This window comes from Quercus lobata, chromosome 5 (genome assembly GCF_001633185.2).
Source record: "Quercus lobata isolate SW786 chromosome 5, ValleyOak3.0 Primary Assembly, whole genome shotgun sequence".
In the NCBI taxonomy this organism is placed as follows: Eukaryota; Viridiplantae; Streptophyta; class Magnoliopsida; order Fagales; family Fagaceae; genus Quercus; species Quercus lobata.
In genome coordinates, this window is record NC_044908.1 from 31,415,647 (window position 1) to 31,541,441 (window position 125,795).

Consider the following 125,795-nt stretch of genomic DNA (forward strand, 5'->3'; position numbering starts at 1 on the left):
GAATTTCCTTTGAGATTCAATGCTTGGAGAGAGGTTAAGCTTCTAAGTGGTGAAGGAAGTGGGCCCGAGAGGCTATTATAGCTTAAATCCAGGAGCATAAGGTTTGTTAGGCCGCTAATTGAGTTGGGGATTGGACCATTTAGACGATTACGGTTAAAATCAATTTTGATTAAGGAATGGCAGGTTCCAAGACTAGGTGGAATTGAACCAGTTAAAAGATTTTGGCTAAGGTCTAAAATGTTCAGAACCGAGAAGTTTAAACTAGGAATTGAACCGGTTAGTCTGTTTCCACTCAAATCTAATGACCTTAGACCGGTGACTTGGCCTAGGGAGACTGGGATTGAACCATTGAGATTGTTTTTGTGAAGATCAAGAACCCTTAAATGGGTGAGATTGCCTAGTTCACTAGGTATGGGACCCACATGCCCGTTTTCTCTAAGTACTAAAGTTTGTAGCGTGGAACCTAATTTACCTAAAAACGTTGGAATTGGTTGGGGAATGTAACTTAAACAACGGTAAAAAAGTAAGGTCCTAAGGTGTGGAAGTTTAGTGATGGATGGTGAAATATAGGATCGGGTCGGGTCGCAAGGTGGGAATGCGGTGTCGTCGGATAAGGCCCCAAAGGAGAGTGAGACAATGTGGTAGATGTTGTCCTTGTCAGGCATGCACTCGATACCGTGCCATCGGCTACGACACACGTCGGGGATGTCAGTGGCCCAGTTGTTGCCGGTGGCCCTCATGATGTCGTAGACCGCTTCTTGCTCATGGGGGTCGGTTCGGATCCCATTCTTGTTAATGGAGTATCCACTTTGAGGCCCATCAACTAGGCCAGAGGAATCAGACATTATAACTGTAAAAGGCCTAGCAAGTGGCAATAGACACAAGGAAATTAGTACTAGCACTAGTAGTACAACAAAGTTTTGAAGTGAGAAAAAGAGTGCCATTTTGTGAGAGTGGGAAGTAAGGGGAATGAGGCGATATGGGCGTTGAATTTATAGGGGAGGGGCCGAGCTGTGAGGTAAAGTTAATGAGGTGGGTCAGGTTGGTGGTGATAGATAAGTGAGAAAAATCTTTGGTTGGTGCATGGATTGAAGTGAACTAATAATGGGTTCACGGGAATAGGAAGAGTATAAATAAATACACAGAATTTAAGGCATTAATGTGTTTCACGGGAATTTCACTCTCACCAATGTTGGGCGAGAGAAAAGAGTACCAATGCTTAGTCGGCGGGTAGGAGACTATGAATATGGATTCAGACCCAGCTGCTTCATGTGATCACATTCACACGGCCTACTTCTCTGCAGTTGGTATCAATGTAAGGTCTGTCAAATATAAGTTTTAATGTTTTATTTTCGAAACGAACAAAATAGAGAGAGAGAGAGAGAGAGAGTTCTAACATAAAATCAAACCAAAACATCACTTAAAAGTTAGTCTGAGTGTAAGGTTTTTTTTTTTTTTTTGGAAGCGAGTATAAGTTGAATATTATTTATTGTAATATTTGTGTCAATTTCTAAAAAGTGTAGTTAATGTGTTTTTTTAAAATTAAATTGAGTTTTTTTTTTTTTCAAATAGTGGCGTATTTATTATACATTAGGAATTAAGAGCTATAGATACCAAATTTTGTTTGCACCTAGATTTTGATGGAAATTATAGTCTTAAATTAAGCATTAATAGTAGTTTCTTATTTTTAATTTGTTGTTGATTTTGATAATTCCTTTTATAGAATTTACCAAATTTGGGTGAGCTTTTAACTAAAACCCAACCATTTAATCCGATTAATTTTAATCCTATATTAAAAAGTCCGTTTAGTTAGCTCAAACTTTAATTTTAAATCTCTACTACATGCTGAGAGTTTGAATTTTACTACTAACTCAATTTTATGTATATGAAATCATTACTAGATATGCCAACATGGTTGCTTCAAGAAGTAAGACTTTTATTGATTTTAACCTCAAATTGCATTATTTATATCATCATGGTTGATTAACAAAGTTGTTATTTTTCCCCCAAAACAAAAAAAGAATAAATTTTATTTATGTAATTTCCTATTTTCACGATATTTCACTCTATTTTAAGTGTGATTTTCCCCCATTAGTAGTCAAGTGAAAAGGAATTTCAAACTTCTTAATATAGGATCAAAATTAATCCGATCAAATGGTCGGGTTTTAGTTGAAACTCATCCAAATTTGGTAAATCCTATGAAAAAATTATCAAAATCAGCCAAAAAAAAAAAGATTGACCATTCAAACCATGCAAATACTTAATTTAAGATTTAAATTCCATTGAAATTTAGGGGCAGAAAAAATTCATTATCTAAATCTCTTAATCCCTAATGCATACTTAGTACAACATTTTATTTGAAAAAAAAAAAGACTCAATTTAATTAAAAATAATAATTAAATTGAATTCTCACCCCCTAAAATTTATAATTTGCACGTTGAAACCATTTTTACTCCCTTAGTTATTATGATCTCTCTCTCTCTCTCTCTGATATTTGTAGAATAAAATAATGAGAGTTTTTTAGTTTTATTAATATTTAATTTTAAACCACTATTAGATGTCGGGAGTTTGAATTTTACCGCTCACTAAATTTTATTAATCATTACCATATAGGTCGACATGGTTGCTTCAACAAGTAAGAATCTTATGGGTACTAACCTCTAATTTCATTATTTATATAATTTTGGTCAATTAACAAAGTAAAAAAAAAAAAAAAGGCTCAATTGCATTGATATTGGTTTCGTAAAAAAGAGTCAATTTCATAAAAGGTCTTTATATTTTCTCTTTTATGTGTATAGCATGACACCAAAAAAAAAAAAATTGGAATGAACATAATTTTTTTTTAAATGGCATGCATGTGTTACAAGGTTATGTTAATAGTATGTTTATGTATATGAATATGTTTATGTTTAGAAAAATATTTGTTGCAATATTTGAGTCAATTTCTATAAGTTGAACATTATTTGTTTTGCTTGATTTTAAGTTCATTTTTTCTCATAAACAGTCAAATTAAAATGAATTTCAAGTTTTTTAATATAAGATCAAAATAAAAACACATGATATGAATTTAAAGTTTTTAATAAATATCGACAACACATGATATGAGCATTTAAAAATCAAAACTAAACAAACATTTATTCATGCTTCACCAAATTAAAAGAGATAGAAGAAGAAGAAGTAAAGAAAAACTACCTCTTGCATGGATGTACTCTTTTTCTTGAAAGAATATTTTAGGGTTCAAAGAAATTTATGCAATTATCTTTGAAACCTAAAAATCCTTACTTACAAAAAAGAAATTCTTAAGACTAAAACCTCCAGAACCTCTTTAACGTAAGAGAAAAAATACTAGAAAAGGGAGTCAAAAAAAGGGGACATCTGAGAGCATGAAAAAGTGTGCTGAATTTCGAGATCCAGTCTCTATTTATAGAGGTTGGAAGGCTCAAAAAAATAGTTTAGACAATTAGAATACGGACTGGGTCGTGTCCTTATTGCTAAAAAATCAAAAAGGATGTGTTTTAACCTAATCCCAATGCCCTCGGGCCGAGGCCCAAATGTGTGCCATTTGGCACTTGAAAAGTGCCAACACAAAAAGTTACCTATTCAAACCATTTAAATTATTAATTTAAGACTCAAATTTCCAAAAAAAAAAAATCTAAACCTCTAAATCCCTAATGCATACTAAATACGTGACTTTATTTGGAAAAAAAAAATTGATTTCTTAAAATTATTAACTACACTTTTTAGAAATTGATGCAAATATTACAACAAATAATGTTCAATTGATGCTCCACATTATTTAAACTCCTACAAGTAACATTAAACAATAAAAGTATCAATTTGCATTTAATTATTTTTCAAAATTTGAATATATTTAACAAAATTTTGTTTTAAACATAAACATAATAAACATAAACCGCACAAACGATTGTGCTTGATCTTCTTTCTAAAGAGATTCAATTTGGAACTATTATATGTCCAAGGTCCAATATTAAAATAATTTTAGAGGTTTGCCTTGACTTTGTTTGTATTAACAAACTATTTGATCTATCAGTTAAATAACATGCGATATTGTAGAGCAATTATGAGTCCAAATCTAATTTTAAAATTGAATTATATCAATTATTCTATTTTCAAACAGAGTATTATACACATGAGTCACCGATTTTCATTTTTTTATTCATGTACATAAAAAGTATAAACTTATTAATTTTAAACCTTGCATACAATGGCTTAATAAATTTTTCTCTCAATTGAAACGTTTCACATTTAACTTATACTCTTTCCTCCCGCACTTTTATAGTATGCTAATTTTAGTACAAAAATATAGGTTTTTTTTAGTTATATTAAAAATTTTAAATCTCTATGAATATTGAAAGTTTAAATTTTACTACTTGCTGAATTTTATGTAATGAAATCATTACCAAATACGCTAACATAGTTGCCTCAACAAGTAAGAATCTTCTTGGTATTAACCTCTAATTGCATTATTTATATCATCTTGGTTGATTAAGAAAGTAAAAAAAGATTCAATTGCATTGGTATTGGTTTTGAAAAAAAAAAATTAAAAGATCTTTACATTTTCTCTTTTATGTGTATAGCATAGTGCAAAAAAATATGTATATGGAATGAACATTAAAAAAAATTGTGCTTGTTTGACAAATTTATTGTTAACAAGTTTATTTATACGATTATGTTTATGTTTAGAAACATGTTTTTTAGATATATTGTATTTTTACAAATAATTAAATGCAAGTTGATACACTTATTGTTTGATGTTACTTGTAAGAGTTTACATTTTGGGGGTATAAGTTGAACATTACTTCTAGTAATATTTGAGCCAATTTATACAAAGTATAGTTAAAGATTTTTATTATTGACTTATATTATTTTTTTATATTTTTTTAATGTATTTAATATGCATTATGGATTAAAATTTGTAGATATCGAATTTTGTTTGCACCCAGATTTTGAAAAAAAAAAAATTTGTGTCTTAAATTAAACTTTACATGGTTTTAATGGTAGCTCCAAAGATTGCCTTGCATTCTTAAGATAATGGTCATGTAAGTTGTTTCAAACATTAGATTAAATATTAACATATGTATATACATTAACGAACACACATAAATCATTAATAACTAATAAATTATATATATAAAAAAAAACTAAATAAATAAATATATATATGTTAATAACTTAAATTTAACAAATTTAATAACTTTACTTCTTCTTCTTTTCTTTTTTTTTTTTCTTTTTTTTTTTGCATTAACTTATTAGTAGAATTGTTAGTGGTGTTTTGGTGTGAAAGGTCAGTGCATTAGTTGACAGAATTCTATAATTGTGAATAATAAATATATGAAAAACCTTAACTAAATTGGAGAATGAAAGACACCTAATTAGAGAAAGGTAAAGCAAAAATTCGGATGACATTATTGTAGACAATAAAAAATAAATAAATAATAAATAAATCATCAAAAAATTTCTAAAATAATTTGAAAGGAAAATAGATTTAAGTGATGAACAACATAAACAAATTAAAAGATAATCCAGTGAAAACTTCAATAATGACAAAGCCGAAGTACAAAAAATATTCTCCTAAATTGAATCCAATTATCAACCCAGCAATGCTAATAATGATGAAAATGTTCCAACTTCTAGGAATCCACAACATTATTTGAAGCCTAAATTTCTCTAGCTCTTCTTTTCTTTCAATAATAATATTATTATTATTAGAATTAGATTATCTCCTTTTATTTTCATATGTAAGTGTTATTCATGCAGATTTCTTTACGTCACCAATGACTTTATTGATTATATAAATGAAATATATATGGCTTCAAAGGTTGCCCTTCATTCTTAGTATGATGGTCATGTGAGTGGTCTTTTTACTTCCAATTTGAAATAAAGGTCGGAGACAAAGGCAGAGCCTCACACCCCGCCCCCCCCACAAAAAAAAAAAAAAAAAAAAAAAAAAAAAAAAAAAAAAAAAAAAAACACATACATACATTTACACACTCGAACATTAACATAAACAGAAAAATATGAATATACATAAAGGAACAGAATTAAATCATTTTCTAATAAGTTAAAAGAAACGAACAACTAAAAGAATATATATATATATATATATAAAATAACTTAAATTGAACAAATTTTGAAAGGTAATAGTAAATTTATTTTTAATTTTTTATATTTTATTAAAATACTACAACTCATTTACCCTTTCTTTGCACAAACTTATTAGTAGAACTGTCAGTGGGTGCATAGGTGTAAAATGTCAATATTTTAATTGACAAAATCTTATAATTGAAAAGAAAAAAAATATTATATATATAGAAAACCCTAACTAAATTGGAGAAGAAAAGGCATGTAATGAAAAAAATGTAAAACAGAAGGACTAATAAAATTTTTTGAACAACATTATTGTAAACTAAAAAATCGTAAATAAACCCATAAAAATATTTTCCAAAATAATTTGAAAGGAAAATATATTAAAGTATCATTGTAACAATTCATCTAGTGATTTCTCAGCATCATTTAGATGTTAATTCCAATAAATCTCTGCAAACATGGCAAATTAAAGTCATGATCAATTTTCATTTCGTTTATCTCCTTCTAAATTTAAATTTCCTTTGGATCTTATTTTTACAGATGTATGGGCCCTGCTCCTGAAATTTTAGTTAATAGAAATTGTTATTATTTTCTTTTATTGATGACTTTTCTAAATTCATTTGGTTGTAACCTATTTCCTTCCAGTGATATGTATAATTTTTTTCTACAATTTCAACCCAAGTTGAACGTTATTTTGAAATAAAAATAAAATATATTCAATCAGATTGGGGTGATGAATATCGTAAATTGCATAATTTAGGGTGAGTTTGGTTCAGCTTTTTGTAAAAGTGCATAATGAAAAAGTGGAGTTTTCAAAAAGTGCATAATTGAAAAAGTGCATTTTCAAAAAGTTGAGTGTTTGGTAAAAACGGTTAAAAAGTGCTTTTTGAAAAAGCTGAGTGTTTGGCTAGCACTTATAAAAGTGACAATTTAAGGGATAAATTACCAAAAAGGACAATGTATATATAAGAGCATCTCCAACAGGTTAGACAAATTTTTGTGCTGTTTGGACAATCAATAATGACATTTATCTTTTGCCTATCCACTTTTTTAATTTTTATTTTGTAATCAAATTTATTCTTTTTTAATATTTATTTTTCTTTTTCTATTCATTTTCAACAATTATATTTTTCAACAAAAAGTGTTACATTCACAATATTTTTTGCAATACTTTCACAAGAATCATAACAAAATCTTATATGAAAAGTTATTACTAGTTCTAATTTGAACCCATTACTAAAATTATATTTTTACTCATCAATATTAGCTAATTACTTAAAATTTATTGTGAAAATATTGTGGTAATATTTTGAAATGGTGATTTCTAATACTTTTCCTTTTTTTTTTTCCTCCATACTTTACCTTTTCCTTTTTTTTTTTTCTCTTGTATTTTATCCCACCACACACGTGTACACTCTTTTGTCCACACCCTCTCCTTTTTCCTACACCTCCACCTTCCAGAAGGCTCTCTCATTCTTTCATTCTTTCCTTTTTCCTTTTCCTTTGTTTCCAGAAGGCTCTCTCAATTCCAAAGCTCTCCGGCTCTCTCAATTTCTTCTCTCTCTTTTTTTTTTTTTTTTTTTTCCACTTGATTTCCAAAAGATCTCCACTTCCGCTTCTTGACTTATGTGAAGCAAATTGCTCGCGGACCTGAACTGAACACTGTAGGTTGGGTCTTTCTTTGTCTTCATCTTCTTTCTTTCTGTCTTTCTATGTGTTTATGGTTGTTTGGTCGTGGGTTTGTGCTATTTGATTTCTGTATTTTTGGATTGTGGTTTGTGTTTTGGGTAATGATTTTAATCTTCGTCTTCATCTTCTTCTTCCTCTTCTTCTTCTTTCTTTCTGTCTTTCTATGTGTATTTTTGGTATGTGTTTTTGGATTGTGGCCGTGGGTTTGTGCTATTTGATGGGTATTTCCGTAATTTTATTTTTGCAACGGTAACCTACTGAAAACGCGCATTGCGCGTTTTCATTTATGGACCCCTGAGGGTCCATAAAAATTTCCGCGTTTCTCCTTATTTTTGGTCTATGCCCAAAACGCAACTTTTATCAAAAAGTTACGTTTTGGGCTTCACCAAACGCATATTTTGGTTCGGCTTTTTTCAAAAAGCACTTTTTGGGTTTAAAACGTGGAAACAAACGGGCACTTATTTCCAATCAATTTGTATCTTTCATCGTATTTCCTGTCCCCATACACATCGATAAAATGGTTCTGTTGAGCGATCGACATATAGTTAATACAGATGTCAACTTTCTTGCATCTGCCTCTTATCTTATAAATTAGCTCCTTTCTCGTATTACCAATCACAAATCTCCTCTTGAGTTACTCTATCATCAAATACCAGATTACAATTTTCTCAAAACTTTTGGGTATGCTTGTTGGGCTCATCTTCGCCCGTACAGTTCTCATAAGCTTGACTTTCAATCAAAACAATGTGTTTTTCTTGGCTATAGTCTTCATCACAAGGGTTACAAGTGTCTTGATCTCTCCACCAATCGTGTCTATATTTCATGCAATGTTGTGTTTGATGAAAAATCTTTTCCTTTTGCTATTCTCTCAACCTCTCACAACATTCACCACTCTTCAGATCTGTAGGTTCTCTCACTCGTTTGTCTTCCCCCAATACTGTTACAAAATTATCTCAGCCACGTCAACCTGTTATCTCCAATTCCCCATCTTATAATCCTCAAATTGAGCTGCCTAACTCCATGAGTTCCCCATCCCCTACTCCCACAGATTCATGCCAGACTCTTGCTCAGCGCAACAGCCCTCATGGCATCCTATACAGACAAGAGCTAGTGACAATATTTCAACCAAAGAAGCTTTTTCCTGGTCTTGTGAAGTATCCTTTGGATCTATGCCCAAAGCACTGTTGGGTATGTTTTAAAATTTAAGCCCATGACATTTTGTTGTAAAGCCCAAGCCCAAGCCCATGCTCTAGAATTTTCCTTGGCTGGTGTGGGAGTTTTTGGCAACAAACAAAACCCTCAATCTTCTCATATTTCCTTATAAAATAGTCAGCCGCACCTTCCCATGTTTTGCAGAAAATACATTGCGGCTTGTGACATCAATGGGAAATGAAATTCCTTTGTTTTTTCCTTTTCCTTTTCACTCTAATCATTTTTAGCTACTTCATTTTTTTTTTTTTTAAGAGCTCTAAGACTATCAAAATTATGCATATATGATATTAGTTAAAAAAAACAATAAAACATATATTACTTTTGATGCTCTAGCTACTTTGTTTTTTGCTAAAAATTTTCTCTTGGGTATTTGTGACGAGTTCGAAACTCTATTTTTGAGTGCATATTAACAGAGTTGCCGTTGTATCCTGGAGAATGATCGCCTGAACCATTTGCACCGACGGATTCATTCCAATGGAGGCGAAATCGCTTCTTAGGCTTCGTTTGAGAGTTCATAAGGGAATGGAATGGAATGAAATAGAATGTATTTAAGTAAGAGAAAGGAATGGAAAAGAATGGAATGGAATGAAATTAAGTAACCTTGATTGGATGTTTTAAAAAAAAGGAATGGAAATGAATGAAATTGAATGGAATGTAAGTAATTTTGTTTGGGAGCAATATGGAGGGAATGTAATGGAATCATTTTATAAGAATATTACTATTAGACTCCTATTTTAAAATAAATGGTTGAATATATAGGGATATTTTGGGAGTTTTAATAAAAAAATCATTAAATCTAATTTCATTCCTTTCCATTCCTCCCAATTTTTGGGAGAATGAAATTTTGAGATTTTAAGAGAATAAAGAGGAATGAGTGTTTTCTTCTACTCATTCCATTCCCTCCCACTTAAACTCCCAAACAAAAGAATGAGCTTTCCTTCAATTTTTGGGAGAATGAAAATTTGAGATTTTAAGGGAATAAAGAGGAATGAGTGTTTTCTTCTACTCATTCCATTTCCTCCCACTTAAACTCCCAAACAAAAGAATAAGCTTTCCCTTCCCTCCATTAAAACTCTCAAACAAGGGATGAGAAGAATATTCTAAAATTATTCTTTTCATTCATTTCAATTCTATTTCATTCCCTCCTCCCAAACGAGGCCTTAAGGACAACAGATTTAATTCCATACTTCGGCGATAAGTTTTACTTAATCCTTAATTTTATACGCTTTTGTATTTGTCTATTTTGCTTATAAGTTAATTTGAGAATATCTTGTTTATTGATATATTATCGATATTGCTTTGCAACTTTGTTAATCAGTTTGGACAATTTTCCGAACTATACTTCCAACAAGCACTAGTTTCTACTATGGATTCTTCCTTCTCAGAACCTACCTCTTTCTCAAGTGCTTCTAAACAGCCTAAATAGTGCTATGCTATGAATGAGGAACACTGCTTTTATGCTTAATGGAACTTGGTCTCTCGTTTATCCCAAGCCTCACATGAATCTTGGTGCTTTCAAATGAATTTTTCGAATTAAAAGAAGCGTTGATCGTTCTGTTGAGCGTTACAAAGCCTTCCTTGTTGCATCAACAACACAACATTTGACTATGGTGAGACTTTCAGCCCTGTGGTCATTTCAAGCTGGTTACCATTCGCACTAACCTTTCTCTTGTTGTCTCTCGCAACTTGGATATCCATCACCTTGATGTTACGAATGCCTTTTTACATGGCTTCATTGATGAAAATGTCTACTGAACCACCTAGTTTTGTACATCCCCTCTTTCCCTAATCATGTCTACCATTTAAATAAGGAACTTTACGGTTTGAAGCAAGCTCCACAAGAATGGTATCCTCGCTTGAGTTCTCGTCTCCTTGATCTTGGCTTCGCAAATTTTAAGTCCAATACCTCTCTGTTTATTTATCGCACTAGCTCTGAACTAATTTTATTTCTCATTAATGTTGATGAGATTATTGTCACAAGTTTGAGCTCTTCATCCATATCTCGGCTAATCAAAACACTCCAAAGTGATTTTGCTCTCAAAGATCTTGGCCCGTTGCACTTCTTCTTGAGAGTTGAAGCAATCAATATTGACAGTGGCTTGTTCCTCTCTCAACGCCGATATATATCAGACTTAAGAAAACCTACATGCATCACCAAGCCTATCTCTTCACCAATTGCATCCAACAAGACTCTTAAGTCAATTTACTGGGAATTCATTCGCTGACCTAACCCTCTATTGCAGTTCTGTGGGCTCTTTGCAATACCTGTCTTTAACGTGCGCTGATCTGGTATTTGCTGTGACTAGCACCTTGCCCACAAAGCAAGGACATTGCTCGTGATGGGTATACAACAGTTCCAAATAGCATTCTCAGCAGGGGCATCTTTCTTAGGTTTCAAAAAAGAAACATGAAAGACATGGTGAAGTCTTGATTGAGAACGAAGGTCCAGCTTCTAGGCAAATAATAATTGATTAAACTTAAAAAAGTGTAGTTCGGATTTTTTTTTTTTTTTTTCATTTTTTTTAAAAGGAACTTATAATAGTTTTTTATTATTAATATTTAACATAAGTTATGGATGGAAGGACTAACAATAAGGACCAAAATTATATTAATGATACTTATAGGACCAAAATGACAATTGACCAAACTTAAGAGTGTAAATTGTTTTTTTTTTTTTTTAATAAATGTTGTTTTTGAGTAATTTACATTTTGTGGCGGGGATAAAATAAGTCAAACTTGCTTTTTTCCTCACACAATTAATTTATAGAGATAGGATGCCAATCAACCTTTGATACCCTTGTTCAAGTGAACTAAGCTTGAAATGAAAGGATAAATGCTAAGTATAATTATGAGACATAAGAATTGATTAACAATAGCCTCGGATTGCTTATATTATGTTCCTCAAAATTAGTTTGAGATACAGATTACACTTGTTCTAATATTACAATGATGATTCTCTATTTCTTTCTTTCCTCAGATGTTTCATCCCCTCTTCACAGTGGCCTCTCTGCCTTATCTAGTCTCCTAGGTTGTATCTTGGCCTTCCACTTGGAGGATTAGGCTTCATTTTTCTTGATACTGGTGCCATCATGGCCTCACTAGAAGGTTTCTACACTAGGCTATAAGCTGTGATGACATTGTTCAGGAGTCACTTCTTCATTAATGCGGCCAACTAAATGAGTTTAGAGCATTGAATAAGGAGGCGATGAGTGCTTTATCTGCATTCTTGCCTTTCTTGCTTGACGAAAAATCTTTCTTCTCTTCCTCGGTTTATGCCCGATGGTCTTCAGTCCTTCCAAGGACACGTCAATATCCTCGAGGTCCTCGGGCATTGCAATCTCCTTGCGCTTGTGGTGAGTTGTTTATATTTTCTCGAGGACTTGCTGTTAGTACTTTCCGAGATCTATTCTTCTAGGGATGACAATTTTTATTCGACCCATGAGTACCAGACCCGGCTCGACCCTAATGGGTTGGGTTTTACCCGGTCCGATAAAGAGTAGGGTTGGGTTTGGGTTTAAAAAAAAAAACCCGAAGCGGGTCCGGGTTTTAGTAAAAACCCGGCCTGAACCAAGACCCGACCCAATTTTATATATAAATTTCTTTTTTTATTTTTTATTTTTTATTTGAACCCTCCTAAAATAAAATTTTGAACACCCTAGATTTAATTTTTGTTAAACCCAGTTGAAATAAACTTGAATATAATCATCTTGACAATATTTTGGTCTTTTTAAACACACACACACACACACATGAAAATATTTTGGTCTTTTTAAACACACACATACACACAAAACTCATAACAAATCAATTTGATATAATAATAATGAGTTCACTTTATAATAATAATCAATATGTTTATTGTATTTAAAAACAATAAATGATTTCCAAAATTTAATTTTAACAACAATAATTAGAATCTTCATTGTATTAATAAACAATATGCAATGAACTCATGTTTTATCTTATATGAGAAACGATATGTTCACAGCACTCTCATAACAAATCCCAAGTGGCAAACTGTTACTGGCTGTTATATGTTGGCAAAATAGTAATTTCAATAGTGAGTTTAAATTAGAACTAATAACAACTTATTATCAAAAATTTGTTAAGAAAATGTTGTGAAAATATTGTAAACATAACACTTCTCATTTTTCATTCTCTTGCTAGTACATACTAAGGACAAATTTGTAATAAAGAAATTACGTAAACCGCAAGATTTTTTTTTTTTTTTTACCAAAAATGCATCTTCTTATTGACCCTCCTTCTGGGGCCGCCATTGGTACCACAACTAGTTTCAAAACTTTGCCACAACTTCACCATATGACGACTTGTGAGTGGTGGAATCATAGATCCACATGAACCCACCATTTTATTTCCACTACTTACAACTCACCACATTGGCAAATTGTGGCAAATTGTAATAGACTTAGTCCTGTTAAATTACTAGTACATATTATATATATATATGTGTGTGTTTGTGTGTGTGTGTGTGTGTGTGTCCCCTCTTTTAACTCTCATGTTTTGTGTGTTATCAAAAAAAAAAAAAAAACTTGTGTGTGGGATTCGTCCCACATCGCCTAGTTTGCTTCATGTGCGTGAGTATATAAACAGCTCTGCGACTCTAACTGTCGCTAGTAGTTTTGGAGTTGATGTGTTGTTGTATGTTTGTGTGTTATCATATATATATATATATATATATATATCAGCATTTAAATGCATATTTTACTAACTATGAGGAACCATACTAAGAAATAACATGAAACAGCAGCATTTGAGTTTCACACAAGATAGAATGCAGTGTCAATAAGTGCTGGTTTAATGGAGCACTAGCTTTATAAACAATTATATTGGAAAAGAGGAGCCAATAAAATCTCCGACAGAAAATGCATACCAGTCAAATAACAATCACAACAACAATACTAACATCGACAATTAAGAGAAAAAAAAAATCATCAAACTCCATCGGTTTAGTTTTACCTCTACTTCTTAATCTTGTTTTGCTTCGGATCAATCACACAATCACCATCATCAAGCAGAAGAAGGCTCCCAGTAGAAGTTAGAGGCCTAAACAGAACAGGCAAATTCTGAACCTTAAGCCTCTTCCTTCTTTTCTTTTCTAAGTCATACCAAAAAAGATTCTCACTATTTTCCAACAGAACTTTCTTGCCGTCCCTAGAAAACTTGAGAGGCTTCAAAAACTCAAAATTCGAATTCAAAGAAAATTTATTTGCACGTAGATCAGTTTTATAAACCTTTGTCCAAGAACTCTCTACTCCATATTCCTTCATCAACCAAACTTCATGATACATATTCTTGCAATCATTCACAACAAAACATAGGCATCCTCCTAACACTCCCAAACCCGTCTTCTGAATACCATCAGTATCAATTGGTTGAACCGGTGTTTTATAAAAAAGAAATTTCTCGTTGTTTGCAAAATCAAAAGCAATAATTTCCTGACCCGGCACGCTTCGATCTGGAATAGTAAACCAATGCGCAACTCCATTCGTGGAGACTGCTGGTGATGAAGATATCCAGGGCAGCATATTTGGCCCTTGTTCTACAACTTTTTTCCAAGCTTGTAATTTAAGACTATAGATCTTGACTTCAATTCCTATAATCAGAAGAGGACGGTATTCTTCGCAAAATTGCGCAATTCTCACCACCTTATAGTCATCATTATGCGGATCATGTCCGAATGCATATACAGTCGACCAAAGCGAGTCCTCGAAACCAGAAGGCCTCTGTACTGGTTCACTTGGCAATTTCTTGTACTTCCTTATCAATGGATTCCAAAGAGCGATCTCTTTGACACAGTTATGAAGGCAGACCAAGCCATTGCAGTAATCCACGATGGTGGTCTCCCTTTCTGGTCGGCCTTGTAGTGGCGGGTAAATTTCCATGGCCTTAGGCAAGCAATTTTCATTATCACGGCGGAAAAAGACAGATAAGAAATGTAAGGACCGAAAGCTAGCTATTTGGTCGATGATTATGGTGCAATCTCTGTCGCTGTTGATGGAGCGCTTGAGGTGGGTATTGATGAATCCTAGCCCTTTGATTAGTTCGGCCCATGACTTCGAAACGCAGAGAAAACGTACGACACTCTTGATGGGTAATCTGCATAGTATATGAGCGATTAAATCAATCGGAATATGTGACTTCATGGTCCTCTTGGAGGAGACGGCAGTGGTAATGGTGTTCATTGGATTTTATGTGCGGTGAAGACGTGGTAGGGTTAGGGACGGACTACTCTCTGTTGTATATATATATTTGAAAACAACTTTTGACTTGAAAAGAAAAGAGAAAGCGAAGAAAAGAGAAAAGAGATCTGTAAACCGGTGAGACCGAGATACACTCGGAATTGAAGTTTGATTCTGTTTTTTAAATGTCACGTCTACGATCATGGAGAAAATTGCTTCTACAATCATCGAGGTATACTCGGAATTGAATTAAATCTTCTTCTTTTTTTTTAATAAATAAAATTATAAAATCATGAAGAAAATTGCTTCTAAATAATGGGCAAACTTCAAGGAATAAAAAAAATACCTAAAACGTGGGGGAATTTTTTTTTTCAAATGTAAAACCATGCTACATGTAAGGGTTAGAAGTGTATTTATACTAGATTACTCTTTAATTTTTTTTCTACTTAAATCTAACGGAGTAGGGATATTTTTAAACCACTGAAATGTCTATTCCAATATTTTAGTAATAGGGTATTTTTGCAAAAATGTTTGTTCCTCTTAGTATGTTCATTATAATTTGTATGAGGCTAGTACTATTATGTGATTATATGTATGGTAGCTTGCACAGTTTTGTGGGGGGGGGGGGGGGGTTGATTGTTGTTATAGGACCATAAGTAGTAAGTACACCTATTTGCTACAATAAGTTTCCAAACCAAGAAGCTCTATACAATGGGCAAAGAATACTTAGTGTCGTTAGAAGTCTAAAAATAGTTTTTTTCTTAGGGTCTGTTTAAAATCTATTTATTTTGTTGAAACTGAAAATTTTTTGTTGAAAATTCTGTAGATAAAGGTAAATAGTTGAAATAATACAATGAGGCCTTTGAATAGTACAAAAGTGCAGTAGGGCCCATAAATAGTAGCAAAAATAAGCTGAATAGTAAAATAAGCTATTTTTTTAATCTAAGCCAAAAACACACTTAGTTTCTATTGGTGTCCAAGAAACACAATTTTATCTTGATCACATCATTGCAACATTTAATTAGAGCTATAACATTTTAAGATCCAAAAAAAAAAAAAAAATACCGTTACAAATAAAACAAATGGATAAAGTTTTGCTTTTCTAGTTATCTAAATTTGAGATGAAGAATAGAATTCAAATATTGGTAGAACTTTAGAAAGAGACAATTCCAAATCAATTCCTAACAGAGCAATTTGTTTATCAAGCAATGAGTACCCTTTAATACTTACAAGACAGCCAACAACCAGTTTGAGTGCTAGAGAATAAATTTCATGTGAAAAGGGTGTGCACGGGTCAAATTGGACAAATAAAGGCCAATATTTTTATCCAATCTACTGCTAATGGGTTGGGAAAATTCCAATCTACCACTGACCCACCAAAGCCTAAATCCAGCGAATTGGTTATAAATTTTGATGGTTTTAACTCGGCAGATTAGGCGGGTTGGGCGAGTTGGCATTAACAATGTTCTTTTTAAAAAAATTATCACAAACTACAATTCATTGTTGCATGATCTCAAAATATAACTAATGCTCACAAAAAACTAAAGGTGGATTTCATTGAATAATCTCAATTCCAACATAAACATAGGATCAATGAAAAAGAGATATATCATCTCTAATAGACCATGTCTCCACAAAAAAAAAAATAAATAAAAACAGTAGGCTGCAGCCTTACAATCGAGGAAAATTAAATCAATAAACCCAAAGTCTTAACATTTCCAAAGTCAAATCAAGGATTCAAAATAATAACAACCAATATAACAAATAAACTTCAAAATAGTATGCATAGTCTCAAGATTTACTAGAATATATGAGACCCAAATTAAAAAGACAAACAACATACTCAATAAAAATAGAGATACAAACATTAAACACTACAAGACAAAAAAACAATTACTTTTGTGGTTGTCTAGGAGAGATGAAAGCTAATGGAAGGTGAAGAATTGAAGGGATTAAAAAATAATAAAATTTAAAAAAAAAAAAAAAGGCTTCAAAAAGGTTAAGGAAGAAAAAGATAAAACAACATGAAAGAGGGAGGGAGGGAGGGGAAGCGGTTGAAGGTGAATGCTAAATACAAAGTATATGTTGTATACGGTTGAAGTGAGTTTAGGGTTTCAATGTTGAATTTTTATCTTTTGTTTAAGGACTTGATTACTGATTAGTTGTAAAAATTGATCAGGTGAATTGGTTAACTTTAAATACAGAATATGGTTGATCAATTTGAACTAATATATATATAAATTATGTATAATTAAGCAAGCGGGTCGGGTTGTAGCAAGTTGGTAATGTTTCAATCCGTTATCCAACCCAATCTGTGTCTAACCCGTCCAACCCAAATTGCCTATCTTAATGACCCGCACAAGCAGGCGGATTGGCTGTGGATGGGATGGGTTGGCGAGTGAAGCAGATATTCTACACACCCCTATGTGAAAACACCCACATATTTCTTAAAAGAAAGGCAAAAGTGGAAGGGAGATGAAGAAGGTTTAAAATTTTAAGAGAGATAAATTTTAGATTTGTTCATCTTGTTTTTTGAAAAGCGGGGAAAAGTATATATATGATTAAAATTATACATGTAAAAGAATCATAAAGGAGATGAGTAACAAATTGTAAACATAGTTTATCAAACAAAAATCATCAATTGGTAAGAAATTTCTTCTATCTTATCCTATGAACTCTCTCTCTCTCTCTCTCTCTCTCTCTCTCTCTCTCCTCGTAGCCTTGTGAATCCTAGTAATGCCTTTGGAATGAAAGGATTTGATGTCCATGAGTATTCATCAATTTGAAGTAAACAAAATTATATTTGAATCAACATCATAAAGCTTCATTGATTCAATGACACTGAGCTCCACAGTTGCTTCCTTTACATAGGCCTAAATGATGTTGCAAAATGATATTAAAATAATTAGACAAAATTCTATTTGACATGAGAGAGAGAAAGGAAAAAAAATCCTTAAAAAGAGCATATTAAAAAATAAAATAGAAATTTTTACTACTTATTATAAAAAAGGGGAAAAAAAAAAGTTCATTGTATTTGTGCTAGTCCTTCACCACAAACATTGTGCTTCCTTTGCCCCCAAAATTTACAATTGTGTTATCAAAAAAAAAAAAAAAAAAAGGATTCATAAAAGGGGAGAAAAAACAGAACCCATTATCAACCAAAGTTTTATAGAGAAAAAAATAAAAAATAAAAACTCACATGGATTGAAATTGAAGTTGGAGAATGCATGTGAGACTGTGAAAACAAATGGGTTTGGAATAAGCAGAAAAGGGAGAGAGATATCAAAGTGATGGATGTGGGAGTTTTCATTTACAAAAATAATCCAACCAAATTGTGGTGATACGGTTAGCAATTTGAAAACTAAAAGGAGAGTAGTAGTGTCTAAATTTAAGAGATATGGATGAAAAATTATAGTATGAGTTTTATAGTATGAGTTTTTTTTTTTTTCCTCTCTTAAATTTCAAAATAAAGAAGAATTTATCCAAAAAAAAAATTAGGAAGAATTGTTATCACAAGATAAATAAAGAAGAATTGATTTGAAAAAAAAAAGCCTAATAAAAACCAGAAAAAGAATAATAAATAAATAAATAAACAAAGAGGTAAGTATAAAAAAAGTTAAAAAAAAAAATCGACTTATTGGGAAGTTAGACATGGGTTAAAAAAAATAAAATAGATAACCATTTAGGGGAAGAAAAAAAAATTGCGCCAATTAAAAAAAAAAAGTGTAAATGTGTAGTTATGGAGGAAATTCAAATATCTTAATACTTTCTTCTAAAAAAAGCTTTTAAATTTTAATTAGTCTTTGAGCATGCACTTACACACATGCTCAAAGGTTTTTCTATTTTTTTTTTTTAGTAAAAATTAATAATTTACATCCATTATAATTCTGATTACTACATTTTCAAATCACAAAAAATATACCTAGGAATATGATGAGTGCTATGCATTTGCAGGTGATATATATTTTTCATCACACCCTTAGGCATTTTTGTGATTGAAAAAAATGTTGTAATCCTAAATTATAATTAATGCTAATTATTAAATTTTACTCAGAAAAATAAAATAGCCTTTGAGCACGCGCATGAATGCGTGCTTAGAGGCTAGTATAATTTAACAAAGTACATTTTGTTTTATAAAAAAGATGCCTCCAATTCTATCAAACATGAATACCGTATATTATAAGAATTCATTTAATTTTTAATTGAGTTTTAATTCCCCAACAATCATATTCATTTCACTTTGTCAATAAAACTTTTTTACCATGTTTTTCATTCCTTAACACAGGTATATAATTTAACAAAGTACATTTTGTTTTATAAAAAAGATGCCTCGTCATGTTTCCCCAATTCTATCAAACATGAGTACCGTATATTTCAAGAATTCATTTAATTGTTAATTGAGTTTTAATTCCAAAAAAAAAATATATTCATTTTATATTATCAACTCTGTAAAACTTTATAATAAAAAAAAAGGAATAAGAGAAATTATATATCCTTAAAAATTACCTTGCAATTTGAATGGTTGGGTTGTTAGGGTTAAAGTCTAATGAAAAGATATACACCTGATCTGCAAAACAAATGGAGAGAAAAGAGATTAATTTGAATTTTATAGACAGAGAACCAAAATATATTTAAGTGGGGGAGGGAAGATTCGATTTGTAATTAGTGACCAAATAATGTCACTGAAGTACAATGCTCCTGATTATGAGAAATACATTGATACAAAATTTCTAATAACAAAAATATTGCGTTATTATAGGTACTTCCAGATTCATTTGTGAGTCAATCATTTTTTTTTTTTCCTTAAAGCTTAGAAAAATATGGGCAAGCCAAAAACAATTGATACTTTTTTAAAGAAAAAAGAGGTGACTCAATCACATGTTAATACATACACCTTTCCCAATGAATAGTGATACTACAACGACTGATGAGCGTCCCACTAAATCTCCAAGAATCCAACCTCAAGAAATGGATGCCACCTCTTTCATACATAATCCATGGTTACGTTCACAAATATATAAACTTGATGTTAACAAAGTAGAATATATTCGACGTGCTTTTCTTATAGCTAGTTCATATCAACCCAATTTAGAATATCCATTTTCAGATTTGAATAATCCACAAGTCTTGATCTTAATGATCATAAAAAAGAATGAGCAGTTCCAATATCACCATGATTTCTTAAAATAATAAATATCAACAGAAATTGTAAGAGTGATAACAGCCAAGTTATCAATACCATAATTGGATCTATCTAAGAAATAATTTTTTGGCTATGACATTACATTATAAGAAACTATTATGTAACCCATACAAACACATGAATACATTTAAAATTAAACACAATTTTATCATAAAAATATAACTAATTAATCAAATTTTTTTAAAGTAAACAAAATTAGTCGCATATTAAAATTCTTATGTAAATTTAATATTATGATCATTTTTTTCTTATAATTTTTAATAAGATAGAATGAGTGGTAATTTTTATTGTGTGATAATTTTTATTGAGTTTATGTGATTGGGTTTTTTTTTTTTTTTTTTTTTATAATTCATTAATATTAAATTCTTAGTATTTTGCTTTCACTAACTCACTTTGCACAAAAATTAAAAATTTTAAGTGAATAATTGTGATGTGGTTCTCACATAAATTTAGATACACAGCGCAAAATTACATTATAATTTCGAATTTTAATTTAACTTTCTCTAAACTTTACTTATTAATATATATATATAGAGAGAGAGAGAGATTATTTAACTGGTCCAATTTTCAATTCTCTATCTTTTAAGAGCTTAACTTCAGTCAGGAGCTGGCGTAAAAGTCCTGTTTTACGCCACCAATGAATAAAAGCCACGTCATAATTTTAATGGAAAATCAATACACTCTAGCACACACAATCATAACTCAAACACAAAATTCTCTTAGACTCGGAGAACTAAACGCCCAAACCCCAAATCCATCTCCTCCTCTCCTCCCATCACCGGAGCTCCACCTCGCCACATACGCCGCCACACACTCCGTTTCTGGAGCTAGCGCCGCTGCACACTCCGTTTCTGGAGCTAGTGCCGCCGCACCCAACCTCAAGGTTTGTTTTGGATATCAATCTGTGGGTTTTGTTTTGAATCACTAGTTCTGGGTTTGGTTTTGGCTTGAATCACTGGTTTTAGGTTTTGGTTTGAATCATTGATTCTGGGTTTTGGTTTGAATCACTGATTCTGGGTTTATTAGTGGCAGATGGTTACAAAGTTCTGGGTTTGTGTACTGATGCCGATGCCTGTCGATGTCGTTGTTTTGTTCATGGTCCGTAGTCAGTGATTTGTGGATGGTGGTTCTGGGTTCGTGGATTTTACTGATGGTCAGTCGTCGGTGATCGTTTGTTGTTGGGTTTCATTCAAATTTTTTTTTTTTTTTTTTTTTTCACTAAGCAAAGTCGTGTTCTTCATTTTTTTTTTTTTTTTAATCTTCTTTTAATCCGAATCAAAGAAAGCCAGAAGAGGAAGAGAGAGACTTAGGGAAAGGGATGAGTGAATAGAATATCTAACGGCGTTACAAGCTAGGGGATGTTTGTGAAATTTACCCATAAATCAATTACAGATAAGAGTTAAACGCATCACCACCGTTGCTTTAGATTACCTTTTCTCATCGTTTTTGGTGCGGCGGTGCTAGCTTTAGAAATGGAGTGTGCGGCAGCATATGTGGCGGGGTGGAGCTCCGGTGAGGTGAGGATAGGAGGAGATGGATTTGGGGTTTAGGCATTTAGTTCTTCAGGTCTGAGAGAATTTCGTGTTTGAGGATTGGAGGTTTAATTGAGTTATGATTGTGTGTGCTAGAGTGTATTGATTTTCCATTAAAATTATGACGTGGCTTTTATTCATTGGTGGCGTAAAACAGGGCTTTTACGCCAGCTCCTGACTGAAGTTAAGCTCATCTTTTAATAGTCGTATTGTTGTCCCTTCCTTTCTTTTTCATCTTTACATTATTAATGTCAAAACTACCTCATTGAGAGGATCGAGAACACCTTCAACCCCCAATGCCCTGTTTCCATCCATTGATTGAACCTAATGTAACTTAGATGGAACTACCATCGTATTACATTTTGTTGTATCCATAGCTTTATTCAATTATTATCAATATACACACCTCCACCGTCATCTCTTCTACACATCACATCAGTACAATCTATATTATCGATCAAAGTATGATGATCACAATGGCCTACTTGTCTCAACCGAAGCAGTGATCATCATCACGGTACAATCCATCATAATGCTGCAATGTACAGGATAACTTCTCTCTTTCCATAAGCCTTTAAAGGAAAACAAAAAAACACAAAAAACAAAAAGTATCTTTCGTTTAATCGAAGCACACGCAAATCTTTCTGGTGATATGCACTTTGGCTTATCACCAAAGGTTCCATAACTTATCACATGTGTTGTTCCTCTAACTGACTAGCTGATACCGATTAGCGTATCACCAGTTTATCAATACCATCTTTATATTATTTTTTATTTTTTTGCAGTTATTTATTTATTTATTTATTTATTTTTGTCTCGTGTAAAAATTTATACCTTATTAGCTCTTAATTTTAACAAAATAAGTGATGATATAAACATTTTTTTAAGAAAAAAACTATAGCCTACTTGCGATAGTGAAAATTTTAGAATCCATAGCATTGTTTACAAATGCTGTCTTTTGCTTACTCCATTTTCAAATTACTACTTAAACTTGTATTTGGATCGAACTACAAACTGTTAATTGATTTATTAATAGATAACCATTAATGATTAATAATCCTCTTTTTATAGACATTATACTAATTAATTAGAGCCAACATTTTACATAGACACTTGTATTAATTATAAGATGAGAAGATGGGTTCAGAAGTCCGTATTGTACACTCATTTACTTTAGACTTCTATTGATGAGTGTCTTAAGAATATTTTAAGGTATTTTTAATACTTTTGTTATAAATAAAAAATTAAAAAAAGGTATTTTTAAACTTTAGTAATTTTTTTTCATCTAAAAAAAAGTAATTTTTTTTAAAATAAAATAAAATTTATCTAAGAACATTCACATCAACCCCCTCAAATTTTTAGTTAAACTAACTCAAAAAACTTCATTTTTTCTAGTTTAGCTATTCATTTTTTTTTTATATATAGATATACATCAGTTTTAATACTTTATCATTATTTCAATTAAATATTATTTCTTTTTATTTATTTATTCACATTTAAGATCCAAAAAAAAAAAATTCACGACCAACCGCAACCACCCATCGAATCCCTTTATGCATGTCTTGTATCACCCACAAATAATTTTACATAATTTATATTTCAAAAATCCATTAGATTTGTTTGTACCGGTGACATAAGCATGACATGCTTTGAGCATCTACCCTGTAAACAAATTGTCTTAATCTTTAGAGCATTCACATTGAGAATGGTATATGCTATATGTTGGTTGAATTTAGCATAAAAGCCCAAAACAACCTCTGCATCCGAACTTGTAAAAAACTACTATCCCAAAAAAATTTGGGATTATGCTACAGTGCGATTCTAAATGTAGAATTGCATTGTAACTCAATTCTAAAACAAAACAATAGTTTTTTTATTCCATCTGCCTTTTTCTCTCTCTTTATTTTCTGTGTTTTTCAGTCCTCTCTCCTCCTTCAGTCCTCTCTCCCTCACTCTCGCTTTGTCTCTTCGTCTCCCACTCCCTATTTCTCTTGGTGTGCAGTGGTGGCCTATTCGTGGTGGATCTCAGCATGGTAAGGTCACGGTGGTGGTGTTTTTTTCTGCAAAGTCACATCGTGGTGAGATTGTACCTTGGGTTCGAGGAGATTGGGTTTGAGTTCGTGGGGTACGAGAAGATCAAGTGTTTGATTTGGGAGTGGGATTAGTGGCTTGTGTTGCCATTTTGGTTTTGCACATTTAAGATTTGAGGTTGAAGAACAGTAATAAGGGAATTTTGATAATTTGAATGTGAAATTGAGAAAAGTAGAGAAATTCTAAATCTTTTGAAGAATGGAGAATTGGTATTTAGGTTCTGGGTTATGTGTTATGCGTTTTTTGGGTTCTAGGTTCTGGTTTTGTGTTTTCTGGGTTCTGGTTCTTCTAGGTTCTGCGTTTTTTTTTTTTATTTTTTTATTTTTTAAATATGGGTTTTTTGTTCCGATGGGATTTTGGTGGGCAGTGGTGGCGTGGTGGGCATGGTGGAGGCACAGTGGTGGTGACTAGGCAGTGGAGGCGCGATGCTGGAGGTTGAGGGAAGGTATATACATGTGTGGAGGAGAAAATTAGGAAAAACCAAAAAAGGAAAAAAAAAAAATTATTGTGTTGATATAATATTTTAATGAGTAGAATAGGAAAATAAAAGTTAGGATGCTCGGTGTATTGTAAAATGGTATTGTATAAATGATAAAGTAGGTTTTGAGATAGTAAAATAGAATAGTTTGAAGATTTAGGATGCAAATGCTCTAACAACGCAATGCCATATGAAGCATTGCAGAACAAATATTGTCATGGCAGAGAAAGGTTGAGACAAACATAAACTTTTTTCATTTTTGAGTTTGGTGAGGGCACTACACAAAGTTAAAAAAGTGGAACAAAATATTGAGATTGATGTGTGAATTTTTTAATATTTTTAATTATATATTTGCTAAAATATTAAAATAGTCACACTAATGTGAATGCTCTAACCACGTTAAAATGGAAAAAAAAAATGCAAAAGAACTATTGAATAAATATCTTATTACCTTTATGTGAGATTATCAACAACAAAAAAATTATTACCTTTATGTGAACGGTGATGCATCAATTTGTAAAATTTATATAATAAAATTTTTATCATATCTACCATCTCTCAGTTAAGATTATGAATACCAACTAGTGAATTAATGATAATAAACATTTTTTTTCTTTTAATAATCGAGAAAGGTAGGATGTGAAAAGTGTCAATTAACATTTGATATCACTTGTGTTCTTAGTACACCCATTAACAAGACATTTTAATCCAACATCTTTTTTTTTTGTTTTTTTTTTAAATTTAATTTAATTTAATTTTTTTATAAAGGCTAAAATCTAAATACTTGCGATAGACAATTGTCATCAATAATCATAGTGTAATTATTTAGTACTTTTGGAGCACAATATATGCATGTTCTACAGTCTCACGTAAATAATGAGTCTCTCCTAATCATTGAATAGTTATTCGGCATCATAATAGGTATCATATGCAGATTTACTTATTTATTTATTTATTTTAGTGTTATGGTAACATATGTTGATCCGACAAAGAAATTATTACTTTTTTGATAATTTAATAGTTATAATGAGGGAGGTGGAATTTAAATCTTGAATGTCATGAATATATCCAAAAATGCTAATCAATTGAATTCCAAAATTCTTAGCATTTAACAAAGATAGCCCATATTGCAACATATATTAGGCTACAAAAAAAATCATAACCAAATTTTGTCCATCTCCTTTAAATGTGAAAAGGGGAAAAAAAAAATCCTTTTAAGAAAAAGAAATGCTATATTTACAATATTTTTATAACAAATATTAAGTAGTAAGTTGTTATTGACTATTACAAGTGTGCAAAAAAGTAATTTAAGTTATAAATTCAAATTAGAACTAACAGTAACTTACAACTTCTACCACTTATAATTTGTTGTGAAAATATTGTGAATGTATCATTTTTTTTTTTTAAATGGAGTAATAATCATACAAACTTATATATGAGACGCATTCTCCTAATAAATCTTAAATAACAAGTAGTTTTTACTGGTGGATGAAAAAATTAATTTTAATAATAAGTTAAAATTAAAACTTATAATAGCTTATCAATTAAGATTCGTTAGAGTGGTGATTTCATTTTCTCATTTTTATGCATAAGCGGGTCCCTCGCTGTGAGAGAATTTAGGAAGAGAGAGAATATAACATAGAAAACAGAGTTCTTATCATTGCTGCTCATTTTCTTTTGGTTTCAGTTTCACTTCTTCGCTCACTCTCTCTTTCTCTCAGTCTTCATTCGCTGCTACTTTCTCTCTCCAACTCAATTCAACCAAACAAGGTGTGTGTTTATATATACTATATATTATGTATGTAGGTCCGTATGTATGTATGTATGAAGGTATATTTTGTATCAATGTGTGCGTATATGATATATGAGTATGAATATGATGATTGTGAGTGGTTTTGGTTTGGAATTGTGGGAATTGGAACCCTAATTTGTGTGATTTTTGCAGTGATATTAGGAATGATCGGCTATTTTACTTAATTTTTAGGTGGGTGTTTGGATAGGAAGAAAATATGTCTTCGCTGAACAGAGAAGCTGTTTTTCTGATACTTCAGTTTCTGGACGAAGAGAAATTTAAGGAGACTGTTCACAAGTATGGATTCTTTTTCTTGTCTCTTCTGTGTTGTTTCCTTTTCTATGCAAGCTTGTGTTTTCTTGGTTTTCAGTTTTCTCTGGTGCCAAATGATGAGTATAGTGAGATTTTCAAGCATTCAGTAATTTTTTTTTTTTAATTTATTGTTGCGTTTGCTTTGCTTTGATGTTGATTGTGTATTTGGGTATGTGTGTGTGAATGAAGGTTAGAGAAAGAGTCGGGGTTTTACTTCAATATGAGGTATTTTGAGGAATGTGTCACCAATGGTGAATGGGACGAGGTGGAGCAGTACATCTCTGGGTTTACTAAGGTCGATGATAATAAATTTTCAATGAAGATTTTCTTCGAGATTCGAAAGCAAAAATACCTTGAAGCACTTGATAGGTAACTTTCTTGATTTTTTTAAGGTAATGTAAAAATTGCTGATACTTTTTTGCACAAAATGAATTGTGTATCGCTAAGTTTTCAGGGAATAATGACTTTGTCTAAGTGGTTATTCTTATCCTTTTTGGGTTTTTGTTTTTGTTTTGCAGGCATGACCATGCTAAAGCGGTGGAGATTCTTATGAAGGACTTGAAAGAGTTCTCTAAATTTAATGAAGGGATTTTCAAGGAAATGACACTGCTTCTAAACTTGGGAAACTTTAGGTATGTTGAATGTTTCTTGATGATAATCAATGAAGAGCACATCTTTAGGTGTGTGTTGATTCTTTTACATTTTTTTTTTTTATTGGAGTTTTTGGATTGTAATGTGCCTTCCTGTACCTTTTATAACAAAGATTAATAAAAATACATAGGGATGCACTTCTTTAGGTAGCATAGATTACTAGTACCAATTATCTAAAGAGTGTATGTATCTATAAATGTTTTCTGTTTTTATTAGTTTCTTCTTGTGGCATAACATTTGAATTTTATCTAAAATATTGGTATGTATAAGAGTATTAGATTCCAACTAGTAAATCCAATGTTTGATCTCGAAGGAAAAAATGTTATTGAAAACGATACTTTGAAACCAAAAAAAGAAGGAGAAAAGAGTGTTAGATTATGTATTTTTGGTTGTTGATTGTTCAGTTTCAGCTTTTTTCTGGTAATAGTTTAAGGGTTGTGTTAACGGCGGTGCCCGTTAACAACAACCTTTTGCAAGTTCTTGTTAACATTTACCATAGTTTAATATGGAAGTTTTATTGAAAGACACATGCATTGAGGTGGTAGGGAGGATGTAATGTCCTTGGATTTAATGGAGTTTATAGCTTACCAAGATTAAGGTCTTTTTGAGTTACAAATCAAGACCAAGAAGTTAAAAGTAGATGATGTTGGTATTTTCATGAATTTTCTACTATGTGAAGGTCAAATATAGAAGGGAAAGACAACAATGTGTTAAAACACAAGTGAGGATGCTAAAGACAGTATGGATATTTTTGAGATGTGAAATTTGATTTAGTGTTATGCTTTGTCCCTGTTAAAGAAATAGGAATATATATTATGGTTTTACCTTGTATTGTATAGGTGGTGAGCAGTCTCTGCCAGCTGTCCCTTTCAAGGGTATTCTTGTCCTATTCTATTCACCTTTTCTATATATGGAATGAATAGTATGAAGACTGTGGCAGAATTCCTGCACATCCTTTCTATGCTTATATGAAACATTTATACATACGTCATTCATTAACATGGTATTAGAGCCCTAAGTCTTGTGCCTTTGATTCATTTGGGGATTCCTTTTTTTTTCCCTTTTTTCTTTTCATTATCTATCTATGTTTGGGGCCCTTTCCATGTTGCCACCAATCGGTTTCAGTATTTTGTTACTTTTGTATATGACTACTCTTGAATGACTTGGTTGTTCTTAATGAAAAACTCTTATGAGTTGCTCTTATAAAAAAAAAAAAAAATCGTTCTATTTTAATGTCTATCTTTCAATTTTTTTCAAAGAAATAAAAATTAATTTGGTCACAAAATCTGTATCTTGCGATTCGACAGTGCCAACGAATATGACTTGAAGACATCCTTTACCTTGTATCTTTTTACAAAGGCATTGTCAACCTAACTACTTGTCATCACATGCCACAATGAAATGGTGTTTCTTAGTGAAAGAATCGCCATTTATACATGTCACAAAATCTGTTCCTCCTCTTGGCAAACATATTTGTCAATTGTAAATGGGTCTATACCATTAAGTTTCACCTTAATGGCTTTGTTGATCACCTTAAAGCTTTTTTAGTTGCCTAAAGGCTATACATAGCCACATGGTATTGATTATGATGAGACATTTTCTCCCGTGGCCAAGATCTCTTCCATCTCTGTTCTGATATCCCTTGTTGCCAACCATGATTGATTGCTGTATTAGATAGATATCAAGAATGCTTTTCTTCTCGGCGTTCTTCTTGAGGAAGTCCATATGGAGCAACCACTGGGGTTTATTTCTTAGGGGGAGTATTATAGCAGTGTTTGTTAATTAAAAAAAGGCATTATGTGGTTTCAAGCAGTCACTAAGATCTTGGTTTGGAAAGTTCTTTGAGGGAGTCTCAAGCTTCGGCCTCCATCGCTGTCAAATGGGTCATTAAGTTTTCTACTTACATATTGATGTCAGTTACATGTTGCATATTGTCTATGTGAATACTATAGTAATTACGGGAAATGATTCTGATGGTGTTACTTGATTGAAACAATTCCTGGAGCGACATTTTCACGCTAAAGACCTTGGTGAGCTCCTCTACTTATTAGGTATTGAGGGGTAAAATCCAAGCATGGCACCAGTAAATCTTGAAGGATATATGTGCTTGATATCATTGAGGAGACTAGATTGTTGGGTTCAGGCCCTGTGGATACTCCTATGGACCCAAATCAGAAAATCTTAATGTGATAGGGAAATGTTTTCGATCCTAGCTGACACTGTTGCTGGTTGGGGAACTACCTCACCATCACAAGGCCAGATATTTTATTTGCTGTTACCGTGATAACTGATAAGTTAGTTCTTAGAAGCCTTGTGGGGGATCCTGTATTAGGATGCTACTATTCAGATATTCTGTAACTGAAGAAAGCCTTAGGTCAGGGCATATTATTTATGAATAATACTCATCTTAAGGTAGAACGTTACGCCAATACAAATTAGGCAGGATTACCTTCAGACAGAAAATCTACCATGGGATATCCCACCTTGAGAGGGAATCTTTTGACATGGAAAACTAAGAAACAAAATGTATTTGCTCGATCGAGTGCATAAGCATAATATAGAACAATGGCACATGCTACTAGTGAACTAACATGGCTAAAACCCTTCTTTTAGGATTTAGGCTTCACAGTACCCACCTAGTCCAGTATCCTGTGATAACCTAGCTGCTATGCACATTGCTTTCAATTGTGTATTCCATAAGAGGACCAAGCACATCAAAGTAGATGTCACTTTGTTGGAGATAAGATTTTAGTGGAGACATAACTACACCATTCTTGCCCTATTTTATTCACCCTTTCTATACAAGGAATGAATAGTGTGAGGCCTGTGGCAGAATGCCAGCACCTCCTTTCTGTGCTTATATGAATCATTTATACATCATCAGTCCTTAAATACAACTTTGCCTAGCGTCCATTGGGGATTCTACCAAGCTTAGACACATTTGGTGGGGTGGGATAAGGTGTGTGCGCCTATGGCGAATGGTGGTTTGGGAGTAAGGAAATTAATTACTTTTAATAAAGCCTTACTAGGAAAATGGTGATGGCGGTTTGGGGTTGAGGAGACACGGCTTTGGAGAGGGGTTGTAGCTTTGAAGTTTGGGGAAGAGTGGGGGAGATGGTCTTCCAAGCTGGGTAGGGGTGTACATGGGTGTGGTTTGTGGAGAAGTATCCTGAAAGGTTGGGAGGTTTTTAGCAAAAATATTCGGTTTAAGGTAAGGGTGGGGGATAAAGTGAAGTTTTGGACAGATCGGTGGTATGGGGGTTTATAACTCCAACTGACCTTTTCGGTTGTGTATGGGATTGCTACTAATAGAGAGGCATCTATGTCCTCGTCTCTCGAACAGTTGGGGCTAGAGGAATGGAGAAGTTGGAATGTTCATTTAATTCAAGAACCAAATGATTGGATGATGGGTGTTGTGGATGAATTCCTTCGTACTTGGGGATTTAATTTACCTCCAACTGAGAATGGAGACCATATGAGATGGAAGTTGACAAAGAATGGGGATTTTGACATTCACTCATTTTATAATAAGCTATGAGGTCCCTTGCCCATTATCTTTTCTTGAAAGGTATTTGAAAGGTTAAGCCTCCTTGGTGTGTTTCTTTCTTTATTTGGACCGCAACTTGGGATAAGATTCTTACAGGCGACAATTTGTAGGGCATAGGCCTTCATATTGTTGACTGGTGCATTATTTGTCGTTGTAATGGGAAGACGGTAGATCATTTGCTACTCTATTGTGAAGAAGCTTATCGGTTGTGGAGCTTGGTTTTTAGATCTTTTGGGATTTCATGGGTCTTGCCAAGATCAATTGCAGATACTCTTTTCAGTTGGTGGAATTGGTTTGGAAAGCACTCTTTTGGTATTTGGAATTTAGTTCCATTATGCCTAATGTGTTGAGGGAGCGAAATTGACGGACTTTTGAGGACATGGAAAAATCCGATGACCAGTTGCTTGTTTCTTTTAGTGGTTCTCTTTTTGAAAGATCTAGGGCTTGGGGACTCACCTCTAGTGATTCTCTCCCTTTGTTCCTTAGTTCTCTCCTTTGTAATTAACTTTTCTTGTCTGTTTGTTTCTTTTTCTGTAATCTTTGGTTTGCCTTATGCTTTTTTTGCATGAGGTAGCTTTTTGAATACACATCTTTCTTACTTATATTAATAAAAAAATAAAAATAAATAAAAAAAAAGATTGTGCAAAATGAATGTTTACAGGATGTTGAGTCCTTTCTGGACTCCAAAACAAAATGGATTGTTCTAGGCTTGTTACTGTAGCCTTTGAGCAAATTGTACATGGGGAAAGTTAGATGAGGGTACCAAATGTTGACCTGCTTGGAAGCAGGTTACCAACAGGGAGATAGGAAAAATGAGTCACGTTTGTGAATTGTGATTTGAAATTAATTTGTCAAAGTGTGCGACAAGGAAAGGACAGTATATGATACTGTTACATCTTTATCTATCTATTTAACTTATCTATCTATCAAGCTTGATGAATTTCATTAAAAAACAGAGAATCTAATTTTAGACGTATACTTCTTGTTCCTCCATTCATGTACAAATCTATATTATCTCCCTACCCCTTTTTGTTATCCTATCATCATTATTTCAATTTTTTCCAAAGAGAGCATTCAATAATTTAGTATTCAAATAAAAAGCTATTACTTTCCAAAATTACACCCAGCACCTTTTAAAAGATGTTATTCAATACTTTTCTGCTTAAAATAAGGCTTTGTTTGTTTCAGCGTAAATATTTTCCAAATATTTTTTTTTTTGTATATGCTGGATTCAAAGAAAGTGGGACTTTTAGCTTAATTCTGACGTATGAAGCTTCATGCAAACATATGTCTTCTTCAGGGAGAAGGAGCAGCTATCCAAGTATGGGGATACTAAGTCAGCAAGAGCTATAGTGCTTGCTGTGCTAAAAAAGTTGATTGAGGCAAATCCACTTTTCCGTGATAAGCTTCAATTTCCCACCTTAAAAAACTTGAGGCTGAGGACATTAATCAATCAGAGGTAATTAAAAGAGTCTCCTAAATAACTATTTATGCTTTCCTTCAATAGGAATGTCAAGTTGTCGTTGCCTTCTCTGATTGTTTCTATTGTTATTCTTGTTATATTGCAGCTTAAATTGGCAGCACCATCTCTGCAAGCGCCCAAGGCTCAACCCTGACATCAGAACTCTTTTCGCGGACCACACTTGCTTAGAATCACCTTGTGCTTATCTTCCCGTAGCAATTCTAGCAGATTCCATTCCAAAAGTTAGTGCCTTACTGCCTTTCCTCCACTAGGTGTTAATGGTGTAAGTCAAATATAATAAGTTTTCTATTTTGGGGATAAAGGTGTTCTATATTTATCAAAAATATTACCTGGCTGTCCATTTGTTTTAGCCATTTCAGCCAGCACAATCACGTGTTAAATCTTTCATTGGGACCTCAATGTGTTTTTCTCTTGTCCATTTTTTTAATTCTTTATATTCATTAGAATGGAGATAGCCGAAGCCTGCCAGATGCAAGATTAAAATATTCTGATGAAGAGATATCTAAGGCTTGGAAGCTGACTGAACTCAACAAACCATCTCAGCTTCGTTCCTTGCGGCTTCCTGACTGCCACTTGCCTGTAAGGGTAAGTATATTTTTCCTAACCCCCATTGAGGTTAATATGATGTAATTTCTCTCTTTTTCTACCATCATTCTGCATAAATTGAACTTTAGTTTTCTAGGTAGTTGGGCGACTTAATAAAAAAAAAAAAACCTTTTTCTTCCAAGGCAGGGGTGTGCCAAAATATTTCCATATTTACTTCTATATTTCGTTGAAAATATTGATCAGATTAAGTTTTTACTATGATCATTGATGACTATGTACTAAGAGTGTGAGGGATCTTGATCCATTTATTTGGGGGGTGGGGGGAATCAATGCTTACATGATTGCATATTGCAGCAACTTCAAGTCCATTTTGTTAGGATCATTTTGGATTGTTTGTGAATGGTTTTTCTTTTGTATTATTAATTGATGACATATCTTCTTGTCTGGATTGGTATAGTACTGTTAGTGCCACGGTGGATCATATGCAAGCAACTTTAGTGGAGGGTGTATTAATCTATTGCCAGATAATGTCATACAGAGTGTGGATGCCCTCAAACTCATGTTTTGCTAGTCAAGTCATGGACTAAGTTATTTAATACATCCATGATCCATGCTTTGATGAAAATTCCATGGAGATTCTGTGGTTCCAGGGCACTAGTACCATCCATTTTAACCAATTCTATTTTTGTTGCACCTTGTTTGTTGACTGCTACATAAATGCGCACTTCAAGAAATTAATTGTTTCTGACCTCATTCTTATCAAAAAAGTTGTTTCTGACCACATGGTTCACTGACACTGTATATTGTGCCTCAAAGGCCCTCAAAGCCTTGTTAGTGTTCTCATCATCCTACCATTACTCTACAAAGCTTAATATGTTGTTTTGCTTGTTTTTATTTTTTGAAACACTATGCTACTTGGCTAATTTGTCTTAAGTCTTGGCTAATTTGTCTTAAGTCTCTGCTTTAAATCTTGAATGCACCCACAATAGCTTTTTATTATAAGCTTTTCCACTGTTATGCAGATTATAAAAAACAAGATAGATGGGAAGTGTTGGATTAATGGAAGATGTTATGTTTTAAATTGTCATACTTTTGATGTAAGATCAGTGATAGAGATGCTAATATAATTACCTTACCTGTCTTCCTAGAGCAGGTCTTATGACAAATTTGTTTTGTACAAGTGTTGCCCATTTCTCCCTATCGATGATCTTAGCACTCTAGGATCAAGTGTTGTCCATTTGACAGTAGGTCATACACATGGTTATTATATATGTTGGTTATCTTGGCCTTTGGTTTTATAGACACAAAGTTTCTACTTTATTTTCTCTAACAAAAAATTTGGAACAATTTATGTTTTAAACCTTGTACTTTAGGGATGACTTCAAATTAAATCCAATAGTTTCGAAGTATTAAATAATTCTACAAATTAAACACTATAGTTTTGTTATTCTTAAATTGAACCCTATACTTTAGGGTATGATATTTAAACTTTAGGGTTTGATTTGAAATTAGCAAAACTATAAGGTTTATTTTGTAACAAACTTATACTTTAGGGTTTAATTTGAAACCTTGAAACTATTCGATTTAATTTGAAACTATGCTTAACATATATGATTAAAAATTTAATTGGCCCAACAATTTTTTCAGCTCTGGTATCATTTTATATTTCCGGTATGTGTTTTATTTAGGCTCATGGACCTATCATATTCTGAAATTAATTTCCAAAAAATTAAGTCTCTGACATGGTAACCCATCCTGTTCTTATTATTCATATTTTATTTTAAATATAGATAATCACTTATTGATTGTGTACTTTGAATATAAGTCTATATGACGCAGGACAACCAGAACAAAATTAAAACAACGATAAAATAAATGGATATGACCTAGGAGTCAGCACCTAGGCCTTGCTTGGAGTCAGCACAAAGCGGGAAAACCACTAGGAGTCAGCACCTAGGGTAGACCTGGAGTCAGCACCAGACTAAAGAAAGACCAAACGGCCATTGTTTTCATTCATCAAAATATCAACTGTCTCCTCAAGGAGTACAATAGGTTGTTTATAAAGGATTACTAAACCCTAGTTCTAATTGGCTAGGAAACCCTAATTGCCTTATTACAAAAATAACCTTACTTCTAAATTAAAATACTAAAAGCCCAATAAACTACTAGGACTTAAAACATAAAAATACAATTGACTTGCAAACATAAATAATATTAAATAATAATTCTCTTTCATCTCCCGCATCATTCTCCTCTGGTTGGAGAAAACTCGACCTCGAGTTTTAAAGCATTGAAGGATTAGGATGCTGACAAAAAACACTTGCTTCAAGTCAGCACCTAGGGTAGACTTGGAGTCAACACCAGACCAAAGAAAGACCAAACGGCCATTGTTTTCATTCATCAAAATATCAACTATCTCCTCAAGGAGTACAATAGGTTGCTTATAAAGGATTACTAAACCCTAGTTCTAATTGGCTAGGAAACCCTAATTGCCTTATTACAAAAATACCCTTGCTGGCTAGGAAACCCTAACTGCTTTATTACAAAAATAACCTTACTTCTAAATTAAAATACTAAAAGCCCAATAAACTACTAGGACCTAAAACATAAAAATACAATTGACTTGCAAACATAAATAATATTAAATAATAATTCTCTTTCATCTCCCGCATCATTCTCCTCTGGTTGGAGAAAACTCAACCTCGAGTTTTAAAGCATTGAAGGATTAGGATGCTGACAAACAACACTTGCTTCAAGTTTGAAATCACCTTAGGGAGCATAGGGAAAAGAAAAACCTTGAATTCCACCACGTCAAACTCATTTGGAATAACAAAATCAATGTGTGGAATCAGTATAATCTCTTCGTGAACCTTATGAACCATAGGAAGTTCTGTGGTTTTAACCTCTTCGACTTCACCAGGATGTAGATCTTCAAGGACTGTGAAGGGTTGATTAGAAGCACATTCAACAACTTCAACTTTCACATCATGTGCACCCTCTAACATAATACTCTCTTTAGGCGCCATCTTTTCACCTTGCTGTTCTTCAATAGATTCATTTCCTTGCATGCTTGTTAAAGCAACACTTGTCGAGGTATGTACGTCTATGTCAACATTAGGCTTTGGTGTTGCGGGAGGATTCTCCACGACCAAGATATCACCATCAATGTTATCTTTTATGGGGGCATCAATAAGTTCATTGTGATCAATTATCCTTGGTTTCCCAATTGAATCAGGTTGAGTCTTCATTTGCTTCATCTGAGCAATCCTGTCTTGAATCTCTTTCATGGGCTTTACAGTTAATTCCGTTACTTTCCTGGTAGATAATTCCTTGGTAGATTGTTCAAAAGTGCACTGAGGACATGATATGGGATGAGGATGAGGATTCATCGCATTTGCTTCAACTTGAAAAGTACCACACTGAGATTGGGGTAGATACTTAGCTCGATAGTATGGTGACAAATACTCATCACAAAGCTTTTCTTTCATATCTTCCCACACAGTAATGGCAGGTTCATAATCCATATAGCGGAAACGTTCAAGATTCTCCCAAAACCTCTGTGCTTTACCTATTAACTTCGACTTGGCATACCTAACCTTTATGTTATCTGCAAAATTTGCTTGCTCAAAGAATCGCTCCATCCCATTCATCCAGTTGACAAAATCTCGTGGATAAGCTTCATAACCATCAAAATAAGGTGCTTCTAATATTTCCATGATTCTCTAGAATAGTGCGTCAAAAAATAGTTTGGAGTTGGAACAAGAACCTGGGCTGCTGTGATGTTCTCTGGACAGGTAGTGCTGGAACTGGGCTTGGACTGGTCTGTCACGGGCCTGGACTCTGCTTGGCCCTCTTTTCTTTTTTTTTTTTTTTTTTTTTTTTTTTTTGCAAAATAATAAAATACACTGCTGGACTTAAGGAACTACAGACTTAAAGAAAGCAAGCAATAGACTTAAAAAGAACGCAAACTACAGGACAGACTTTTTAAAAAAAAAAAGGAAACCATAGAAACTAAAAGAGACAACATTCTCTAAATTGAAAAGAGGCTTGGTGATGGACGCAGTGCTAGGGATCGACGGCTGTAGCGGCGCGAAGACAGGGAAGACAGCAGCGGCTTGAATTGTAGAGGAGTGGCTGCGCGATGTCTTGGGTCTTGGCATCGGTGGTGGTCGACGTCCTCAGCGGCGGTAGTTGAAGGTGAAGATGGTGTCGGCAGCGGTGGCTAATGGGTCGGCGGCGGCTAAGTGCTGGTCTGTGGGTTTCAGCGGCTGGTGGGTCAATCTCAACAGTGGTGAGTTGAGGTTGCCGATGGGTCTTGACGTGGTTTTTTTTCTCTCTCTGTGGTTGCAAGGGATTTGGAAACTTGATTGTGGGTTCTGGACTAGAGGTTTCTGGTTGGCTTCAAAATCTGGTTTTTTTTTTTTTTTTGGGTGATATTTTCTGGCTCTTTCTTGCGATGATGCTTCAACAGATCGGTGTTTGCTCTGATACCAAAACTGACGCAGGACAACCAGAACAAAATTAAAACAACGATAAAATAAATGGATATGACCTAGGAGTCAGCACCTAGGCCTTGCTTGGAGTCAGCACCAAGCGGGAAAACCACTAGGAGTCAGCACCTAGGGTAGACCTGGAGTCAGTACCAGACCAAAAAAAGACCAAACGGCCATTGTTTTCATTCATCAAAATATCAACTGTCTCCTCAAGGAGTACAATAGGTTGTTTATAAAGGATTACTAAACCCTAGTTCTAATTGGCTAGGAAACCCTAATTGCCTTATTACAAAAATAACCTTACTTCTAAATTAAAATACTAAAAGCCCAATAAACTACTAGGACCTAAAACATAAAAATACAATTGACTTGCAAACATAAATAATATTAAATAATAATTCTCTTTCATCTCCCGCATCACTATAGCTTTTGAATTATAAGCCTGTTGGATCATTTTCAGGCTTAAATTGGCCAAACTGATGTTTAAGTGTACCTAGCAGTTATTAAATCATAAACTTTTAATCTCCTTTTTCAATATTATAGAAATTTTGTTTGTTTGTATTGTTTCAAAATAGGAACTTATTTCAAGTCCAAGGGTCTGTATTTGTCTACTGTCAATCATGTCCTGGTTTAAGTTTACCATCCACTTCCCAGAACTCTTAAGTAATGTTTTTGAGAATATGTTCTAAAATGGAGAGAAAGGAGGTCAAAGAAAGAATCCCTCAAGTTAATTCTATAATGTTTTTTTTATCCTCAATTGTAACAGTTCCTTTTCCATTTCAGATTATTGGATTGACATATACACACATGGGAGGTGCCATTTTGGCATTAGCATTTAATGCTGTACACAAACTTTGGAAATGGCAGACAAGTGATGGGAAGGTATGGATGCCTTTGTTATTAAGGGCAGCATGCCCAACTATATTGTTATTGTTACACTTAGCACTTTACTAATGCTTCGCTTATTGTAGGCAACTTCTAGTGTGCCACCACAATTGTGGCAACCGCCCAATGGAATATTAATGACCAATGATATAAGTGACACACGTCTTGAATGTGCTGTTCCATGTTTTGCTCTTTCGAAGAATGATTCTTATCTTTTGTCAACGTCTGGCGGAAAATTTTCCCTTTTTAATATAACTACATTCAAGGTAATGTCATTTAATATATCTAGTACCTTTCTAGGGGTCCAATTTCCTGGAAGGTTTATAATGGGAACACATTCTGACTTTTTTACTCCACCTTTAAATGAACCCAAGCATTTGTTGTGCAGACAATGACAACATTCATGTCCCCACCACCAGCGGCAACATCTGTTGCTTTCCACCCAAATGACAACAACATTGTTGCCATAGGCTTTGATGATTATTCGATTCATATCTACAATATCAGAATTGATGAGGTAGTAGCTTGAACAAAGACCCATATGATTCAACCAACATGAAATGTGTTTATGAAATTCAAAATAGTGCCACTTAAAATTTTTTATGTGATATTTGGACAGGTCAAAAGCAAGCTCAAAGGTCATCAGAACAGAGTAACTGGCCTAACCTTTTCTAATGTTTTAAATGTTCTTGTATCATCAGGAGCTGATGTTCAGGTATATTCTTTAAAAATTATGAAATGAATAGAATCTCTCTCTCTCTCTATGAGCTTGTGTGCGCATGCTTGTGGGGTGTACTTGCATGAGTATATACCTGTGAGCTTCTATGGTGAACACAAGAGGCTTAATTAATGGAAAATAACATTTAAAGCTGTCATTTTATGATTCATAATTGTGTAAACTGCCTGAGGGCCTAAGAGGCTATGGCCCTGTACCTTTTTTATTTTTGAGTTTTTCATATTTTAGTACAATGTCACCTTCTAATATATTACTATTAATATGTACTGGGCTGATTTTTCAACTCTATGTCTAATTTGACATGACATATTTGCATATAATATTTTATCAAATTTTCCCTTCTTTTTTTTTTCCTACTATGAGTTTGTTCCTTTACTTGTTTTTGTCTACTGTCTCCTTTATTGTACTTGATTTCCAATCTCATCTTCTTATGCGGCTCCCTATGCGTTTTTACAATAAGAAGTTAATTTTATTTTGGTGCTTCATTTATGGTGATCATTCAAAGTTGAATGCATTATTTGTGTTTACAAATTGCACTGAAGTGAATCAACCAAAAGAAATTTTATGTGCACAATAATAAAGATTGGGTATTTTGCAAATATTTTCCCAAGTAATACAACTGACTTTTCCTGTATTATATATTTGGATACTCATAAATTTTAGTCTGGTCATTGTCCATGGATTTATATTAGAAGAAAGAAGCCAAAGGTGAGTCAAGCGCGAAAATTTTTTGGGATGTTGGTGTCAGAACTCTAGTCTGGAATTTTTGTTTAATGGAAGAGGTCAATTGTAGAATAATGTTAATAATTGTAATAATTTAAGCTGAATTTATAATGTGATAATTAAAGCTGAGGTTTCCTGAAACTAAGAACAACTAGTCAAAGTCTACAGAAACATTGAAGCTTTTAATTTTCTGAAGAATATTTCAGGAGCAGGAGCTTTAAATATTATCGATATCTATGCTTATGTTCAGTCTACATGTCTGAATATATAGGAAAAAATTCCTGATTCTGTGAAAGTTCTATCATAGAAAAAAAGCATGTCTGTTTGGAATAACATTTTTTTTTTTTCATGTGCTTTATATTGTGCTTTTTGTTTTTTGGTAGTATGAGATAATGCAAACACTGGCATCTACTGTACAGTTTTCTCAATTATTTTTGAATCTCTTTTATAAATCATTGCAACCAGAGTATATGCTTCATCAAACTGTAGGTTTATAAGATGAGTATGTAGCTTGACGCTTATTAAGATGCATCATGCAATTTTCCTGTACTCAATTTGCCATTAAGGTGTAGTTTGATGCAGTTCATTTGATGCCCTTAATCCCTTATTCATATGAAGCAAGCATAATGATGTGGCTGAGTGTGCCTGGATGATGTGGCCATAAGGTGGCAGAATCAAGACACTCCAATAGGACTAACTGTGTGGCCAAGTTTACTTTTCAAGCAAGGCTATCTTTTAGAACATGTGATCAAATATTTTAACTGTGTGCACAATTGATTAGGATTAGACATGTGCTTAATTGATTTAGACATGTGGGATAAATGTTGTGTTATGTATAGCTTGTAATTATTTTAGCATGTGACTAATTCATCTACATATGCTTATGAGTTAGATAGTTTTGATTATGTTGTCCTAACTAATTCGTTGGTGTATAAATAGCAATGTTTAGCCATTTTAAAGGAAGCTTTTTGGCATTGAATGAAAGATTACGTCTTTGAGTCTCATGTTTGAGGCTAAGAAATTTTCTCCCTCCTGAGCTTGAGATGCTTCTTCCTCAATAGCCACCCAATCAATGAATCAAAGAGTTTCTCACTTTTAATATGAAGCATTCTATTTTCCACTGCATCATAGTTGCAGATGCAAGAAATCAGAAATATTTTTGTGTTGTATGTCTTGATTTTACTTGGATGGGTGACTGACTTGAAGAAGTATGCCATATTAATACATTTTAATTATTTGTTTTTGTGTACTGATTCCAGCTGTGTGTTGATGCTTGTTAAGAAGCATCATGAAATTACAGTGTACTTAATTTTCCATTAAGGTGTGGTTGCAAATGCTAGAAATGAGAAATATTATTGTATCATGTCTTGATTTTTTGTGCATGGGTGACTGAATTGAAAAAATTTGCAATATTAATTATTATTATTTTTTTTTGGTTTTTGGGTACTGATTTCCAGTTGTGTGTGTGGAGCATGGATGGATGGGAGATGCATACTAGAAAATTCTTGTATATTCCCCATGGACGTGAATCATCATCTCCTCTTGCACCAACCGGTGTTCAATTTCACCAAGATCAGATACATGTACTGGCTGTCCATGAAACTCAAATAGCCATATATGAGGCACCAAGGTTGGATTGCCTTATGCAGGTCTGTGAGGCATAATTTTCTTTTTACAAAAAGTTATAATTATTAAGCATTAATGTGTTTTTTATGTCATATTTTTTATGCTTTTATGATAGAATTGTTTGATTGTTAAATGTTAAGTCATGATATATATGAATCAGGGTTCTTTCAATGTAATACATTTTCATTGGGTAAATATTTTCAGTATGAATAATTTTCAAGAAAAACAATTATTTTAGTTGTTTGGTTCAAACCTTGAAAATAATTTTCTAGTATTTGGTTGCTTTGAAAAGCTTTATATTAATACCAACAAAATCACAAAAAATAGTAAGCAATGATAATTTTGGTAATAGAGGTAGAGGGGGAGGGAGGTGATTGGTGGTGATGGCAGTGTGGGAGAGGAGGGGGGAGGTAGTGGTTGAAAAATGGAGGTGAGGAAGGTGACATGGGGGATTGGGGGAGGGAGGTAATGGTGGTAGCACAAAGGAGCTTTTTGGGGGAGGGGGATAAGGTAGCATGCTTTGTCACGAGTTTGTATACATTTTTTGAAAGTATAAACTATTTTCTAATATTCTAATGTAATTGTTTGTTAACCATGAAAACGTTTGCTATTGACTAGCAATTTCGATTGCGACACACTGAACATTGGAAAACACAACGTTTTTTTCTGAAAATATTTTATGCTGAAAAAGAATGGAGCCAATATCTCCTGTGTTGAAAATAGCTCTGTAAATGCTCAAATCTGCATGCTTTTTATGGAGGAAAAACCAGTTATTTTTTTGCATCACCGGTAGTTAGTTATGTTGAAAATACCTTGGTATTAATTTTTTTTTTGTTAATAAATTTTATTGGTGACAGTGGTTTCCTCCAGAATCAAGTGGTTTAGTCACAGATGCTACATATTCATGTGATGGCCAGTTAATCTACGCAAGCATTAAAGATGGTAGTGTGTGTGTCCTTACTGCCACAACCCTCCAACTGAGGTCTAGGATTACTCCTGCTGCATATATACCTCTTAATCCCAGGTGCGCCTTGATGTTGTTCATAACTCTTAAGAACTATATGGTTTATGGGTGCTTGTAATCAAAGTAAATTTATATACTCCACGGTTTGCTTTCTTCTAACTGATGCTATTGTTGGACATGACTAGGGTTTATCCAGTTGTTATTGCGGCTCATCCGTCTGAACCTAATCAATTTGCAATTGGACTCACTGATGGTGGAGTACATGTTATTGAGCCCCCAGAATCAGGGGGAAGCTGGTGTGTCGCACCTCCACTCGAAAGTGGTGTTGGTCCTAGTGTCAACTCTGCGCAGCTGGTTCAGGATGATTCAGGGCTTTAACTAATGAGCATGCCCACATCAATTTTATAGACCCTTTTTTATTCCAAAAGGGAACTGCAAATATTTAGGTTTTTTAGGTGCTCAGATGATAAAGCTTTCATCAACCAGTGGTTTAAGACTAGAAATTCTTCCATAGTTCAATACATACAAAAGAAAATGTACAGTAGTGTTGATATTACGATAGAAGAGGCATAGAGGAGAGCAGTTATTAGGGCAGAGGGAGACATATTTACCTCTTAAAATAATACTGAATAATAATCTTGAATGTTTAGGAACTCAGCAAAAAATTTTCATGATAGTGGAAGGTATTGATTGAACTTATTAACTTATTTAGTTATTCCTTTTTATCAGCTTTAATTGGTCAAGCACCCTCTATACCTATTTGCTTTATATTTGTGCAACCAGCATGTTTTGTACATTTGGAGCTGCAGTGCTTCACTCTTCGAATTGATGAATCAATCATCAATGTCCAATGTCACGAATGTGTAAAATGATCCTAGGCATGACTGGTTCAAACAAATCTTAGTTTAAGAACGAGGGTCATTTTGTGTGGAGATGTCTCTCTGGTCATTTTGGCGAGGGAAAAGGAAAAGAAAATTGATTTCATGCGAAAGGAATACGACTTTTCTTTGGAGTTATAAAAAAAAAAAAAAATGAGAAGCACCAATTATATTCGCCATTTTTCTTCATCGTTCTCTTGGGGAAAAAAAGAAAAAGAAAAACACAAATACGTGTCACAAAATGCAATTAAAATTCTTAATTTGCATTTACAGTACAAAATGCAATTAAAGTCAAATATTTGAGACTTAACATTAATGCAATTAAAGTCAAATATTCAATTTCTCCTTTGAGACTTAACATTATATAATTTTATTTCATATAAATAACTTCTTACATTATGACTTTTAATCATATCAATAGGCAACTAAAAATTCAATTTGCATTTTTCTAAATCATTCTTTAAAATTCTTGATTTTGTATTTAATTGCATTAATGTTAAGTCTCAAATATTTGACTTTAATTGCATTTTGCACTGTAAATGCAAATTAAGAATTTTAACTGCATTTTGTGACATGTATTTGTGTTTTTCTTTTTTTTCCCCAAGAGAATGATGAAGAAAAATGGTGAATATAATTGGAGCTTCTCATTTTTTTTTTTTTAAACTCCAAGGAAAAGTCGTATTCCTTTCGCATGAAATCAATTTTCTTTTCCTTTTCCCTCGCCCAAATGACCAGAGAGACATAAGTATGGAGGATGTGACTGAATTTAAATATTGAATAAAATAATATAAGAAGAAAAAAGAGTAAAAATAAAATATATAACAATAAACATCAAATTATCCAAATCATTCTATATAATATAATAACATTATATTATTATATACTATGTGTATAATGCAGTAGGATAATATTTAATAACCAAAGAGAATAGAAAAGATAATAACTTAAAACACAAAACTAAATTACATCAACCGAAAGTAGAATTGTAATTAACACAAAAATTCATCAACCTAAGTATGGATGCAATAAAAAAAATGAAAAACAAATTGAGAGAGAGAGAGAGAGAGAGAGAGAGAGAGAGAGAGAAGTAACCTTATTTGTCTAAGAAAATTAAGTATAGAATGAAAAAGAAAATGTCAAATTTATAGTAATATGTTGAGAATAAGAAAAGTCAAAATAAAGGGTAGAGAATGAATGATATTAAGGTAGAAAGTAGTGGGGGAGATGAAGAGGTAAAAGGGATTGAGAGTTTTGGAAAATAAATAATAAAAATAATGGTTAAAAGATATTTTAATTTTTAAATAATAGAGTTTTTAAGTCACCTTATTAAATGAGAAAATGTTTAAAAAATATGCTTAAAAAATATATAGGAAAAATTAGAAACAAAAAAGGATAATGACGTAGCTGCTAAGGTAACTCAACCAGAGCGTCGCAACAATAAATACCACGCTTCAACTTTTAGATATATATATATATATATATATATATAGATGTGTACAACTTGGAGAATGAAGATATTTGAAGAATGGGATGCAATGGGATTTTAATCCCAGTTTTGTGGGTAGATAGGAATGCTTATAGGGATATGTATTCCATTCTATTGTTTTACAAATGTGTGGAAAATGATTGAAGAGAATTTCTTTTTTTCTTTCCTTTGATAGAAGAAATTATCTTCTTCTTGATGGGAAAATTAAGGCTTGGTTAGATGATCGCTTAAGTCAACTACTTAACTGTCGCATATGGGGCCAATCTTGCAAGACAATGGCCTTCAATGCTAAGGGAAAAGGTAGTAATGATGTTTTACTATTGATCTAACTGCTTATTTCTATCAAAATTTCAAAATGATTGAGCAATTACTCATGTTTCTTTTATTTTGTGCATCGAAGGCTGTTCATATGTGAGACTAGTAAAGAAGGACAATCATACCTTTTGGAATTGGATGAACATCAAGTGACTATCAAGCGTGTATATCATGGTCGTTGAAAGCTCGATATTACAAATAATTAGAGCTTGATTAGACCCCCAATTTTAAGGGTAATTATTGGGTATTTTCGAAATATCATAAATGCGTACTCCCTCATTTCACATAACTGTGGATCCCACTAATTAAATTTATGGTGAGACCCACAATTCATGTGAGAGAGGGGAGTATGAATTTATATTACTCTCAGAGTATTCAATAATTTTCCCAATTTTTAATTACGACTTAATTAATTTTATGCTTAACACACTTAATGCAAAATATACGTGATTAACAAATTAATCAATTGAATTATTCAACAATTGCATGGATGAACAAATAGGTACAATACTAAAATGGAAAGGGAAGTGGGTAAAAGAATAGCAAACCCAAAATAATATGGCGATGTGTTATCAAAGAGAAAACTAAAGAATTCAACGAAAAACATCTCCGCGGCCCTCTAAGCCAAAATAATCCATTAGTAAATAAGTTGGAGTATAAGGATACCAAAAAGACCCTCCAAGCCTAATTTATCCAAAGTACTTGAGCCCTCTAAGCTCCAACTACCAACGGACTTCTCGAAATCTTGTCTTCACTAATTATCTGGATCTCGCAATATCGCCTGATTGCACAGCTAAGCCTCACCGGCTTATTTTGGCAAATACCCAATGCTTCTTAAGTTCTAAAATACTTTTTACACTCTGAATAGATGTCGGTTATGTTTGGGTATAAATCTCCTTTCAAAGTATAATAATGGGAGAGGGGAGAAGAAAAGACTATAAAGATTTCTTTCTTGAGGATGTATAGCTCTCTCTAACAAGGTGGGTATTGTAGAAACTTCTATAGGGTTTTCTTCTAAATAGTCTCCTTACAATTTTGTGGGTAATGAGGGTATATATAGTATGGGTGAAGAGTATAAAAATCACACTCTCGTGACTTGGCCAAATCGCAAAATGACTCGCAAAATACAACCTGGCAAAAGATTGTTCAGCTTCCAACATGTGCTTCTCACGTGACCTTTTGCGGGTTGTCCACTTATGAGTCAGTCACAAGATCAATTGTCTTGTACAATCTTCACCAACTTAATACTATACTCATTACAATCAAATCCCACAAAATACAAGGAAATAAATTAATGCAATTACAACATTTTTTTGTCATGAAATAAAGCCAACATAATGTTATGTGAAAAACTATAACTTAACAGATACAATAAAGAGCCCGTTCCTAGCTACCGGTGATGCGTTTAAAATAAAATTTTGGGACATGGACAATAGTTACCTATTGATAATTGCTATGGTGGATTATCGGTAATGCCCATGGAAGCCATTTTCTAGATGTGCGCGGCAGTATTTTGAAACTCTTATAATTTAACAATCTTTACCTTGAAGATCTTTTAGGCTACTCCTTGCATTCAATTTAACAAGGATGGGATACTACTTGCTGTATCAACAAGTGAGAATGGAATCAAAATACTTGCAAATGCTGATGGTGTACGGCTTCTGCATTCTATTGAAAATCAATCTGTTGATACCTCTAGTGTGGCTCCTACAACTCTTGCAAAGGTACTACTTTTTTTTTTATAACTTTTATAGGAACTTCAAATGTGTACATGCTTCTTAATTACATTGTTTATTTTTCAGGGACCCATAATTAGCACCTTTAGTGCTTCTTGTTCAACTGCGGGAAGAAGCACTTGATATTAATCAAGGTCCACAAAAACACTGAAGCTTTTGATTTTCTGAAGAATATTCTTATCAAAATTTTAGAAGAACATTTAAAGAGCTAAAATTCTTATTGACATCTACGCACATGTTTTTTCTTGTGCCTGTCAAACATTTTTTTGGTAGTCTGAGATATAGACGTCTATGCGTATGCTTAGTACAGATTTCTCGATCATATTTTAGTCTCTTTTATGTATAATTGCAGCCGCAAGCACAGTTTGTGTTGAATTATTAAAAATAAATAATAAAAAAGAACTCAAACCCTTCACTTAATCGCTCCTTCTCTCAAATTTCCATTGAGAAGAAACATAGCTTGGGATCGAAAGTAGCTGATTGAATGGAAAGGAGAGAGAAGCAAAGAATTGAAAGAGCAGAGACTGCGGAAAGGAGAGAGAGGTAGAGAAATTACACTGACAAGGATGACATTGACATTATTAGCAATCTACCGGACTATCTCCTTTGCCACATCCTCTTTTTTCTCCTAATCCGGGACGCCATCGTCACGAGCATTTTGTCAACCTGGCAGAGGCCTCTTTGGACTCTTGTCCCATACGACTCCTCCGATGACATTGGAGAATGTTCAATGACCTTGCAGGTTTGACAAATCTTACACGCACTTATATATAAGCATTAAAGTTGGATAATAACAATGTCCTCTAGGAAAACTTATGAGGCTAATAATCTCTATGTCACTTGATGAGAGGTGTCATTGGCAAATGATTATACTGCATCTGGAGACTCTGTGATCTAGAGTCCTAATGGTGCCCTTTTTGGTTTGTTACCTTGAGGGGATTTATTTATAACTGAAAACATGATTTAAAGTCACGTTTATTGAACTTTTAAATGAAAGGTAGAGTGGAGATAGAGTTTGAACTCAAAACCACTTCTCTCAAAACCTTAAGCTATGAGAAACGAGTAAAATTAATCATTTAAAAACATTCTAACATTCAACAAATAAAAATGCAATTTATAACCAGATATAACAGATTTGTGAATGATAACATATTGCATTTTTATTTTCATCATTTGAGTTTTCTTTTTCAACAATAGGACATTTAGTAAGGCTATTTTACAATTATAAAACAGGGTAGAAAAGGATTATATTCTTGAGAAACAATTTGCATCTCTAATGATCTTTCCTGATTTCCATTCAGGCGTTGCATATTTGAAACGTATAGTGTAGATATATTCCTATCATGGTAGTAATGATTTGCATAAACACCTGTAGGTTTGTTTATATATGTGTGTATGCGTGCATGTATTTGTATACTTATATAATTTTTAGTTATTATAAAAACTAGTCGCAGACTCGCATGTTGCGTGTGATAATATTATTGTTTTATTTATTATTTATTAACAGTTGATTTTTCATTATCTTTTAAGTTAATAAAAACCATACATATACTTTTTCTTAAACCTTTTTATATATATATATATATATATATTGTTTACTTAATGTGAATGTTTACATATATAAACTCTACATATTCCATATCTTTATATACGTAAAACCATAGACTACTACATAGTGCCTAATTAGTTTTATCATTTTTTATAATGCAATATGTTGAATAAAATAGTATGAGAAGAAAAAAAAAGTAAAAATAAAATATATTACAATAAACACCAAATTAATTATCTCTATTAATTATAATACAATTTTATTTATTTGAATTTAAATGAAATATTATATGTTTAATTTTTTTTAAAAAAATAAGAAGACATAAATAATTTAATTATATTGAGGATGTGGCTGAGTTTAAATATTGAATAAAATAAGATGAAAAAAAATGTAAAAAAAAATATAACAATAAACACCAAATTACCCAAATCATGTTATGTAATAGAATAATATATATTATATTCATATATATTATCTTTAATTTTTTATAATGCAATAGGATAACATTTAACAATCAAAGAGAACCAAAAAACTTAATCACAAAACTAAATTGCATCAACACAAAGTAGAGTTATAATGAACACAAAAATTTATCAACTTAAAGTAGAAATGCAGGGAAAAAAAATACTCTAAAAATTATTGAGAGAGAGAGAGAGAGAGAGAGAGAGAGAGAGAGAACCTTTTTGTGAGGGAAACCTATGCAAAGAATGGAAGAGAAAATGACAAATTTATAGTAAAATAATGTGAATATAAAGAAACAAAATAAAGGAAGATGAAGGGAAATATGAATAGTGATATTAAGGTTGAGGATAGTGAGGAGATGAAAAAATAAGGGAGGGAAAAATGAAGGGAAATATGAAGAGACAAAATAGAGGAAGATGAAGGGAAAGATGAATAGTGATATTAAGCTTGAGGGTAGTAAGGACTGGGGAGATAAAAAGATAAAAGAAGGAGAAATGTTTGAGAAAGTGTAATTATTAAAAAAAGAAAAAAAAAAGTAAACATTAAAAAAAGTATAGGAAAATTGAAAAGAAAAAGGATAATAACGTGGATGCTGATGTGGCTCAATCAGAGCATAGCAACAATAAATGCTATATTTCAACTTTTAGATATATATTGATAAAGATTAAGGCCCGACCAAATTGTAATGGATTTTGTTTTGTGACCATCAATATATATGGTTATTATTTATCTTTTAGGTAAATTACAAGGAATGACACTTCGGCAAAAAATTAAGCAAATGACACACCCATTCCTTAAGGTTTGAAGGAAATCTACACATTAGTCATTTGAAAAATAACAGTAATAAAATATTCTAAATTTTGAAAAGTTTGTGATATGTGCATAGTGCTATAAGAATTGTAGAGGGAAAGTGAACATTACCAACAATAAATAATAATAATAATAAGGTAGAAATACATGGTTGATTAATAATAGTCTTACATTTTCCATTATGGAAGTTCGGATTAGGTTCTTCTACAGTAACTCATTTATGAGTAATTCTTAAGTGTCCTTGAAGCATGAAAATGATGTTTCCTCCTCTCATATTCTTAGTGAGGTTCACTTACTAAATTCATGATAGGGTTTACCATGAATGTGAGAGGGGGAACATAATTTCTCCATACTTCGGGAATACTTAACAATTTTTTCTCATTTCTCAACTACCAAATCTTGCCAAAACAAAAACTTATTACACTTGTGTGTCTCTAGCTTTTTAGGACAGATGACCCAAATTGCTGAGAATGTAGTGGTTTCAACTCAACTATCAATCTAAATTAGGTTAAGGGGGTTTGAATTTAACATGTTGGGTGTAAATGTGTAATTTTTAAAATACATAAAAGTTATCATGTGGTTAAAAAAATAAAAAATATAAAAAATATAAAAAAAATATAAAAAAAAAAAACCACATCATTCACTAAACAAATTTAGGGACCAACATTTTATTTAGGGTGAAATTAAATTTTTAAATACATAAAAGTTATCGTGTGGTAAAAAATGAAAAAAGAAAATAGCACATCCTTCACTAATCAAATTTAGAGACCAATAACATTAAGGAGTTGATTTAGTAGTCCCTAAGAATTGGATACTCTTATCTGTCAAAAAAAAAAAAAAAAAAGAACCAGCATTCAGTTTAGTGTGAAAATAACTGGATGTAGATTCATTAAAAAAAGATAAAAAGAGGTAAACTTTAGCCTATATTTTTTACACCATATTCAATTTGGTGTAAAAAATATGACCAAATGAAAAGTTTAGGAAAAAAAAAAAAAAAAAATCAAAAGTCAAAAGTCAAAAGTCAAAGTCACCGTAGTTGTCCGAGACAGAGAGAACACAAAAATTGGGGTACAGTGTACAGTAGCAGATTAATGTTTAAGTCTGCGACCTTGACCTCCCAGATAGAAAGTTCAAAGGCAGAGCTGATGTGATGACTACCGATTCGATCATCTCTAGTTAATCAAATTCACCAGACAGAGGAGTTTCATTTTCATTTTATGTAAGGCTGCCTCCATTTCCAATTCCATCTGTAGTTAGTTCAGTTTAGTTTAGTCTGCATGATCATGATTGTTTCTATATTCGACAATTTAAGGTTGATTTATTATTATTAAACTTGTGCTTTTCTTTGCTTTGCTTCCTCCTTTATCTGGATGCTTTTCTTTCTGCCTATTTTTTCTTGCCCATCTCGTCTCTACAAGTTTAATTATAGATGTTTGATTTCATTTTCTTTTTTTCTGCCTCTTGATTTAGAGAATATTATTAATTTTTTTAAAAAAAATAATGCTTTCTTTCTAGTTTTAGAGAAGTGGGTTTGAAGTAATTATTAATCATTCCACCATTTCTTTGCAAACTTCTTTCTTTCTTTCTTGTAAATAGAGGAGATTGAATGGAGAGGAGAGAGAAGCAGAGAATTGAAAGAGCAGAGAGAGTGAAAAGGAGAGAGAGGCAGAGAAATTACAGTGACAAAGACGATGACTTTTTTGATTCTCTACCGGACTCTCTCCTCATCCACATCCTCTCCTATCTCCCAATTCGAGACTCCATCATCACAAGTACTTTGTCAAGAAGGTGGAGGTATCTCTGGACTCTCATCCCATTCGACTTCTCCAAGTCCAAGGGCCTGCCAACCGCTGTTGTCGTCAACTTGAATCAGGGTTCTGCTGTCAACTCCATGGATTTTCATCCATCCCAACAAACTTTGCTTCTTGGTAAGCTTCTGCTGCTGCTCATGCTCATACATCTTCAATTTTTGTTCTATGAGGTTGTTTAAGCTAAAATTTCTTCTATTATGTGTTTTATGTTCTATCAAATTCAGCTGGAACAAATATTGGTGATATCACAATTTGGGATGTTGGATGGAGGAAGAGGCTTGTTTCTCAAAGCTTCAATGTTTGGGACGTTGAAGAATGTTCAATTGCCTTGCAGGTTTAACGGATATCTCCACAAAGTTATTTTTTATTTTTTAAGTTGGACAATAACAATACGCTCTAGAAAAACATATGAGGCTAATAATCTCTATGTCACTTGATGATAGGCATTGTTGGCCAGTGATTATACTGCATCTGTAAACCGTGTGATGTGGAGTCCTGATGGTGCGCTTTTTGGTATGTTACTTTGAGGGGATTTATTTTATTTATTTTTTATTTTTAAATTACCTTTTATCCCAAAAGTTTAAGATATTCTTGAGAAACAATTTGCATCTCTGATGATCTTTCTTGCTTTCCATTTCAGGGGTTGCATATTCGAAACATATAGTGCAAATATATTCCTATCATGGTGGTCATGATTTGCGGAACCACCGGGAGGTTTGTTTATATATATATATATATACATATGCATGCTCTTACACACAACTGCATATTTACATACATACATACATACATGTGTGTGTGTGTGTTCTTACTTAGTTTTTAGTGATTATTGAAACATAATACTTACTGGTTCTTTCAGGTCCTGTTGTTAATAATTGTGTATCTGCCATGATTTTTTTTTTTTTTTTTTTCCAGATTGACGCTCATGTCGGTAAGGTTAGTGATCTTAGCTTTTCACATCCAAACGGACAACTCTGCATCATAACTGGTGGAGAGGACAAGACTATTAAGGTTTAACTTTACTTGGCATATTATTTCATTGTAATAATGAGGCTGGACTGCATTGTGAAAGACTGAAAGTTCATTTCTGTGCAGGTGTGGGATGCTGTCACTGGTAATAGGCTGTACACGTTTGAAGGGCATGAAGCACCAGTTTACTCCGTGTGCCCTCATCATAAGGAAAACATTCAGGTATTTAGTTGTTTTATTTGCACTTTTTCTAGTTGACATTTGACATCCCTTTTTTTTTTCTTTTTTTTTTTTTTTTAAATGATAAGTAACTTTTCTTCAGAGACATCCAAGTCTCATGCCTCAACCGGAGTTTTAGGCTCAGGTTATTATTCATTGTTAAAGCTTAGCAGCTTTACCTAAATATTTTGGTGAACTTATTATACCCTAAGGCTATGCTTGCAGAGGGGGCTCATGGATTAATCAGAATAAGGTTTTGCAAAAAGAGTTTGAGGCGAAAGATTTCTTTCTTCCCTTTGTTCATGGCCTTTTGTTTTGTCAAATTAACATTTGAGCTTTCTTCTTTCCATCTGAAGTATTATGGTTAATATATATATATTGCTATTTTCCTGGTACAAAAAATGGGACTATTCTTTTCCACTTTTTTCCCCACAACTCTAAATTGCTTTTGGGAAAAAATGGGAAATGTGAATCTTAATTGTCACACCCTAATAATCCCTAGGGTTGCCACTTGCCCACAGCCCCCCTCCCTCCAACCCTTCTGGCTTCTCCTGCTGTGTGGATCTGGTTTAGATCATTGAAGGTTTTCTTGCTTCCTACAGTTCATATTTTCAGTCGATATCAATGGAAAAATTAAGGCTTGGTTATATGATAATCTGGGTTCAAGAATTGACTATGATGCTCCAGGCCAATCTTGCACGACAATGGCCTACAGTGCTGACGGGACAAGGTAGTAAGGATGTTTTATTACACATTACTTATCCAACTATTTATTTCCTTAAAATTTTCATTGTGGTTGGGCAATTGCTCAACTCCATATCATGTTTCTTTTATTGTGTGCATCATAGGCTATTCTCATGTGGGACTAGTGAAGGAGGAGAATCATACCTTGCCGAATGGAATGAAAGTGAGGGGGCTATCAAGCATGTATATAATGGTCTTTGGAAACGGTCTGTGGGGGTAGTGCAATTTGATACAATGAAGAACCGGTTCCTAGCTACCGGTGATGAGTTTCAGATAAAATTTTGGGACATGGATGATGTTAACATCTTGACTACTACAGATGCAAAGGGTGGATTACCGGTAATGCCTGTGGAATCCCTTTTCTTGATATGCTTGGCAGTATTTTGAAGCCCTTCTTATAATTAAACAATCTTTTCCTTGAATATCTTTTAGGCTTCTCCTTGCATTCGATTTAACAAGGAAGGGATACTGCTCGCTGTATCAACAAGAGAGAAAGGAATCAAAATACTTGCAAATGCTGATGGTCTACAGCTTTTGCGTTCTATTGGAAATTGTGCAGTTGATAACTCCAGAGGATAGAAGACTTAGTTCATGGTGCTTTTATTGAAGTTATGTTTGATTGTGAGGTTGAGGACTCATTTTCAAGTTTATATTAGTTAGCAAATTCTAGATTTTAAGGACTTTATTATGCACTAGGGATTTTTATTATGTTGTGTTAATTATTTTCATGGAATTTGAGACAACGTGTCTGTTAAATTCATTAAATTGAGTACTTAAATTCAGGTTCTCATACCAGGTGGGGCATTTAAGGCAATGTTGAATCAGTTTGGCCACGTTAAAGTGTTCATTTGCAAGTGATTGGCCGGGTGTGAGCAACAACTTAAACACTACAGTGCCTTGATTTCTGGGTGTCAGGATTCTGTGTATTAAATTAGATCTCTGGTAAAAGGAACTTAAACATTTCATGCCTTGTTGACTATTCTATGGGCAACAGAATACAAATTGCAAGTATACTTGCAGTGGATAGGGCATTCACATGGAAATTGATAATGATGGAGGCAAAAAATGGATACAATTTTGATAGAGTTGATGGAGGATGACATGGGTAAGAAATTGAAGAAAAAGGTTATGGATTGGAAAAAAAAAAATTGGTTGAAGCGTCCAGTGGTCCACGTGGTTCATCATCCCTCAACTTTTTAAATGAACTGTTTTTATCAAACAGAGAATATATTATCTATGTTTGACTTAACAATGCATTAAAATGAAATTTAACTGGAATAGGTGATAAAAATAATTAAATAAATAAAATTTGAGGCACATTCTTCTATTTGTTTACAGAAATTCTCATGAATTTGGGTTCTCATAAAGGATTAATGAGAAAAATTGGGGAAAAAAATGGTGAAGTAGAGATCATTGTCTAGAATTTTCAATGACTGAAACTTCTCAGTATCAGGATGAAGATCAATACTATTATGGGAAAAAAAATTAAAAAAATAATGATTGTGCTTGTGAAAGAATCCACATAATTTGCTAGCTAACTAACCATTTGCTACTTGGAAAGGAAAAAGAAATTCTCTAAGCAGCTGATGGCTCCAAACATGGCACAATGTAATGAAAGAATTAAAGATTTTTTGATACTATAGTCAAGAACACAAAAGGTTAGTACTATCACGAAAGCTTCAACGGACAACACCAGCTGTCAGTATTACAGACTCACAAAATAGCTTCTTGGTCAACATTTGCTTTTGCAGCAGAAGCCACAGCCTCTTCCTCCTCCTCCTCCTCCTCCTCCTCATGAGGAGATTCTGCCCTTCAGCACCCAGTTTACCATAATCGCCAGCAGCCTGTCGTGTCTTTCCATCTCTCTCTCCAAAGAGGGTGATAGGTTCACCAAGCTTGCGAAGAAGACGAGTCCGGACAGTCACTTCATAAGTAATAGTAGGCACACCTAGAGCTTTAACACAGCTTCATTATAAAGCTCTCTTTACTTTGTTGATGAAACTGTGTTGCTTGAGGAACAATTAAAATAATGATAGATAACCTAGGAGTAGGCACCTAGTGGCTAGTGTTGTAAAAGTAAATTCAAAAACCAAGAATGATTGTGAAAATATATTGGGCTTGAGAAAGATGGTGTAAGAAAATTTCACTATCAAATTGGAGAATACAAATAGAGTAGTATTAAGAAATTGATACAGAAGGCACTCTCAAATCCATTCATATTACAACAGATATAAAACATTGTCAAATCTGTTCTCAAATTCATTTACATTAACTGTCAAATCTGTTTCCATTAATATCTTTGGCAGTTGAGCTTTTTGCCTAATGGAGAATGAATTGAATAGAACGAAATTAGTACAACCATAACTTACCAGTATAGACGACGGTATTCAGGCTACCATGAGTTTAATCTAATTGAATTAGGGGAACTAAAAAAAAATGTGGATTTGAATAGGGTTGCTTGTTTTAATGATAAAGAAGTGTAACAACATGAGTGAGATCTCCATATTTCAATGTCTAGATTTGTCCAAATAATAGCAAATGAATTTTATTGACTAGAGATTATAGCTATTCCTAACAATGAACTTGACCACAAAGTTGGTACTTTTCTAGCCTTGAATTGAAACATAAAGTAGGTATATATAATACACAAATTAAAAAACAGAAAAAAAAAATAATAAATAAAATTTGTTTTCAATTCAATGTTGTTTAGGAGCTCATAACTATTTTTTGAAGAAATATGAGAGTTTTTATATTCGTTAGGAATTGCGGATGAACATTCATCATCTACACCGAATTTATTGTTAATCAAACTTAGCTTCTTATGTGAATTGAAAAATTACAAAATTTATGAGTCTAAAGAAACTGACTACTATGAAAAAGTAAGGGAGTTGTTGGTTACTTTAAAAAATAGTATGACTTCCTAAGGTAATTCCTATCAAGATAAGAAGAAATGGAAGAGTAGTGAACCTTGCAAAGAAGACATGGGCAACTTTGTTTCAGAACAAGAAGGAAAATGACTATAGCTTTTCTTTACCTACACTAAAAACTTATTGGTGTATATTTATTATAAAAAATTCTCTTTAAAAGTGTTATCTTCAAAAAGAATGCCACTCTAGTTGGGGAGAACATATTTGTTGGTGTCTTAGCTAAATAAAAAATAATCAGACACCATGCGTTAAAATTCTATCATGTCTATATATTTATTAAAAAAATAATATTTGAAAGTGTAATCCTCACTAAAAAGGTTGCTCTAGTTGAGAAGAAGGTATTTAGTATCAAATGATACTATTAAGAAGTATCATTGCAATACAAACAAGAAGAAAAAGTTGATTCCTATAAAAATAAAAAACCAAAAGAAAAGAAGAAATTGATATTAACAAAAAGAAGAAAATCCTAGATTACTATATATTAAATAAGAGTTTCAATTTGATTTAAATGAAGATGAGTTTTATTTTAAGAATCTTATCCCTGTCTAAATGTCTTTCCCAATCCTAAAATTTCTCACAACTCCATAATTAACATTTAAAAAAATTAAAAATTAATGAATTAAAAAAAAAAGAAAAAGAAGAAGAAGATGTTGATATGAATAAAAAGAAGACTACGTTTAGTTTTTTTTTTTTGAGTAAACAATAATACTTACTAGAATAATAATATTTATTAGAACACACACGAAAATAGTAATATTAGTGTTTTAAACTGAGTTTATAATACATTACATAATAAGATTACAACTACAAAAGGGCCTAACCTTTTTAGTTGTAGACTAGAGTTATAAACAGCGGGCACTAAACATACACAATCAATGTGGGATAATTATTTAAAACATTGGTGAAATTAATTATTTAATTATTCTTTTTATTAAAAAAAAAAAAAAACTTGAAATTTGGTGCAACCATGACTTTTAAGTCTCAACTTTTAGTATATGTATATGATTTGCCCCAACACTAGCACTTTGATTCTGATTTCCCCCTTTTTGTTTTTTTAAGAACTGATTTCCTAGATTTTTTATTCTTATATTTTCGCTTAACATATTTCATTTCTATTTTTGATATTTGTAAGGGATACTTACATAAGTTTTTATCGGAATTGACTTCTCATTTGATTAGGGTAACAATATTAAGTGATTAAGCTATTGATTTATCAAAACTAATTAATTATTTTGTAACACAAACAATTAATTTTAATAATTAAAATCACTAGATTATTTTATAAGTTTGATCTTATGCATGCATGTTTATCCTCATTTTTGATAACCAATGAAAAGTAATTTTTTTTAATCTATTAAGATCACTTATTTATGAGGATGATCAAAATTAATTGACTTTTATGTGATATCTTATGTACGTTTTAAGTTCTTCTTCAATTGATGAGAAGTAATTTTGTGGAAACCTCATTTCCTTTTCTTGTGTGTATGTTTATTTCTTAAAATTTAGGTTAAAAATAAAAATAAAAAAAAATAAAAAAAAAAAACAAAAAAGAAAACCTTGTATATGCTTAAGGTGAAACTTCTAAATTTTGAAATGAAAAAATCTCCTATCAAGGCCCAATTTAATGTGATATTTGCCATAATGAGAAATGATTTTTCCTCCTTTGAACACGTGAAATGATAATTTACTCCTATTTGCAGTTTTGATTTGGAATTTGGAGTTTCTAAAAGCTGGGAAATTGAGCTTCTACACTCTACATTGCTAGGTCTTTATAGGTTAACTCAAAGATTTGCTTCGAGAGTAACATTCAAATTTTAAAACTTTAGGGTATAAAATTAAAAAATCTCCAAGTTGTGGGATGTAGTTTGGGCTTCTAAGTTTTTTTTTTTTTAACTATATAGGTTTTATTAAATTTTTTCCCTAAAAAAAAAAAAACGTTTATTTTGGCATTTTAAAAAATGATACTATTTATTTATTTAAAAAATTTCAATCCGGCCCTATTGATATTGTACAAAAATTTCAAAAAAAAAAAGGCAAGTTTTCTATATAACTAGTATTATGCCCATGCAATGCACGACTTAATAAAAGATTTATATATAAATTTTAAAAAATATATATATTTTTTGATAATATAATTAAATTTAATAACAAATAAAATAATAAAAATATTTTAAAGATTATGACAAGTTTTAAATTTCTGAAAGCTTTTAGTAGTAAACGGGTCGGGCTTTACATAGTTTTGGTCATAAACTTATACCATGAATAATTTTATTGAGAAACACTAATTAATGATTGAAGAAAAATGCTATACCCGATCGGACTAAGACATAACTTTTACTTATTAAAATAACAATTAAGGTTCCCATAAAAAAAAAAAAAAAAGGTGAAGTAGAGTGAGGAACAACAAATAATAATTATAACATACTGGCATAATAACATTTATTTTTATTTAATTATAATGAAACGCTTGCATCTCAAAGTGTCAAATTAATATCAATACTAAACATGCTAAGATGTTTATGTTAATTAATGTAAATAAGCATAAAATTAATATCAATATCTAACACCCTACTATTGCATGAATTATGATTAAAATTGTCCTAATATTCATAAAATTAATATCAATATCTAACACCCTACTATTGCATGAATTATGATTAAAATTGTCCTAATATTTTTACTTTAACCCCAAGTAATCATCTAAAATTTACAAATTAAAACTATCCAAATTTATAAAATAAAATAAAAAATTGAAAGAAAAATTCACAATAACACACACATAAATATATAGACACAAAGAAACTCTAAATTCAATAATTACAAACAATATTAATTTCTAAACATTAAAAAAAAAAAAAAATCTGGAATTAGAGTTAAAGTAAATATACTCGCATGAAAATTGAATTAACTTTGATAGCAAGGGAGAGGCAACGAAGTCTTGGAGATTTCACATCACCTTAAATATCAATTGTTTTTACATCATCCTTTTTGTATTTAATCAATTTTCTGTCTCCATTCTTTGTGGAGTGATGTTCATTATCATGGTTTTGGATGCTCAAATCTTGGTCTTGTGGCTACTTATGGGATCTACACATATTGGAAAACAGATCTTTCAAAAAGTGAATAAGATTTTTGTTAAAATTAATCTGTTAGTTTTCATGAAAGATATACAATCAGTTCTAAAGACCATAATAAGCATATAAATTATATCAAAGTTAACAAAAATACGTAAACAACAGGCAACCTGCACAAAAAACATGTGGGGTCCAATAATTTGTGGCCCTGACCCATTTTTACATTAGGGCCCAAGGCCTGAGCCGAGGAAGGGTATAGCCGAGGATGGGTAATAAAAGTCCAAACAGTCTTGAGATACAGTCGAGGATGATTCTGTCCTCGGCATATTCGAGGTCCCCGTGGAAGGAAGGGCAAAAACGGTATAGGAACAGTTTGGGAAAAAATCTAAAATATCTATGTCAATAGAGAAGAAGATACTGGATAATATAACGACCAAGGACAAAGGGAAAGCTGCCATTACTGTTATTCAATACTCTGCACCTGACAGAGCCATATTGTTCAGCTTTTACAACCACCCCCAACCACTCTGAGTATGGGCTGATGGGACAAGTATCAGTCTTGGAAAAGTCGATCCTACACGTGGACGAAGGATAAGGAACGCAGGCTAATATAAAAAGAGGGACAAGCAATCCGAGGAAAAAGGCTGGGAAAAATGGCCAAAAACCAGAGCCTCCCAGCCTGCCTCCAGGAGAAGACTCCTAGGGCGAACACGATTTAATTATGTATGAACACCACGGAAAATCCACCGTCTGGTGACCAAGGCTTAGCCTTTCAAATCCACGCTCTATAAATGATATTGTTTGAGCCTTTATACGTGCGAACCCAACATTATTATGGGTCGTTACAAATCGTGTCCTTACAATTGGCGCCGTCTGTGGGGAAGGCTTGTGTGTTGGCATAGGCGGTAGGTCGAGACAGTCCCCTTGTCATTTCCAAACAGCTGGTTGTAGCGTTCTAGCGTAAAGTTCCACTAAGGGCTATGTTTCTTTACTAGGGGCTGCGCTTCGTATCGTCAGCAGCATGGATGGTTCTAGGGGCTTGGCTGAGGAGCTAATTCCCCTTAAACCAAGGTTCCATGCCATAACCGAGGGGTTAATTCCCCCAGCTAATTAGAAATCAAGTTTTGGACAGAACCAAGGTATTGCATGGTCCTCGGACTCAAACCTATGGGGAAACCAACTACTTATAAATATCAAGTTTTGGACAGAACCAAGGTATTGCATGGTCCTCGGACTCAAACCTATGGGGAACCAACTACTTATAAATATCAAGTTTTGGACAGAACCAAGGTATTGCATGGTCCTCGGACTCAAACCTATGGGGAACCAACTACTTATAAATATCAAGTTTTGGACAGAACCAAAATATTGCATGGTCCTCGGACTCAAACCTATGTGGAAACCAACTACTTAGAAATCAAGTTTTGGACAGAGGTATTGCATGGTCCTCGAACTCAAACCTATGGGAAAACCAACTACTTATAAATATCAAGTTTTGGACAGAACCAAGGTATTGCATGGTCCTCGGACTCAAACCTATGGGGAAACCAACTACTTAGAAATCAAGTTTTGGACAAAACCAAGGTATTGCATGGTCCTCGGACTCAAACCTATGGGGAAACCAACTACTTATAAATATCAAGTTTTGGACAGAACCAAGGTATTGCATGGTCCTCAGACTCAAACCTATGGGAAAACCAACTACTTATAAATATCAAGTTTTGGACAGAATCAAGGTATTGCATGGTCCTTGAACTCAAACCTATGGGGAAGTCAGCTACTTAAGAAGAATTCTAAGTCGCTCAGTCCTCGGACCAAATACCAAAAAAGGTCAAGGTTATGAAAGTTATTAGGAGGATGGCGAAACGCCTTATTACTCAACGACCAACAGGGGTTGTACATTTTGGGTTATATATCCTCGGATGATTACTTCCTACATGGCATTGAGCATTCAGCCATCACCCCTCGCTCAAGTTTGGGGTATGCAACCCATTTTCAGGTTGGTCTTATTGTACACGATACCTCTAATTAGTTCACAATAACATCTTTTTTCTTAGTAAGGAATTTCGGCCCTAAGTATTGTTTTCTCAAGTCGGCGTTATTATGCCAGACAGCCCTAATAAGCTTATCATAATATCTTTTCCTTTTCTTCTTAGTAAGGATTTCAGCCCTAAGTATCATTTGTTCAATTCGGTATTATTATGTCAGATAGTTTCAATAAGCACAGAGCAAGATCTTTTTATTAACTGGGATTTCGGCCCTAAGCATCGTTCAAAGTATAGAAATAAAAAAAAAAAAAAAGTCACAAAGTAGTACGTCTATTCACGACATAACCATTTCAAAAAGAAGAGATAGAATATACGAAATAAAGTAATGATGACTTTTATTAATATAAAGAGGTATTATAGCGTACAATGAAGGGCTTAAACAAGCCTATATAGAAAACGAGTTACAAAAACAATAAAAAAAAAAAAGTAACAAACAAACAGCCAGAAATCTTTTTAAGCTCTGCTCCCAAGTCTTTCCAAATTCTGCCCCAGTAGCACCCATATTGAGAGGAGGACCTTCCTTGGTGAGGGAGGAGAAGAAGAGGAAGAAGGAAAAGCACCGTGATGGATTTGGTGATGGGAAAGAAGAAGAAGGGGAGGCAAAAGAAGGCACCAGTGAAGGAAGAGAGGAAGAAGCAGGGATACTTTGTCCCTGCGTAGGTCCTGACTCCTAACACGCTGGTGCCATGTTAGCTATGCTCATCAGAGAGCGGCTGGTACTGATAATGGGTGACCCTAACTCAGTCGCACCAAAAGTTTGACGCAACGAGCCCCTGCTTCGGATTTTGGCTGAAAGGAGGATAAAAGTATCTTGAGTCTCTGTCATCCCTGCCCTGACCGAGCCATTTTGAACTTCACAAGAACATAGCATTTCTGGGAAGGGAATGGTCTCATCATTCCCGCTCCTCTCTCGAACATATCACAATTCAAGGTGTAAGCGAGCGGATAAGGGAAACTCTGGAGGAGGCTAAGGGTTTTCAGACTTTAAAAGGATTGAAAGGTCTTTGTGTAAGGGAGGTAGCCTCTTGCTTTCCTTCTTATATGAAGGGCAAAACGGGAGGCATTTAATCTGTCCAAATTTCCAGGGAAATCTGTAAACGAGAATACGCCCACTCCATTTCCCCATGCCGTCAATAACCGTCGAATTTAAATGGTCTCGAAAAGGGGAAATCATTAAAGGCGCGTTTCGGATAATGAAGCGGCAGGAACGCATCATGAATGAATTCAAAGGAATGTCTCGTAGCCCGGTATGTTTCCTGGATAGATGAAGAGACACCCACATTGATGAAGACCAGAGCTAAACGAGCCGTAATAAAGGCTTAGCATTATCAAAATCCTCCTCTCCAACCAAGAGGTCGGACAGCAGGGTTTTGAGGGGCTATTGTGGGGTCCAATAATTTGTGGCCCTGGCCCATTTTTACATTAGGGCCCAAGGCCCGAGCTGAGGAAGGGTATAGCTGAGGATGGGTAATAAAAGTCCAAATAGTCTTGAGACATAGCCGATGATGATTCTGTCCTCAGCATATCCGAGGTCCCCCTGGAAGGAAGGGCAAAAACGGTATAGGAACAGTTTGGGAAAAAAATCTAAAATATCTATGTCAATAAAGAAGGAGACACTGGATAGTATAACGACCAAGGACAAAGGGAAAACTACCATTACTGCCATTCAATACTCTGCACCTGACAGAGCCATACTGTTCAGCTTTTACAACCACCCCCAACCACTCTGGGTATGGGCTGATGGGACAAATATCAGTCTTGGAAAAGTCGATCCTACACGTGGACGAAGGATAAGGAACGCAGGCTAATATAAAAAGAGGGACAAGCAATCCGGGGAAAGAGGCTGGGAAAAATGGCAAAAAACCAGAGCCTCCCAGCCCGCCTCCAAGAGAAGACTTCTAGGGCGAACACGATTTAATTATGTATGAACACCACGGAAAATCCACCGTCTGGTGACCAAGGCTTAGTATTTGTTTGAGCCTTTATACGTGCGAACCCAACATTATTATGGGTCGTTACAAATCATGTCCTTACAAAACATATTCAATTTGATGAAAAAAAAAATAAAGAAGGGAATTTTATGAAAAAAACAAAAAGAAGGCAAATACATTTATGCAAGTTTCATAGGTAAGGTAAGTATGAAAAGGAAAGAATACATCAAGGACTATACGGTAGGAAAAGGAAAAAATATACCAAACCGTATATACCCCCACTTTTATATTAGATAATTTTAAGTTGTAACGAAGTTGATAACTTGATATGAACAAAAAGAAAAAGGAGTTTACGTAATTAAGAAGTTTATGTTAATTACATATTAGTTTTTTTTTTTTTTAAACTTTTTCCCAAAAAAATAGTTAATGTTATTAGATTGTTATTAGAATTTCTTTTAGTTTACATTTTTTTTTTTGGGAACAATTTTTAGTTTACGTTAAAGTTAATAAATATTAGCTATTTTTTGGTTATTTATTCCAAAAGGAAAAAAAAAAATTCTTGAGAAGAAAAAATAATGCTTTTAAATTTGTTATTTTATTATTAGAAAATAGATGAAATAGGATAAATGTTTATCTAAAAAAAAAAATACTAACATAAGCTAGTAAAATTATTTTTTTATAAAAAAAAAAAAAGAAAAAAGAAAAAAGAAAAAGTAAAAATTTATTAGAACATTTATTATTATTTTATTCAAAGAAGTTGTTAAAGATATATTTTTTTTTTTTATTGAAAAACTTAAGTGAATGAATTTATTAAAAAATTTTAAAAAATCTCTACATTTTAAGGAAATCACTTTACACAATCATGACTTTCAAGTCTAACTTTTATAGTTATTTGAAAGGACCCACTTCCATTCTAAAATCTAAATTCATAGACGACACACCCAAAACAAATCCTAAAAATCCCTCCAATACGACTCGACAATGGCTCGAGGACGGAAGAAAAAGGAGTACCGGAACTGGCTGGGTCTCCCAAATGACTTGACGGTGTCGATTCTCCAGAGGCTGGGCGCAATCTATCTCTTAGATATCAACATCGAGATAATGTGGAAGCACGCCATCGATCGCAGTTGCGAGATATCAACATCGACTACTTTGCCTCCGACCAACCCCTCCTCTACATCACCCAAAGGTATATATATATATATATCTCGATTTCTGTTTAATTTATTATTATTATTATTATTATTTGGTTTTGGTGTAATTTTATTATTGGTAAAGATTAAGAAATTTGGGTTCAATCCCGCCTAAAATACATTAAAAATAAAACCAATTGGCGTGTTGGTTTGATGATAAAGATTTTAGTTTATTGTTTAGTTTAAAATACATGTACTTTACTTGTTTTTATTATGTTTTTTGTATTTTAATATTAATGTTATAATAATAATAATAATAATAATAATAATAAAATGTATGAATCACTTTGTTTGTTTAATCGAGTCAATTGTTGGTTCTGTTTTGATAACTATGCAAAGTAATCCTAAGAAACTACATTATCAATAAAAGAAAGGGAATTGTTAAAAGAGTTGGCATCACATGTCACATGTTCTTATTATTTTGGATCACTTGAACAAAGATCTCAAGTGTTTGGGTTTCAACTCAGAATCACTGTATTAAGCAACACATGTATCTTTCTCTGTTTTATATAGAGCGGTTACAAACTTGGAATAGTTTGGTTGCTTTTGATATTTGGTTAAGTTTTTGCTTATGCTGTCAGCTGATACATGGATTGATAGCTTCAAATTCAGGTAGGAAGTTTGGATGATTTGGCCTAGAGAATGTTCCTAACTAGATATGTTTGTTTTCTTATTCTTTGAACAATTTTTCTGTGTACAATAGAAAATAAGCAGTACACCAACACATTGCAGCCCTCCTATAGAGAATATTTCTTTTTTTGATGACTTACTGCAGTTCACAATCTAAATGGTGGGTTCAAGCTATTTGTCTCCAATATTGGATTTGCAGATGCAAAATTCTTCCACAATTTTGTTTTTACTTGTCTCTTTATGGCTACTGGTTCATTTTTTATTGCATCCTTGGTATATTTGCAGTACAAGTTCCACAATTTTGTATTTACTTGTCTCTTTATGGCTGCTGGTTCAATTTTTTATCACATCCTTGGTATTTTTGCAGTACAAGTCAGCTTAGTCGCCTTTGTCTTGTATGTTGCTATTACATTACGGATAAGAAATTGAGTGAATTGGCAGCAAAACTTCCATTATTGGAGGAGCTAGACATGATGATTTCTTCAACGTCAGAAGAACTTTTGAAAGCTTTGAAAGCTTTTGGGCGCTATTGTCCTCTTTTGAAATCATTAAAATGGAACCAGCTTTGGGATGGCAACCTCGCATTCGCATAGAGGATGATGAGGAGTTTGATGATGACGACGAGGCACTTGCTATTGCAAAGAACATGCCCGAATTGCGCCACTTCCGGCTTAATGGAAATAGGGTGACGAATGATGGTTTGCAGGCCATACTTGACGGTTGTCCTCACCTTGAATCACTTGACTTAAGGAAATGTTTCAATTTCACTCTCTCAGGAAATTTGGGAAAAAGATGTGTTGAACGGATTAAAAACTTGCGGCATCCCAATGATTCCACTCATGACTACGGAATCATGGCAGAAATTTCTGATTATGGACCATTTGATGAAGATAACTTTTATTAATTTTTTGAGAGGAGATCAAGATGACTTGGGAGATTTTTATTTTGACTAGTTCTTTATTATTATTTTTTTTTTTTTAAGAATTTGAAATTTTAATCTATAGTTTCTAATCAACTAACATAACCTATCCATGCGAATGCCATCCAGCATGTCTTATGACTTTTGAAAGCGGGAGGAATAGAGTAAAAGGAAAAAAAAAAATTGTGTATAACCTCCTAGTTGGATTTATTTTAGAAAAGATTTTGGATCCATCATGTGACTGATTTGTATGTCAAGTAAATTCCATGGTGCCTACTATGCTTAGTTATCTATCGATTAATCTTTTGTTCAATTTCATTTAATAAGTAACCTGGTGAGACTTTTTGGCTTTTGGGTTATGTGAATTACAATAACTTCTCATAGTGGTTGCCTTATTCCATATAACCTTAATATATTTACATTTTCTTTAAAAGAAACATATCATACATTTTAATTTTGAAAAAAAAAAGGGAGGTATTGTAATCAACTAATCATCCTTTAGGAAAGGCCGAAAGGAATTGGTGTTTTTGTTTTCAGAACAATGTGAAAAAAAACTTCATACAAGTGTGTTGAAAAACTTTATTTTTAGGTAACTTATAATGCAAAAGTGTGTATTGGGTATTTGGGTATGAGCATCAATTTTTAAGAAAATGTTGTTTTTAGTGACACAATGTGAGGTCTGAATTTTTCAAAATATTTACCGTGCTGTAAATATTTAGCATGGAATGTTTTTAGAATGTTTATTTTAAATATTTTAAAATTGAAAATTGTATTCTGAAAACTCTATATACTTATTTTTGAAACCGATGAAAACTCTATATGCTAAAATATTTCCATTTGAAAATGTATTTAGCATCACTAAAACGTAAAAAGTCACTTTATCTATTCGTGCCCATCTCTGTTATTATCTCCTGTCTCTGCCTTTTGATTTAGAGAACATTATTAATTCTCATTTCCTTGTTTCAGTAATGCTTTCTTTTCAGTTTTAGACAAGTGGGTCACTCATGCTAGTGCCTATCATGACTCACTGCTCTCATTCCTATCATATTAATCCACTTTTCCATCTTGGGTTGAATTGATTACTAGGCATTCCATAATTTCTTTGCAAACTTCTTGTATAACTACTGAATTATGAATAAAAAAAGAATTCAGAAAAGAAGCATTTTGTCAAGATGGTGAGGGCCTCTTAGGACTCTCATCCCATCTGACTCCACCAAAATCTGTTGTCGTCAACTTGAATCAGGGTTCTGCTGTCAACACTATGGATTTTCATCCATTGCAACAAACTTTGCTTCTTGGTATAAGCTCTCGCTACTGCCTATACTTTTATTTCTTTGAGCTAAGGTTTTGTTCTATTATCTGTTTTATGTTCTATCAAATTTAGCTGGAACAAATGTTGGTGATATCTCAATCTGGGAAGTAGGTAGGAGGGAGAGGCTTGTTTCTTGAAGCTTCAATGTTTGGGATGTTGGAGCCTGTTCAATGGCCTTGCAGGTTTGACAAATATCTACACAGACCGAAACAGACTTGTACATAAAATTTTAAATTGGAGTATTTCTAGGAAAACTTATTTGGCTAATAATCTCTAGGTCACTTGATGATAGGCGTCATTGGCCAATGATTATACTACATCTGTAAACCGTGTGATGTGGAGTTCTAATGGTGCCCTTTCTGGTATGTTACTTTGGGGGGATTTATTTATTTTTTAATTACCATTTGTCCTGAAAGTTTAAACTATTAGGAAAGTGTGAATTTAATCATTTGACCATTGTTCTAATGCTGTCCATCATGGGTGAGTCCAAACTTTCCGTTAATAAGTAGGGCCTAAAGTATGGGATTGATATTCTTGAGAAACAATTTGCATCTCTGATGATCTTTCCTGCATTCCATTTCAGGCGTTGCATATTCAAAACATAATGTGCTGAGATATTACTATCATGGTGGTGATGATTTGCGGAACCACCTGGAGGTTTGTTTATATATATGTAGTGTTAATTCAGACACACGCACATCTTTGTGTCTTTGTGTGCTTGTGTGTGTGCGGACACTCTTATAGTTTTTAGTGATTCTTAAAGTTTAATGCTAAGTGCTAACTGGATTTTTTTAGCCCCTTTTGTTTATAATTGTGTATCTTCCATGATTTTTTTTATTTATTTTTAGTTTTTATAGATTGACACTCAAGCAGTAAGGTTAATGATCTTGCCTTTCCACATTGAAACAGACAACTTTGCATCATAACTTGTGGAGAGGACAAAACTGTTAAGGTTTACTTTTCTTGGCATATTCTTTCTGTCTAATAACGATATTGGACTGCTTTTGTGAAAAAACATTTTTGTGCAGGTGTGGACTATGGAATGCTGTCACTGGTAATAAGCTGTACACTTTTGAAGGGCATAAAGCACCAGTTTACTCTGTGTGCCCTGATAATAAGGAGAAAATCCAGGTATTCAGTTGTTTTATTTGCACTTTTGTAGTTGACAGTTTTTCTTTAACATTTCATGAGAGACATCAAAGGCTTGTTTCTCATGCCTCAGCCAGAGCTTTAGGCTCAAGATATTATTCAGTGCATTTATTTTACACTTTGGCTATGCTTGCAGGGGGCTCATGCATTAATCAGAACAAGCTTTATCAAAAAGTGTTAAGAGGTGATAGATTTCTTCATTGCTTTTGTTTTGTCAAATAAAGCTTTCTTCTTTCCATCTGAACTACCACCCTTTCTTTCATTAATAACCCATATGGTCAATATATATTGCAATTTTTTTGGTGCTAAAAATGGCACCATTCATTTCTACTTTCTTCCTTACCAATCTAAATTGTGTTTTTAAAAAAATGGAAAATGTAAAAGCTTAATTGTCATATCCTAAGGATAGGTTTGCCACTGTGGATTTGGTTTATTATTATAGAGCGTGATAGTGGCTGTGAAACGGGATTCATGGTCTGGGCTATCATTTTTAGTCATGTAATCTGGTAAACTCCATGATTTCTGTGGGAACAGCTCTTGCAATCTTGACTTGTACATCTCCCTTTCCTTCCATCAACAGCACACATGACTTTATGCTGCTGCTCAAAAATCAGAAAATGGGTTTCAAAAACTTTCCTTGTTGCATGGGGAAAGAACCAAACAGTGAAAAAGAAATAAAGAAACTTTTATTACACGGCTTTTTTAGCCATTTTAAAAATATGCCTACAACTTGGTGAATGAGGATATTTCGAGAATGGGATGCAATGGGATTTTAATCCCAGTTTTGTGGGTAGATGGGAATGCTTATAGGGATATCTACTCCATTCTACTGATTCACAAATGCAAGGAAAATGATTGAAGAAAATTGTGTTTTTTCTTTCCTTTGATAGAAGAAATTATCTTCTTTTTTTCATTATTCTTTTTTAAATATAAATAAAATAAGCTAAAATATTGAAGGTTCTCTTGCTTCCAACAGTTCATCTATCCAGCAGATATTGATTAGAAAATTAAGGCTTGGTTAGATGATCGCTTAAATCAACTACTTAACTGTCGCACATGGGGCCAATGTTGCAAGACAATGGCCTTCAGTGCTGGCGGGAAAAGGTAGTAATGATGTTTTACTACTGTTCTAACTGTTTATTTCTATCAAAATTTCACTACGATTGGGCGATCACTCATGTTTCTTTTATTGTGTGCATTAAAGGCTGTTCATATGTGAGACTAATAAAGAAGGACGATCATACCTTTTGGAATTGGATGAACATCAGGTGGCTATCAAGCATGTATATCATGGTCTTTGGAAGAGGTCCGTGGGGGTTGTGCCGTTTGATACAATGAAGATCCAGTTCCTGGCTATCGGTGATGCATTCAAAATAAAATTTTGGGACATGGACAATAGTTACCTCTTGACAACTACTGCTGCAGAGGGTGGATTACCAGTAATGCCCAGGGAAGCCCTTTTCTAGATGTGCTTGGCAGTATTTTGAAGCTCTTATAATTTAACAGTCTTTACCCTGAATATCTTTTAGGCTGCTCCTTGCATTCGATTTAACAAGGAAGGGATTGCTGTATCAACAAGTGAGAATGGAATCAAAATACTTGCAAATGCTGATGGTGTATGGCTTCTACGTTGTATTGAAAATCAAGCTGTTGGTACCTCCAGAGTGGCTCCTGCAACTATTGAAAAGGTACTACTTTCTTTTAACTTTTATAGGAACTTCAAATGTGTACATGCTTCTTAATTACATTGTTTATTTTTAGGGACCGATAATTAGCACCTTTGGTGCTTCTTGTTCAATTGCTGGAACAAGCACTTGATATTAGTTGAAAGTCCACAGAAACCTAAAGCTTTTGATTTTCTGAAGAATATTCTTATCAAAATTTCAGAAGAATATTTCAGGAGCTAAAATTCTTATTGACGTCAACGCATATGTTCAGTTGACATTTCTGAATCTAGAGGAAAAGATGACTATTTTTGAAGTTCTCACTTAGGCCTAAAGCATGTCTGTTGTGTACATGTTTTTTCTTGTGCCTATCATTCATTTTTTTGGTAGTCTGAGATATTGTCGTCTATGCGTATGCTTAGTACAGATTTCTCAATCATATTTTAGTCTCTTTTATTAGTCGAAGTCCACAAACACACTAAAGCTTTTGATTTCCTGAAGAATATTCATCAAAATTTCAGAAGAATATTTTGGGAGCTAAAATTCTTATTGAGGTTTGCATATGGTCAATTGACATTTCTGAATCTAGCGGAAAAGATGACTTCTGTGGAAGTTCTCGCTTAGGTCTAAAGCATGTCTGTTGTGTTTTTTTTTTTTTTTTTTTTTGTGTGCCTATCATACATTTTTTTTTGTAGTCTGAGATACTGACGTCTATGCATATGCTTAGTACAGATTTCTTGATCATATTTTAGTCTCTTTTATGTATAATTGCAGCCGCAGGCGCAGTCTGTGTTGAATTATTAAAAATAAATAATAAAAAAAGAATTCACACCCTTCACTTAATCACTCCTTCCCTCAAATTTTCATTTAGAAGAAACATAGCTTGGAATTAGAAGCAGCCAATTGAATGGAAAGGATAGAGAAGCAGAGAATTGAAAGAGCAGAGAGAGTGGAAAGGAGAGAGAGGTAGAGAAATTACACTGACAAGGACGACATTGACATTGACATTATCAGAAATCTACCAGACTGTCTCCTTTGCCACATCCTCTCCTTTCTCCCAATCCGGGACGCCATTTTCACAAGCATTTTGTTAACCAGTCAGAGGCCTCTGTGGATTGTTCAATTTATAACCAGATATAACAGATATGTGAATAATAACATATTGCATTTTTATTTTCAGCATTTGAGTTTTCTTTTTCAACAATAGGACATTTAGTAAGGCTCTTTTACAATCATAAAACAGGGCAGAAAAGGGTTATATTCTTGTGAAACAATTTGCATCTCTGATGAACTTTCCTGCTTTCCATTTGGGTGTTGCATATTTGAAACATATAGTGCAGATATGTTCCTATCATGGTGGTAATGATTTGTGCAACCACCTGGAGGTTTGTTTATACATGTGTGTGTGTGTGTGTGTATGTGTGTGTACTCATATAGTTTTCAGTCATTATAAAAATATGATGCTAACTGGTTCTTTTAGCTCCTTTTGTTAATAATTGTGCTTCTGCCATGAAATCTTCTTCTGATTGACGCTCATGTCGGTATGGTTAGTGATCTTGCCTTTTTACATCCCAGCAGACAACTATGCATCATAACTTCTGGAGAGGACAAGACCATTAAGGTTTTTTTACTTGGCATATTCTCAGTATAATAATGAGGCTGGACTGCATTGTGAAAGACTGAAAGTTCATTTCTGTGCAGGGGTGGGATGCTGTCACTGGTAATAAGCTGTGCATGTTTGTAGGGCATGAAGTACTTGTTTACTCCGTGTTCCCTCATCATAAGGAAAACATTCAGGTATTCCGTTGTTTTATTTGCACGTTTTCTAGTTGACAGTTTTCTTTAACTTTTCTTGAGAGACATTCAAGGTTTGTAACTCATGCCTCAGCCAGAGTTTTAGGCTATTTTATTGTTAAGCTTAGCAGCTTTACCTAAATATTTTGGTGCACTTATTATACACTAAGGCTATGCTTGCATAGGGGGCTCATGCATTAATCAGGATACGGTTTTGCAAAAAGAGTTTGAGGCGAAAGATTTCTTTCTTCCCTTTGTTCATTGCTTTTGTTTTGTCAAATTAACATTTGAGCTTTCTTCTTTCCATCTGAAGTATTATGGTGTATATATATATATATATATATTGCTATTTTCTTGGAACAAAAAATGGCATTATTCTTTTCCACTTTTTTCCTTGCAACTCTAAATTGCTTTTGGAAAAAAATGGGAAATGTGAATCTTAATTGTCACACCCTAATAATCCGTAGGGTTGCCACTTGCTTACACCCCCTCCCCCCCCCCCAACCCTTCCGGCTTCTCCTGCTGTGCTGATTTGGTTTAGATCATTGAATGTTTTCTTGCTTCCTACAGTTCATATTTTCAGCAGATATCAATGGGAAAATTAAGGCTTGGTTATATGATAATTTGGGTTCAAGAATCGACTGTGATGCTCCAGGCCAATCTTGCATGACAATGGCTTACAGTTCTGACAGGACAAGGTAGTAAGGATGTTTTATTACATTACTTATCCAACTATTTATTTCCTTAAATTTTTCACTGTAATTGGGCAATTGCTCAAGCTTTATATCATATTTCTTTTATTGTGGGCATTATAGGCTATTCTCATGTGGGACTAGTGAAGAAGGGGAATCACACTTTGCTGAATAGAATGAAAGTGAGGGGGCTATCAAGCGTGTATATAATGGTCTTTGGAAGGGGTCTGTGGGGCTTGTGCAATTTGATACAATGAAGAACCCGTTCCTAGCTACCGGTGATCAGTTTCAAATAAAATTTTGGGACATGGACGATGTTAACATCTTTACAACTACTGCTTTAGAGGGTGGATTACCGGTAATGCCCATGGAAGCCCTTTTCTTGATGTGCTTGGAAGTATTTTGAAGCCCTTCTTATAATCAAACAAGCTTTTCCATGAATATCTTTTAGTCTTCTCCTTGCATTTGATTTAACAAGGAAGGGATACTGCTCGCAGTATCAACAAGAGAGAATGGAATCAAAATACTTGCAAATGCTGATGGTCTACTTTTGCGTTCTATTGAAAATTATGCAGTTGATACCTCCAGATGATAGAAGACTTGTAGTTCATGGGGCTTTTATTGAAAGGTATGTTTGTTTGTAAGTTCATGAGGTTGAGGACTCATTTTCAAGCTCTTATTAGTTAGGAAATTCTAGAAGTCAAGGACTTTATTATGCAATAGGGATTTTTATTATGTTGTGTTAATTATTTTCATGTAATTTGAGAGGATGTGTCTGTTAAATTCATTAAGTTGAGTACTTAAATTCAGGTTCTTTAACCAGGTGGGGCATTTTAGGTTTTGTTGCATCAGTTTGTCCTCATTAAGGCTTCATTTGCAAGTGATTGGCCGGGTGTGAGCAACGCAATATTTGAGCAACGACTTAAACACTACAATGCCTTAATTTCTGGGTGTCAGGATTCTGTGTATTAAATTAAGTCTCTGCTAAAGCGAACTTAAATGTTTCATGCCTTGTTGACTATTCTATGGGCAACAGAAAACAAATTGCAAGAATACTTGCAATGGATAGGGCATTCGCATGGAAATTGATAACGATGGAAGACAAAAAAAAAAGGATAAAATTTTGAGAGAGTTGATGGAGGATGACATCGGTAAGAAATTGAAGAAAAAGGTTATGGATTGGAAAAAAAACAAAAATTTGGTTGAAGAGTCCACTGGTCCGCGTGGTTTCATCCCTCAACTTTTTATTATCAAAAGGCAGTATATTTTAGGCAAAGAAACTTGATGTGGGTTGTTACTATTGCTCCGTGACTCCACCATATAGAAAGATCATCAAACAGGGTATATCTTATCTATGTGTGACTTGACAACTTATCAAAATGAAATTTAACAGGAATAGATGATAAAATAAATTTGAGGCACATTCTTTTATTTGTTTACAGAAATTCTCATGATTTTGGGTTCTCATAAAGGATTAATGAAAAAAAGAAGGGAAAAAATGGTGAAGTTGAAATCATTGTCAAGAATTTTCAATGACTGAAACTTCTAAGTATCAGGATGAAGATCAATACTAATAAGGAAAAAGAACAAATAATGATTGTGTTAGTGAAAGAATCCACATAATTTACTAGCTAACTAACCTCTTGCTACTTGGACAGGAAAAAGAAATTCTCTAAAGCAGCTGATGTCTCCAAACATGGCACACAAGTTACATTTGACTAGTGTTTTGTAATGTGAAAAGTTGTGGTTGCAAAGCCGCTTTGCACCAAATTTTCAAAACTTGCTAGGTCCCAAGCTATTGTTGTCACAAAATTTCACTCGACCAGTATGTAGGAGTTTTCTACTAAGCACTCGATTCCCTGAATAGCTTTTGGTCAATGGTCTTGAAACATAACTTGTGTCTGACTCTTTAGAACCCCCGTATCAGAAACAATATCAGCCAACTCGGCTTCTTTGGTTCCCGATAGATTGCAGCCACTTCTATAAGGTATAATGATTGCCTCTCAAATCGCCAAACCCACTTCTATAAGGTATAAAGATTGCCTCTCAAATCGCCAAACCGGCCAAACATCACTGCTTTTGGAGTGCCTTAAAATAATCTTCCATCTTACACGGTGTGCAAAACACTGTGATCTCAATTTAGTTCTCTTCGCAAGGTCCCTTACAAGTTTTCTTGCTCAACTTCCCCAATATAAGTGAGACATAGTTAAAAAGTTCAATGTGGACTAACACTTCATATGCATTCAATGCAGAAATCATTTCAAGCTCTGTGTCCCTTTGATGTAGGAACCATTTTAACATGATTTATGCTCCACAGCTTAGTAATGCCACTTAAAGAGCTGGTAGCCAAGAGCAGTTTTCCATGTCTTGAGAATGAGCAACCAAAGAGTGGCCAGTGATCCCCAATAAAAATCCCTTATTCCTGCTTCAGACCCCAATCCAACTCTGCATCTGCATCCATATCTTCATTTAGATCATTCCTTTTCCTCTGCGCAAGTGTAATACACGAAGCTGCCTGCGGAAGAGAGTACTTTGCAATATCAACTCTAGCATTCTTGAGAGCCAAAGTGCCTTGTGTTTAAAAGGGATAATAAATAGTTTCTTCCTCAACATTTGCTTTTGTAGCAAAAGCCACATCCTCTTCCTCCTCCTCATGAGGAGATTCAACAATAACTGCCCTTCAGCATCCAGTTTCCCATAATCGTCAACAACCTCTCATGCCTTTCCATCTCCTTTTCTCCAAAAAGGATGATTGGTTCACCAAGCTTGTGAAGAAGACGAGTCTGGACAGCCATGTCATAAGTAATAGTAGGCACACCTAGAGCTTTAACACACAGCTTCATTATAAAGCTCTCTGCATGAGGAACAGTTAACATAAAGATAGCTAACCCAGGAGTAGTACTATGTTGGGCTTGAGAAAGATGTTGCATAGAAAATTCCACTATGAAATTGGAGAATACAAATAGAGTAGTACTAAGAAATTGGTACAGGAGGCATTCTCAAATCCATTTTCATTACATCAGATCTAAAGCAGTATCAAACCTGTTCACATTACTAACACAATAATGTCTCTAGCAATTGAGTTTTTGCCTTATTGAGAATGCATTGAATCGGACGAATGGTACGTACACCTTGAGTTTTTGCCTTATTGAGTTGTACTGACTAAAGATTATAGCTATTCCTAACAATGAACTTGACCACAATTTTGGTATTTTTCTAGCCTTGAATTGAAAAGTAGGTATATATTACACAAATTAAAAACCAAAAAAAAAAAATTTGTTATCAATTCAATTTTGTTTAGGAGCTCATAACTATTTTTTGAGGAAAAATGAGAGTTTTTATATTCATTAGTTATTGGGGATGGACATTCATTATCCACACAGAATTTATTGTCAATTAGACTTAGCTTCTTATGTGAACCTAAAAATTACAAGATTTATGAGTTAAAATAAACTGACAACTATGAAAAAGTAAAGAAGCCCAGCATTACATAAAAAACAAATAGTATGAATATACCTAAGGAAATTTCTTCTTACTAATTAATTGGATAAGGATTTTTTTCCTTAGACATAAATATTGTTTATTAATGCTACTCCTTGTACTTTTGTGAAATTGTTCATATTATTAAAAAAAAAATGAAATTATTGTTAGCAATAAAAAAAAAGGGGTGTAAAAGGGCACGATAGAAAATTCATGGAAAATGAAAAGCTCTTAAATATGGGACCTCTAGGTACAAATGAATATATTATTGAACAGTTCCACATAAGAAAGGGACAAGATCAAAATCATATTAATGTTTTGCGATTATCACTAGTTTTTCACACTTCGAAAAAGGAATAGTCAATTGAAGAACCCTCTTAAAATGAAAAGGATTATCAGCTTGTTGGATAAGACAGAAAGCCTACGATTCAAATTCCATCTAAAAGAAAGAAAAATAAACAAAGACTCCCAATAGGCTTAGAAGCTCGGATTTAGCCTTAGGTCAATGTAATAGTCCTAATTAGGGTTGTTGTACTAGGACTGTTGTACTATGCAATTATCTTGTGATGTGAGATGTAAAAATTAAACGGTAAAAAAAGTAAAAAGTTAAAAGAATAATGAAAAAATAAAAGGTTATTTTTTTTCTTTTACCATCTTAACTTTTATATCTCACACTAATCAAGGGATAATTGCATGTCCAATGACTATTTTAGCCTATTAAACCGGATTCAAATCCTAAGAGCTCTACTAACTGTCCGGCAAGCTCAATCAATCAATTATTCAAAATACCTATTTCAAAGAAACCCTGAGAATAACTTTATAAATTTTGTACAAAGAGTATGCTTTTGGCTCAATTCAACTTTGGATTCTTTCTCATTTTATGAAGTAGGAGAATCAATTAAAGGCATTGCAGTAAGAGAACATATCTACTCATTCGGCCAAAAAAAAAAAAAAAAGAGCACATATCTACTCAAGTACTCATACTTTATTCTACTTTTAATGATGCCTCAAACAGTAGTTATGGCAGCTTTGTTGACTTGATTGCCCAAAGAAACGTATATATCTTTACAAGAAAATAGAGAATTTCATATCTTCACACTTTCTTTTTCGATAGAGCACTTTAGCGCCTTTCTTCTCTTCTTTTGATAGTGTGGGACGGTGGGTGGTGGAAGTGGGAAATAAAGGCATCTTGTGTTTACACTTTACAGTTGTATAATATTTTCTTACGAAATTTCCTCAAAGTTTCCTGAAAGTTACAAGATACAAAAAAGCTAAAAGGAATTAGGAAAAATAAAATAAAAATCGCAGAAGACTTAAATTACTCGTTCTCTCTTTTTGAGTCTTTACAAGGGAACTAGCATTTGATAATATAACTCTAACCAAAAGCCACAGCTGATATCACACACACTGAAGCTTTGTAAGTTTCCAATGGCTTCCATAACCTCTGAAATAGCTTCTTCTTCTTCATTGCCCAAATGGGAGTATGATGTTTTCCTCAGTTTCAGAGGTGAGGACACCCGCAATAACTTCACAGACCATCTATATGCTGCCTTGGATCGAAAAGGAATTTCTACTTTTAAAGATGATGAAAGACTTGAGAAAGGAACAACCATTTCCACGGAGCTCTTGAATGCTATAGAAAAGTCGAAGTTCGCAATCATTGTTCTATCAAGAAACTATGCGACTTCGTCTTGGTGCTTAGATGAACTTGTAAAGATTGTTGAGTGCAAGGAAAAGGCTGGGCTAGGAGTTTTGCCTGTTTTTTATGGTGTGGATCCATCTGATGTACGAAAACAGACGGGCAGTTTTGCAGAGGCCTTTGCAAAACATGAACTTATGAAGAACGAAGAGAAGTTGCAATCGCGGAGAGCTGCTTTGACTCAAGTTGCCAATCTCTCTGGATGGGATACACGGAATGAGTAAGAATTTCTTTTGCACACTTTCAGAATATTATACATCATTGCTTTATTTCACTTGGCCAAATAAATTTTTTCAAGTTATGTTATTTAATATATATACTCAGCCAGATAGAAAAGAAATCTAATCATGGATCGCTGAATTTAATACTTAAGTTGTGTCCATTACTCAAATATTAGCTACTTGATTAGTTAGTAGTGTCTTACTCAAAAAAAAAAAAAAAAAAAAAAAAAGATTAGTTACTAGTGGATTCTCAAAAAAAAAAAAAAAGTTACTTTATATCAACACAGAGCCTAAGCAAGCTTAATTTCCTTTTTGAAATGATTGATTTTATCTTTTAATACAACTGATGAATTGAACAAATAATAGATCAAAACAAGCAGCTTAAGCTGTACACACGGAGCACAATCTTAAGCAGCAGTTAGTAACTTAAATATCATAATTCCTGGAACTCTTATTTTCCTCTTTGTGCGTCTCCCGTTAACATTTTTTGCAAGAGGTGAATCCAAATTATATATCATTCTTCATGGCTTTGAAAACGGCTTCTTCACCTTTAAAATTCGCAGCATGATATCTCTGATTTGTTTCTAGTATATATATAATAAATATTAGCAGCTTAGGCAACTACTAGAAGTGTAGACCAAAGCTGCTGCCTTGTATAACCCATCTGAATTCTGCTTCCCAATCATCAATATGTCAGCATACTGATCAACAATTCAAGTCAATTTTCCAAATATGTCTTGTGAATTGTAGGCATAAAAATGAGAATAGCGTTTCCATTCTTTCCCCACTGAACTTGTTACTTGTGTATTGATCTTTTTTTCCTTTTTTTTTTATTAGATAATAAACTAAGCTATAAATGAATGCTTAAGCATTTGAAAACCAAATATTTTTCCATTAATCTAGAATTAAATGAGACTATCTGATGGCTTCATAAGTAGCTGTGCAATTGAATTTGTCAGTATTGAAAGAGTACAACTGACCAAATATATAGATTTATATATTTGGACCTTTTCCCATTTCCACTAATCACAGCTAGAATCTCGGATTCCCTAGAAGTCCATAGAACATGCCCTCAATGCCTCACCATTCTCTATATGACTCCTCAAGAATGTGTTGTTACTGACCTCAATCTTGAAACTTTATTCCATGCCCAATTACACTCAGAAAGTACAGGAATTGCACAAAGGCTCCTACCTCTGGGCAGGCAAGCTCCTTTCTTTGAAAGCAAGAACCTATATTCATTCTGCAGAAACAATAATTTAAACTACATTTGTTTGGGATCACAGGCATCTTTTCTTTATTTTTCTATTTTCTAAACCAAGCAATGAAAGCCCGAAGAGTTCCAAAAGATGAATTAGAAATATAGTCAAGATAAAATATAACATGACATGCAAGTTGTAATGAAGAATAGTTACAACAAATGAAGAATCACGTAAAATTGAAATGTTGCTTTTTTGAAGTTTAATTGGAAGTTGTTAATTCCAGATTTAAAAGGCAAAAGCTACCTTCCAACTCTTCCTGACTAAGACCACTATACGTGCACTGTAGTTTTAATGGTGAGGTACCACTACACAGATGACTTCCACCCAATGATGATCTTTTTTTCCCCTCTTAAACAATGGCTTACTATTTTATGTTTTCTACAGCAGCCCAAATATGTAGTACAAAATTTATTTTGCCAATTCACAATTTATCATATGTTTTTCATATTATGGAACTTAGAGCTCCATTTTCTATAATGAACGAATCTAAATAGTACACTTGTTGATCATTCTGTCTTGTTATGGCCTATCTTGACTAAAAAAATTATGGTTCTGTATTCCTGGCAGGAAGGAGTCAACAATTATTGAAGAGATTGTCAGAAAATTAATTGATGGCTTGCATTATTCACACTCAGTTCGTGAGGATCTTGTTGGAATACAATCTCGTGTGGAGGAAATGAAGAATTTATATTTAAGCATGGGGTTGAATGATGTTCACTTTATAGGGATTTGGGGAATGGGTGGAATCGGTAAAACAACTATTGCACAAATCCTGTATGATAGAATCTGTTATCGTTTTGCTGGCAGCAGTTTTCTTGAAAATGTTAGAGAAAGAAGTCAAAATGATGGTCTAGTTAGTTTACAAAAACAACTTCTTTCTGATGTCTTGTTTGAAAAAAATATTGATATTTCGAATGTTCAACGGGGAATCAATTTGATAAGGAATAGATTATGTCATAAGAGGGTTCTTGTCATTCTTGATGATGTGGATCAACCTAAACAATTAGAAGCATTAGTAGGCAAGCAAAGTTGGTTTGGTCGAGGGAGTGTGATCATTATAATAACTAGAAATCAACATCTATTGATCACACATGAAGTGGTTGAAGAAAAAATATACAAGCCTGAGATTTTGAATTTTGATGAAGCTCTTAAGCTTTTTAGTCTGAAAGCCTTCAAGCAGGACAATCCTTTAAAAGGTTACGAGGTGCTATCTAAAGAATTTGTATATTATGCTCAAGGCCTTCCTTTAGCACTCAAAGTATTGGGCTCCTTCATGTTTCGCAGAAATCTAGATGCATGGGAATCTGTCCTAGGTCGACTAAAAGAAACTCCTAAAAGGGATATCATGGATGTGCTCCAAATAAGTTTTGATGGCCTAGAGACAACAGAGAAACAAATATTTTTAGATATTGCTTGTTTCTTCAAAGGAATGACTAAAGATCGTGTAGCAAACGTACTACGAACTCCCCATTATAAGCCAATCATTGAGATAGATGTTCTTGTGGAAAAATATCTTATAATTATCTCAAATGGAACATTGTGGATGCATGATTTAATACAAGAATTGGGTAAGGAAATTGTTCGTCGTGAATCTCCTGACGAGCCTGGTGAACGCAGTAGGTTGTGGTTGAAGCAGGATATCCTTCGAGTACTAAAAGATAATGAAGTAAGTTGATTATGCATAATCTTAAACTTTGTTATGAGTGTGTGTGTGTGTGTGAGATTCATTGAAGTTTTTTTTAATAACTTCCAATGCAATTACTCTTTTTTTTTTTTTTGTTGGTTACTAGGGAACTAAAAAAGTTGAAGGCATATTCATCAACACCCCTTCAAAAGAAGAGGACTTGAACATTGAAGAAAAAGTAGAGGACTTGAACATTGAAGAAAAAGTAGAGGACTTGAATGCTGAAACCTTCTCAGAGATGAGAAATCTAAGATTGCTTAAAATTTGTAAAGTGGGCCTTCCTCAAGGACTTAATTCTCTTTCAAGTGATTTACGTCTTATGGATTGGCATGAATGTCCTTTAAAATTCATGCCAAAAAATTTCAGTCCTGACAAGCTTGTTGAACTCATTATGCCTCGTAGCCTTATCAAACAACTATGGGAGGGAAACTGGGTAAAGAACTTTACTCATGTGAAACAAGTAGTTTTTTTTTTTTTTTTTTTTTTTTTGGTGGTAAAAATCATGTTCATAATCGTTGAATTTTCTCTATTTGGTTGTTTTTCAATGCTAACAGAGTTTAGAGTGGCTAAGAATCATCGACCTCAGAGATTCTAGAGAGTTGATCATGATCCTGGATTTTGCTAGAGTCCCAAATCTTGAGAAGCTGATTCTCAAAGGTTGCACAAACTTGTCCACGATTCACGCATCCCTTGGAGATCTCAAACATCTTATTTTGTTGGATTTGAACAATTGCAAATGTCTTAAAAGCCTTCCAGACAAGATCAGCTGGGAATCTCTTGAAATTTTTAATCTTTCAGGTTGTTCAAAGCTGAAGAAGTTTCCAGAAATTGTGGGGAATATGTCACGTTTGCTAGAACTTTATTTGGATGAGACTGCTATAGAAGATCTACCATCATCAATGGAGCAGTTAACTGGGCTTATCAAATTGGATCTAACAAATTGCGAAAAGCTTTCAAGTCTTCCGAGAGTTATTTTTAGTTTGGCATCTCTAAGTACTCTCACTCTATCTGGTTGCTCAAAACTTCACAAAATGCAAGAGAATTTGGGGAATCTTAAAGGCCTAAAGGAACTAGACATGAGTGGTACTGGTATAAGAGATCTACCATCATCAATGGAGCAGTTAACTGGGCTTATCAAATTGGATCTAACAAACTGCAAAAATCTTTCAAGTCTTCCTGAAGCCATTTGTAGTTTGACATCTCTAAAAACTCTCACTCTGTCTTGCTTAAAACTTGACAATATACCAATGAATTTGGGGAATCTAAAAGGCCTATAGGAACTAGATATGAGTGGAACTGCTATGATAGAGCCACCTTCCTCCATCTTTTGCTTAAAAAATCTCAAAATACCATCTTTCCAAGGATGTAAATGGTCATGGAAGAAGCCGCTTAATTTTCTGTTAATGACAAAAACTCCAGATCTCATGGGCTTGGTATTGCCTTCTCTAACAGGTTTGTGTTCATTAACTAGACTGAATATAAGGAACTGCAATCTTCAAGCAGTCCCCAGTGATATTGGCTGTTTGTCCTCTTTAGAAGAATTAGATCTAAGTGGAAATAATTTTGTTTTCATTCCTGAAAGCATTAATCAACTATCTAAGTTGAGAAAATTTTGGGTGGAGAATTGCAAGAGTCTTCAATTGTTGCCGGAGCTTCAATTGATGAGTTCTTTCATTCAAGTTTGGGCAAATGGATGTACCTCATTGGAATCTTTACTACCAGTTAAAATGAAAGAAGAAGATTCAAGTTGTTCTTTGTATCTTCTCAATTGTTTCCAATTTGTTGAAAATCAAGGCCCCTGTGACTTGTTCACTAGAATGCTAAGAGAATATTTTCAGGTCTCTCTCTCAGCCAGCTTTAAAGATCATGTTTTTTTTTTTTTTTGGTGAGTCATGGTTGGTTTTTATGTTTCAGGAATTGTTCTATCGAGAGTCAACTATTAAAGGACGATTTGAAGTTGTAATTCCTGGAAGTGAAGTTCCGAACTGGTTTAGGCATCAAAGTGTGGGGGCTTCAATAAATCTGGAAGTGCTTCCATATTTATTTAAACAATTTAGAGGGATTGCTCTCTGCGCTGTTTTTGGACCCCACCAGCATCGTCGACATTACCATCGTGATTATGTCCTTCTTTCTTGTTACTTTAAAGCCAATGGAAAAGGCTTTAGGTTTATTCCGTTTGTTTGTTTTTCGGAGATTGATAGGGTTGAATCGGATCGTCGTTGGTTCATGTATTTGGTCCCTGATTGCTTCATCAAAATATATGCCTCAACAGAATTTCTTCATCAAATTGCTGATGGATCCAGCTGTCAACTTGAGATTGAATTCAAACCATTCGATCCAAGCGTGATGGAGATAAAGAAATGTGGGGCCCATGTGATATACGAGGAAGAAATGGAAGATTTGATACACAGCTTGGGTCAGAGAGAGCGCGGTAGCAGCATCATTCCTAATAATGAGGTCGTTGATCATTTTGAAGAGGATATCAAAATTAAGCGAAGTCGTGATGATGAGAATGGAGGTAGCTCTACTCACATACCACCCCCTAAGACTAAGAGAGTACGACCCTCTAATGGTGAGTGAGGACTCTCACTCAGAAATCAAATGTTGGCTTTCAGGAATTTGGACCCTCTTTATTTGAATTCTTTATAAGTCACCAACTCTCCCTCTTACAGATTTCTTTTTCTTTTTCTTTTTTTGGTATCGTATATGTTTCTTTTTAATAAAACTATTGCACAAATGCCATTTTCAGAAATTTATTGTGGTACTCATTATTGAACAGTATGGACATTAAGAACTTAATTGGACTTTATGACTATTGCTTAAAAAAAAAAAAAAAAAAAATCTAATCCAATAATTTAATTTTATTACTATTGCTTATTGTGTTTACCTTTATGATTATGATGTGGAGTAAGTTTTTATGTTATTAGCATAGTATTAAGTATTTATGTTGTGGACATATCATTTTTCTAAGTATTAATGCATATACAAAAATGAGTAGTAATTAACTAATTATTTAAATCTTTCTCAAAAAAAGAAAAACTAATTATTTAAATTATTTTGTAGTCATATCTGATATAGTTTACTAATATATATAAAATATATTATTTCACATTTAAAATCCTTTACAACCATAATAGTTGCAATGCTTTTATTGTACATTCAAAATCCTTTACAACCTATTTTCTCACGGTTTATGGGTAACATGTTGCAATGACTTTTAATATATTAAACTGGACTTTAGTCTTGATGGATGTGTTGATGATACAAAATCACTTTCACCATTTTTGAATTAATTTTTTTTGGGTGCTAATAAACGCTGCTATATTAAAACAACTAAAAGGAAATAAGGCAAATCCTCTCAGAGAATCTGCCCATACAATCAAAATACAACAAAAACTTAATATCCGAAGGGGGAACATCAAAAAGCGTAAAATCTAGCTGCTGCAAGAAGATCTGCACACTAGTTAGCTTCCCTTAAGCAATGCTTAATCTTTACTCTTGGAATCATAGTCCCAGTAAATTCCTGCAATTCGAAATGAGAGCAGAATGAGCAATGTTCACAAGAGAAGGATCAGACACCCACTCCACCACAACTTTTGCACCCAGTTCTACTTCTATATTCCTGGCTATAATCTAATTTAGAAGTATGTTTGATTTTAACGGACTTAATAGAGACAATATCTTATAAGACAGAAGATAAACCTTAATAGGTTGATCTTCTCAAAATAGTGTATATACCAAAGTTCTGGTTACAATGATAGTGATTCTGTCATCATCCAGACCTTTTTGTTAAAATCAAGCTCCACTTATTGTTTGCCTACCAATTTGAATGTTTAGTTCCCTATAAAAATTTGCCTAGTTGTTTGTGAGAAGTAGTAAGTGACAATTCTTAATGACCAAGCTTTCAATTAAACCTGGTGACTTGACCAATATTATTGGTGAAATATAGGTTCTAAGATATGTGAAAAGTATCCATGCTTTATAACTAAATTAATGATTAAGGTTCCTAAGTTACGGCTAGTTTAGATTCCGATTTGGTCAATAAACCTGTATTCTTGCATATTTCAGATAATTGAAAACCTCCAATACTTCTAGTCTATGTCAGATCCATATTTATCATGATAGTAAGACTTAAGGATAGGGGTTTCATTATTTTATCAAAGAATTTTTTTTAGGCTTTGCCAAGGCTTTGTACTTGAATACTTCTAATAAATGTTCCAGTTTCATGTTTGTATTGCTAAAATAAAGCATAATCTATGCCACCTCTATTTTTAATATTTTCTAATTCCATGATGTGTCTTATATGACAATGATATTGACATTATCAGCAGTCTACCGGACTTTCTCCTGCCACATTATCACAAGCATTTTGTGAAGAAGGTGGGGGCCTCTAAAGACTCTCATCCCATCTGAGTCCTCCAATGTCTTGCTGTTGTCATTGTCAACTTGAATCAGGGCTCTGCTGTCAAACACCATAAATTTTCATCCATTGCAACAAACCTTGCTTCTTGGTAAGCTCTTGCTGCTTCTGCTGTTGGTACTATACATCTTCAAATTTCTATACTATGAGGTAGTCAAGGGGTAGTTGTTTTAGCTAAAATTCTGTTCTATTATGTGTTTTATGTTCTATCAAATTCAGCTGGAATGAATATTGGTGATATCACAATTTGGGAAGTAGGTAGGAGGGAGAGGCTTGTTTCTCAAAACTTCAATGTTTGGGACATTCGAGTCTGTTCAATGGCCTTGGAAGTTTGACAAATATCTACACAGACTGACATAACTAGTATATAATTTTTTAAGTTGGAGAATATGCGCCAAGAAAATTTATGAGGATAATAATCTCTATTTCACTAGATGATAGGCGTCATTGGCCAATAATTATGATTATATGTAAACCATGTGATGTGGAGTACTGATGGTGCTGTTTTTGGTATGTTACTTTGAGGGGATTTATTTATTGGTTTTTTATTATTAAATTACCATTTGTCCCAAAAGTTTAAAGTATTAGGAAAGTGTGAATTCAGTCATTTGACCATTGTTCGAACACTCTCCCTCATGTGGGTTAAACCATTGTTCTAAAATTTAAAACTTTCCATATCAGGCATTGTATATTCGGAAGACATAGTGCAGATATGTTCCTATGATAGTGGTGATGATTTGCAGTACCATCTATGACGCTAACTGGTTTGTTTAGCCCCTTTTGTTAATAATTGTGTATTTGCCATGGAAATTTTTTTTCTCTCAGATTGATGGTCATCTCGGTAAGGTTAATGATCTTGCCTTTTCACATCAAAACAGAAAACTTGTGGAGAGGACAAGACTGTTATGGTTTACTTTACTTGGCATATTCTTTCGGTATAAAAACAATGTTGGATTGCATTTGTGAAAGTTCATTTCTGTGCAGGTGTGGAATGCTATCGTTGGTAATAAGCTGTACACTTTTGAAGGGCATAAAGCACCAGCTTACCCCATGTGCCCTCATAATAAGGAAAACCTTCATGTATGCAGTTGTTTTATTTGCAATTTTGCTAGTTGACATTTTTTTTTTTTTTACTTTTCAAGAGAGACTTTCAGGGCCTATTTCTCATGCCTCAGCCAGAGTTTTAGGCTTAGGCTATTATTCATAACTAGTCGCGATCCCGCGTGTTGAGTGTGATAATCCTTTGAGGGTGGTCTCATTAAGGTTTTTTTTTTTTTTTTTGAAAATTGGACTAATTTAATTAAGAATAACATATTTTATAATCATATTTTCATTTGATATAGGAAAAATCACAAACGTAATATATAATTTTTGTTGTATCAAAATGAAAACAATACAATTTTTCCCAAAAATTCAAAAGGTAAGTTAGCGAAAATATTCATTTTTTTATAAAACTTATTTATAACATTTTGTGTATCATTAAAAAGTATATAAAATTTAGAAATTATTCTTTTAGGTTTAAAAAGAAAATTCTCAAACCCAATTTCTTCTACCCTACACACCAAAAACACCAAAACTACAATTTAAAATAAAAGATAAAGGGAAAAATAAAACTCACATCATAATCAAACTCCTTCCCAATATGCAAAACATATCAAATGTGATGTAATCAAGCCAAATATCAAAAGCACAATCAAATTTAAAATTTTTAATAAGGTTTTGAAGTTACACAATAGAAATAGGTGGTTGATTCTAAGCAAAAGTGCTGATTGTAGCTTTATATGTAATGATTTTAAAATTTCTTTCGTTAATAATATTAAAATAAATAAATAAAAATGTAAAAATAAATCAATAAACAAAGACTACAATTCCAACGTAGGAAAAAGTAGAGAAAAATTTTTGACAAAAAGAAGAAGTGTTGTGTAAATATTGTCATAATCTAATCCAATATGTGAATAATAAATAGATAAATAAATAATTTTAAATACAAAATTGAATTTTTTTCATAAAAATCTTTAAAAATACACCAATGAGATAGGAGGATGGAGCGTAATATTAGATATTTGTCAACGCTTAAAACAATTACTCTAATATCTAGGAACATCATATAACAAAGAAATAATAATTCACTGCTGATTTGTTAAACAAAATATTTACAAACAGTGAAAGGAAACTACACAAAGACCATCTTCTTCAACTGTACAAACTATTTTTCATTATATTGTCCAGACTATCTCGTTCTTTTCCAAATAAACTAAAAGTTGACAACAACACAAAATAGGACATATTATAATATGATTTTTCTCCAAATCAAGTCAGCCAAAAAAAAAAAAAAAAATTGTGACGTGGCCGATGATGTAGCTCAATAGGAGCGTATAACAATAATTGCTACCTATGTGCAAATTATTAGTTGTAGCCAGGTAGTATGTATCTTGGATTATCTCAAGTTGATTTACATGTCGTGCACATCACATATGACGACATATCAAACCCAACATGAAAATTTTGGAAGCACCAAGCGTTACAAAAGTTACAATATACGAAATAGGAAAAAGGGTAAAAAGCATGATGGCCAAGAAAGAAGAAATTGTAAAGAAAGAAGGAAGACGATTGAGTTTTACTTTGTTTTATTATTTGGACATATCATAGAAAAAAGTGCCCTAAAATATGAAAAAACATATGCTGAAAAATAAAATTTTTCTTTCTTATATTTCTAATTTCTTATTGCAATACGAGGAAAAAAAAAAAAAAACTGTTCAACTTATGGTAACAAATTAAAAAAACAAAAAAAAGACGTAAATTAATACTAATGTCAAACATGGTCCTAATTCGAATACTACCAACAAAATATAATAGATGTATTATACAAATTAGAGGTTTTACCTTTTTTTGGAAACCATTGCCGCCAGTGGGAATGAAGAACCTAGCCAGTGTATAGCTCTCATCAAGCAAGAAATTTACGTAAAGAAAAAAATATGTTAATATAAAAGGAAATCTCATCACCCTTGACGTCGGCATCCTACCTATAGCAAGGCTCTCTTCAATACTTGGGGCATCTTTCTCCAAGTTGGTATTGTCACCTTTGAAGCCACCAAACATTGTTGCTCGATCTCTCGCACTTGAAGGCATCATTTGCAATGGCACCACACCAGATTGGTGTTGTTTGTTTACATATAGCAAAGAAAACATTTTGGTATAATATTAAATTACTAAGGAAATGATTGAAGAAGAAGAAACGATCACACGTTTATAAAAGCTGAAAGTTGATTGTCAAAGTGTAAACTATGTAAATGGCTTGGCGATCGAAAAATCCGTATCTCATCACATTACTTACACCAGTTATATAAAAAGTTCACGGACAGCCTTTTCATTTGATACCTGATATCAAAATAAATTTTAGAACTTAATTACATGAGCTGTAAAAAGATAAGATCCATATATTAAAACGTTAGACCAAAGGACAGAAATGTATGGCCATAAAGTTATAAACCGTCTGAGCATTTTATGCTCGTTGAATTGAGCAATAATGGGACACAAAAGACAAAATCTGTCGAAAGACCATTTTTACATTAATACGGAATTAACAGCTCCATGAAAATGAAAAAATAGTGATAGATGAATAGTGATTATAATCATTTTCTCTTTAAGAAGAAATGGTATGTGTCATAGTAGCTAGAAGTGATTATAGTAGTATTTTCTTTTCTTAAAAAATAAAGAAAAAGAAATTATAGTTAACTTATGGTGGTAGTGCAAAAGACCACCTTGTACCCCATGCTATTTACATTAAAACTAACACTCAATGTTGAAAGGAGTTTTGAATATAGACAATAGAGTTTATGGTAAAGTGTAGCGCGTCATGTTGGCCACAAAGAATTAATTTTGCAATAGAAAATTAATAGAGTTGATAAACCAAAAAAAAAAAAATAGTGACGTGGCCGATGATGTGGCTCAATAGGAGCGTAGTAACAATAATTACTACACTTCAGCTTTTAGATATATATATATATATATATATATATATAGATATAGATTATAGATAATATTTGTTTCAAAATATTTTTTTAAGGATTTTATGCAACGATTACGGGGGCTTCAAATGCAAGCGATTTTTTTTTTTTAAATAATAATTAATTTATTGTTTAAAGTCAATAATCCTTTTTTTTTTCAAAAAAAAAAAAGGAATAAAAAATAAATTATAAATTAAAGTTGATGAATATGTAAAGACAAAATTATAAGTAACATTAAAACCGCTTAAGATGAATACGTAAAGTCAATAATCTATTTATATATATTTTTGCAAAAAAAATAAGAATAAAAAATAAAAAAGTAAAATAATAATTATATGATCAATGACATGGCGATGAGGTGGCGCAATAGGGGCTCAGCAGCAATAAATGCTACGCTTCAGCTTTTAGATATATATTGATGATTGATTAAGCAGCTTCACCTAAATATTCTGGTGCACTTATTTTATACCAAGGCTATGTTGCAGAGGGGGGCAGGGGGCTCATGCATTAATCAGTACATTAATAAGAGGCGATAGATTTCTTCATTGCTTTTGTTTTGTCAAAAAAGCTTTCTTCTTTCCATCTGATTTATTTTCCTTGCTTTCATTAATAACCCGTATGGTATATATATTGCAATTTTAATGGTACTAAAAATGGGAAATTTGAAGCTTAATTGTCACACCCTAAGGATAGGGTTGCCACTTGGTCCCCCCTCCCTCCCCCACCAACCCCCCCCCCCCTCTCCCCTGCTGAGTGGATTTGGTTTATTATTATTGAGAGTAACAATGGCAGTGAAGCAGGATTCATGGTCTGAGCTGTCAAATGGGAAATGCAAATTTTTACTACTGATCCAACTGTTTATTTCCTTCAAATTTTCACAATGATTGGGTGATTGCTCAGTTTTCTTTTATTGTGTGAATCAAAGGCTATTCATATGTGAGACTAGTAAAGGACAACCATACCTTGTGGAATTGGATGAACGTTAGACAGCCATCAAGCTTATATATCAAGGTTTTTGGAAGCGGTCTGTGGTGGTTGTGCCACTGCCATTTGATACAATGAAGAACCGGTTCCTGGCTACTGGATATGCGTTCAAATTAAAATTTTGGGACATGGACAATGGTTACCTCTTGACAATTACTACCGCAAAGGGTAGATAACCGGTAATGGCCATGGAAGCACTTTTCTTGATAGTAATTTGAAGAAGCTTTTATAATTAAACAATCTTTACTTTGAATATCCTATAGGCTGCTCCTTGCATTCTATTTTACAAGGAAGGGATACTGCTTGCTGTATCAACAAGTGAAAATGGAATCAAAATACTTGCAAATGCTGAAGGTGTATGGCTTCTGCGTTCTATTGAAAATCAAGTTGTTTCATACCTCTAGAGTGGATCCTACAACTATTGCAAAGGTACTACTTTCTTTTAACTTTTATAGGAACTTCAAATGTGTACATGCTTGTTAATTACATTGCTCATTTCTCAGGGACTGGTAATTAGCTCCTTTGGTGCTTCCCATTCAACTGCTGGAACAAGCACTTGATATTAGGCAGAGTCCACAGAAACACTGAAGCTTTTGATTTTCCAAATAATTTTCTTATCAAAATATACAGATGAATATTTCAAGAGCTAAAATTTTTATTGGCGTCTATGCCTATGTTCAGTTGACATGTCTGAATCTGGAGGAAAAGATGCTTTCTGTGGAAGATCTTGCTTAGGCCTAAAGCATGTCTGTTATGTGTCTTTTCGTGTGCTTTCTATCATACGTTTTTTTTTTTTGGGTATTCTGAGATATTGTTAGCAATGGCATCTATATTACAGATTTCTCAATCAGTTTCGAGTCTCTCTTATGTATCATTGCAACGGCATTCTGTGCTTTAAACAAAAAGGGCAAAGTGCTAAAAGTAGCAATTTGTTGGACTTTTACTTCCCACCAAAAGAAGGGAACGCCCATTTTACCAAAGAGTTGTATGACTATTTTTTCCTAAACACTAATGCCAAAAGCCATGCCTAAATCTATGCATCCAAATCCAATCCCTTTTTAGGTTGCTCGGTCAAATTTATTTAGCTTAAAATTGCAATCTCAATTGTGCATTCAACCTGGGAAATGAATGTGCCTATACCTTAAATCAATCACAGAAAGGGGAAAGGCCAGACCCATATATCTTTACAGTGCTTGCAACCTAATGGCAGCAGTTTTTAATCTAAAAAAATATTTGGTCTTTAAATAGAAAAACACATTAATAGAAGAAGACATTAACTAAGACAAAAGATAGAAAATGAATATGAATAGAGTCTCACTGGTGTAAGATTTTTCCCCCCAAGCCCCTATTTTACACATGAAGATTAAATAAAAGAAAAAAAAAATCTACAATTAGAAATACTTTACACTTAAACACACAAATAAATTGATTCATGTTTCAAATATTGCATAAATTTCCTCTTCATTTAGAAACTCTGTAAAAGTTGAGACTTGAGAGTTGACATTCAACCTTACATTTTTTTTATTTTTATTTTAGTTTTTTAGATGGTATAAATGTATATTTTTGTTGTTGAGATTAGATGACCATATATATTCATTTTTGACGTAAGAGCAAGACCATATATCTTATTATTATTATTATTATTATTGAATTGGACTTTATAGCTTTCTTGATTGTTTCCTTACTTGCAAACAAAGAAAAGGCAAGAAAAAAAATTGTTTGACAAAGGGCTTTTGACATTGATGACAGCATGGCCAAATAGGAGCATAGTAATATTAAATGTCAATTTTTATTTTTAAAATAAAAAAAAAATTTAATAATATAATTAAAATTAAACAATGCGAAATAAGAAATAGAAATAAATAACTATAATTACTTCATGTTATATTGTGAAAACAATTATCTAAAAAAGTTATACGGTGAAAACAAATTAAAGTTTTATCATATAGGATGTGACATTAATATAAATGATTATAGACAAAAATAAAAATTATACTTTTTAATTCGGGCAATTGTTATTTTCATCATATTAATTTGAGAAGACCATAATTATACATCTTAATAAATAAAATAAAATGAGGGAGAAGTTTGGGATGAAAAAAGTCGTGGCCTTAATAGACAATAGTCCTCATCCACGAGACTATGGAAAGTGAGAAGCAAGTGGCTCATGTTACATGTTACGTTAACTTTCAACAGCTCTCTCTCTCTCTCTCTCTCTCTCTCTCTCCACCTTAGAGACACCCATAATGGCTTGGGCTCTATTCTCTCCATCTCTCAACCTCTCACTCCCTCATACAACCAAGACCAATTTCAACAGAACACAGTGGTTCACCACTAAAACAAGTAGAGCAGCAACAACAATCACTACAACAAGAAGAACAACCAGTATCAGAGCCAATGCTGCTGACCAAAAACAACCCAAAGACAAAGACGAAGACACTACTTCTGGTTTCAGTCCCTTTGCCTTTGTAACCGATAACCCATCAAGCCGCGAAGCCATTCAGCTCCCAGAGAGCCCTGCTGAAGATGGCAACGTCGGAGAAATGCTTTATGTATGTGTTCTTACTCTCACTCACCATTTTCTTCAACTGGGTATCTCTCAAACACTGTTATCGCTTATTATATATATAGTCTCAATCATTTATATTCATGGGAATTTTTACTTTTTATCAGAGGGTATGTTTGTTCAGTACATATTGTTGGGTTGGGTACTCATTTTTGTTCTTTTTATCAGTTAGCAAATTCTTAAAATTAAGGACTTTGTGGACTTTAATTAAGATTCAGAGATTTTTATTCTATTATGTTATTTATTTTCTTGGAATTTTGAGAGGATGTTTATTTTTGAATTCATGAAATTTTGTAGTTAAACTCAACCTCTCAATTGATATTGTTCAGATTCTTGCTTATTGGTATTATCCTTGATGATTGTGTGGTTAAAATTAAGTGTTATTGTTATTTTTTGCTTTCTTCCAGGAATTTATTGTTTTCTAATTCACCAAATTCTGAGATCCAATTCTTCAGTTCCTTAAAAATTCAATCAATATTACCAATATTTGGGCAAAACTAGTTATAGTAATTAACTATCTCTCAATCTTTATATGGGTTACTCATTTTATTCTACCAAATGTTGTTAAATGCTGTAACTGTCTAATCAATAGTCCCAAAGATTTGGCTGCCCCGTGAAAGAATGACTGAATTCAATCAGCCTTTTCTTGTAAATGATGGAATGGCCAAAACCACGATACGGGTGACTTTCTTGTGGTAGTAATTGTGGATGTGCAAGTAAGGGGCAGCAACTAAATATGTAGCAAGACTGCCCTTAATTAAAAGCTTAGATATTCAAATTCCTTTAGATGAAGTAGCTATGAAGCCCCTACTATGTACTTTGTTTGATTGAAAAGGCCCCATATGTGTAACACTTCATGTAACTTCCTGTTTGAGCTATTTATTTGATGAGCACCGTTGGTTACACACGTGTGTGTATACACGTGTTTTATAACTAAAACCCATGATTTCATGTTTGAAATCATGGGTTAAACCCATGTTTTTAGTTATGTGTGTATACACACCTGTGTAATAAGTTTTAGCCTAATTTGATATGGGTGAAATTTTCTGATTGATCTCTAACTCAATTATGTTGATTAAGGTTTGGAAGTTGGTCTAACTTGCATTCATTGGTTTGCTACTTGCATACAATTTTCTTTTTCATTGACAATCTCAATGAAACATGATAAATGTAGTGGATGGATATTGTATTTAGTTAGGGCATCAATCAATTGAATTAAGTTCTTACTTTCTTTTTCCATTTTGGTGTCTTTGGCAAAATTTTAATGCTATCTGGTTTGTGATTTGTTGAAAGGTTTTGAATACATGTCATATCCATCGGTATCATACAACTTTCTTGTTTTCCAATTCTAGAGGATAGAAGACAAGGGAAAGGAATATGGCTCATACATCAAATCTGGAGAGTTTATATGGTTTGTAAGAGAAACTGGTAAATTTCTCTGCAGCAACATTAGTTTCTTTTATTTATCAACTTGGATTTATGAAAAGTTGATTCCATCCTTGCAGGTTCTGCTGAGAGCCGACGTGGAACAATTGTTTTCCTTCACGGGGCTCCAACACAATCTTACAGCTATCGAGTTGTTATGTCTGAGGTTGTAAGGCTGAATTTTGTTTTAGATCTAACAGTATACCTCTATTTTATAAATTATTTACTATAAGTTTCCTTCTCTTGTTTACACATACAGTTCTTCCATAAACATATAAATTCTTATATTCTGGTTTAAGAAAGAATATTAAAGTCTGACACAAACTTATGATCTAGAACATGGCTTGCTGACTACTCAAAAGCTGGTAAACTATAGCCAGTAAACCAGCAAGGCAGACTCCACCAAGTTTATTTTTCCTGGTTTACTTTTCTTAGTTGTCTTGTAATAACAGCTCAAGCAAATATAGTTAAGGACCTTAAGGTTATCTACACTTTTGTCTTTAGAACATCTACATGCCTTCAGATGTTTCTATAAGATGTTGCTATTAACCACATCTTGAATATGCCATTTTCCTATCCTTTCAGTTTGTCCGTGCATTTATTGTGATTTTTTTTTCCACTTTTAGCTGCCCTCAAGTGAACTTCATGCTAAATGATGTTTAACTTTGCTATCATCTTGTCTAGATGTCAGATTATGGGTTCCACTGTTTTGCGCCTGATTGGATAGGATTTGGTTTTAGTGACAAGCCACAGCCAGGATATGGTTTTGATTACACAGGTTTCTATATTTCATTAATAAGATCATTACCATATAATATCTGTCTTGCTCTATAATGGTCATGATTCTAAATGTTTTACGTTTCCACTGTTACAGAAAAGGAGTTCCATGAGGAATTTGATAAATTACTTGATGTGCTGGGGGTCAAATCTCCTTTTTTCCTCGTTGTTCAGGTTTGAAAAATCTTGCAAAGGAAAATCCATAGGAATGGTATTTATGATGAACTGTAAACATTATATTATTTATGTTATAGAACATACAAAGGTATCCTAAATTTTCAGAGGAATATGCTGCTGGGGAAGACTTAGTAAACATCTAGTCAAGTCATGACTACAATGATCTTATGGTTTCCTTTGCAATTAAATTTTTCATCTAATGTGTTCTCTCACATTCTCCATGAAGGGGTTTCTTGTAGGTTCATTTGGATTAACATGGGCCTTGAAGAACCCTAGCAAGATTTTGAAGCTCACAATTTTAAACAGTCCGTTGACAGTTTCATCTCCTATCCCTGGACTGTTTCAAAAGCTAAGGTTCAGTTCTTATATTAACCATCAGTGGGATACTTATATTTCACTCATCATCTTGCTGACAGAATTAGCTATGTGAATTTCTTATATTTGATTCATAGTCTTGCTGCTTATATGTGCTTCGCTCTTCATTATGGCTACCTTCACAGTAATGAAAAAGTGCAGGCTTAAGCTCTTTACTGCTAATGTAAATAGGAAAATTACCATGACAATATATATAATCTGTTCTAGACCTTTTGGTTTAATCAATTTGTCCTTAAAACTTTGGCCTGATGAAATCATTGCATGACAATTGGGACCATGTTCTGCATAAAGGTAGTATTACTTAGCGCCCTAATGAAGTAATTAGGTCACCTGGACTGCTAATATGTCTCAAATGTCAAGCATTAAAAATTGCATCCCTTCTATTCTTTTTCTATAATTCCATTGTTACATCAGCCGCCTAAGTTTCTTTCTTGTCCTTCAGCTCTATGTTTATCCTTTTTTTTTTTTCTTTTGGTACTCTTCATGTTCATGTTCCCTTAATATAGAATCCTAGCGTGTGGTTGTACTAACGTATAATAATTATATATGTCATGCCTGGAATTTTTTCAAAAAAGAAAAAGTTATTTCATAAATTAATGTTTATTCTTCAAACTTTTGCTTCGATAATTGTGTTTTATTGGCAAATACTATAAAGGTAGTTTATAAGTCATGTGCCTTAAAATGTCTTGGGAGTATTGATTGATATATGACGTGGTTGACTATAGACCATTTTTGGTGTTGATATCTGACAGTTTTTTTTTCCTGTTATGTAACAATGAGCATTAGACTGAAGCTCTGCTCCTACTCCTTTTTTTTCATCCATTGTAACTTATCAATAAAATTACAGTTTCTTAATTTTTTTTTCTTAATTACATGTTCTCATTCCCACTTCCTTTTTTTTCTTTCTAGAATCCCTCTTTATGGTGAATTTACATGCCAGAATGCTATTATGGCTGAGCGCTTTATTGAAGCAGGTAGCCCGTACGTATCCAAAGTGTACCTAGTTCTTTGAGATACTACTTAACTTCTGATTCCTGTCAGTAATATCTTCTGTTTCATATATGCTAGGGGTTTTATATTAGAGCTTCAGTAAAGTTTTTTAGTTGATCTATTTTTTAATTTCATATATGAACTTCTGTGCAGTGTGTTTGAGCTGGACTACCTAGTCCGGAATCTAGTTCACCCTTGTTTAATTTTGTGTATTGCTTCCTTCTGTATTTAAGACTGAAACAGACTTGCATGTATTAGAAAAAATGAGAGTACCCATCAGGAACAGTGTATCACATCACTCACAGTTTTTTTAGTAGTTAAAAAGATTAGTTATCAAAATCATACTGGAGGTTAACTCGGCCGAAAAATTGGTTCACTGGTTCAACCAATGGTTCATTGGTTAAATTTGTAGATTAATTAATTAATTAAATATATATATTTTATAATTTTTAAAGCAACTAAAATGAAATAAAAATACTCTATTTAGGTAAATTAATAAATTATAACAATAAAAAAATTACATCATATGACATAAAGTTAGAGAGTATAAAAACATAAACATGCTATTCACATAAATCATCTAATAACCAAGTTATATAGTCCAAAAGTCTTGAAACAACATATCTCATTAAAATTCAAAATAAATTTTTAGCTTAATCATTAAACCCTAGAGCTTAACAAAATTATTCAAATCTCCAAATACAACTCATGACTTCAAAGTCCAGTGACTTTATTGTCTTTTTAAGTTTTTTCACAGATATACATGGTATTTTTTTTTTCTTTTTTCCACAGGTTAAAAAGATTAACCTGTTCAATCCATCGGTTTACACGATTTGATAATGGGTTATTGCATATCCAGTATTTTACACCAAACAATTCCGGATAATGCTTTGGTTCACGGGTTTCACGGTTTAACTAGTGGTTTGGTACGAATTTAATTTTATTAATGTTCTGGGACCCGAAACTTCCTAAGCATTTCACTTACTTTTGTATGATGCTTCTAGAGTCCAGAAGAAGAGGAGCATATGTTGATAAATGGTAATATCATGCATTGAATTCCCCAAGGTTTGTTTATTATCCCAAAATGAAATTAGGAAAGAAGTGCATATACAATTTCAAATGGAACATGTAAATATAATGTTTGTCAAAAGTCATATGCTTTCACAAGCTCTTAGGGTTTCCAGATTCAAAGAACAGAAGAATATGCCAGCATGCTATTGAAATGAACTTTTCTCATAGTGCAAAATGTAGTCATTCATGTGTATCCTGCCTACTATTCAACTAAGTGAGTAAGAATACCTCCTTTTTCATTTGGAGAACTGTAGATTTCATAGTAACAATATTAGTAAATCCCATGTTGAATGTTTGAAACAGACAAAAATTAAGCCTCAAAATTTAGTGAGTGGTCCTTTTCTGATATCAAAGAAAAGCTCACTGCTACTAATCAATTAACCAGAGAAACAGGAATGCTGATTTTGGAGACATCACTTACCATTGAACTTGCTACCTAAAACAATGAGAGAGAGAGAGAGAGAGAGAGAGAGAGAGAGAGAGAAGATCTAACTAATGTGTAATGTTAAGGACGTTACAGTCCTGATTTTTACAGGATACAGGTCTTGTTAGATTTATTGTTTGGGCACATTTGACATTTACTTTGGGCTTAGACATTGATACCTGTGCCTACTTCACAGGTAATATGATCCTGGCCCACTGGATTAATAGCTTTAGTTAGATACCTACAATCTCATCTCTGAAAGCTAAAACTGATTATGGACAAATCTGTTGTCGCTAGCATCCTAATATAGAAAACTATTAGTATCAATGGTAAATTTTCCATTTATTATTATAAGCACCTAAACACACACTCAAAGGCACCTGATTCTAGGTATTAGGTATCCTGTTAAATTTTTTAAGAAACAGTAATAATCTTAAAGTGAAGCTATTTGCATATGTGTGCAAGCTGCGGTAGAAATTGCATACCAGGCATTGTTTATATAAGTAGTGAAAGTATTATATGAAATTACAGTTAATTTGTTTCCTAATATGCTATCAAAATAAAATGCCAACGTTATTCTTAAGAAGCTATTAGTCATCCCTTAAGTTACATCCTTAGCATGTAACATTTATGTTATAGAATGAGAACTGATACTTGGGCGTTTATTGCTCTTACAAAAGAATCTATGCTTTTGGCAGTTATGTCTTGAAGCTGGAAAAGGCTGATGTGTATCGGTTACCATATTTGTCAAGTGGTGGACCTGGGTTTGGTGAGTGGTCCACTTATGCTTTTCAAAATATTTGATCCCTGAATATTGTAGTTATTTAAGTTTTCTTTGCCAGTGTTATTCAAGATTTCTATGTTGGTGTTTCAGCTCTGCTTGAAGCTGCAAGAAAGGTTAATTTTAGAGATATCTTAAGCCAAATAGCAGAAGGCTTTGCATCTGGAAGGTATAATTTTTTTCTTTTTCTCTCTGTGGGATGTAAACATTTTTATGCGTTGGTTCATCTTTATATGTTTATGGCACAAGTTCTTATGCTTTAAGGTAAAAGAAAGTGATGCATGTTCTGAAATGTAATTTCTAGTTCAATACTCTTTTAGACAAAAGAACTAGAAACTCTCTTTATTTTTCTTCTTTTTCCTACAATATTTTAGATCCATATTTTAACCTTTTTTCTTGAGCCAATGATTGCATTCTAATGCTTAACCCAATTAAAATTTAATTAATATGATATGATGTAATACTGAAACCTGAATTAAATGAAATGTTGTTGAACTTGAGAAGAGCAATCAATCTCTGCAATTAAATGGTCTAACAAGTACTAAGCTGCTGGTTTAGCTTTTAGTTATTCTTTTATGTATCTTATATGATAGAAAACTACATGCCCAACACTTGATTTCTAAATGCCCAGAGTTGTCATCATTTAACATTCAGCTGGTTGCGAAAAGGAGATAGCATCTTTTTCTATTTTATCTTTTTCCAGGTTCCTGCAAGTACAAAAGAGGCACAAGACAAGTACTCAAAGAAGAATAGAAAAGGGATAACCATAAAATAAAGATGATACATAAAAGGAAAGTAAAAAATAGAATCAAATTCTGAATTTTAGAGCATCAGTAGAACCAAAAAGAACTCAAAGAAGCTAGTAGAGGATGCCAATTTTTACCCTGCACTTAAATGACTTCAGACCATTTTAGTATTTAGAAACCACATATTAATAATCTCCCCTTGTGCTTAAATGCCCTTTTTTTTCCTTTATAACCAAATACTCGATATCAACATCAAACAAGTAGACATTGTTCTATGAGCAAACCACTTCAGCTCCAAGCTTAAGTGCCTGCCTTTTGGTCAAAGTGATGTTCATGAGTCTTGCATTCTAGTTCTTGATTCATGTATGCACAAGAGATTCAATATGTCCTTTCCTATTCAATGATAGACAATTCTATAACTTTTTATGGGTGACTTAATGGTAGAAAATTTCCACATTTTCTGTCCCCTGCACGATGCTAAATCTTTTTAAATTTTCATTTGAAGATGAGTTGCGATGCATCTGAAACTTAAGTTATTTAGTCTAGTAGGCATCTTAAGTTATGCTTCATACCTTTGCAAGCTTGACTAAAATAAAATTGGGGTTTCACTTCAAAGCAGTAGTGTCAACTATGCAAACTGAAGCCAAGAACAATTGTGGTACATGCATATGCAATGTTGTAGTTACCTTATCACACCCATTGCTATATTCAATAGCAATTGTGGATGTCTTATGAAGTTGACAATGGTCATATTTCCTTAGTTCAAATAAATGTAGTTGTGTATTTTACTAACTCTGTTTGTGTGACTAATATGGTGTTCAACTTTCTGCTGACTAATTGTGAATTAATGGATTCTGGACTTATAGATGGGATAAACCGATACTGCTAGTTTGGGGAATATCGGACAAGTATCTGCCTCAATCTATTGCAGAAGAGTTTCAGGAAGGAAATCCAACTGCCATTAAGCTTAAGTTAATAGAAGGTGCTGGTCATATGCCACAAGAGGACTGGTAAGGATTTTAGTTATAAATTAATGAGCATTACAAGTTCATCCTTTTTAACAAAATCTTGAAACTTATCTTATTTTGACAGGCCCGAGAAAGTTATAGAAGCTTTGAGAGTATATTTCTAAATCCACTGCCTAAATAAAAAAAATACAACCCAAAGATTGGCCTCTTGCAAAGTGTTTATATTCAAATGTACTACCATTTGTTTTTTTACCCATGAAGGATCTTCTCTGTAAATGTATCTCAATTGGAAGTATTCCATATTAGGTGATGAATATTGATGTAATCAATTTATGTAACGGTCAAATTGTGTATTCGTCAAATTGTTAGAAAAATTGATGTAATCTCTACGAAATTAATTTAACGAGCCAAGAAGCCTCCCAACCTATTCCATGCCATTATGGTCGAAACAATAGTGATTACACAAACCTTGATATACCGAGAGTAATGACTGATGCTTATTAATATGAACAATTTTGAGACCTTGGAGATATGGACATTTGTTCTAATTTTGAAGAAATCTATGGTGATAACACTTGAAATTGTAAATATAACATGTTTGATTTTGGGGTTGATCGTGATTCTATATGCATGTGGCTGGTTTATTATTAGGGAAACGTTAACAAATACTCTAAGGGCATTGGTTTAGAAACTATTTTTAGAAATATTTTATAGGAAAATGATAAAGCAATTAATTTTTTTTTTTGGGTAGCTTTTTATATTTTTCATGAAAGTAGTGTTAAAACTTTCCTAATAATGTTTATTAATAATTACCCTAAGGGCACCTATTAACATAACCCTTATTATTGATAGGCTCGAATGAGTTATGCATGACTTTTGTCTTGAAAAAACCACTTGATCCCTCCAAAAAAGAAAAAAGAATACTTATTATGTGCATGAAGGACTAAAGGCAATATGGGTGAAATAGCGTAGACTTGGCAAAATTGGACCTAGGCCACTAAGCATGCATGTTAAAACCATAACATGCCTTGTTTTTAGAATATTCACAACATTTTCACTTTTTTTTTTTTTAACAAATAAAAGCCATAGTCCCCAAAGGGAACTTTTATGTTTAATAAAATTAGTTTTTTACATCAAAAGCAATGCTTTCAAATCTATTACAAATGAAAAGAAAACAGCGGATAATAAACTTATCCATTTACTCAAATACCAAAATAAATGTGAATTTAAAAGGGATGACTGCCTACTAGAAACTCCAACCTACGATTTTAGATGTCTACTCATCAATTAAAACTAAACTCAATACAAAATTAGCTGCGTAAACCATATCTCTAATTAGTGGAATTGTAAGAATTTCCCTTTTTAAACTTTGATGGTCAAGTGAGCCAATTCGGACACCAATATCGCTTCTCTTCTTAATAAGTTCACCATTAACTGGGTAGCCAAGGAACCTAGCATTTTTTTTCCCATTGGTACACTTGTTTGAGTCCAAGACTCAGACACACCATACTCCATTATGTGGCACATTCCCCTCTTGTCAAGCATAGAATAAGAGAAAGTAATCAAAGCCAACGATCCCTTAAACATTGCAAGAAATTTAGAAACAAAATAATTGCGTAAATAATTTTGTGGCAGCATTAAACCATGAAATCTCTCGTCATCGACATTAAAGGACAAAATGAATTTGTGATTCCCCTCTTAAGTTGCTATAGAGTGCATAGCTCCACTAAAAAATAAACAAGGTGATAGATGAATATCAATAATAGATGACTCATTTAATGAATCTACTAATATTTCAGTCTCTCTCCACAAATCCATTGTCAATGTGTAAACCTCGACCTCAACGGGCCCTCCAAAAAAAAGGCACGAGTTTGAGAATCTTGAAGTCATTGTTTTGAAGCAAATCCAATAGCAAATTTAGCAATCGACAAGTATTGAAGGAAACAAGGAGCAGCAACCATCTTTAGCTTTCTAATGCTTGGGTTCCACAAATATATTTTGAGATTAGAAATGAGATGGGAATGAGATGAGTCCGTTTATATTACAACAAAAGGCCCAATAGCCCAGATTGTGGGCTACACAATTGTCATCCCAGCGAACAATCGAAATCAACACAACAATTCAAGGTAAAAGAAACGAAAAATATCATCAACCTCAACCACTATGATATGGGCTATAGTTAAGTCTATAATACGGAGAGTCGCTTCCTTTACTTTGAGCATGTGCAGAATGTGCAACTATCTGCTTCTGATGACAATGTCTAATGCAAAACTGCTTCAGTGGGGAGAAATAAATTAATTTTGAACTGAAAAAACATTCATTAATTTTTAACTTCTAAGTTCTAGCACAAATTCAAGGTTTAATTACAATCTATTTTGAGTAACTATATAGGATAAATTATATATTTGGTCCATAACTTTTTCTCCCTATGTCAATTTGGTTTTAAATGTATCAATTTAGTCTATAATCTTTTAGTATTGTGTCAAAATGATCATTGTCATTATAAATAGAAAATGCTAACATCACGAACAACGTAAATAAAAAATTATTCTCATCATTTAGAGAAACACATGGACTTTAAAAAAAAAAATCCACGTGTACACAATACTCTCAATCTCATTTTTCTTCTCTTTTACACCTTCTCTCTGTACTTTCCTTGGAAACAAACACTTGCAAAAAGAAACTCAACCAAAATTAAGCTCCAGCCACCAAGAAAAGAAAACATCTCAATTTCTTGGCACCCATACAGAATCCAAACAAAACAGAAGCACTAACACTTCTCTTTGCATTGTCGTTTGTGTGAAACCTCACCAGAGAGGAGAGAAGTTGCTGCCTTCACCCGGGAGAAGTTGAATTGCCTCCTAAAATGCTAGTTCCAGAGACGATGGAGCTTTCAAGCACCTCAACGCTTTCTAGCTCTACCACCCAGTTTAGAATGGCCTCATCTCCCTCGACGAGATCCACCTCGTCCTCAACTGCCTCAACATGAAGTGCTCCCTCGACTTCAGATCTGCTATGTTGACTTTGACAACGACAAAAATCCTTTCTCATGGAAGACTGAAAAAGTGTTTGCCCTTTTTATATTCTCGTAGTGTTTAGACTTTAGACGGCAAAGTTTTTTTTTTTTTTTTTTTAATGAACTCAAAATTAGCCAAGCATCTGTTTTGGTTATTTATTTGTTTGTTTTCTTCATAAAGATTGAATTATACTGGTATATAATGGTGTGTTTTACTGTTAGGCATTGTACCTTGCTTTGAAAAAAAAAAAATTAAAATCAAATGGCCTGTTTCGGGTTCTTGGCTTTTATTTGGATGTCAAGAAAAAAGAGATTTTTTTTTTTTCTTAGTGGCTGGGGTTTAATTTTTATTCTAAGTTGATTTTTTGAAGTGATCCTTTCCAGAGAAATTTAATTGGAAAAATGAAAAAGTACAAAGAGAAATTGAGATTGAAGATATGTGTTGATTACGTGGATTGCTTTTTTTTTTTTTTTTTTTAAGTTTAGGACACATGGCAGTCCACATGGCAACATAGGTGGCATTAGAATAATTTCTTATTTGAGCCATTAGCCATATTAGTATTTTCCATTTATAACTTAATAGCATGAACTATTTTGACATAACACTAAAAGGTTAGGGACTAAATTAACACATTTGAAATGTTAGAGACCAAATTAACATATGGTGAAAAAGTTAGGGACTAAACATAATATACCCAAATATATATTTTCTTTAATTTTTCTTTCATTCTAAAACTTTAACCATTCTTTGAACCCTTATTTTATGTGTTCTACTTAGCTCAACTAATAAACTCTCTTGTTGTCAATAAAGAACTCTATGGTTTGAACTCTACCTACATCAAAAACCAATTGATGTCTAGCGATCATCATAAAGTGGATGTCATAATTTGAATTCTATCATAACATAAATAAATAAATAGCCCCTTGTTTTTGTAAATAAGGCACACATGTTAAATGGCAAAATTTCTAGGTTCCAATTAGTTCAACTGGTAAAAATTTTTATGGTTAAATAAGAGATTTGAGACTCAAACTCCGCGTAAACCAAAAACCGATTAATGTCTTGATCTGATAATAAAAAATTATCATTAGAAGAGAATGCCATAAAATAGACATTTTGCTAGAATGGACAATACTATAGCTAAAAGGAAGGGAAAAAGTGGCTAGAGGCTACATCAGGTTTGCTGTTTTGCAAAAATATTATACATACTGCTAGAGTCATTGTCCAATTTTTTTAGAACACATTTAAAGTGTGTTGCAAAAATATTATACATACTTCTAAAGTCATTGTCCAATTTATAAACTGGATCATGGAATGTGTCATTTGCCTCATCTGAAGTTTTGGTGAATGGAGGAAAATAAAGAATGTGACGTAGCAATCAAATCAGAATGATATAACTTTACACACCGATAGATTCAATGTATCTATCTTCATCCATGAACTCCCCAAGAATATACATGAGTTAACAAAATGAAGTTCATGCAATACAGGAGATTACCTTTCTGCAGTTCACATGAAGGAATAAAAACCAATTTTTGTTGAAAATATATACAGTTCCAGAATAGTTATAAGGATTTTAACTTGGAAAATTTAATGTAAATAAGGTTATTGTGGTGTGCCTTTGTGTTAGAACCCCTTTCCCTCTCCGTTGTGTGTGTGTTTGTTTCTCAAAAAAAAAAAATAAAATAAATAAAAGGGGAAAAAATTCTAATTTTTATCCCAACACATCTAAGACTTACTTGTACCATAACAGTAGAAAGATTAAAAGGTCGGAGGCTTTGTTGATTTGCCACACCATCACGGCATCAAGTCCATCACACAATTGTAAAAAAATTTGCTCGCAGTCTCTCTATCTCTCTCCCCGTTTACCTTCTTCTTCTTCTTCTTCTTCTTTTATTTATTTATTTATTTTATTTTATTTTTTTCAGCTCTTTCCTTTAGGCTGCACTGCTGCAGTTTTGTAATTTATAATGTAAAAAGTAAAAACTAACAAAGCTTTTGTGTGATAAGACTAAAGGTCCATTTGGATACAGTTGAAAATTGAAAAATACTATAGCAAAATAATTTTTAAATGTGTAAATAGTACCATGGGGCCTATTTTTATTGAAAAACTTGCTTAAAAAATTAAATTTGTGGGTTCGTAAACAGTGCACGATGTGCACTGATTGGTTGAAAATGGTTTGACAAGTCAAACTTTGCGACTACTGTTCATGCACAGTATATGAACAGTAGCCATAACAGCCCTAAAACGCGTGAAAAAGAAAAAAAAAATTTGGAAAAACGCAGACATATACGTTTCAGCCGAATCCAAACGTACTCTAAATAAGAAAGACTTAAACTTCGGTGTAGCCCCTCATTCCTGTGCCGCCCTCTTTTTTTACCACTTTCCCAATTCCCAAGTATTTTACTTACTTTTCATTTGTTTTCTTTTGATTTTCCTTATAATATATTATTTGTTATTATAATTATCAGTATATTATATACCATATGGTAATATAAATGTACTTGATTAAAATATGCTACTATATAATGTATTTAGTTATTGTTAATTATATTTTTTTATGCATTGAAATTTGATAAATTTCAGTTATTTTATTTAATAGGTGATAATTTAATTTAATGAATCTAGATTTATGGAAAAGTCTAGGACTATTGACTCATTCTTAAAATTTTTTTTAAAAAAAAAATGAAGATGGTAATTCAAAAAATAATACACTTTTGGGTTCTAAATATGGTTCTCCAAAAATAAATTCTTGACTTTGCCACTGGTCTGGACCCAATAACAGAGCCACGTTGAGACTGAAGGGGTCCCCCCCCCCCCCACCAAAAAAAAAAAAAAATTATGAATTCATGAGAACGTTATGAGCTTGATTATTTCTTGTCTCAGTTTTGTGTCTGGGAAAATTTTTCTTTTTTGGTCTAACTTGTTTTCTAAACCTTTTGTACCTTACAGACTTTGAAGAACCCTAGCAAGATTATTAGGGGTTTATCTGTACCAGGTGTCCCTTATGATGAATTCATCCCCACCAATGAATCCTTGATAAAAGGAGTAACCACTGTTCTACACTAGTGGAAATTTTAAGGATTCATGCAAATTTATGTATTTTACTTGGAGACTCAAAAGTTAGTTGGTCTCAGTGGGTTTACTACTTTTATCGGGGAGAAATAATTTATGTTGGCTTAGGGGAAAATTCTACGTTTTCTTACAAGAAAGAAGTTCGTTCTTCAATGCATGAATTCCATTTGGATGTTTCAGATAAAGGGGAATTGATTGCTTTTTTAGCACTATGGCTCAGTCGATTTGTTATTCCTTACGGAAACGATGTAGTTAGGCCAGAGACGTTTTGTAGGGCATCCTTGATGGCTGAGCTTGTTAGAATTTCTTTGGCACATACTCTATTGGGCTATATTTATCGTGGGCTTAATCATATTGCCCTTTACCCAAAGGGCCCTAGTATGGCCAATCCAAATTTTCCTGTACATCATGTCCTTGGTTGGCTGGGAGAATATATGGCCACATTGTGCCGTCGGAGGGTAGCTCATGAGTTTCCAGTGGAATATCCTCTTCTTGTCAAATATTCTAATGTGAAAGCAAAGGAGGTTTCAGTAGCCTAAGCCCGTATAGTCTTTAGAAGTTTCAAAAGCATTATTCAACGCCCATTTATATTTAATAAAAACACAGAAGGGATTAATGTTATGGATATTGCTAATACTCTAGATGAACACTTTGAATTGTTGGTGTTTATTCGCTCTGGGCTATTACTAGTTTGAGTGGGTCAAGAATTGTGGTTAGAGCCATATTATCCAAATAGGTTTGCTCGACAGCTTGGATTTGATCAGGGTGTCCTTGCTAATGTATCTTTTACCTCCTTTTCTGAATTGGAAGCTGGTAGTATTGAACAACTGGCAAGAGGACTGCTAAGGGCATTTTTGTCTAGACCTATGAAACCTGCATCCCTTTGGGATGTACGGACTCCCTCAGTGGGTTGCATAAGGTAATGGTCCCATCAGTCTACATGGGATATATCATATAAGGTTGTAGACCCGTCAAACTACATAGGATGGTTCTTGACGAGTCGGTCTTTCTTCAGAAACCCTACTATTCATATAACTAACTAACTAGAAGGCTCGACGGATGAAACATTACCCAGACAGTTGATCTGTGGATCCCACAAGCTATTGTGTGTTCACCACTCATAAATCTCTACATGAAAATAACTTGCATGTTATATCTAGAGACCCTGTTCCATGTTTATGCCTTCCTAATATGGAAAGAAAGGCCCTGAATCTCTGAGCATTAACTCTATATCTTCCATACAAGGAAAAATCATACATTCACGGGATCTTGCTTAGTCCTTTGCCACTATAAGAGCACCAAGCCTCCTCATACCTAAGGTACACAGAAAATTCCTAGTTCTTACACTATTGAGTTCTTGGTGATTATTCTTTCATTGACTTAACTTTCGAAGAGTCATTGATCAGTATCCTACCGGTGCGCTCTATTAGTTCTTGATTTTCTTGTTTCTCAAGCACCTCATTGGAGCGCTCGTGGATTTTGTGCATCATCAAGGACAAATGATGATTTTTTGGCGTGGCACCGCGTGTTTTTTTGTCCCAAGTATGTACATAATATGGGAGAATGCTCTTTCTGGTATTGTCGATATTGGGTCAAGTGCTCTGCACCTTACCGAGGCCTTTCAATCCACGTGTTCATTACTTGACTAAACAGACTTATCATAAAGGAGATCCAATTAGTGCCATTGAAAACATTCGAACAACACTTCAGATATTAGTTCCAAAAAAAAAAAAACTTCAGATATTAGAGGATCTATTTGATTATCAGAAATTGATTCTGACCCCACAGTGAGTAATAAAAATACTCATTTTAAGCGCAAGGGCAAAGTCAAGGTTGGTAGACAACGTTCCCCATCTAATGATGATGTTAATTTTAAAAGAGCTCGTTATAAAAGGGCAGAGGGATCAGATGGCACCAATAGTGGGGACACAACACATGCATCTTATCATGACTTGTCAATCTCAGAAGTAGTTTTTTTTTTTTGGATGGGAATCTCAGAAGTAGTTGACACTTCACACGAGATGGAATCTCAAGCACTAATCAATACACCAGAAGATGAAACTTTCATGGAATACCTTGTGGACTAGATATAGTCCTAATAATCTTGCAAAGGGGGATGGGGCAAGTTTCTCCATTGGGAGTTCCGATAGTACGGTTCGATTCCCGATCTTCAGCAACTTTCTTTGTTAATTGAACATGCAGATAATGTACCTGACCATTTGACAGGAAAGTTCATCTTGGATACCATAAACCAGGTTTCAAGTTACTTTACTGTATCAAACACGGTCTTCGACGTCTTGCGTCATCGTGATTTAATTAACAAGTCTTTGTCCAGATTACAAGGTACTGAATCTCATGAAGATGTCCTAAAAAGGCAAAGATCCCTAACTTATACTTTGGATGAACTTAATGAGAAATTTGAGAGTATGTTTGGTTTAGCTGTTCCGTAACTCAATTCTCAATTTTCATAATTTAATTCTCAAAAATGGTAGGACCTATCTTAATTCTTAAAAAAAAAGTTTGTTTGGCAAGCCATAACTCAGTTTTCAATTTTTTGTTTTTATCACTCAATTCTCTGATTTTTGAGTTATGAGTTATGGAAACTGAAAACACCCTTTGGCTGTTTTCAGTTTCCATAACTCATAACTCAATGACATTTTTGTAATTAAACACACATGAGGGACCCACTCAGCCGCACCTTTTGACCAACTGAATTTTTTTTTCCTTCTTCTTTCTCACTAGTTCGGTCTTCATTGGGTTTTTTTTTTTTTTTTTTTGTTCTTTCTTCTTCACTGGGTTTCTTTTTCTTTTTTCTTTTTTTTCCTTTCTTCTTCACTGGGTTTTTTTTTTTTTTTTTCCCTTTCTTCTTCACTGGTTCGGTCTCTTTACTGGGTTTCATTTTTTTTTTTTTTTTTGCACTGGGTTCAGGTTTCTGGGTATTGGAAAAAAGAAAAAGAAAAAAAAAAAGCTGCACTGTGACAGGCGTGGGGTCCTTGAATAGTGTGAAAAATATTGAGTGATAGAAATTGGGTGATGAAGGCAAACGGATGTGAAAAATTGAGTGATGGGTGATGAGTGATGAGTGATGGAAATTGAGTGAACAAATTTTGTTGGCCAAACAGGCTCTGAGGAATTAAGTTTTTTTTTTTTTTTTTTTTTTTTTTTTTTTTTTTTTTTTTTTTTTCATAATTTGTATCTTAGGTTGTGTTTGTTTTGACTTCAAACTAATTTCAGAAATGCTTTTCTGTAAAATAGACTGTTTGGTTGGTTCGGAAAATTGGGTCAAACGGAAAATAACTTCCGTTGACCGTAAAATATGCCCTCCAATCTTGTAAAAGCATTTCTGTTTTTATTTTACCTTCAAATCACTTCTGGAATTGAGACGCGCAAAGAGAGGAGCTCACAGATGCGCAAAGGGAGAAAGAGAGAGAGAGAGAACAACTCACAGACGCAGCGGAACGGGAGAGAGAGAGAGAAAGAAGAGAGAATGAGTAGTGGCCCAACCCCAGACGCAGCGGCGAGTTCACGCTGCCGATCTCTCTCTTTCTCGATCTCCCTCTCCCTTTTGAACTGGGTCTGATCGTCACAGCACCGTGCCAATCGCAATCTCGCCTTCACGCCGATCGCGATCGCAGCACCGCGCCGCACGATCTCACCTTCGCCTCTCGTCGAACCCAGTTGCCTCTCTCTCTTCCTTCTTCTCTCAATTTGACCGGATTATGAATTTTGTTTTGGGGTTTTGTTTGTGTTTCTGTATTGAGGAATGAAATTATATATTTGTTTGGCAGCTGAGAAAATGCGAGTAACAAGTAGAAAATGTGTTTTTTATGGTATTTTCAAGAACACAACCAAACACCAAAAAATATTTTTCAAAACATTTTTTGAAATGCAACCAAACACTTGAAAATATTTTCCTTTCCTGAAAATAGCATTTTCAAAAAATATTTATTTTCCGGAAAATATTTTACATGAAACAAACACAGCCTTATTATCAAAGAAATATTATTGTCATGTCTTTTTCTTTCCTTCGTATTAAGAACGATGATACTAAAATTTTATATATCCTAGTATTTTTTTTAAAAAAAATAATATATATTATAGTAAAAAGAGTTGTGATGTAGCAAAAACATTGTCTCAAATTTTATATAATTATCTTTCGAGTGTTATAAAAATAATGTTAATATATTGATAAGATTTTTGCGGACGATTTATGTAATATCATTCACTCAAGTAACATAAATAAAGTTTTATTCATTTTTTTTTTTACTAATTATGTCTATCATTAATGATTGGAAGCAAAAACAATAATTATTTTTCCTTGATTTTGATTATATTTTTGTTAAATTGTTACTTCTGCCCAATATTTAAAATAACAATACTTATGAGTTTCCATGCATCACAATAATAATAATGCTAATTTTTTGGCCAAAATGGGCATTTGCCCCTTTCACCAAAACTTTCCAGCAAAATGTCCCATGTCTGAAACTATTTAGGAAAATACTCCTGTTTTGAAACTCAATTTTCTAAAAATCGAATTTCAATTTAAAACTTGATTTTTGGACAATCGAGTTGCACAGAACTAAAAATTAAAAAAAAAAAAAAATTTATGGAACTCGAGTTCATGGAACTTGAGTTCCTTGAAAATTTTTTTGTGGAACTCAAGTACTTTGTATGGAACTTGAGTTCATGCAGGGACAGAGCTACAGTTTGGCATTGGGGGGCCATTGCCCCCCCCCCCCCCCTCTCTCCCCCCCTAGATTTTGAAAAAACCAACAGTTATATATATTCAATAGGCTTGACTTACAATTTAGGCCCAAGAAAAATTAAACCTGCCCCCCATCTCCAAACTCTTGGCCCCTTAAAATATATATATATATATATATGTGTGTGTGTGTGTGTGTGCGCGCGCGCTTAACATACCTATTTATGTTATTTGTGTCTCTTTTTGTGACTATTGTTGTTGTTGTTGTCGTTTTTTTTTTTTTTTTTTTTAAATAATTTTTCTTTGTGAAATATGTTGCAAAACTGTGAAGTGTTGAGTGTGTGTGAGTGTAACCTATTATAACTTATAAAGAGAATAGATAGAGTGAGTAATTACTAAAAAGTTACTTAGTAAAGTTAAAGAAACTTATAAAAAAAGAACAAGTAAATTTAAAGAAAAAAAATTGTACAGTTAATAAAAACATTTGGTTGGCTAATGGGTTGTTGAGGGAAATGCATTATCTATAACAAGCTAATAAATTTATAAATTGAAAACTAAATTATGAATTGGTAAGTAATAAATTTATAATTAATTTCTTATGCGTACTGTCCAAATTCTTTTATTTGTCTTTATTTAGTAATAATAAATAGTCCTTTTGTTCTTAAAAAAAACAAAAATTAGTCCTTTTGTGAGATTCAATCCTAGAAGAATTATTCCCCCCTTAACTCGAAACTCTGGCTTCATCCCTTAGTTCATGGAACTCGATTTCCAGAAAAAAATAAATAATAAAAATAAAAATAAAAATCTAAGTCCACATTCGCTATAACTCGATTGTCCAAAAATCGAGTTTTACATTTGAAACTAGATTTTTAGAAAATCGAGTTTCAAAACAGGGGCATTTTCCTAAATAGTTTCAGAAAGAGGGCATTTTGCTGGAAAGTTTGTGAGAGAGGGGTAAAACCCCATTTTGGCCCTAATTTTTTCAAAGAAAAAAACTTTTTTTTTTTTTTGGAATGCACGGGCCTATTATTAGCAGTAGCAGCAGATATTAAAATTCATTTCCATCTATTCATGTCTTCTTGTACCCACTAATGACCCTTTCATACTTTGAGTACTTGAGGACATTCTTTTAGAGACTCGCTTACTTGAATTATACAAATCTACTTTTGTCCTGAAACTTTACAATATTAAATTATTGATCAATATCTCTAATTTGGTTAATTATTAAGCTTTGCAAGCAAAGACGATATAATTATGATTCAGTGTTTAGAATTAGACGTCTTAACATCCTACTTTTCTCTAATAAGAGCATTAGTATATAGAGTTGTAAAACTCTAGAAATCCTATTTTACAACCTCAACTCACAAAAACCAAGCATTATCTGGCTTTCTATTTCCTAAATCTTTTACAATCTTGCTACGGTAAAGTTCTACTAATACAACTTACTATGTTAAATTTATTTCCTCTCTCTCTTTTCTTGGGTTTTTAGGGCTCATTTGATTTGGGCATGACTCAGTTCCCATAACTTAAACTCAAAACCCATAACTCATAACTCAAATCCCACTATCACTGAAAAACTCAGAAATTTTTGTTTGGCTACTAAACCCAATCACATAACTCAACTGAAATGTCCACTTTTTACCAAAATGGTGGAGCCCACCTCACTAACACTACACTGTGAGTTTATTGTTGCTACCTACGTCCATTTTCTCCTCCCTTTCTTTCATATTCTCTTGTCACACAACCCTGAAAAACAAAGTTGCCCATAAGCCAAAAGTAGACCTTTCACCTCCCATTTTGACACACTTGCACAACCAGTCCAAAGGTTCTCAATTTCTTTAATCTTCTTTCAATTTCTATTTCATTTTCCCTTCATCAATACCCATTTAAAGCCTCCCCTCCCAGAAACCCATTTTAGGCCTCTTCCTCCTCTAAACTTGGATCATCGCTTGTTTGGATTTGGCTTTCTTCATCGTCTAAACTCATATCATACTTGTTTGGATCGTCCCAGAAACCACCATAAAAGGTAATTTTCTGGTGTGGCTTTGGCTCTGTCTCTGTTGCTCTGTTTGGATTTGATTTTGAATAAACCTAAGGAATGGATTTACTCTAATTTGTCTCTTAAAATATTAGGAGATTTGGGTCTATATTGTTTAACCACATTCCCCATAACAATATGAATTAAGCTATTAATGGGGTTTGTTAGGTTTGGGTTCAATGTTATGTATGCTATTTGGGTTAGATAAATTCAGATGGGTATGTTGGTTGTTTGAGTTTGGGTGTATGCCTATGAATATATACATTCCTCACTCTTAAATGGGGGTTGGCCATAGTTTACTTCTATAATATTTAACAAGTTGTGTTCACCCATCAATTTTCAGTTGTAAGCTCTGGGTTCCTTGCAATCTTTATAATTTGATCATCATCAAAGTCTACAAAAACCTATGTTATATATGCTGAGTACTGAGTTTGAAAGCAGAGCTGAATTATGTTATATTTCCTTTTTTCCATGCTTGTATGTTTTTTTTGAAGCCTCTAATATGTGCTTTCAAGTGATGCATACACTTGCATCGATCAACAAGATTATAAGCAAGGCTATCAAATAATTTCTCAGTATGCTTCACTGATATGATTAATAACATTGGCAAGAACAAAGAATTAGTTTGTATAATTTAACACAGTTTTATCAAAATATGCATTTGGGAAATAATAATTTGTGTGTGGAATAGGTAACAAAAATAAGTGTACAGTCTCAAACTTTTCTTGTTAAATCTTCTCTGCATGAAATAATTATATGACCACCTCCACATTAGTTACATGGATATTTCCAAACTTGGATCTACTTAAATTGGCATTAGACTATAATAGGGCTTTGTTCTAGAATTTCTTTATGATGTCCAACCACTCCAATAAATGAAACTTGTAGCACTTTATATTCACAAGTGAAACTTGATTAAGCTGAAGAGTAAATTTAATAATCTAATCATCATCTTTCATCTTTTACCCTACATATATGTGTGTGTATAAGGTATGTGTGTATTATTTTTTATGTAATATGAAAAAAGTTTCATTAAAGAGCATCAGTACTCAAATTGAAGTTGTTATGCAGCCAACTTGATATTGCACTTCTAAGAAGTCTTAAGTATTCTTATTTTGGCGATGGGTATAGAAGCAGGTTCCTACCAATGTTGGACACAAGTAGTTATTACTCCAATACTAATGGGCATATGTGTGACCTTGACTATTGCACCCTTAAAACGTCCTTGAAACTTCATATTTTTGGTAGGAGGTTTTATGGCTGTCACTATTGGTAACCAGTAAGTACCATATTCAATTATAGCAAAATTTACATTTGTGCAATAAGTCACCAATTTGTTGTATTGCCATCTATGTGCTCTATTTTAATGTACAGGATGATGACCATACATGTAAGTTTTTCAAATGGTTGGACACCAACACTTGTACATGTGGCACAGTAACAGCACCTATTGTTATAGGAAAATTTAGGCAGTTGGAGTTTGAGCTGGAAGTTGCTAATGAAGAGTTGACACAAGCTTGTGCCATGGAAGAAGCAACATTGGAACGAGAACGAGAACGAGTTGCAAAACGAAGGGTTAAAAGAGCCAAGGTTGCACACAGGATTGCTGAAAAGAAAGCTAATAAGTTTAAGAGAGCTCTAGTAATATCATGGGTGATGTTTGGGGTATTGCTTTTGTTCTCTACTAGGCTTGGGGAAGTTGGAATGTGGCAATGGTGTTTGCCATAATGAGTTGCATATGTACGTAATAATACAAACTTGTATTATTACATTGGAGATAGTTTGTATTGTAATTGTACAACTTACTGTTTTCTTTTGTATTGTAAGTATAAAATTTATGATATGTATGACGCTATACTTCTATTATATGTTGAGAGTGTTCAACTTTATTTAAAATGGACTTGCAGACTATGGGCATTTGGTACACAAATGGTGTCCCAAAACATGTGGCAGGGACTACTAATGAATATATGAGAGTTATGGTTGCTTTGGGCATTTTAATTGTAATTATATTAGTTGTAGTACACCAATATGGACCACTAAAACCAACTTTTGAGGGGAATATATTTTGTTTTTCTTAGATGAATGACTAGAGGGGAATGAGTGTTAATATTAACTTTGAAACTGTGAAGCTTTTTAGAAAAGAGAGGAAGCAATGACTACTTATAGGCACTTTGCTAGTGGATGACACTTTGCTGTACAACATCTTCCAATCTTCTTAAACAAAGAGGGTGGCATATCAAATCTATAATATCAACATATCACATACAAAATATCACAATATCACAAAAATATAAGCATGTCCACCTGTAAGCATATCACATACACATTTATATGGATGTTGATAAATACTTCATTGCGAAAAGGTATTACATACAATTGCATACAAGCATGTCCACCTGTAATTACATTACCAATAGGACTACATACACCTACTTTTACATTACCAAAAGGAATTACATCAAAAATATCAATAGGTTATTGACATTAAGTCGTTACATGTAAGCATGTCCACAGTTAATTTAAATTTACAAAAGGATGCATCATAATATCCAAAAGAATGCATCATATATCATGCTAAGTGACTTCCAGTCATAATACCTAAATGTCATAGGTGAAGGTAATAACTTTATACAAAAGTCCCAACAAAAAGCGATGAATCATTATACATGCCCACCATCAACCTTGATGTTGCACGCCTCCCACATGCAGTCAGTCATATCATCCTTAAACTCACCCATTACTCTTTTCGCCGCATCAGTCATCTTCCTCACATGCCTCCTTTCAGCACTTGTACTCAACTTAAGAGAATTCCCATTGTTTCTAGTTTGTACATCATATCTATCAATGTCAAGGTTCTCCCATGTGTTAAACAGTACATCTCTTCAATTATTGATAAGTATAAAATTGTGTAACGCACAACACGCAAAAACAACCAAACATTGATGATATTGCTTATAGTTTGCCATGCCACTCAATATGGAAAAGTGAGCTTTTAGGACTCTAAAACACTTCTAAATTACCATTCACAATGAATAGTGCCTATAGTTAAACAACTCTTTTCCCGATACCGGTTGCCTATTACTCTTCCTGAATTCTTAAGCATGATATTGGGTGGCCTTGTGCGGTGGAAGAAATGATTCCAGGACTCTAAAACACTTCTAAGGCTGTGTTTGGTTCGCGTAAAACCATTTCCGGAAAATATTCTATTTTCCGGAAAGGAAAACGTTTTCATGTGTTTGGCTGTCACAAAATTCATTTTACGGAAAATTAATTTTGGTGTTTGGTTCATTTAATCATTTTACCAGAAAATGCATCAAATCCGGCAAAACGCTTGTCCGACAAGCGTTCGACGAGCGCACTCGAAGGACGATCGCGCCGCTCGTCGATCGCGATAGTCAATCGTGCCGCTCGTCGGCGCGGCGAGGCGCAATCGTCCCTCTCTCTCTCTGATCTGGGTTCTCTCTTCTCTCTCTCTCTCTCTCTCTCTCTCTCTCTCTCTCTCTTTCCGGAAGTAATTTGAAGTGAAAATGAGGGGAGTAAATGACTTCCGGGTCAAAGGTGAAATTAGTGGTCAATCGGAAATAATTTTCCGGAAAATAGTGTTTTCCGTGGCAGCCAAACACATGGATTTTCCGGAAAACGATTTCTGAAATTGGTTTTCACCTAATTCAAACGCAGCCTAAATTACCATTCGCAATGAATAGTGCCTATAGTTAAACAACTCTTTTCCCGATACCGGTTGCCTATTACTCCTCCTGAATTCTTAAGCATGATATTGGGTGGCCTTGTGCGGTGGAAGAAATGATGCACTAATAGGGTACCCCGAATCAACCAAGTAATAGGAACCTACAAGAATAGCATATCTCAATCAGTAATAATAATCTACAAAAAATTTCTAAGAACTATTAATTAACTAGGTTCCAAACATACTAATTGCATTTTCAATTAAGTACTTTCGAAGTAAAACACTAGGTTATGCACAACAGATACTCAGTAAATTGTTGGGCCCTTTTCAACATGCACAAAAAACCACAACAGTTCTTAGGCTATTTTCCAAACATAGGAGTTACTCAAAACATGTCTATTTTCTATTGCATAGGATTTCTAAGAAATTTAATATGCATGACTGCAGAATATAGTATCAATCAAAAGACAATAATTCAAGGTAACAATTAGTCAATCACCAAATGATACCATCAAGATTCAAGGTGGAGGCCTTTTTGTATCTTCAGTTCAGCAAAAAAAAAAAAGTTCATTCAATCACCAATAAGATACCATCAATAGTTCTAGCTGTATAAAACTCTTGTGCTTATGATTCACAATCATAGATCAGTTTTATAATTGCAGAAGACAATAAACGCACACTTACAAAGTATAAATCAGAATAGAAGTAGATAAATGCTATAAACTTTTAGGTCTAAATGCAAAATACTAATAGCTAATCATAATAAAACCCAATATTTTGAACACATAATCTCTTAAATTCACTAGGATTTTTATAGCCACTACTTGCTTGTTGCAGTAAAAATTTAATATTACAATACATAAGAGTTGTACAGTACATGTAATATTGCAATAAATATTAAATTGAAAGCTAAAATTTAATTTATTCCAGTTGTTTGAGTTTAAGTCATGGGATTATATAAGGTAGAATTTAAGTTAAAAATGCGTACCTTCTGATGGCCATAAGAATCCATGCTTCGGGTCTTTAATAGCATCTTTGAAAACCCATGAGTCGTTGGCACTTCCCTTCCAACCAGAATGGACATATGTAAACCGCATGTCATGGTCACATGTGAATGAAGGAATACTATACAGTAATATATGTGAGCAACCATTTTGGAAAAACTTATATTATGAAATGATTTACCTCAAACCATAGGTAATACTTGTTGTTTTCCCGCACATGCTCTAGAAGGCCTATCACATTCGGATCAGGTTTAATTAAATGTTCACCACTGTGGACTACTGAAATTTGTCTGCCACAAGTCACATCCGAGTATTATGCCCGACGATGTACAAGAATATGACCATTGACTCTTGCACGTTAACACGCCCTTTACCTTTCTTCAAGTACCTATGACATTTCAGCTCATCAACCAAGTGATAGAAAAAATCTAATGTCATGCAGAACATGTCATGACAATTGGTAGGATTGTCATCTCTCACTTCAGCCATATAATCTTTTCCACTCAAAATGTTAGTACGCATTGGGCGCTTGTTGTAATGCCGCCGGAAATATATGCCACCATCTCACCAACCAATGGAAATACAAACCAAAACTCTTCCTCCTCACTGTCATAGTCTAAATTTGTGTCTACACCAATATCCATGTCATCACCACCGCCACCAATGTCCATGTCATTACCACAGTTACTAATGTCCATGTCATCATCGTTGGAGTTAAAGTAAGCGTTGTCAAAATCATACTATCAGAAAGGATTACTAGGTGAGGCCATTATACCCTATATTTTACAAAAACCAAAGCATTAATACCAAAGATATTGCAATATGTAAATTGACACATTAATATAAAGTACTAAAGATATTGCAATAACATTAGCACAACTCTCCTTATAATGTAAGTAATATGAACTAAATAACAAAAATTATTAATATATATATATATATAATACTATAAAAAAAAAACACCAAGTACATAATAGCAATTACCAAACACATACTAATGTAAATTGCATCAAGTAGAGAGCACCAAATGACAAAGCTCACATACTAATTTAAATAACATCAAATCCACATGCATAGTTCACAACAATTACCATTACAATAAAACAACATTAAGTAAAAGTGTTCAGCTGAATAAGACAAATAAAACCTAACGTCCAAGATTGTCCAAGAACACACATAAAGTCCTTAAATACCACTTAAAAGTTACAACCAAGTGATTCACATCCAAATCACAATAAACAACATAACAAAAGGAGTCTCCATTAATCATTTGGCTGATTAGCATAGCACTCCATCCACCTCCTCCACCTATGCTCTGGCATGCCCATGAACACCACCATTTTCTCTTTTTTTTGGAGAACTTCAGAGATGTTAACGTAGGTGTCATCATCAAGATCTTCATACAGGTTCAGCACTTCAAAAGCTCTCCCAAAGGGGCAAGGATCGCCACCACCAGTGGATTGTGCACCATGGTCGGAGCTACCAATAGACCTTCCCTTTTTGTTGGAAAAAATTTCCCTTGCCAACGCAGTGTACTCTTGAAGAACCATAGTCATCTTACTAGCCCTATCCCCTTTCTTGGCAACCTTCTTCCCTTTGCCAATAGGCTCTTCAATGGGACGTTTGTTCGCATGTTGGGTTTGCTCAGTAAAAGAGGGATCATCTTAAGATATGCCCTCTATGTTAGGATTGTAGCAATCATCATTACCCAACTAGGTACGATGAGCCTCATTGGCAAGCTCCTCCTCCAAGGCACACTGTTCATCACTATCTGGGGTTGGTGTGTTTAAGGAAATTTGAAGGGCACCATTTGCAATATTAGGGGCAAACAGTTGCCTTAACTTGCCATAGTTAGGACATCCCTTCTTTCGTAATGCAAGTGCTTTAAGATCATCCTGAAATGACAATATGTACATCAATATCCTGCTAATATGAAATAGAAAATTATGAACAGATATGCAAAGAATTAGGGTAGTAAATATAACATACCACAACAACATACGTTCACACCTCCTTAGAAGCAATAACTGTTTGGATTGTCTCATCCCAACCCAAGGCACACTCTTCATCACTATCTGGGGTTGGTGTGTTTAAGGAAATTTGAAGGGCACCATTTGCAATATTAGGGGCAAATAGTTGCCTTAACTTGCCATAGTTAGGACATCCCTTCTTTCGTAATGCAAGTGCTTTAAGATCATCCTGAAATGACAATATGTACATCAATATCCTACTAATACGAAATAGAAAATTATGAACAGATATGCAAAGAATTAGGGTAGTAAATATAACATACCACAACAACATACGTTCACACCTCCTTAGAAGCAATAACTGTTTGGATTGTCTCATCCCAACCCAAGGCACACTCTTCATCACTATCTGGGGTTGGTGTGTTTAAGGAAATTTGAAGGGCACCATTTGCAATATTAGGGGCAAATAGTTGCCTTAACTTGCCATAGTTAGGACATCCCTTCTTTCGTAATGCAAGTGCTTTAAGATCATCCTGAAATGACAATATGTACATCAATATCCTACTAATACGAAATAGAAAATTATGAACAGATATGCAAAGAATTAGGGTAGTAAATATAACATACCACAACAACATACGTTCACACCTCCTTAGAAGCAATAACTGTTTGGATTGTCTCATCCCAACTCAACTCGGTATGCCTCAAAAGCTGGCCCCACTTTCTTTATTGCCTGAGCCTATTATGCTTTTGGATCACTTGCTTAAGGAGGAAACTTTTCTCAATTTGCTCATTTAGGGTTTTTGTAATTGATTGCCAAGTTGTAACCTTAAAGATACCATATTCCATATCCCCCTTCAATTGTTCATCCACCATAATGTCAATAAAATGTGTTCAATGTGGGGAGGCCACATTTTATCGTCAGCATCCTGAGTTTCATGTGCTATCTAAGACAATTATCCCAACACAATTGCATATGTTATAATATATACATATATATATTAATAGTTTTATGAATGGCCCACTTGGATCCTTTACTGGTATACTATGGAATAAAAGGGTGAGGTGTAAATCATCTCATCTTTAGTTGAGACTACAAGCTATTTTTTTGGGGGGGGGGGGGGGGGGGGTGATTGTTTTGAAGTAATTATATCATGGAAAATTATTGAAATAAAAGTGTTGGACATCTTATTTATTATCAGGCATGGGCAAGGGGCTAATCATGTGATCATGAAGCCTTAATAATCTGCCAAACAGTATCATATTCTGAGAAAATGAATATTAATATTATACATTATTGAATAATACTTGGTGGTAATTTAAGTTTGTACAACGTATATGCCTATAAAAGGAATTATATGCCAAACAATATCATATGCTCAAAAAAGGAATTATATGAAGTCTTTCATCTTTGGACAAATATATATATATATATATATAAGAACCACACTGACATAGATTAGTTACATGGAATCTATGTTATCAATGATGTAAAGCAAGCATTTAACTCATTTTAGCATTTTTTTTTTCTAACATGTCTCAATACAGCAAAATCACACAAACTACAACATAAGCACACAAATTTTTTCTATAAAATTGTATGGAGCACACAAACTAACATATATCCAAACCCACAGCTTCACATCTACTTCTCCAAACACCCAAAGCATGTGTATAAGCAGAGTAGCTGATGCAGTGGCAAAAGCAGAGCACTAAATGCATGTGGACACTATTTTAAATGGACTGGCAAGGGCATGCGCAACCAGGGCAGCTAATGCTTGCACTGGTAATGGCATTTGCAATGGTGGCTTGCTAATCGATAAAATAACAAACAAAAAAGAAAGATTTAAAGATAATGAAGTGAATACCTATGATAGGAACCTGTTTGATCTTTGAGAAAAGATAGGACAATAAAGCTTAAGCCTTTTACATGAGAAGTTAAAAGGGTCCACTTTAGTCAATTGAAAGAGGAAAACAGAAAAAATTTTAGTTAATTTTTCATTTCTACAAAATCAAACAAAGGATATGTAAGGATAGATATATAAGTTGAACTGATTTGAGTTTATTTTCCTTCGATTTTCACACAAAGCAAGTAATTACTAGTATAAAAAAAAACGGTCATCAACATCAATCTATGGAGAAAAACCCATTTTCACATCCAAAATAATTCCAACAAAATTAATAAAATGGAAATTAAAACTACCCAAATCAGACAATGGACATGGAAAATGGAGAGGGAGAGAGAGATATATATTGCGCCTGGGAGAAGATCACGAAAATAAAAGGGCTTGGTATGGACAACGGTGCTAGAGCTCTAACTCGCCGATGAAGATTCTAACACGCCTCGGTATTTTGTCTTCGATCACGGATTGTTCATCTCATAAATGGTTCAATGCTTCAGTTCCGATTCTTAAATGCCACTAGGGATGAAGTAGATGAAATGTGGGAGGAGGTGGAGAGAGGGAAGTGAGAAAGAGGGAAAGTGTTGCTGAAAATTTTGGGCAAGAAATGAATGAAATGAGGATTTGCAACGATAATATTGAAGGACTAACTCTGATTTGACAATGCATTGATAATGGGCCCCACGAGGTCACTCTATTTACCACTATTGCCATTGAAACTCAATTTTCAACTTTTGAAAACATCAAAATTTTGTTTTCGGTTTCCATCACCTAAACTCAAATTTTTGAGTTTTGAGTGATGGAAACAAATGTCCAAAACCAAGCCAAACACTTTCATTTGTGGGACCCACGAGTTTTGGACTATAGGTTATGGAAACTGAGTGATATCACTCAGTTTTTTCCAATCCAAATGGCCTCTTAGAGCTTGTTTGGATGCAATGAGTTTTGAGTAATATCACTCAGTTTTCTATTTTCATCATCCAAATCATGTGGGTCCCACGAAAGAGCACTTGTTTGGATGAGTTTTAGATCACCATTTTCATGACTCAGTGACTCAAAAAAATGGGTGAGTGACGGAAAGTGAAAACTCAATTCTGCTGTTTTCAAAACTCAAAACCGGTCACTCAGTGGCAAGTCCGTAAATTAGCTGAGATTGTGGGCCCCTTCGCCAGTGTATTGTCACATCCATCTTAGGCTGGTTATGATCATTGGAGATTCCCCTGTTCCAATTCATTTCTCCCCAAATTTTTTGTTGAAAATTTTCCCCCTTCTCACTTCCCTATCTTAGCCTCTTCTCATTTTCACTTCCCTCTTCATCCCCAGCGAGCTAGCTCCATGGCACCACAATCCGTGTTCGAAGCATTGAAGAAGAACATTATGTGATTGAACACTGAACCAGGCCTGAATCTTCACCGGCGAGTCTACCTCTCTGTCACTGTGTCCATACCTCTCTCTCCCTCTCCATTTTCCATGTCCATGGTCTAGTTTGGGTTTTTTGTTGGATGTGAAAGGGGTTTTTTTGATTTAAAGTATTGATGTTGGTTGTGGCTTGTGAGACAACATTCCTCTGTAATCTTTTGAAATATTAAGTTCTATTGGATGCATTGATATATTTAAGTACTGATGTTAGTTTGGGTCTTTATGAATTTCTTAAGTTCTACCTTCGTTTTGAACCCGAAGTGTTAAATCCTTCTTTGAAACATTTTTTGCTAGTTTTCAATCCATTGCCGATTGATCTTGCTTTCAAATCCAACCACTTCAAGTTGAATAGAGTTGGGTCAGACAATTTTCTGCAGGTCACAGTTTACTTGGCAAGTTTGTTTGTTGATAAATGAATATGAATATGAATATGAATATGAATGTGATGACAAAGATCAGTGACAATTTTTTCAGCAAATAGGCCAGTTCCATAGCATGTTCATTCAGAAAAGTTACTGTAGCACTTATCAAAAACAAAAAGGAAAAAAAAAGAATAAGAAAAAGAAATTTAATCTATTAGTTGGTGATAAAAATTAGAGAATAAGAACTCAAAACAAATGCAAATGGAACTGTGAGTACATAGTTGAGAAAACTATAGAACAAAATAGTAAACACAGTACATCTAAAGTGTTCTTAAGTAGCACTCAAGCCAATAAAACTTATGCACTTCAAAACAAATGTGCATTGCTCAATGGAAAAGATGATAGCTGAGGTGCTACTAAAAGTTTTGGCCCTTTAGGTATTAAGCAAAAGCTTTGTACCTCAGATTTATGATGCCAACATTCAACTGGTTCCATTGAGGTAATGGGTATAAACAAAAGGATCATAGGCCAAGAGAGAGGGGGTTAGGGGGGTTAAAGAAAAAGAGAGGACAAATGGCCCAAGTTTAAGGGAAACAATAGAGAATATAGTTGATCCATTTAAGGTTAAGACTGATGAAGAGTACATCAATAGGTTAGAACAAAAAATAAAGTTATTCAATAGATTTTCTCCCCTTCTGGAAATAAAGTTATTCACCATTAAACTAAAAAATTCCCTTTTAGGAAGAACAAGAAGTTCTCTTGAAACTCATGATAGCGAGAAACTGCTCCTAGGTTATGAAAAAGAGGTGCAATTTTTTAATGAGTAAGTTTTTGGCCTCGAGGATACGAGGATGGTAACTGCTGCTTCTTGAGGCGTGACCCCAGCTCATTGTGCCTACCACTAGGGATTAACTAGTAGAGACAACAACTCCAGTAAGCTTTAGGAATCTAAACTTTCGGCTATTTTTATTTACTAAGTAAATTAAAAATGAGTACCCTTTTGCAATGTGACAAGACTGTAGCTTCACATACATCATACAAAGCATTATTGCAAAATTTCATTCAGGTTTTCTCATTCAAATGTGAACTTCCCTGAAGTCAAAACAAAAAGATTTTCTTTTTAACACCATATCTAACCTATTGATAACTTTAACAGTTTTAATCTAAAAAACTCGTACATACAAAATCTCCAATAACATTCAAATACTAAGTCTTTCCATTTTCTAAAACCCAATTGATAAGCTAAAAATAGAGGCCTCTATAGCTAAGCCTATACACTCCTGTAGCAGCTGTTAGGAACCATACAAAACCAAAATGTGATTTGGAGGTAGCAAATGTCATCTAAAATATGTTGCAACTGAAATTGGCAGGCAGGGCCTTGAGCAAGTTGGACAATGGCATTACCTGAGATATATAAGCCAAGTTTTCCATATCTTCTAAAGTTTGGGTTCTTTATGCAGTTATAATTTTGTTAGATATCTCTATATTATGCAAGTTCCTTATTGATGTTCTGGCTCCATTAAGAAACTAATATGGTAGAATTACATGCTTTACATTTGCAGAAATGTGCATAGAGCTGATTTGCTATTAGTGTACAAAACTACTTTGCTGGCCTATAAGCACTGTTTCATTAGTTTTAAAACTACTTGTTTGGCATGTTCAGAAAGCAAGATTCAGACAGCAGTAATTGCCTTCCTCAAAATTCTCAAAACTTCAATACTACTTTGAAAACAATTTCACAGGCTTTACTCTCAAGGATGAAAATTGTTTTTTCATAATTATCTATAATATCATGAATGATATTAACATTATATTGTCCTAAATAGGTTTTCTTGTCTTCTTCACTTAAGTTGAGTGGTTGGTTAGAGATTCAAGTAGCCCATTCGTAGAACTATTAATATACAAATATATTAACATATGCAATTGTGTTGGGAAATTTGAATTAGATGGCACAAGAAACTCAGGATGCTGACGACAACGT

At 33.5% G+C, this 125,795-nt stretch overlaps 7 protein-coding genes, 2 long non-coding RNA genes and 2 pseudogenes across 16 annotated transcripts in view; 7 read left to right on the forward strand and 4 right to left on the reverse strand.

Annotated features, from left to right (window-relative positions):
- Nucleotides 1–958, reverse strand: part of LOC115991514 (protein TOO MANY MOUTHS-like) — a 1,552-nt gene extending 594 nt beyond the window's left edge. Inside the window, exon 1 of the mRNA XM_031115260.1 lies at nucleotides 1–958. This exon is cut by the window's left edge and continues 594 nt beyond it. Coding sequence (XP_030971120.1) covers nucleotides 1–944 — 944 coding nt within the window. The 5' untranslated portion in view covers nucleotides 945–958.
- Nucleotides 959–13,988: 13,030 nt separating this feature from the next.
- LOC115990340 (F-box protein CPR1-like) lies at nucleotides 13,989–15,212 on the reverse strand. Its single transcript, XM_031114180.1, has one exon. It carries the CDS (start codon nucleotides 15,210–15,212, stop codon nucleotides 13,989–13,991), a length of 1,224 nt encoding a protein of 407 aa, XP_030970040.1.
- A 10,951-nt stretch (nucleotides 15,213–26,163) lies between these two features.
- Nucleotides 26,164–42,986, forward strand: LOC115991607 (topless-related protein 4-like). 4 transcript variants are annotated; one of them, XM_031115427.1, is made up of 14 exons: nucleotides 26,164–26,283; nucleotides 26,459–26,602; nucleotides 26,807–26,986; nucleotides 27,136–27,249; nucleotides 32,116–32,274; nucleotides 32,384–32,519; nucleotides 32,743–32,883; nucleotides 38,121–38,219; nucleotides 38,309–38,488; nucleotides 38,611–38,739; nucleotides 38,842–38,874; nucleotides 41,139–41,330; nucleotides 42,165–42,331; nucleotides 42,457–42,986. In XM_031115427.1, the coding sequence occupies exons 2-14, from the start codon at nucleotides 26,523–26,525 to the stop codon at nucleotides 42,647–42,649; spliced, it is 1,803 nt and encodes a 600-aa protein (XP_030971287.1). In that variant the 5' UTR covers nucleotides 26,164–26,283; nucleotides 26,459–26,522; the 3' UTR covers nucleotides 42,650–42,986. The 4 variants fall into 4 exon arrangements, with proteins under 4 accessions (XP_030971287.1, XP_030971283.1, XP_030971284.1 ...); XM_031115423.1 differs by having other exon boundaries at nucleotides 26,165–26,283; nucleotides 38,842–38,937; XM_031115424.1 differs by having other exon boundaries at nucleotides 26,165–26,283; nucleotides 26,498–26,602; nucleotides 38,842–38,937.
- On the reverse strand, nucleotides 35,424–37,370 carry LOC115991609. Its single transcript, XM_031115430.1, has 2 exons — nucleotides 36,611–37,370; nucleotides 35,424–36,520 (listed from the first exon to the last, which is right to left on the reverse strand). The coding sequence occupies exon 2, from the start codon at nucleotides 36,492–36,494 to the stop codon at nucleotides 35,541–35,543; it is 954 nt and encodes a 317-aa protein (XP_030971290.1). The 5' UTR covers nucleotides 36,495–36,520; nucleotides 36,611–37,370; the 3' UTR covers nucleotides 35,424–35,540.
- Nucleotides 42,987–50,591: 7,605 nt separating the features above from the next.
- LOC115991608 (topless-related protein 4-like) lies at nucleotides 50,592–54,074 on the forward strand. 2 transcript variants are annotated; one of them, XM_031115428.1, is made up of 10 exons: nucleotides 50,592–50,726; nucleotides 51,104–51,435; nucleotides 51,543–51,652; nucleotides 51,762–51,831; nucleotides 51,959–52,032; nucleotides 52,234–52,329; nucleotides 52,414–52,509; nucleotides 53,109–53,236; nucleotides 53,355–53,589; nucleotides 53,683–54,074. In XM_031115428.1, the coding sequence occupies exons 2-10, from the start codon at nucleotides 51,114–51,116 to the stop codon at nucleotides 53,827–53,829; spliced, it is 1,278 nt and encodes a 425-aa protein (XP_030971288.1). In that variant the 5' UTR covers nucleotides 50,592–50,726; nucleotides 51,104–51,113; the 3' UTR covers nucleotides 53,830–54,074. The 2 variants fall into 2 exon arrangements, with proteins under 2 accessions (XP_030971288.1, XP_030971289.1); XM_031115429.1 differs by lacking the exon at nucleotides 50,592–50,726 and adding an exon at nucleotides 50,732–50,819.
- A 10,052-nt stretch (nucleotides 54,075–64,126) lies between these two features.
- Nucleotides 64,127–65,646, forward strand: LOC115990341. The gene is made up of 2 exons (XM_031114181.1): nucleotides 64,127–64,419; nucleotides 65,495–65,646. Exons 1-2 carry the CDS (start codon nucleotides 64,212–64,214, stop codon nucleotides 65,644–65,646), a joined length of 360 nt encoding a protein of 119 aa, XP_030970041.1. The 5' UTR covers nucleotides 64,127–64,211.
- A 2,014-nt stretch (nucleotides 65,647–67,660) lies between these two features.
- Nucleotides 67,661–73,696, forward strand: LOC115991610 (annotated as a pseudogene).
- A 3,704-nt stretch (nucleotides 73,697–77,400) lies between these two features.
- On the forward strand, nucleotides 77,401–83,724 carry LOC115992405 (annotated as a pseudogene).
- A 1,559-nt stretch (nucleotides 83,725–85,283) lies between these two features.
- On the forward strand, nucleotides 85,284–91,359 carry LOC115992424. The gene is made up of 5 exons (XR_004092507.1): nucleotides 85,284–85,440; nucleotides 86,334–86,429; nucleotides 90,282–90,519; nucleotides 90,604–90,769; nucleotides 90,844–91,359. It is a non-coding gene; the product is annotated as an uncharacterized LOC115992424 (long non-coding RNA).
- Nucleotides 91,360–92,489: 1,130 nt separating this feature from the next.
- Nucleotides 92,490–101,077, forward strand: LOC115991477 (cis-3-alkyl-4-alkyloxetan-2-one decarboxylase-like). 4 transcript variants are annotated; one of them, XM_031115203.1, is made up of 11 exons: nucleotides 92,491–92,892; nucleotides 94,259–94,334; nucleotides 94,412–94,497; nucleotides 95,016–95,109; nucleotides 95,206–95,282; nucleotides 95,512–95,639; nucleotides 96,570–96,641; nucleotides 98,844–98,914; nucleotides 99,020–99,095; nucleotides 100,539–100,682; nucleotides 100,765–101,077. In XM_031115203.1, the coding sequence occupies exons 1-11, from the start codon at nucleotides 92,587–92,589 to the stop codon at nucleotides 100,802–100,804; spliced, it is 1,170 nt and encodes a 389-aa protein (XP_030971063.1). In that variant the 5' UTR covers nucleotides 92,491–92,586; the 3' UTR covers nucleotides 100,805–101,077. The 4 variants fall into 4 exon arrangements, with proteins under 4 accessions (XP_030971064.1, XP_030971063.1, XP_030971065.1 ...); XM_031115205.1 differs by having other exon boundaries at nucleotides 92,803–92,892; nucleotides 94,259–94,317; XM_031115204.1 differs by lacking the exon at nucleotides 96,570–96,641 and having other exon boundaries at nucleotides 92,490–92,892.
- An 18,178-nt stretch (nucleotides 101,078–119,255) lies between these two features.
- On the reverse strand, nucleotides 119,256–122,645 carry LOC115988678. The gene is made up of 4 exons (XR_004091618.1): nucleotides 120,760–122,645; nucleotides 120,456–120,665; nucleotides 120,152–120,361; nucleotides 119,256–120,057 (listed from the first exon to the last, which is right to left on the reverse strand). It is a non-coding gene; the product is annotated as an uncharacterized LOC115988678 (long non-coding RNA).
- Nucleotides 122,646–125,795: the final 3,150 nt, after the last annotated feature.

What these genes read in the sequence shown, in the direction of transcription:
- LOC115991609 (XM_031115430.1), bottom strand. Translation starts at nt 36,494, where the DNA reads ATGAATGGGATGGAGCGATTCTTTGAGCAAGCAAATTTTGCAGATAAC.
- LOC115991477 (XM_031115203.1), top strand. Translation starts at nt 92,587, where the DNA reads ATGGCTTGGGCTCTATTCTCTCCATCTCTCAACCTCTCACTCCCTCAT. An exon ending in ATGGTTTGTAAGAGAAACTG is followed by an intron (nt 94,335 to 94,411) that starts GTAAATTTCTCT and finishes CCATCCTTGCAG; the next exon opens with GTTCTGCTGAGAGCCGACGT. An exon ending in GGACTGTTTCAAAAGCTAAG is followed by an intron (nt 95,640 to 96,569) that starts GTTCAGTTCTTA and finishes TTTTCTTTCTAG; the next exon opens with AATCCCTCTTTATGGTGAAT.
- LOC115990340 (XM_031114180.1), bottom strand. Translation starts at nt 15,212, where the DNA reads ATGAACACCATTACCACTGCCGTCTCCTCCAAGAGGACCATGAAGTCA.
- LOC115991608 (XM_031115428.1), top strand. Translation starts at nt 51,114, where the DNA reads ATGGAGAGGAGAGAGAAGCAGAGAATTGAAAGAGCAGAGAGAGTGAAA. An exon ending in TCCTGATGGTGCGCTTTTTG is followed by an intron (nt 51,832 to 51,958) that starts GTATGTTACTTT and finishes TTTCCATTTCAG; the next exon opens with GGGTTGCATATTCGAAACAT. An exon ending in ATTTGCGGAACCACCGGGAG is followed by an intron (nt 52,033 to 52,233) that starts GTTTGTTTATAT and finishes TTTTTTTTCCAG; the next exon opens with ATTGACGCTCATGTCGGTAA.
- LOC115990341 (XM_031114181.1), top strand. Translation starts at nt 64,212, where the DNA reads ATGGCTCGAGGACGGAAGAAAAAGGAGTACCGGAACTGGCTGGGTCTC. An exon ending in CTCCTCTACATCACCCAAAG is followed by an intron (nt 64,420 to 65,494) that starts GTATATATATAT and finishes GTGAATTGGCAG; the next exon opens with CAAAACTTCCATTATTGGAG.
- LOC115991607 (XM_031115423.1), top strand. Translation starts at nt 26,523, where the DNA reads ATGTCTTCGCTGAACAGAGAAGCTGTTTTTCTGATACTTCAGTTTCTG. An exon ending in CTAAACTTGGGAAACTTTAG is followed by an intron (nt 27,250 to 32,115) that starts GTATGTTGAATG and finishes TGTCTTCTTCAG; the next exon opens with GGAGAAGGAGCAGCTATCCA. An exon ending in AGGACATTAATCAATCAGAG is followed by an intron (nt 32,275 to 32,383) that starts GTAATTAAAAGA and finishes GTTATATTGCAG; the next exon opens with CTTAAATTGGCAGCACCATC.